Source organism: Nicotiana sylvestris, chromosome 5 (assembly GCF_000393655.2).
Source record: "Nicotiana sylvestris chromosome 5, ASM39365v2, whole genome shotgun sequence".
NCBI classification, from domain to species: Eukaryota; Viridiplantae; Streptophyta; class Magnoliopsida; order Solanales; family Solanaceae; genus Nicotiana; species Nicotiana sylvestris.
This window is the reverse complement of record NC_091061.1, coordinates 73,271,651-73,415,829: the sequence shown is the minus strand read 5'-3', so window position 1 is coordinate 73,415,829 and position 144,179 is coordinate 73,271,651. Positions and strand designations below refer to the sequence as shown.

The 144,179-nt window shown below is 39.8% G+C and overlaps 3 protein-coding genes and 1 non-coding gene across 5 annotated transcripts; 2 read left to right on the top strand and 2 right to left on the bottom strand.

Moving 5' to 3' along the window:
- Window positions 1-64,817: 64,817 nt before the first annotated feature.
- LOC104212705 (26S proteasome regulatory subunit 8 homolog A) lies at window positions 64,818-77,192 on the bottom strand. 2 transcript variants are annotated; one of them, XM_070174466.1, is made up of 10 exons: window positions 76,875-77,171; window positions 76,326-76,423; window positions 67,974-68,198; window positions 67,793-67,855; window positions 67,510-67,673; window positions 66,201-66,357; window positions 66,006-66,104; window positions 65,546-65,656; window positions 65,146-65,329; window positions 64,818-65,051 (listed from the first exon to the last, which is right to left on the bottom strand). In XM_070174466.1, the coding sequence occupies exons 1-9, from the start codon at window positions 77,080-77,082 to the stop codon at window positions 65,189-65,191; spliced, it is 1,266 nt and encodes a 421-aa protein (XP_070030567.1). In that variant the 5' UTR covers window positions 77,083-77,171; the 3' UTR covers window positions 64,818-65,051; window positions 65,146-65,188. The 2 variants fall into 2 exon arrangements, with proteins under 2 accessions (XP_070030567.1, XP_070030566.1); XM_070174465.1 differs by having other exon boundaries at window positions 64,818-65,329; window positions 76,875-77,192.
- Window positions 77,193-84,272: 7,080 nt separating this feature from the next.
- On the top strand, window positions 84,273-97,997 carry LOC104229054 (protein arginine N-methyltransferase PRMT10). Its single transcript, XM_009781629.2, has 8 exons — window positions 84,273-84,613; window positions 87,959-88,151; window positions 88,315-88,420; window positions 94,950-95,139; window positions 96,108-96,293; window positions 96,378-96,461; window positions 97,083-97,283; window positions 97,607-97,997. Exons 1-7 carry the CDS (start codon window positions 84,440-84,442, stop codon window positions 97,257-97,259), a joined length of 1,110 nt encoding a protein of 369 aa, XP_009779931.1. The 5' UTR covers window positions 84,273-84,439; the 3' UTR covers window positions 97,260-97,283; window positions 97,607-97,997.
- Window positions 85,395-85,489, top strand: LOC138869880 (small nucleolar RNA snoR109). The gene has a single exon (XR_011400130.1). It is a non-coding gene; the product is annotated as a small nucleolar RNA snoR109 (small nucleolar RNA).
- An 11,024-nt stretch (window positions 97,998-109,021) lies between the features above and the next one.
- Window positions 109,022-109,558, bottom strand: LOC138868817 (uncharacterized). Its single transcript, XM_070146388.1, has one exon. The coding sequence runs from the start codon at window positions 109,556-109,558 to the stop codon at window positions 109,022-109,024; it is 537 nt and encodes a 178-aa protein (XP_070002489.1).
- Window positions 109,559-144,179: the final 34,621 nt, after the last annotated feature.

The window sequence follows — 144,179 nt, the reverse complement described above, 5'->3', positions numbered from 1 at the left end:
TGAGCTCTTTGATAATCTAACTAAAGAACAGGTTCAATGGATGTTCAAGTAGTTTCCGACAGAGGAGTTTATCACCCGATCCAGAGATGCACCTTTCCTGATACTGATTGGTCTAAGAGGAACATGCCCTTACGTCCCTTTTCGAGTTATGAGGCAAGCAGGTAGGAAGCAAGTCATACCCAGGGTTGACAAGATGAGCCATCTTTGAGCTGACTTCCAAAATGATGATAGTCCCCACAAGTGCCAAGCCCAACACATGTGGCACTGCAAGATCGTAATGGGTAATGACACCATCGAGCCAGATAGATATCATACCGGTTGTACCCCTTTCTATTCGGGTTGGTTGGAAGAAAATTGGGATGGTCTGGGCCAGCCAAGGTTCGTTCGAGGTCACAGAATTATACATAAAAAGGCTGAGGCACAAGTCAAGTACAACCAGCTACGCAAAAGGATCCGTGAATGCGAGAGCGAACACTGCAAGATACGAGAGTCCAACAAGAAGCTGATTGAGGAATGGAAGGACATGGCTATCAGTGCCAACAAAAGTCTAGGATACTTGGAGCGAGGCATAGTAGAACTAGAGGGAAAATTTCTCAAAATGGTTGAAGACTGTCAAAAGGCTGAAGGGACTGAAGGTGGACATCTAGCCAGAGCATACCTGTTGTTGGGACTTCGTGAATTGGGGAAGTTGTTCGAAGGAGCCAAGGATGCCGAGTCTGGGAAGGTCCTTCTGGGACCAAGTAGATAGGAGTTTACTTTTTCACTTTATCAATGTAATAAGGCCAATGGCCATTAGTTTCTTGCTTATTTAGTGTCGTTTGCGATTCATCTATTTTTATAAATAAAATGAGGCATTTAGCATTCTAAGTTCTCTAAGTCTATTTGTCGCTAGACCTACCTCGGGCACAAAGAGGTTCCCAAATTAGGACACGTTTTACATTCCTGCACTATGTGTTTAAATATTGCAATACTTTTTATAATCCTCACTGACTTGATTACCCTTTGTTTTTATTTTTTCTTATTATTCCCCTCCCCAAAGGTTAGTTCGTGCACTCTGGCATCATCATCTTATTTCACAAGACCTAGGGGCCCTCCACCCACTCCTCCTCTTAGTCTCATTAAAGACAAGAACAAAGGCAAAATGGAAGATTTAAACAACATCAAGAAGGAGAACACAGCTGAACGGGTAGAGGCCACTGATGGCCTGGGTATTCGGGTTCCTAACGAAAATGTGTCACAACTTGAACAGAAACTGTTGTAATTCCAGGAAGAGCTCGATCAGGTTCGAAATCTGGAAAACCTATCATTTTTCCTCAGTACCCCAGATATCAACTTTCCCAACGCTCAAAACCCTATACCTCCTCAAAATATCCTAAAACAGCAGAATTATCTCGCGCCTCATCATCACGCAACTCCACCAAAGAACCAATGCAACGCCTACCATACCCCAAACAACACTCCACCACTCATCATAGAACCTCAGAACTCCACAAACGACCATTTCCACACCCATACACCAAGCCACCATAACAATCCTATCTACGTGGAGATCATGACACACTCCATCCAACCTATGTCATGCACACCTAAGTATGATGAAAAGGATCTGCTTATCAGGAACTTGGCCGAGGAACTTAAGAAACTGACTAGCCAGATTCAGGGCATTGAGGGAAGCAAAGGAATCGAGGGGCTGAACTATGAAGACCTTTGCATACAGCCTGATGTCGAACTGCCTGAGGGGTACAAACCTCCTAAGTTCAAAATGTTTGATGGCACGGGTGATCCAAGGTTCCATCTGAGGACATATTGCGACAATCTGGTTGAAGTAGGGAAGGATGAAAGGATCTGCATGAAGCTGTTCATGAGGAGTTTGAAGGGAGATGCATTATCTTGGTACATCAGCCAAGATCCCAGAGAATGCATTGGGTGGGCATGGCATCTGACTTTATGGACAGATTCAGGTTTAATACAGAGAACGCACCAGACATGTTCTATATCCAGAATTTAAAGAAGAAGCCCACGGAGACGTTTCGCGAGTATGCTACTCACTGGAGGTCCGAAACTTCTAAGGTCAGACCCACCTTAGAAGAGGAGCAAATAAACAAGTTCTTTGTCCGGGCACAGGACCCGCAGTACTATGAACGGCTGATGATGATTGAGAACCACAAGTTCTCCGACATTATCAAATTAGGTGAGAGAATTGAAGAAGGTATTAAAAGTGGTATGGTTACAAATTTTGAGGCCTTGCAAGCTACGAACAAGGCTTTAAAGTCCGATGGTGTGTCCAAGAAAAGGGACGTAGGGGCCGTAATGGTTGCACAAAAGACCAAGTCTCCCCTCAAATACCAAACTTATCCAACACCTCCACTCACATACCAGCCAACCCCAAATTACTAAGCACCCTCACCTTCATACCAAGCTCTGCCACCAACCTATCAGTCATCTCCACCTCCTACATATCAACCTACTTCGCCCAGATACTCCCAACCCGCTCATGTCTACCAAACCTATAATGCTCAACCATCCCACTATCAATCACCCCCTGCATGCCAAAATTTCCCTAGACCCCGACCTAATTTTGATCGCAGACCTTCGGAACAATATACAGCCATCGTTGAACCCATCGACTAGTTGTATGAGAGGCTCAAAGCTGCTGGTTATGTCACCCGCATCCCTGTTACAACCCCTGAGAATCCTTCTCAATGGGTCAACCCTAACAAGTCCAGTGCATACCACTCTGGCATGAAAGGGCACACCATCGATAAATGCCGCTCTTTGAAAGACAAGATATAGTCTGATAACAAGATCATTGTGTAAAGGAAACCGCTCCAAACATACGCAACAACCCTCTACCAGACGATAAGGGTAGAGGTATCCACATGATTGAAGTAGAAGATGACTGGAATCCCGAGGGATCAATCGGGTTGATCGCAGAAGGTAATGACCCGAAGAAACTGACAATTACTCTCAATCCAATCATAGTCCAGATCCAATCATCCGAGGATACTGATGTGAATAGTCTGTACCTCTTGAGTTTGAAGCAGCACCATTCGCAAATACATTGGTACCAATTGAGGTTGAATTCGTGTCTCCGAAAAATGCACCCGCACCATTTGAGGTTGTAGTCTTGCCAACCAAGGCACATGTTCTATTCGAAGTAAGGATAGCCGCACCGGTCCCAGTGGTGATGTCAATCATGCTACCATTCTATACAAATGTTGTAACCTGGGACTATAAAGCCGAGGCGAGAAGGAAAGGCAAAGTTAGTATTGAAGAAACTGTCACAGCACAGGGTATGACAAGAACTGGTAGAGTCTATACCCCTGAACATCTAGCTGAATCAAGCAAGCAAGCCTCGAATCGGCCACCCCTCATTGAGACAGGTCCGGACAACCTTTGGAGGAAAATACAGGCCAAGGAATATTCGGTCATCGACTAGTTAAACAAGACGCCAGCACAAATATTCATTCTCTCTTTGCTGCAAAATTCTGAGACGCACAAGAATGCTCTGTTAAAGGTGCTAAATGAAGCATACGTACCAAGTAACATCACTAGCGTGGAAGTGTCTAATATGGTAGGACAAGTGCTGGAAAGCCATAAGATCATCTTTCATGAGGACGAGCTGCCACCTGAAGGGTTGAGGCACAATAAAGCACTGCACATCACCGTGTAATTCGAATATTATTTCATCACCAGAATCCTGATCGATGGAGGTTCCAGTCTTAATATTTGTCCACTGGTAACAATCAAGAAGCTGGGTAAAGGGCTACATGATATAAAGGATAGAGCAATCAATGTGAAAACCTTCGATGGTTCTCAGAGGTCCACCATTAGCGAGATTAGTCTATGCCTACAGATACCTGGTTCGAGGTCGATTTTCAAGTAATAGATATACCAGCATCTTACAACTTGTTGCTGGGATGGCCATGGATTCATGCCGCTAGGGCCGTAGCATCAACACTGCATCAGGTAGTAAAGTTCGAATGGAATCATCAGGAAGTGATCATTCACGGCGACGATAGCAACCCTATATACAGTCGCCAGACTATTCCGGCGATCGAGGGAAGAAGGAAGCTGGGTGGTGAAACTTACCACCATATTGAGAGGGTCAATGAAATCGACAAAAACAAATGGTGGAATAGCAAAATCGAGAGTATACTGAGTTGGAGTTGGTACGAACCTGGCAAAGGGCTCGGCAAGAACCTCCAAGGAATCGTTGAACCCATAAAACTCAAGAAATATGGCACTACCTTCGGTTTAGGATATGAATACACCTGGGAAGAATTCAATAGATGGTCGCCACCATGGCGCGGTCCTTACTACCCACAAGAGCAGCCAATACCACATCTGGAGCAGACCTTCTAACAGGCCGACAATATTTATGGGTCATATGAAGAAGAAGCACTTGCAGCAGTAAAGAACTTGTTTCTAGAGGACAGTAATATGGAATGTTGCATTATTCTCAAGGACGAGGGGGAGGAAGGCCCTTCCATACAGGCTGTGAGCAGAGGGGAACATCTCAAGAATTGGACCATCAGGACAAACAAAGCCCGACGTGCTTTGGGGTAGCAAGGCTAAAACAAGCATTATTCACTATTTTATTTACTAAATGATTTACTTTTCGTATTTTTCAATTCCCGCAATAAGATCTTCGATGTTCAAAACAGTTATTCAACTTATCAAAAGCATTTTGACTTTTCTTATGAATTAATATTTAGTGTTATTGGTTTCTCTCCTTGCTTTACCAATACAGCATTACTATTACTTATCTTGATGAACCAATGACTGTGACATGCAATGAGACAACTCAACAAACGGACATGGATTTAGAAGAAGATGACATACCTGACGAGATTGTCAAAGAAGTTGAGAACTTTGAGAATAGACCTATGTCCTACCTGGACGAGACCGAGATTGTCAACCTAGGAGATGTAGAAAACATCAAGGAAACATGAATCAGCATTCACCTATTACCATCAGAGAAGAAAGAATACACCAAATTTCTGAAAGAGTATGAGGACATATTCGCCATGTTGTATGATGACATGACTGGTCTGAGTATGTCTATTGTGGCTCACAAATAGCCAACCGATCTAATGTGTCCATCGGTAAAGCAAAAGCTCAGAAATTTCAAGCCTGATATGAGTTTGAAAATCAAAGAAGAATTCACCAAGCAGATCAACGCTAAGGTTCTCAGGGTAGTAGAATACCCGACATGGTTAGCCAGTGCCAAAGAAGGATGGGAAGGTCAGAGTTTGTGTCGACTACCGATATCTCAACCGGGCCAGTCCGAAAGACGACTTCCCTTTGCCAAATATACACATCTTAATTGACAATTGCACCAAGCATGAACTACAGTCATTCGTAGATTGCTTCGCTGGTTATCATCAGATCTGGATGGATGAGGAAGATGTTGAGAAAATGGCTTTCATTACACCGTGGGGAGTGTACTGCTACAAGATGATGCCATTCGGCCTGAAGAATGCATGGGCCACTTACATGAGGGCCATGACTACCATTTTCCATGATATGGTACACAAGGAGAGAGAGGTATATATGGATGATGTTATTATCAAATCCAAGAAGGCCATTGACCACATAGAAGATTTGAGGAAGTTCTTCAATAGACTCCAAAGATACAACCTGAAACTAAACCCCGCAGAGTGCGCATTTGGGGTTCCTGCTGGGAAATTGCTTGGGTTTATTGTGAGCCACCGAGGAATAGAACTGGATCCATCGAAAGTCAAAGCATTAAAGAACTACCACTACCAACGAACAAGAAGGATGTGATGAGCTTCTTGGGAAGGCTTAACTACATCAGTCGATTCATAGCACAGTCTACAGTTATCTGTGAGCCAATCTTTAAGATGTTAAAGAAGGACGTTGCCACCAAATGGACTGATGACTGCCAAAAGCCCTTCGACAAAATCAAGGAGTACCTGTCAACACCACCAGTCTTAGTCCCGCCCGAGCCAAGTAGACCCTTATTACTCTACCTTGTAGTGTTAGATGGAGCTTTCGGCTACGTTCTAGGGCAGCACGATGAAACAGGGAGGAAGGAGCAAGCCATTTATTATCCTAGTAAGAAGTTCACCCCATACGAGGCCCGGTATTCTCTATTGGAATGCACCTGTTGTGCTTTGACTTGGGTAGCTCAGAAGTTGAGACAATACTTTTGCGCCTATACTACATATCTCATATCGAGGATGGATCCCTTGAAGTACATCTTTCAGAAGCCCATGCCCACCGACAAGCTAGAAAAGTGGCAAATCCTGTTGAGCGAGTTCGACATTGTTTACGTAACTCAGAAAGTGGTCAAGGGACAGGCACTGGCAGACCACCTTGCTGAAAACCCCATGGATGGTGGATACAAACCCCTGAAAATGTATTTTCCTGATGAAGAAGTATCATTCATAGGAGAAGACATTGCAGAATCCTATGACGGTTAGAGAATGTTCTTTGATGGAGCAGCAAACTTCAAAAGAGTTGGCATAGGAGCAGTCCTAATATCAGAAACCGGTCAGCATTATCCGGTGTCTGCCAAACTCAAGTTCCCTTGCACCAACAATATGGTCGAATATGAAGCCTACATCTTAGGACTCAAAATGGCCATTGACATGAACGTTCAATAGCTGCTATTGATTAGAGATTCAGACTTGCTTATACATCATGTACGAGGAGAATGGACGACCAAGAACTCCAAGATACTCATGTATCTGCATCATGTACAGGAATTGAGAAAGAGGTTCACGAAGACGGAATTCCATCATATTCCTAGAATCCAGAATGAGTTCGCTGATGCATTGGCTACCCTATCATCTATGATACAGCACCCCGACAAGAATTTCATTGACTCCATTCCGGTGAAAAGCCATAATCAACCAGCTTAAGTGCCCATGTTGAAGAAAAAGCAGACGGAAAGCCTTGGCTTCATGATATCAAGGAATATTTGGCAAAAGGAGAGTACCCAAAGCATGCAAATCCTACTCAGAAACGCACACTTCGAAGATTGTCCATCAACTTCTTTTACAACGGAGGAATCCTGTATAGGAGGACTACCAATTTAGGAGTATTAAGATGTGTCGACACAAAGAAAGCATCCAGGCTACTAGAAGAAATTCATGTTGGGACCTGCGGTCCACATATGAACGGTTTTGTCTTAGCAAAGAAGATACTCCAGGCTGATTACTTTTGGATGACTATGGAAACAGACTAATCCAGTATGTCCGGAAATGCCACCGTTGTCAAATACATGCAGACATGATAAAGGTACCTCCAAGCAAGCTCAACACAACAAGCTCACTATGGCCATTTGTCGCCTGGGGGATGGATGTTATTGGACCAATCGAGCCTGCTGCTTCCAACGGACATAGGTTTATGCTGGTAGCCATAGAATATTTCACCAAATGGTTCGAAGCAGCATCTTACAAAGCAATGACTAAGAAAGTCATGGCAGACTTTTTCCGCGACCGCATTGTTTGTCGATTCGGAATTCAGAGTCCATCATTACTGATAATGGCTCCAACCTCAATAGCAACTTGATAAAAGCTATGTGTGAAACTTTCAAGATCAAACACAAGAATTCCACAATGTCGCACCCCTTTTTTCCTTCGCGGAATCGAATTTATAACATTTTGGTTGGGACAACTCTTTCCTTTTTGGAAAGGGGGTTTGCAATTTTGAAGAGTCACCACCTAACGATTTAAGGTGTGTTAGGGCACCTATAGGGTTCATTCGTAACTACGTTTGGTAACCAGAGATAGGGTAAGGGCTTGAAATTATCCTATGGGAAGGTGTTAGGCACCCCTCAGGATCCACTAGTGTGGTTCCCGGCCAAACAGTTTTTGTAAATTTGTACAAATGGCAAACAAACAAGTATGGCTCAAATAGTAGGGGATTTAAGTTTAGACACACAAGTGTTTGAAAAAGGACAAATAAAAGGCAAGATTTTGAAAAGACTTGCAATCTAAACATAATTGGGAATGTAAAGGGGGGTGTCCTAGGTTTGCTTATAATATGGATCACATCAATGCAATACCCGGTATGACACTCCTCAGAGAGGATCTACACGTGGTATTAGTGCACCGGTCATCATATCCATATCTACCCTTTCCTGCCCCGTAAAGGTAATTAAAGCGAGGGTTGGTCTCGACCCCTATTGCATGCTGTTACCCATCTTTTCCTATCAGTCCTGGAGGAATTTAGGACTCCTATCCTATAAGGGGGGGTTCTAGGCAGACCCTCAGGTTTAAAGGCAAAATACTAAGCGACAAAAAAGAACATATAAGACTGTATTTAGGGGAAAACACAAAAACAAACAAAAGGCTCAGATATACCTCCACAAATAATGCACATACACAGCACGACTCATACACAGATAAGGTCTGAATTCAGATCCTAAGCAGGGTATCTAAGTAATAACATCAGAACCAGATTTATTACATAACTCAGAAAAGAAGTCTGAATCAAGCTTGCCTACTAATTTTAACATGCTAACAGTTAAACAAAGGCAGTTCTGGTTTTAAGTTATTACCTAAGGCTTGCCTAGGCATAAAGTAATGTGCAGCAGTTATTCAGAGTTATTAAAATAGTGTGGAGATTGTTTTTCTTCTAAAACATGTTGTTCTAAATATTGCAAAGACATGCAGGGATTATTACTAGTTTGTTTAAAGCAGGATGAGACTGTTGATACTCCTTTAGTAGTTAACTAAGCATAGCTGAATGAGGATGAACGAGAACCTAATCATGGTATCTAATGATTTATATGCAGGATTCCTAAAGTAGGATTTCTAAATGCACAGCATGATTGCAGAATTTCCTAAGAGCAGGATTTCTAAATGAAATTTCAAAACATATTTACGTGGGCAGAATCATATAATCGCAGCTTATTTTATTGTTATTATCTACCCTATAGACAGGATTTCTAAGTGTGGATGAGATTCTAAAAACAGTACATATAAATCCTAAATAGCATGATAGCTAATGTATGGCATGCTTGGCATGTTGTACCTAAACATGGTTGTTATTGCGCATAGAGAAAAGTAAACCTAGGAACATGATTTCTACCCTGATTATACTACAGCATGCATATTACCTACCCCTTTTCACTATCCAACCCCAATACTTGTTTACAAATTATTACAGACCAATACTGAAATGAATTACATAAGCAGGAAAGAAAGATAAAAGTTACACTATAGAGAGCCTGAAAACAGGCCCAAACTTTCAGCACCTGATTAGGACTTCCTCCTTGAGTTATGTAATAAATCACCTCAAGTGCCAAGATTGTTCCATAGTATTTCTCATACCTTGGTGTGTTAGAGTTCCTTAAGGACCTCAAGGGATCCCAAGCAGTGCTCACACCCAGATTTCATAGCCAAGACAGAGTAAGTGCAGTGGGAAAAAACTAGCTTTTATGTGTCCAAGTTCAGATGGAGCTCAAGGGTCCCAAGTCAAGGCTCACACAAAAGGGGCAGAACCTAGTGGTCTAATAGTATGTGTAAGAGTGTTTGACATAGATTTAAAAGAGTTGAGTTGAAAACAGTTTGAAACAACATGTTTGAAATAAGTTTGCAAGAACAACAGAAGAGTTGCTTAGGGAAAAACAGCTTTGAAAGGAGAAGGGGATAGGAGCAACAACAACTTGGAACAAGCCAACACACACAGAACAAGTTCAAAGAATAGTACAATTTCAAAAGTCACAAACAGGGAAGTAAGGGGTTGGGGCCAATTATGAAACACATAAACATGGATAAGAGGAGAAGCACATAGACCAGCAAGTACGAAGAACAAGTAGGAACTGATTGGCCTCCAGACCATAAACTACTAATTCGAAGTGTTAACAAAGGGATCATGCTTAAAATTAGAATAGTAATAGGAATTAAGACATAGAGACAGGGTATGGGAGTAGTCATGCTGAGGGCAGGAGTCTATTACACACAATTAGTCATGCCACTTAGTGTTAATCAAGTACATTATGAGTCTATGATACTAACATGGCATACTAGTTGAGGGAAATAAATAAGGACTCAAGTAAACATGCGGATTCCACTTGAACAAGAGACAGCAAAACTTAAGCATGTTGAATAAAGCAGTAAACAAGAAAGGCAATAAAACACATAAGCCATTAAATTAGTACAGAAGGAGACATGGATTAATAAACAGGGAGATCATAGAGTAGAGTTTCAGAATTGAACTATGAATATACCAGTTAAGGAAGCAAAAGTGCAGAAAGTAAATCAAGTAGAGTTCCACAGTCTAGCCTTGGCTTTCAGTCGGCTAGACAAGCAGCTAGCACAAGTAGTAGAGAAAGAAGAGAGAGTTTGAGTGTGTGTGTGTATCCTGAACTAATTGTTCGTGTGTTAAGACTGTAGAAGAGAGTCATTTATATAGTAGTTTGAAAACTGGTTCAAAATAAGGCAAGAATCAATTCTTCAGTAATTATAGAACTCAGTATCAATTAAGAACAAAAATCAGCCAAGTATCCCTTAATTAAGGGAGTAATTTACCAATGGTAGAAAGCAGGTAATAGATAAGGAAAGAATCCAAGTAACATAGGTACATAATATGTAAATTAGGACTAGATACATAAGGGTCTAATTAAGGAAATAACAGTAGAAATCAATTAAAATATAGTCAATCACATAACAAGGTAAGAAATAATTTTAAGGGATAGGAAAAATAGCCAGAAATCTGTATAAGAGCATCAATATTGTAAATTAGGGATTTCAAGAATCGAAAAAATAGTACTAATATTAAGAAAAATAGTATAGACTTCCATGAATAAACCAATAAACGGAGTACAAATAGGAAGAACCAAATCAGAACCCTTAATAAGACATCACTAGGATGAAAGTCATAGAAATACTCTAACTAATCATAGCATATACATGAGAATCGCACATACAGACAAATCGATTGAACGAACAGTAAAGACAAACTCAGAATCACAAACTAGAGCCAAACAAATTAGGGTTTTCAACATAATGAGTCAGGTAATATAAACCATTGAAATGTAGTAAAAATCATATGATAATACTGAAAATTAGAGGAGAAGTCATTTAAAAAAAGGTTAAGAAACCCTAGTCTTGAAGAATAAGGGTTACTTTCAGAGAAAATCGGAAAAAATCTTTGAGGAAAACAACAAAAGCTCATAATATACACAGATCTAAGATAGATCTAAAAGAAATCGGAGGATCTCAAGAGTTAGGATTTCAGAGAAGCCAGAGAAGATGAGAAAACCTTAGAACGTTATCGGTTTTAGCCGAAAAAGTCATGGATCTTACTCGAACAGCCATGGATGGCCGGAAAATGGCATGAAACACCATGGATAGGAGTTGAAACACTTCAGGTTCACCTGAGGACCTTAGGGTAGTGTCAAACCGGCATGGGGTGAAGTAGTGGCTAGGAGATGATGAGAGGCCATGGTTTCCGGCGGGGGAGATGTCTGGAGAAGGTGGACAAGGTCCATCAGAGAGGATGGGAGAAGAGAAGGTTCTAGAGAGAACCAGAGATAGAGAAAGGGAGATGAGTGTCGGTTGATTGAATGAGAGAATGAGGGTTTGGGGGGTAGTCATAGGTTAATTATGGTAAGAGTGAATCCGGGTCGTTGATCAAAATTGATCAACGGCCGGGATTAATTCAGGTCTGGGTCGGGTATGATTTGGGTTTGGTCTTGGGTCCAGTGGGTTTTTTAATTGGGTTGGGGGTCCGTTGGATTTAGGCTAGAATTGAAAGCCAATTTGGCTATAAGTTAAATATCCAGTTTTTTCCCTATTTAATTTATAAAAAATAGTAGATAATTTCTAAAAAATAATTTTAAAATGCTAAAATGATTTCTAAAAAATAATTTCCAATTTTATGCATATAAAACATAATATTGCAATTATGTGCAATTTAGCTTTTAAAAATACTAAATATAATTATAAAAATATATAAAAATTACCTTAGCCATATTTTGGCATAAATATAAAAATCCAATAGATGAATTACCAAAACAATAATTTTGGAAATAATTATTGGGAATTTTATGGATAAAAGGGGAGAAAATAAATCAATTTAAAACCTTAAAATTACGAAAAATAATAATAAAAACCTTGGACATGCTTGTATATGCATAAAGATATTAAGGAAAATGATAAAGAATCACAGACAGTGGCACGAGAAGTTATCATTTGCACTTCTGGGGTATCGCACCACAGTCCGCACATCAACCGGGGCAACCCCGTATATGTTGGTTTACGGTACAGAGGCTGTTATTTCCGCTGAGGTAGAAATTCCTTCCTTAAGGATCATACAAGAAGCTGAGCTCGACGACGTGGAGTGGGTGAAAAGTCGTTATGAGCAACTAGCCCTTATAGATGGAAAGAGAATGAATGCAGTCTGCCATGGTCAACTCTATCAGAACAGAATTTCCATAGCCTTCAACAAAAGAGTCAAACCAAGACAGTTCGCACTGGGACAGCTGGTGTTAAAGAAAAATTTTCCGCATCAAGATAAAGCCAAAAGGAAGTTCTCTCCCAACTGGAAGGGTCCATACATAGTTCACCGGGTTTTGACAGGAGGAGCCCTCATACTTGCAGAAATGGACGGAGAAGTCTGGCCAAAGCCGATCAATTCAGATGCAGCCAAGCGTCACTATGTGTAATCTTTATGCTTTCCTTATATGATGTAAATTGAACTACGCCTGGCCTGATTCCTGTTTAATAGGGGATACGTAGGTAGCCATATGGGTTCGGTCACAATTCAATAAAAATTTATTTCCCCCCGCAATTGGAAATTGGGGCAGAATTTTGAGGAGGACCCTCAAAATTTCGAAGTAATTTCAGCCAATCGTCTCACGAGTAGCAGTCAAAAATGTCAACCCATCAAACTGGGGCAGAATTTTGAGTAGGGCCCTCAAAATTTCGTAGCAGGAGAGGTTGTAATGTCCTAAACTACGTCACAGTCGTCAGTTCATTTAAAAGCTATTTTTAATTATACATTTATGTCATACTTTTACAAAATCATGCATGTTTATTATTGAAACTGCTTTTCTTAGCAACATACCCCAATGATACGGATGGTATCACCAGATCAAAGCCGAACAAGTCAAGCAAAGCCAGCGCGGATATGAACTAACCTTCCCCCTTACAAAACTCATGATTTTTCTTTGGATGCAGGCACTAGGATTAGACATACTGTACTCCCACGGGACAAACATTATTCAAAATACGATTCTTAGAACCGTTGCACTTACCAACATTTGCCATCAGTACACACCAGTGATATTTCGTATGTTACAATGCTCCCAGTAATCACAACGCCGCAATCTGCTATCAGCTAAGAAAACTCTACTGTCAGTTGTTATCTTATTTTTTGTATAAGGCTACCATTCTGCCTTCCGAGACTAAACACTGTCTCCATCTGCATTTGCATTGCATAAGGCTACTATTCTGCCTTCCAACTTGCATAAGGCTACCATTATGCCTTCTGAGACTAAACATTGTCTCTATCTGCATTTGCATAAGGCTACCATTCTGCCTTTCGAGACTAAACACTGTCTCCATCTGCATTCTTGCATATGGCTACCATTCTGCCTTCCGAGACTAAATGTTGTCTCCATATGAATTTTCATTACATAAGGCTACTATTCTGCCTTCCAATTTACATAAGGCTACCATTCTGTCTTCCGAGACTAAATGTTGTCTCTATCTGTATTTTCATTGCATAAGGCTACTATTCTGCCTTCCAATTTGCATAAGGCTGCCATTCTGCCTTCCGAGACTAAACGATGTCTCCATCTGCATTTGCATTGCATAAGGCTACTATTTTGCCTTCCAATTTGCATAAGGCTACCATTCTGCCTTCCGAGACTAAACATTGTCTCCATCTGCATTTGCTTGCATAAGGCTATCATTCTACCTTCCGAGACTAAACGTTGTCTCCATCTGCATTTGCATCGCATAAGGCTACTATTCTGCCTTCTGATTTGCATAAGGCTACCATTATGCCTTCCGAGGTTAAGCTCTACCTCCATCTGCATTCGCATCTGTGCATAAGGCTATCATTCTGCCTTCCGAGGCTAAGCTCGGCCTCCAATTTTCTTCGAAACTAAGCACTATCCCGAGCACTATTTATCTCGCTTCTCTTACGGGCTAAGCTCTTCCCTTCAATTTGCAAGACTAAGCTCTGTCTTGTCCGCATCATACTACTGCACCTTCATAGGCTGAAATATAGTCAACTCATCCAAAGGTGTTATCATTCGCAGGCACCATCTTCATAGCCCGAGAACACCATGTCATGGCCTGAGGATTTTTTTCAAGCTTTTACATATCATTATTCAAAGGCGTCATGGTTCGGAGGCACCATCCTCATAGCCCGTGAACATCATTATATGGCCTGCGAATCCCTTATCATACGCTTCATGGTTCAAGACATCATGATCTAAGGACATCATCCTCATCGTCCGAAGATAACATTCATAGTCCAATGGGAATTTGCATCATGTTTAAATTATGCAATTTATGGAAGTATCGTTTATTGGCAGGTAACCCAGTGAGCAACGACTATCCCAGCAGGAGCGATCCCGCTCTAGTTCCCTCAGCCATATCAAACCTAACCATTCCCGAAAACCGTTCACTCACTCAGCCCTAGATGTTGCGTCCGCTCTTGAAATGACTTCATCGGTATACTCCGCCGATGGATCCTGAACTACATACGGCCTGATTCCTGTAAAATCAGGATATGGAGGCAACTCAGAAGCCAGGGTGCGTCCTAAATCTTCCCAAACCGTTTCGCTCGGTCAAAATTAGCCATCATTTCTTTACCCGAAAACTCTTTCATCCTTCCCGGGTAAAGAGGGGCAGTTGTTGATACCCAATTTTTCCTCAAACTATTTTTTAAATTTGCATATATGCCTTCAAAATCACTTTTTATAATAATTGGTATTTTTCCATAATTTTCCATATTATTATTAATTTATTTTCTAATTTATTCAGTACTTTATATCCAATAATTATTCATAAATTACATTACAAGTAATTTCAAAGTATATCTTAGCTCAATATATCATTTTTAATCCTATTAGGATTTAATTATTCACAAATTAGCCAATTTGGCATTGTTTGGCTATAATTACAATAGTTTTGCAATTATAGCCTAATTGTACACTTTATGCTATTTTAATTCAATAATCGGTCCTTTTGTATTTTAAATATTAGTTAATTACCTTAATTTCACTTATTTAGCTTTAATTTTATTTTATCTAATTATTATCTATTTTTATTATTATTTATCTAATTTTAATTGGGTATTTAACAATTAGCCACTCCCTATTTAAATTATAGCCTAAATCCAACCGGACCCCTAACCCAATTAAATAACCCACCAGACCCAAGCCCAAATCCAAACCATACACGACCCAATCCTTGGTCCAGTCTGGACTGTTGATCAAATCTAATCAACGGTCCAAATTCCCCCATACCATATTAAACCCTAATGACTACCCCTCATCTCTCATTTCCCCCCTCTCATTCTCTCTCAACTGATCTCTCTATCTCTGGTTCTCTCTAGAACCTTCTCCTCTCCCCTCCTCTCCGATGGACCTTGTCCACCTTCTCCGGCCACCTCCCTCGCCGGAAACCATGGCCTCTCATCATCACCTGGCCCATGCTTCACCCCACACCGGTTTGACACTACCCTAAGGTCCTCAGGTGAACCTGGAGCGGTTCAACTCCTACTCATGGTCCTTCATGCCATTTTTCGTCCACCTCAGGCCGTTCGAGTAAGATCTATGACTTTTTCGGTTAAAACCGGTAACCCTTTAAGGTTTTCTCATTTTCTCTGGGTTCTCTGAAACCCTAACTCTTAAGATTTTTTGATTTTCTTTTAGATCTGTCTTAGATCTGTGTATACTAGGAGCTTTTGTTGTTTTCCTCAAAGGTTTTTTTTCGAATTTTTCTAAAGTAACTCTTCATCTTCGAACTAGGTTTCTTAAACACCTTTTCAAAACGCTTCTTTCTTCTGATTTTTGTATTAATCTGCGAGTCTCTATGGTTAAAGCATTTGTTCAAGTTTTCTCCTCTATTCGAGTTATTTTATTGAAACCCCTAATTTCATCTCTTAAACTTCTTAGATCTGTATAGATTCTGAGAAAGATCGAACTTATTTTTTACTTGTTTTCATGGAAAATCTCTTGATTTTTGAATGGATTGTCATCTTCCTAAACTTGGGTTTCTGAAAAATCTCGTTTTGAAAAGCTTTATGGTTTTAAGTGCTTAAATCCCCTACTATTTGAGCCATACTTGCTTATTTTCTAATTGTACAAATTCACAAAAAACTGTTTGGCCGGGAACTACACTAGTGGATCCTAAGGGGTGCCTAACACCTTTCCCTTGGGATAATTTCAAGCCCTTACCCTATCTCTGGTTACCAAACGTAGTTATAAATGAACCTTATTGGTTCCCTAACGCACCTTAAATCGTTAGGTGGCGACTCTTCAAACTGCAAACCCCCTTTCCCAAATGGAAAGATTTGTCCCAACCAAAATGTCATAAACCCGATTCTGCGAAGGAAAAAGGGGGTGCGACAGTAGGTCTAGGCCAATTCTTCACAACTGCAATCTTCTAAGGATCAACCTTAATTCCTTCACTCGAGACGACATGACCCAAGAACATCATAAAAATGACTCCGCAACTCAACAGAACAAAACTCCCAAAATCCGGTGATACCAAGTTACAAGCTCTATAAGAAAATATTGAACATCCTTGTACAACAGTATCAATAAAAAGGGAAAATGAAATAGAACTAGATAGAGAGTGACTTGAGGCCTGCAGACGTCGGCAGGTATTGTAAAGCCCCGAGAAATTTTGCTAAGTAATTTAAGATTTCGTGGTGTCAAGGTAGTCTAATTATTTTATTTTGTGTGAAAATGAGGATTCATGATATAATGGATATCAATTGGATATGTTAATAAGCGTATACGTCTAAGCCAAGTTGGAAAATTACATGATAGACTAAAATTCCAAATGAGTACGCACAAGACCACACTTTGGACAAGAATATATACAGATATATAGGGTTTTATATGATGAACAGTCTATCAAATGAAAGTCCTTTGAGTCTAGTTTCTAACGCTTCAAACCGTTTGTCATTTGGACTTTCCTACAAGAAATTATGACCAAATTACCAAAGGCTGGCAGAGGATTGCGCGGATGCAAAGCATCCGAGGCAGCATCCAAAAAGAGGAGCTGGCAGTGAAGTGCTGCCAAAGCATCCAGGTCAGCATCCAAGCTCCTGAGAGGAGTGAAGTGGGGATGTGAAGCATCCAAGTCAGCATCCGAAATCTGGGCTTATAAACACAATTTCGGGATTCATTTTCTCCCATTTCTTTTGGACGACTCTTAGGGTTTTCCTCCACTCTCAAGACTTCCAACCCCTCTCATCTTCAAGGTAAGTAATCTCCATTAACTTGGTGTAAAATTCCATCATTCCTACACTATTGATGAAATCTATTCATGAAAGACATAGATAGTCAAGAAATTCCTTCAAGAACTCAAAGGAGGGTTTGCAAGATTTCTTCCAAAAGGTAAACCCTACACCCTTAGACCTACATATATGGTTATATTATGGGAATATGAGTATGAATTAAGTATTTGAACTCTTGGTGTGGTGATTGGAAGCCATAAGTTCCCAATATAAATACATAATTATGGTAGAGATTGAAAGGTGATTATTTGATAAGATTTGTTGGTTGGGTGTGAATGGATGGTCATGCATATGTTGTTGGAAGTTATAAATTGGTTAGGAATGATGGTGGAATAAATTGTTGGGTAATGGTGATAGTTGGATGAACCAATACTATAGTTATGAGGTGTAAATATCTATACCTACAAGGCGTTTGATAATATGCCTAAATGGCATAAGTTATGGAATTTATTACTAATATTGGCCCTATTGAATGTTGTATTGTATATTGAAGTTGCTTAAGTGTATTGGATCATTGTAGTATCATTAAGGGGTAAATTTCAGGTATGTATGGCTAAAACTCCGTCTTTTAGAAATCGAACTTCATCGATGTTTGTGTGAATATGGTAAGATTAAAGCTGAATTGTTGCATCGATTGTTATTTTACATGAATTGGTGTTGTAACCTTATATGCGTGAAAGATGTGTCTCAACATGATCAATGTGCTATCTTGATAACTTGAAAGGGGCAAAAGATATGAATTATGTATTGAAATGCTTAGACCTTAAATTGAGATTGAAGCTGCATATAATGTGCCATCTAAGTGAAGTCTTATCTATACTCACAATATAAATTGCTCTTGTGTGAACCTACTGTCCTAAATGGCAAATCTAACATTGAAATTGGGAATGATGTGAAATGAGCCTTGACTCTGATTTCCATAAATGACTTCAATGATAAAGTGCCCTAAAGGCTTTGTACACAATTTATGCCCATAAGCGGCTATTCGAGATAATATTTTGCCTTATAAGTTCTATTACTAATAAACTTGAGGTGTATGATCTCCGAAATATTTTATATGCCCATGATTCATGATTCCTCTCATGTGTACTTGACATCTTGGGTTGAATGGCTTGATGTTGAAATTGATATTGATGTGAAATGTGAAGGAAAAGAGTTTGGACTATGAAATGTGGCCTAGTGCCAAGTATAATGTGATAATTGTGGCCCAAGTGCCTATGAACTGATATATGTGAAATGAGATGAATAACGAAAAATGGTAACGTCTCGGGGAGGTGGCTTAGCCGATCAGGCCGCGAACGGATGCCATGATATATACACATGGTAGTAATGTATTGATGATTGAAACCGACAAGTGTGAATGAAATAATGGTAACGTCTCTGGGAGACAGCTTAGCCGATCGGGCCGTGATAGGACTCCGCTCAAAGAAGCGGTGGAAAAGTGAATAATGATGCAATAGTGAGGGATGCTCCAATCTAAAATTTCAGAAACTATGTGAAAATCATGTGAACCTCCTTATATTGTTGACATGGTGCTTATTTGAAACTTTGTTGTCTTTATGATTTCCTCTTTATTCTTGTATGAAAGTTCTTTCTAACTAGATGGTGTTTACTTATACATACTAGTGCTATTCGATGGCACTAATGTCCCTTTTGTCGGGGGCGCTATGTCTTTAAATGGATGTAGGCGTTTCTATAGCAGGCAGTATTGGTCGCAGCTAGTGCCGCATCATCCTTTCAGCTGACTTGGTGAGCCCCACTTCGTTTCAGGGTCTTGTTTCATATGTTTATCATGTACATTATATTTGAGGTATAGCCGGATCCTTGTTGCCGGCATTTTCATATAAATCTTCAGTTTTACTTAGAGGCTCCGTAGACAGGTTGTGGGTGGTGTTTGGTATCGGGAATTAAATTGGAAATATTGGTATTTGGCAAATATGTCTTCCTTCATATCCATAAAAATTGTCATATTTTGGATATTATGGTTGAAACTGCTAATGGAACCAAAGTGAAAGTTGTTAATGAAATATTTTCAGAGTTTGAATAATGGAGTATATCTCCTCTTTATTCAAGGATGACTTTGGGTAGAATGAAATCTAACAGGCTTGCTCAGTCGGGTTTACTCGGTTGAGCGTCGGTCGCGCTCATCAGTTTTGGGGCGTGACAAACTTGGTATCACATCCTAAGGTTTTAAAGTGTCCTAGGATGTCTTGGAGCCGTATCTAGTAGAGTCCTTCTTATCGGTGTGTTGTCGACCACATCTATAAGTTGGAGGCTACATGGACATTTAGGAATGTTACTCTTCTTCAACACTCCTAATCGTGCGATAAAGCTTGACAAAAAGATTATCTTCTAACTCGTGCATTGAGATTCAAGATAAGTTTAAATGCTCTTTAGTCTATTTCAAGTAATGTTGTCATATGACATGACAAATGGACAAAGGCCTGAATATTAAGGGGATGGCACATGTATCATGTTGAACGAATGGTACGGATATATGAGATACGTACATAGTACTAGAAGCATACTTTATTCGAGAAAAGTGTTAAAATGATTACCACCTCCAAAGAAACATTGGATTGATAAGTGATATGTAAGCTTGAATAGCACATGTAGGTAGTGTGAGAAGTATGCAAATGATCCTAAGGTGTGAAAGAAAATTGGTTATATAAGCACGCAATATATGGGAGACATGACCAGGAGATTAATTATGAGAGTGCAAGTCTCTCCTAGGAGAAGTTTTGAAAGGAGAGTCAATTGATCCCACGATGAGAAGACCCATGTAGAACGAACTTTTTAAAAATCCAGAAGTGTACGAAGTGATATTACACTCCTAAAGGATGTTGACATGAGGAATTGGAATCCCAAGCCCGTGTGGCTGAATAAGCGTAGAGAACTTATGAGGTTAATACCATTGTGACTTCAATCTCCCTAATAGTCGAACATATATGTGAGGGATAGAGAAACGAAACTTATGTCCATAAAGTTGCTAAATTCAGGACTTGTGTTGAAATACGGGACATTCGCCCTAAGTGGGGGAGGAAGGGCCATAGTAAGGCCAATTAAATACAATGAAACAATAGTAAGACCATGTAGCTATGATGTTTGAATATTTTGTTGAAGACATGTGTAGTCTAGAAAAGTGGTAAGGGATAACGTTATTCTCTAAAAGGATATGCTAATAAAGGTGGAAGGTTAAGGAAGGTAAATTTTTCATACAGGGCAATGTGAATGATCGGGTCAAAGATCCTAGAAACTAAGAGTATATTTGTAAAGGGATTTTATACTTGTTAGAGGGTAAGGAACAATGGAACCCAAGGAAGTACTATAGGTCAAATGTGGAAGGTTGCGAGATTTTAGAATGGATTAATCATAGATTTGTGATTTAACCAAAGTACCAAGGCGTTAAGAAAGGTGGAACGAGTGGGAGAAATATATGTGATGCTATAATAACCCAAGAGGGTATTTGGGCTTGATGGAGAGCCTCTAGAGAATTTTACAAGTAAAGAAGTGTTAAGTGATATGACAATGAACACACATTCCCACCGATATCCTAACAAGAGTTAAGAGGTGAGATGGATGAAAAATAATTTAAGGAAAAAAACCACGTAACATGTGGAAGAGTGAGTGGCTATTCACTAGCTAGGAATAATGAGGCGAGAAGAAATGGGAAGGAAATCTATAAATTGAGATGTCCATGGTTATCGCAAAATAGTTCATATCAGAATGGTGGACTCGCCTGGAGCACAAGTGTTAGTAGAAAGTATAAAGGACTAATCGTAATGCTACCAACTTGGGTGACACTAAATGGTAACTAAAGGAGCTAGAGATAGTTCATATCTACATATAATGGAAAGTGAGACTACTGGTGGTGAAGTTGTGGTATGATAAACTCATTAAACTAGGCACAATGATATTACAAGTTCACGGGAGGTAGACAAGTGTGTGGCAAAATAAGGTCATCAATTATGCACTATGAGCAAAATAGAATGGGAATGAATATTCCAGTTAGAAAGAAAAGATGGTACCAGCATATTGTTCGGGCCAATGGTGCTTTCTGAATTAAATATGTATGAAGGGTGTTGATATGTGTTTTGGGAAGTTTTGAACAGTAAAGAGAGATCATGAGAATGTTCACAAGGGAAAGTGGAGTGGTTTCTTAAATCCTATAAGGCACACAAGGAGGAAAGAGGTTGACCAGGAAAGGTCTGAGCACAATGTTACATTAGATTTGATGCAATGTCGTGCATGTTGATGATATTAAGGTGTGTGCGCAGTATAGAAGATGTTATTCCTTTGAAATAGAAGGTTCTATAAGAAAACTCATTCAGTAATGTCTTTTGTTGAGGATTTGGAAGAGTTAGTTGCAAGTATTCATAGAATATTGTAACTGTATCAGGGAAATTATTGTAGAACTCAATTCGTGGGAGGTCTTATGTAAGAGAAATATGATAAAGATGTTCCAATAATGATGCAACGTGTTAAGGTGAAAGTTTATGCCTCTAGGAAACTCAAGAATCATGGAAAGAACTATGCATCACATGACTTAGAGCTTGCAGCAGTGGTGTTTGCACTAAAGATTTGGCGACATTATTTGTATGGGGTCCACGTGGATGTATTTACGGACCACAAGAGCTTTTAATACATTTTCAAACAAAAGGAGTTGAATATGAGGTAGAGAAGATGGCTTGAGTTACTCAAAGACCACGACCTCGATATTCAATATCACCTGGGAAAAGCCCAAAATCATGGCAGATGCTCTTAGCTGGAAATCTATGGATAGTTTAGCTCACTTGGAGGTATGTCGAAGGTCGTTGGCCAGGGAGGTTCACTAGTTGGCTACTTTGGGAGTTCGTCTTGCGAACTCTAGTGAAGGTGGGGAAATTATGCAAAACAGGGTTGAATCGTCACTTGTGGCAGAAGTGAAAGAGAAGCAATACAACAATCCATTGTTGGTACAGCTGAAGGAGGGAATTCATAAACCCAGGACCACAGCTTTTTCTTTTAGCATTAATAATGGTACCCTACGGTGCCAAGGGCGCCTATGTGTTCCAGATATTGATAGTCTTCAGGAAAGGATTTCGGCAAAAGCTTACGCTTCTAGGTATTCCGTACACCCAGGTTCTACAAAAATATATCATGATCTCAAAGAAGTTCATTGGCAGAATAACATGAAAAGGGATGTGGCAGACTTTGTGGCAAAATGTCCAAACTGTCAGCAAGTGAAGGCTAAACATCAAAGGCCTGGAGGATTTTTTTACAAAGCATAGAAATTCCAATGTTGAAATGGGAAATGATCAATATGGATTTTGTGGTAGGATTACCACGCACTACGCGCAAGTTTGACTCAATTTGGGTAACCGTGGATCGACTCATGAAATTAGCATGCTTCTTGCCAGTCAAATCTGCTGACACAACGGAACAATATGCTTAACTATATATCAAAAAAATAGCCAGGTTTCCTGGCACTCCAATCTCAATCATTTCAGATCGAGGGGCTCAATTCATGGCAAACTTTTGGAAGACATTTCAGCAAGGTTTGGGTACTCAAGTAAATCTTAGTACAGGCTTCCATCCACAAACTGATGGGCAAGCAGAGCGGACCATTCAAACGCTTGAGGATATGTTGTGTTCTTGTGTTCTTGATTTCAAAGGTAGTTGGGATGACCATTTACCCCTCATAGAGTTTGCTTATAATAACAACTTTCATGCTAGTATTCAGATGTCACCATTCGAAGCATTATATGGTAGGAGAGGTAGATCTTCCATTAGTGGTACGAGGTTGGAGATGCTAAATTGATAGGTCCAGACCTTGTGTATCAGGCTATAGAGAAGGTTAAGTTCATTAAGGAACGGTTGAAAAGCTGCTCAAAGTCTCCAAAAGCCTTATTCGGACGTTCGTCGCAGAGATTTAGAGTTCAAAGAAGATGATTGGGTATTCCTAAAAGTTTCCCCTATGAATAGGTGTTATGTAGTTTGGAAAGAAAGGGAAATTGAGTCCGAGGTATGTAGGGCCATATAGAATCATTCAAAGGATCGGTCAGGTGGCATACAAGCTTGAGTTACCATCCGAGATATCATTGGTACACCCAGTATTCCATGTGTCTATGTTAAAGAAGGTAGTGGGAAACCCGTCCGGTATTGTGATAGTTGAGACTATTTAGGGTAATGAAGAATTATCGTACGAAGAAATTCCAGTTGCCATCCTTGATAGGCAAGTCCGAAAGTTAAGAAATAAAGAAATTGCCTCCGTGAAAGTGTTATGGCAAAACCAGCAAATTGAGGAAGCCACTTGGGAAGCTGAGGAAGAAATGAAAAGGAAGTACCCCCGTTTGTTTAAATAGCAATGAAATAGTTCTATGAAGTTATTTCACATAAATTTTGTATCATTTGTTCAGCTAATGTAAAGGAATTCCTTTCTAATTATATGTTCATTATGGGGCTATGGTTCGTGTTATTTTATGTTCTGTTGCATCATTCGATCACATATATGTCGTTGAGGTGTGTTTCTAGGATTCTCTAACAGGTGGATAGGCCTAGTTGCAAGGGAAATTCTTCTGAAATTTCTGAAAACAATTTGGGATTTAGTTAAAATTTGGGAGTTAAAGATATGTAAGAAAGGAGATAAGTTACACTAAGTATTTGCGGATTGACTCCAATTATCATTCGAAGACGAATGATCCTAAGCGGGGGAGAATGTAAAGCCCCGGAAAATTTTGCTAAGTAATTTAAGATTTCGTGGTGCCAAGGTAGGCTAATTATTTTATTTTGTGTGCAAATGAGGATTCATGATATAACGCATATCAATTGGATATGTTAATAAGCGTATAAGTCTAAGCCAAGTTGGAAAATTACATGATAGACTAAAATTCTAAATGAGTACGCACAAGACCACACTTTGGACGAGAATATCTATAGATATATAAGGTTTTATATGATGAACAGACTATCAAATGAAAGTCCTTTGAGTCTAGTTTCTAACGCTTCAAACCGTTTGTCATTTGGACTTTCCTACAAGAAATTATGACCAAATTACCAAAGGCTGGCGGAGGATTGCGCGGATGCGAAGCATCCGAGGCAGCATCCAAAAAGAGGAGTTGGCAGTGAAGTGCTGCCAAAGCATCTGGGTCAGCATCCGATCTCCTGAGAGGAGTGAAGTGGGGATGCGAAGCATCCGAGGCAGCATCCGAAATCTGGGCTTATAAACACAATTTCGGGATTCATTTTCTCCCATTTCTTTTGGACGACTCTTAGGGTTTTCCTCCACTCTCAAGACTTCACACCCCTCTCATCTTCAAGGTAAGTAATCTCCATTAACTTGGTGTAAAATTCCATCATTCCTACACTAGTATTGATGAAATCTACTCATGAAACACATAGATAGTCAAGAAATTCCTTCAAGAACTCAAAGGAGGGTTTGCAAGATTTCTTCCAAAAGGTAAATCCTACACCCTTAGACTTACATATATGGTTATATTATGGGAATATGAGTATGAATTAAGTATTTGAACTCTTGGTGTGGTGATTGGAAGCCATAAGTTCCCAATATAAATACATAATTATGGTAGATTTGAAAGGTGATTATTTGATAAGATTTGTTGGTTGGGTGTGAATGGATAGTCATGCATATGTTGTTGGAAGTTATAAATTGGTTAGGAATTATGGTGGAATAAATTGTTGGTTAACGGTGATAGTTGGATGAACCAATACTATAGTTATGAGGTGTAAAGATCTATACCTACAAGGCGTTTGATAATATGCCTAAATGGCATAAGTTATGGAATTTATTACTAATATTGGCCCTATTGAATGTTGTATTATAGATTGAAGTTTCTTAAGTGTATTGGATCATTGTAGTATCATTAAGGGGCAAATTTCAGGTATGTATGGCTAAAACCCTGTCTTTTAGAAATCGAGCTTCATCGATGTTTGTGTGAATATGGTAAGATTAAAGCTGAATTGTTGCATCGATTGTTATTTTACATGAATTGGTGTTGCAACCTTATATGCGTGAAAGATGTGTCTCAACATGATCAACGTTCTATCTTGATAACTTGAAAGGGGCAAAAGATATGAATTATGTATTGAAATGCTTAGACCTTAAATTGAGATTGAAGTTGCATATAATGTGCCATCTAAGTGAAGTCTTATCTATGCTCACAATATAAATTGCTTTTGTGTGAACCTACTGTCTTAAATGGCAAATCTAACATTGAAATTGGGAATGATGTGAAATGAGCCTCGACTCCGATTTCCATAAATGACTTCAATGATAAAGTGCCCTAAAGGCTTTGTACACAATTTATGCCCATAAGCGGTTGTTTGAGATAATATTTTGCCTTATAAGTTCCATTGCTAATAAACTTGAGGTGTATGAATTCCGAAATATTGTATATGCACATGATTCATGATTCCTCTCATGTGTACTTGACATCTTGGGTTGAATGGCTTGATGTTGAAATTGATATTGATGTGAAATGTGAAGGAAAAGAGTTTGGACTATGAAATGTGGCCTAGTGCCAAGTATGATGTGATAATTGTGGCCCCAAGTGCCTATGAACTGATATATGTGAAATGAGATGAATAACGAAAAATGGTAACGTCTTGGGGAGGCGGCATAGCCGATCGGACTGTGATCGGACGTCATGATATATACACATGGTGGTAATGTATTGATGATTGAAACCGGCAAGTGTGAATGAAATAATGCTAACGTCTCTGGGAGACGGCTTAGCCGATCAGGCCGTGATAGGACTCCTCTCAAAGAAGCGGTGGCAAAGTGAATAATGATGTAACAGTGTGGGATTCCCCAATCTAAAATTTCAGAAACTATGTGAAAATCATGTGAACCTCCTTATATTGTTGACATGGTGCTTATTTGAAACTTTGTTGTCTTTATGATTTCCTCTTTATTCTTGTATGAAAGTTCTTTCTAACTAGATGGTGTTTCGTTATACATACTAGTGCTATTCGATATCACTAACGTCCCTTTTGTCGGGGGCGCTATGTCTTTAAATGGATGTAGGCGTTTCTATAGCAGGCAGTATTGGTCGCAGCTAGTGCCGCATCATCCTTTCAGCTGACTTGGTGAGCCCTACTTCGTTTCGGGGTCTTGTTTCATCTGTTTATCATGTACATTGTATTTGAGGTATAGCCAGAGCCTTGTTGCCGGCATTTCCATATAAATCTTCTGTTTTACTTAGAGGCTCCGTAGACAGGTTGTGGGTGGTGTTTGGTATCGGGAATTAAATTGGAAATATTGGTATTTGGCAAATATGTCTTCCTTCATATCCATAAAAATTGTCATATTTTGGATATTATGGTTGAAACTGCTAATGGAACCAAAGTGAAAGTTGTTAATGAAATATTTTCAGAGTTTGAATAATGGAGTATATCTCCTCTTTATTCAAGGATGACTTTGGGTAGAATGAAATCTAACAGGCTTGCTCAATCGGGTTTACTCGGTTGAGCGTCGGTCGCGCTCATCAGTTTTGGGGCGTGACAAACTTGGTATCACATCCTAAGGCTTTAAAGTGTCCTAGGATGTCTTGGAGCCGTATCTAGTAGAGTCCTTCTTATCGGTGTGTTGTCGACCACATCTATAAGTTGGAGGCTACATGGACATTTAGGAATGTTACTCTTCTTCAACACTCCTAATCGTGCGATAAAGCTTGACAAAAAGATTATCTTCTAACTCGTGCATTGAGATTCAAGATAAGTTTAAATGCTCTTTCGTCTATTTCAAGTAATGTTGTCATATGACATGACAAATGGACAAAGGCCTGAATATTAAGGGGATGGCACTTGTATCATGTTGAACGAATGGTACGGATATATGAGATACGTACATAGTACTAGAAGCATACTTTATTCGAGAAAAGTGTTAAAATGATTACCACCTCCAAAGAAACATTGGATTGATAAGTGATATGTAAGATTGAATAGCACATGTAGGTAGTGTGAGAAGTATGCAAATGATCCTAAGGTGTGAAAGAAAATTGGTTATATAAGCACGCAATATATGGGAGACATGACCAGGAGATTAATTATGAGAGTGCAAGTCTCTCCTAGGAGACAAGAAGTTTTGAAAGGAGAGTCAATTGATCCCACAATGAGAAGACCCATGTAGAACGAACTTTTTAAAAATCCAGAAGTGTACGAAGTGATATTACACTCCTAAAGGATGTTGACATGAGGAATTGGAATCCCAAGCCCGTGTGGCTGAATAAGCGTAGAGAACTTATGAGGTTAATACCATTGTGACTTCAATCTCCCTAATAGTCGAACATATATGTGAGGGATAGAGAAACGAAACTTATGTCCATAAAGTTGCTAAATTCAGGACTTGTGTCGAAATACGGGACATTCGCCCTAAGTGGGGGAGGAAGGGCCATAGTAAGGCCAATTAAATACAATGAAACAATAGTAAGACCATGTAGCTATGATGTTTGAATATTTTGTTGAAGACATGTGTAGTCTAGAAAAGTGGTCATCCCAACTACCTTTGAAATCAAGAACACAAGAACACAACATATCCTCAAGCGTTTGAATGGTCTGCTCTGCTTGCCCATCAGTTTGTGGATGGAAGCAGAGCGGACCATTCAGACGCTTAAGGATATGTTGCGTGCTTGTGTTCTTGATTTCAAAGGTAGTTGGGATGACCATTTACCCCTCATAGAGTTTGCTTATAATAACAACTTTCATGCTAACCCGTCCGGTATTGTGACAGTTGAGACTATTTAGGGTAATGAAGAATTATCGTACGAAGAAATTTCAGTTGCCATCCTTGATAGGCAAGTCCGAAAGTTAAGAAATAAAGAAATTGCCTCCGTGAAAGTGTTATGGAAAAACCAGCAAATTGAGGAAGCCACTTGGGAAGCTGAGGAAGAAATGAAAAGGAAGTACCCCGTTTGTTTGAATAGCAATGAAATTGTTCTATGAAGTTATTTCATATAAATTTTGTATCGCTTTTTCAGCTAATGTAAAGGAATTCCTTTCTAATTATATGTTCATTATGGGGCTACGGTTCGTGTTGTTTTATGTTCTGTTGTGTCATTCGATCACATATATGTCGTTGAGGTGTGTTTCTGGGATTCTCTGACAGGTGGATAGGCCTAGTTGCAAGGGAAATTCTGCCGAAATTTTTGTAAAAAATTTGGGAGTTAGTTAAAATTTGGGAGTTAAGGATATGTAAGAAAGGAGATAAATTATACTAAGTATTTGCGGATTGACTCCAATTATCATTCGAAGACGAATGATCCTAAGCGGGGGAGAATGTAAAGCCCCGGAAAATTTTGCTAAGTAATTTAAGATTTTGAGATGCCAAGGTAGGCTAATTATTTTATTTTGTGTGCAAATGAGGATTCATGATATAATGGATATCAATTGAATATGTTAATAAGCGTATAAGTCTAAGCCAAGTTGGAAAATTACATGATAGACTAAAATTTCAAATGAGTACGCACAAGACCACACTTTGGACGAGAATATCTACAGATATATAAGGTTTTTTATGATGAACTATCAAATGAAAGGCCTTTGAGTCTAGTTTCTAACGCTTCAAACCGTTTGTCATTTGGACTTTCCTACAAGAAATTATGACCAAATTACGAAAGGCTGGCGGAGGATTGCGTGGATGCGAAGCATCCGAGGCAGCATCAAAAAAGAGGAGCTGGCAGTGAAGTGCAGCCAAAGCATCTGGGTCAGCATCCGAGCTCTTGAGAGGAGTGAAGTGGGGATGCGAAGCATCCGAAGCAGCATCCGAAATCTGGGCTTATAAACACAATTTCGGGATTCATTTTCTCCCATTTCTTTTGGACGACTCTTAGGGTTTTCCTCCACTCTCAAGACTTCCAACCCCTCTCATCTTCAAGGTAAGTAATCTCCATTAGGTTGGTGTAAAATTCCATCATTCCTACACTAGTATTGATGAAATCTACTCATAAAACACATAGATAGTCAAGAAATTCCTTCAAGAACTCAAAGGAGGGTTTGCAAGATTTCTTCCAAAAGGTAAATCCTACACACTTAGACTTACATATATGGTTATATTATGGGAACTTTGAATTAAGTATTTGAACTCTTGGTGTGGTGATTGGAAGCCATAAGTTCCCAATATAAATACATAATTATGGTAGAGATTGAAAGGTGATTATTTGATAAGATTTGTTGGTTGGGTGTGAATGGATGGTCATGCATATGTTGTTGGAAGTTATAAATTGGTTAGGAATGATGGTGGAATAAATTGCGGGTTAATGGTGATAGTTGGATGAACCAATACTATAGTTATGAGGTGTAAATATCTATACCTACAAGGCGTTTGATAATATGCCTAAATGGCATAAGTTATGGAATTTATTACTAATATTGGCCCTATTGAATATTGTATTGTAGATTGAAGTTGCTTAAGTGTATTGGATCATTGTAGTATCATTAAGGGGCAAATTTCAGGTATGTATGGCTAAAACCCCGTCTTTTAGAAATTGAGCTTCATCGATGTTTGTGTGAATATGGTAAGATTAAAGCTGAATTGTTGCATCGATTGTTATTTTAAATGAATTGGTGTTGTAATCTTATATGCGTAAAAGATGTGTCTCAACATGATCAACGTGCTATCTTGATAACTTGAAAGGGGCAAAAGATATGAATTATGTATTGAAATGCTTAGACCTTAAATTGAGATTGAAGCTGCATATAATGTGCCATCTAAGTGAAGTCTTATCTATGCTCACAATATAAATTGCTCTTGTGTGAACCTACTGTCCTAAATGGAAAATCTAACATTGAAATTGGGAATGATGTGAAATTAGCCTCGACTCCGATTTTCATAAATGACTTCAATGATAAAGTGCCCTAAAGGCTTTGTACACAATTTATGCCCATAAGCGGCTGTTCGAGATAATATTCTGCCTTATAAGTTCCATTGCTAATAAACTTGAGGTGTATGATTTCCGAAATATTGTATATGCCTATGATTCATGATTCCTCTCATGTGTACTTGACATCTTGGGTTGAATGGCTTGATGTTGAAATTGATATTGATGTGAAATGTGAAGGAAAAGAGTTTGGACTATGAAATGTGGCCTAGTGCCAAGTATGATGTGATAATTGTGGCCCCAAGTGCCTATGAACTGATATATGTGAAATGAGATGAATAACGGAAAATGGTAACGTCTCGGGGAGGCGGCTTAGCTGAACGGGCCGTGATCGGACGTCATGATATATACACATGGTGGTAATGTATTGATGATTGAAATCGAAAAGTGTGAATGAAATAATGGTAACGTCTCCGGGAGACGGCTTAGCCGATTAGGCCATGATCGAACTCCGCTCAAATAAGCGGTGGCAAAGTTAATAATGATGCAACAGTGTGGGATGCTCCAATCTAAAATTTCAGAAACTATGTGAAAATCATGTGAACCTCCTTATATTGTTGACATGGTGCTTATTTGAAACTTTGTTGTCTTTATGATTTCCTCTTTATTCTTGTATGAAAGTTCTTTCTAACTAGATGGTGTTTAGTTATACATACTAGTGCTATTCGATGGCACTAACGTCCCTTTTGTCGGGGGCACTATGTCTTTAAATGGATGTAGGTGTTTCTATAGCAGGCAGTGTTGGTCGCAGCAAGTTCTGCATCATCCTTTCAGCTAACTTGGTGAGCCCCACTTCATTTCGGGGTCCTGTTTCATCTGTTTATCATGTACATTGTATTTGAGGTATAGCCGAAGCCTTGTTGCCTGCATTTCCATATAAATTTTTGGTTTTACTTAGAGGCTCCGTAGACAGGTTGTTGGCGGTATTTGGTATCGGGAATTAAATTGGAAATATTGGTATTTGGCAAATATGTCTTCCTTCATATCTATAAAAATTGTCATATTTTGGATATTATGGTTGAAACTGCTAATGGAACCAAAGTGAAAGTTGCTAATGAAATATTTTCAGAGTTTGAATAATGGAGTATTTCTCCTCTTTATTCAAGGATGAATTTGGGTAGAATGAAATCTAACAGGCTTGCTCAGTCGAGTTTACTCGGTTGAGCGTCGGTCGCGTTCCTCGGTTTTGGGGCGTGACAGGTATTCCTTGAAGTCTCTGATCCAAGCTTAACTCACCAGTGCCTAGGCTCATATGAAGTACCTGGATCCGCACAAAAAGATGTGTATAAAGCATAAGTACACCAAAACAGTACCTAGTAAGTATCAATCCTAACCTCGGTAGAATAGTGGCGAGGTCAGGTTAAGACCCTACTAGAATAAATAAGAAAACTGAACAACTATATGACAGTAAGATAATGAAAAATAATAGATATGATACAATGAAGAAATATAACAAGAATAGCAACACTGAATTAAGGCAATTAAGACATCACGGAAGAAAACAAAGAATAAATGTCAAGGAAACGACTTGCCTGGCCTTAGTGGGAACCACACCTATGATGGATTATTCTGCTAGTTCGGGGTCGGAGGTGCGATAAATTGACCGCAGAAGTGGATATCGCTGGGCAGGAAAGGCTAGAGACGTGGGTTTATTTCATTTTTCATCTTTTGACCTAGAGAGCTCGGTTTGTGGCGATTTTTCGAGGGATTTTTGAGGAAATCATCGTGGTAAGTGATTCTAAGGATTTGGCTATTATACATGAATCCATCATCATTTTTGTCATTTAATTAGTGATTTGAGTTGAAAAATTTTGGGGAAAAATTGTGAAACTTCTTAGACCAAATTTTGGAGATTTGAAAGGCAATTTGAAGTCGGATTTGAGTAATTATTGTATGGTTGGACTCATTATCGAATGCGTGTTTGGATTTTGTATGTTTGGTCGGGTTCCGAGACGCGATCCCGGGGTTGACTTTTTGAGTTGATTTTTGTTTCTCTTTAAAGATTGCAACTTCATTGTTCGGAATAGCTTCCTACAGTTTGTATTTCTGGTATGAAGTTATTTTGGCTAGATTCGAGTCGTTCGGAGTTTGATAATCGCGGGAAAAGCTTACTAGTGGATTGAGTTAGCGTGTTTTGAGGTAAGTGTCTTGCCTAACTTTGTATGGGGGAATTACCCCTTAGGATTGGTGTTGTTTTGTGTTAATTGTGATATGTAAAAGCCGTGTACGCAAGGTGACGAGTGTGTACACAGGCTAAATGTGGTAATTGACCGGTTTTAGCTATGAAGATTCTTTCCATGCCTTTAATTTAGTTGCCATAACTTGTTCTATTCACCATCATTGGTCTACCTTCACATGCTTTACTTGACATCGTTAACACTTGTCTTATCTTTTACTTGCTAATTGTCTTTACATGTTTAGTTAAAGTTATTGTTATCTCAATTCCTTATTCATTATTTAACCGTTGAGTCCCTTTACTTGAAGTTGTTATTTCTTGGAATATCTTATTGTTGAATTTGGTGTTGAAGTTATAATGGCCAAGATTCACATTGAGGCAAAGCTGTAAATTTTTTGAAATACCATTCTTGTTGAGTTATTCACTTTTGGTTGCTATTGTTGAGACTCTTGTACATATTGTGGTTGAGTCATGAGCTATTTATTGTGGAAACACTATTATTGTTGATTTCTTTGGCAAGTTGTGGTATTGGGCACTTGAGGTGCGATTTGTGATATGTTGTGATATTGATACGCATGTGGTGGTATAAGGATTGAGGTTGAAACGCATGCGGTGAGATAAGGTGGGTTTGATACGTGTGTTGCTAGTAGGGAAACTACTTGAAGCCACGTGGTGGGCTAAAACGCGGGTAGCTATTTCGGGAAAATGATTTTCAAAACTAAATGCAAGGCTCCCACGATGATATAAGGAAAGACTGTGATATGATTTGTGAAATGAGACTACGAGGCGGTACCTCGGTAGTGATTCTTGTTGATACTTTTCAATTACATCACTTGTGTTTTGTTTGCATCAGATTCTGCTGAGAATAATGCGCACGTGTGCATCCGCTCCTATGGAATATAGGCGCACATGTGCACCCGTGCCTGCGGAGGGTCTCCGCTTTTGTGACCCCACGCTTGGCTAGCCCTTTCCCCTTTTGCGATGCTTCTCTCACACCAGCGAGTCCGCACCTGCAACCATTCCTATCGCATGTGCAATGACACCAGAACAATAGTCCCTCAGCAAACAACTAAGTCCAAACTTAGCCCGATTTCAATCCCATTTACACTCGGGGGCCCTGGGACCCCGTCTGAATATACCAACAAGTTCCAAAACACATAGCACACCTACTCGAGGCCAAAAATCATGTCAAAAAACATCGATATCGCAACCCAATTCAAGCCTATTGAAACTATGAACATCCAATTTCCAAAACTAACGCTGAATCATGCCAAAATAACTCTGATTGACCTCACATTTTGCACATAAGTCATAAATGACATAATAGACCTATTCCAACTTCCAGAATCGGAATCCGATCCCGATATCAATAAAGTCAACTCCCGGTCAAACTTCTCAACCTTCCAAACCTTCAACTTCCTAACTTTCATCAATTCAAGCCGAACGACCTACGAACCTCCAAATCAATATCCAAACACGCTCCTAAGTCCAAAATCACCATACAGAGCTATTGGAATTGTGAAAACTCCATTTCGGAGTCGTCTACACTAAAGTCAAACTATGGTCAACTATTTTAACTTAAACTTTCAACTTTGGGACTAAGTGTCCCATTTCACTCCAAAACTAACTCGAACCAAAACCAAAAACCCCTAGCAAGTTACATAACCATGATACGATATAGAGGAGGCAATAAATAGGGGAACGGGGCTAAAATTCTCAAAATGACTAGTCAGGTCATTACATCCTCCCCCTCTTAAAACAAATGTTCATCCTCGAATGAGTATAGAGACATACCTGAAGTGGTGAAAAGATGAGGATAGCGGCTATGCATATCATGCTTGGTCTCCCAAGTTTCCTCCTTAACTAGTTGACCCCTCCACTGAACCTTCACTAAAGCAATGCTCTTTGACCTCAACTTTCAGACTTGCATGTCCAAAATGGCCATCGGCTCCTCAACATAAGATAAATTATTGTCCAATTGGACTGAGCTGAAATCTAACACATGAGACGGATCACCGTGATACTTCCAGAGCATAGAAACATGGAATATCGAATGAACTGCAGCTAGACTAGGTGGAAATGCAAACTTGTAGGCCACCTCACCAATCCTCTCAAGAATCTCAAAAGGTTCGATATACCTAGGGCTCAACTTTCCTTTCTTCCCGAACCTCATAACACCCTTCATAGGCAAAACCCGGAGCATGACGCTCACCAACCATGAATACAACATCATGAACCTTCCTATCCGCATAACTCTTCTGTCTAGATTGGGTTGTACGAAGCCAATCCTGAATCAACTTAACCTTTTGCAAAGCATCCTAAACCAAGTTAGTACCCAATAGTCATGCCTCGCCTGGCTCAAACCAACTCATCAGAGACTAACACTGCCTCCCATACAAGGCCTCATATGGAGCCATCTAAATGCTCGATTGGTAGTTGTTGTTGTAGGCAAACTCTGCAAGCGGCAAGAACTGATCCCAAGAACCTCTGAACTCCATGACACAGGCACGAAGTACATCCTCCAATATCTAAATAGTGTGCTCAGATTGTTCGTCCGTCTGTGGGTGGAATATTGTACTCAACTCAACCCGTGTGCCTAACTCACATTATACGACCCTCTAGAATCTCAATGTAAACTGCATACCTCGGTCAGAGATGATGGATACCGGCATGCCATGAAGTCGGACAATCTCGCAAATATAGACCTGAGCCAGCTAATTTGAAGAATAAATAGTCACCACTAGAATGAAATGAGCTGACTTGGTCAACCTATCCACAATCACACATACTGCGTCAAACTTCTTCTGAGACGTGGGAGCCCAACAAAGAAATTCATGGTAACTCGCTCTCATTTCCACTCGGGAATCTCAAACCTCTGAAGCAACCCATCTGGCCTCTACTGCCCATACTTCACTTGCTGACAATTTAAGCACCAAGCTAAATACACCACTATGTCTTTCTTATCTCTTCCACCAATAGTGTTGCCTCAAGTCTTGATACATCTTAGCGGCTAGGGTTATTCAAAACTGAACCATAACCGTTAACTGAACCGAACTGAATCGATGGTTTATAGGTATCGGGTTATCGGGGTAATAGATGGTGAATGGATTGAGATTTTATAATTAACGGCTTAACGGTTTAGGGGCAGATTATTCAATTTTCTTACCGGATAAATCGCTAACCCGTTACAATTTTTATATTTACATTTTTACCTTTATTGAGTATTCAAAAAATTGGTTCTAGACTAATAGATCCCACAGTATATTATCTACATGTTGGATATGAAAACAACATATACATTAGAATAGAGAAAGTGCAGCGAGATGCTATGATAAAAAAATGGCAAATGGGAAGTGATCACAGTCCTTTCTTCTCTGCTCCATTCCTACTATTTTGCTTGATAATTAAGGATGCTGCTTCATTTGGGTACAGTGATTAAGATAGTCTCATATCCAACATGTACATAATATAATGTGGGATTTATTGTCATGTGCAGAGAAAGTGCCTCGAATATACGTTAGAACAACATATGATCGAGTTGTGAAGCTAGAGCAGCAAGATGCTATGATCAAAAAATCTCTATTTAGTTTAGCCGATAAACCACCCAATAATTGTTAATATGATACCAATCCGCTCATTGTCTTATTGGATGGCTAGCAGATTACTACATTTATAATTCGATAACCAATAAGATGAACCATTAGGCATAATTATCTCCCCGATCCCCCGATAAGTTGTCACGCCCCGAACCTAGGGGCGAGACCGACACCTAGTGCCTCACCTGTCTTGCATACCAAATTGCCACTAAAGGACTCTGAGCATGTGATGTCATACTTTGGCCATGGGCCACATTTCAAGACAACTACGAATGTTGACTAAGTATCAATATAAAGCTGGGCCGACAAGGCCGTCATAATTATTACAGCTGACAAACCAACCAAATATGCAAACAAGGCCTACAAGACCAACATATTGCATTAACTGACATGATATATGCATAAGCCTCTACTGATAGGTATATTGTGATCGAAACAGGGCCATAGTCTACTCATAACATATATACCTATACATATATATACAAGATGTACATAAAGCTCTAGACCCGGCAACTCCGAAGGACGTGGAGCTTACCGATAAAGCTGAACTCGGGCAACACCTACTAGGGAGGTCTACCCGTCTGTCTATCTGAACCCGCATGCATGAAATGCAGCGCCACCAGAAAAGGGACGTCAGTACGAAATAATGTACCGAGTATGTAAGGCAATATACTGAAAGTTGAAACTGAACTGATAATATAGTAACTACAAGTAACTGGAAGTCAATGATAATCTAAAGATATGCTTACCTGTTGATACTGGCTCAACTCTCTCAATATAGTAAGTAAAATAATTGTCCAGCCTTATAAGGCTCAGTATATATATATATATATATATATATATATATATATATATATATATATATATAAAATTGCTCTGTCGTAGTAGGCTCGCTCATAGGCGCTCGGCCATACTAGGCTTTGTATCTCGGCCAACTGGGCCCGCTCATAGGCGCTCGTCCACAGTAGGCTTGGTGTATAACTTACCATCTAATCAGAGGTTGCCTAATAGGGTCCTGCCCATCGATTATAGCTCGATGGTAATGAAAATACTGTAATATTGTATATATAGATTCTTTGCTCTCTTGACTGAAAAAAAAATAAATACTCAATTGAATATGCAGTCCCGATACGGAGAATATTGTAACTTACAAAACTAGGAAAATTTACGTAAATTTCGGGATATGAATTTTTCTTTATGCCTCGTTGTCAAACTTATGTAATTACGAGATCATGCTAAAATGAAGGAAAATCTTAGCCTTAACATACCTGAGCTGATTCTCTTGACACCTTTCAACACACGTCAATTGCGACAACACGTAACGATGGATCAAAGTAGGGGAATATTCGTTTGTAACATTTGGCTTCTTGATACACTCTTTAACTCCAAGGAAGCAAAGAAGGAAGCTAGAAATTAGACGGGTGGAACCTTTGAATCACGTCGAAGCAGAGAGGCAAAGGAAAGAGAAATTAAACCAAAGTTCTACGCATTAAGAGATGTTCTACGCATAAAGTAGTAACTCATACTTTAATTAGTTAAAAGTAGTATCTCATAGAGAGGTTGTTCTGAATGTGACCAAAATGTGATGAACTTTAAAATATAAAAATATACAGATAAGGCTTGAAGAGTCTAATAGATTATGCAATTCAAATGTCGCGACCTTTCAATTAAGGTGATTAGTCATCTATTTTAAATGGAGGGTCTGCCACGTGTAGCCATTATCCTATATATCCATAATTAATTAGGTAATGTCCTGTTACCCGGTAATTAACCAATTATCCGCATAATTAAAAATTATTTCAAATTACTTAAAATACTACTCATTTTTGATACCCTTTTATGTGTCATACTATCATGGTCATATGGTACCTTGTATGCTACTAGCCCATAAATATCGGGTATTAACGCTCCGCCCGTATTTTATCCCAACATGCCAAACTTGGAAGAAAATTCATTTTCATTGACTTGCTTCCCGTCTTACCTTCACGAATTTACTCATCACTTGCTTGAAATAGCATAATCCTTATAATCTCCAAATAATCTTTTCCTTGGACTGAAGTCAATTACCTTACGACAATTTAACGTACAATACTACAGGGTGCAACATCATCGTAATTTAATACTATGAAGCGTAACATCATCGTAATGTACTACTGCAAGGCGTAACATCATCATAATATTGCAGGGTGTAACATCATTCCCCCCCCCCCTTTGGAACATTCGTCCTCGAATGTTGACTGATGCTCTTATCATTTTCATAACTTATAGCTCTTGTGAATACCTTAATACTCTCCTTGCCCTTTTAGGTAGTTGTTCTGTAAATAAATCCAAAGGCCAGGGCATTCCCCCCTTTAGGCCCCTTTCCCATGCCATGATTTGTGACCAAATTCCTTCCAATCTCGTAATTGTTGCTACCATCTATCATGCAGCCTCTACGGTACTGACCTTGTAAGTGTGCCTATGCGACTCTTCTCTCCTTTTTCCTTTAGCTTTTAGCCAATCTCTAGGCCTTACTTTGTAAACATATACAAGGCTTAATAGGATGCCTCTCTGGACATCTATAGGTGTACCGAAGTTCTTCACTCGGTATTTTGTAGAACTTACGAATATGGCTACTAAAGGATTTTAAAATAGTAAACCAGTGAAAGATAGGTAAAAATCCTTTAACTCAAATTTAACTTCATGAAAAGCCTTTTTCAACAATTAAGCATGGTAATTAACAGGCAATTAAGAAAAGATAACACATAAAGAACCGCCCCTCGGGCACAATACCAATAGAATCAGCCCCTCGGGCAATCACAAAGAATAATACCAGCCCTCGAGCAATCACATAGAAAAATACCAGTCCCTCGGGCTCAAACTCACATCATAATGGGTACCCGTGCTCACTGGGGTGTGCAGACTCCTGAAGGGGCCCCTTACGGCCCAAGCGCAATATCAAGCCACCTCGTGGCATCATCACTAGGCCCTCAGTCTCATATCAATCAAGCCACCCCGTGGGGTACATATCTTAGGCCCTCGGCCTTATAATCAGTATCAAATGTTTCCTCACAACATAGGCCCTCGGCCTTACTCAGTCAAAATCCTCACAAGTCACTCGGGAAATAGTAAAACATGATTCTCAGCCCAAACATATCATTTAAAAGATCATGTAAGTGTTAAAATAGAGTAAACATGGCTGAATACGAAAACAGTGAAATATAACATGACTGAATTCAAGTATAAAGTCAAAACAGTGAGGAAATACTAGTAAAAATCCCCGAAGGGTTCATACAGTTGGCACAAGGCCCAAGTATGGCATGCAGCCCAAATCATGATGATAGCAAATAGATTTCAGTCAAATACGCAGTAAAATAGTCATTCGGGATGGACTAAGTCACAATCCCCAACAGTGCACGACCCCACACTCGTCGTCAAGCGTGTGCGTCACCTCAATATAGCATAACAATGTGCAAGTCCGGGGTTTCATACCCTCAGAACATCATTTACAATCATTACTCACTTCGAACCGTTCAAATACCTAGATCATAACGCCTTTGCCCCTCAAATCAGCCTCCACTCGCGTCGAATGTATCCAAAATCAGAACGAGGATGTCAAAATATGCTAAGGCAGCGAAGCCCAAGCGAAAATAATCAATTTACAACATAAATCCTGAAATTACCAAAACCCGATCCCCGAGCCCACGTCTCGGAATTCGATAATTTTTACATCAATAGATTCCTTATCTCCCCATGAGTTCATACATATCAAAAGTTCTGAAATCCGACCTCAAATGGTCCTTCAAATCCTCAATCAAAGGTCTAAATCTCCAAGCCCTAGTTCTTCAATTTTTGGCTTAATTTCCATGATTATTTAGGTTAAATTTCAAATTAGAATCGAGTATTAAGTCCAAGAATCTTACCTCCAAGTGATTCCCTTTGAATCAGTCTTCAATCCTCTTTAAAAAGCTCCAAAAACGACCAACAATGGAAGAAATAAACCCCAAAATTGCGGACAAGACGAGTATTTAAACATTCTGCCCATGTTTTAATTTCTTCTTCGCGAACGTGGTCGACGCCTCGCGTTCGCGAAGCACAAAATGACTTTAACCAAAAATCCTCTTAAGCGAACGCGACATGCCCATCACGAACGCGATGGTTCCTCAGACTTACTCTTCGCGAACGCACTCCCTCTCTCGCGAACGCGATGAACAACTCGACCTCAAACCCAACTGACCAATTTCCTCTACGCGAACGCACTGCCCTTCTCGCGAATGTGATGCACGAACATCCAGCCATTCACGAATGTGTAGCCTTCCTCAACTGACCCTTCGTGGACGTGAGGGTCCACTCGCGAATGCGAAGGGTAAAATACCTGCAACAGCTGAAACCAAAATCTGTAATTTTCTTCAACTTAAAATGATTCGTTCAACCCTCTGAAACTCACCTGAGGCCCCAGGGACCTCAACCAAAGGCACAAACATATCCAAAAACCTTATTCAAACTTGTACAAATCTTCAAAACACCTCAAACAACATCAAATCAACCAAAACACATCGGATTCAAGCCTAAGTTTCCAAAATCTTCCGAATTCCACTTTTGATCAAAAACCCAACCAAACCACGTCCGAATGACCTGACATTTTGCACATACATCCCAAATGACACAACGGAACTACTGCAACTCTCGGAATTCTATTCTGACCCCTATATCAAAATCTCACCTACCAACCGGAAATTGCCAAAAATTCACTTTCGCCAATTCAAGCCTAAATCTACTCCGGACCTCCAAATCTCATTCCGATCATGCTGCTAAGTCCCAAATCACCTCCCGGAGCTAACCGAACCATCGGAACTCACATCCGAGCCCTCTAACACATAAGTCAACATCCGGTTGACTTTCCAACTTAACCTTCCTCAAAAGAGACTAAGTGTCTCAAACCTTACCAAAATCATTATGGATTCGATCTGACCAACCCGATACCACATAACACGGATAAACAAAGCATAAAGAAGAAGAAATGGGGAAAACGGAGCGGTAACTCAAGAGACGACTGGCCGGATCGTCACATCCTCCCTAACTTAAACAAACGTTCGTCCTCGAATGAGTCAAGAAACATACCTGAAGCCTCAAACATGTAAGGATATCTGCTCCGCATCTCCCGCTCGGTCTCACAGGTAGCCTCCTCCACGGACCGACCTCTCCATGGCACTTTCATTGAAGCTATATCCTTTGACCTCAACTTTCGAACCTGACGATCCAAAATAGCTACTGGCTCTATATCATAGGTCAAATCATCATCCAACTAAGCCGTGCTAAAATCCAGAACACTGCACTTTCACTGAAGTTATATCCTTTGACCTCAACTTTTGAACCTGACGATCCAAAATAGCTACTGGCTCCACATCATAGGTCAAATCATCATCCAACTGAGCCGTGCTAAAATCCAAAACATGAGACGGATCCCCAATATACTTCTGGAGCATAGAAACATGAAATACCGGATGCACACTCGACAAGTTGGGTGGCAAAGCAAGCTCATAAACCACCTCCCCAATCCTCCGAAGCACCTCAAAAGACCCAATGAACCGCGGACTCAATTTCCCTTTATTCCCAAATCTCATAACACCCTTCATGGGCAAAACCTTCAACAGAACCTTCTCGCCAACCATGTAGGACACATCTCGAACCTTCCTGTTAGCATAACTCTTTTGCCTCGACTGCGCTGTACAAAGCCTCTCCTGAATCACCTTCACCTTTTCCAAAGCATCCTGCACCAAGTCTGTCCCCAATAGCCTAGCCTCACCTGGCTCGAACCAACCAACTAGAGATCTACACCGCCTCCCGTACAAGGCCTCATATGGAACCATCTGAATACTCGACTGGTAGATGTTGTTATAAGCAAACTCTACAAGCGGTAGAAACTGATCCCATGACCCTCCGAAATCAATGACATAAGCACGCAACATGTCCTCCAATATCTGAATAGTGCACTCAGACTGCCCGTCCGTCTGAGGGTGAAAAGTTGTGCTCGACTCAAACCGAGTACCTAACTTTCGCTACACAAACCTCCAAAACTACAAGGTAAACTGAGTTCCCCTATCTGAAATGATAGAAACTGGGACACCATGCAAACGAACAATCTCCCAGATATAGATCCCTGCCAACCGCTCTGAAGAATAGGTAGTACACCCCGAAATGAAGTGCGCGAACTTGGTCAGTCGATCCATAATCAGCCAAATAGCATCGAACTTCTTTAAAGTATGTGGAATTCCAACTACAAAGTCCATAGTGATCCTTTCCCACTTCCACTCGGGAATATCCATCTGCTGAAGCAAGCCACCCGGTCTCTGATGCTCATATTTCACCTGCTGATAATTGAGACACCAAGCTACAAATCTCACAATGTCTTTCTTCATTATCCTCCACCAATAGTGCTGCCTCAAATCCTGATACATCTTCACGTCACCCGAATGAATGGAATACCATGAGCTATGGGCCTCCTCCAGAATCAACTCCCAAAGCCCATCGACATGCGGCACACAAATCCGGACATGCATCCTCAACACCCCATCATCATCAATGGTCACATCTCTGGCATCAGCATACTGAACTCTGTCCTTAAGGACAAGCAAATGCGGATCATCATATTGGCGCTCTCTGATGCGGTCATATAAGGAAGACCGAGAAACCACACAAGCCAATACCCGACTGGGCTCCGAAATATCTAATCCCACGAACCGATTGGCCAAGGACTGAACATCAACCGCAAGAGGTCTCTCCCTAACTGGAATAAATGCCAAACTCCCCAAACTCACTGCCATTTCTGCTCAAAGCATCGGCCACCACATTGGCCTTCCCTAGATGGTACAATACAGTGATATCATAATCCTTTAGCAACACTAACCATCTCTGCTGCCTCAAATTAAGATCCTTCTGATTGAACAAGTATTGGAGGCTACGATGATCAGTGAACACCTCACAAGACACACCGTACAAGTAATGCCTCCAAATCTTCAACGCGTGAACTATGGCAACCAAATCCAAATCATGAATGGGGTAGTTCTTCTCATGGGGCTTCAACTGAAGAGAAGCATAAGCAATAACTCTATCCTCCTGCATCAAAACACAACTAATACCAACTCTCGAAGCATCACAATACATGGTATATGAACCTAAAGCTGATGGCAGAACCAACACTGGAGTGAAAGCTCTCCTCACACTCGTGCGACCATACAAATGAAGCACTCTTCTGAGTCAACTTGGTTAAGGGCGATGCGATAGATAAGAATCCCTGAACAAACCAGCGATAATAGCCTGTCAAACCAAGTAAGCTCTGAATCTCTGTGGCTGAGGACGGTCTGGGCTAACTCACCGCCTCTATCTTCTTCGAATCAACTTGAATACCCTTGTTGGACACCACGTGCCCTAAGAAAGCCATTGAACTAAGCCAAAACTCACACTTGGAGAATTATGCATAAAGCTTCTCCTCCCTCAATCTCTGCAACACAACTTTCAAATGCTCTACGTGCTCCTCCTGACTACGCGAATACACCAGAATGTCATCAATGAAGACTATGACAAACGAGTCGAGATAAGGCCAAAACACACTGTTCATCAAATGCATGAACGATGCTGGGGCATTGGTCAGCCTAAAAGACATCACCAAGAACTCATAATGACCATATTGGGTCCTGAAAGTTGTCTTAAGAATATCTGAGTCCCTGATCTTCAACTGGTGATAACCTGAACGGAGATCAATCTTGGAGAACACTCTTGCTCCCTGAAGTTGATCGAATAAATCATTAATGCGAGGCAAAGGATACTTGTTCTTGATTGTTACCTTGTTCAATTGCCCATAATCAATGCACATCCTCATTGTGCCATCCTTCTTCTTCATAAATAGAACTGGCGCACCCCAAGGTGACACACTAGGCCGAATGAACCCCTTTTCAAGGAGTTCCTAAAGTTGCTCCTTTAACGCCTTCAACTCCGCTAGTGCCATACGATATGGTGGAATAGAAATGGGCTGAGTTCTCGGCGCTAGGTCAATACCAAATCAATATCCTTATCTGATGGCATGCCCGGCCTGCAAGAAACACATTGGGAAAATCCCTCACAACTGGAACAGAATCAATATTGGGAGTCTCAGCACCGACCTCCCTCACAAAGGCTAGATACGAAAGACAACCCTTCCCAACCATACGTTGGGCTTTCAAGAATGAGATCACTCTACTAGGAAAATAATAAGTCACACCTCGCCACTCAATCTGTGGCACACCTGGCATAGCCAATGTGACTGTCTTAGCATGACAGTCCAAAATAGCACAACACGGAGATAGCCAATCCATGCCCAAAATGACATCGAAATCCACCATACACAATAATAAAAGATCCACACGGGTCTTTAGACCCCCAATAATCACCACACATGACTGGTACACACGATCTACAACAACAGTATCGCCCACTGAGGTACATACATAAACAGGTGAAGCAAGAAACTCACGGGGCGTACACAAAAAACGAGAAACGTATGATGACACATAAGAAAAGGTGAAACTGGGATCAAACAATACAAAGGCATCTTTGTGGCAGACTGAAACAATACATATAATAACAGCATCTGAAGCAATAGCATCGGGTCTGCCCAAAAGTGCATAGAAATGGGCCTGACCACCACCTGATCGACCTCCCCTCTCTAGGGCGACCCCTGGCTGACTAGGCGGGTGGTGGTGAAGTAAATAGCGTTGAATCCAATGACTGATCCACCTGCACGCCTCAAACTGGAACCAACATAGCACATAACTGTGCAATCGACCAATTAATAGTGGACTCCCCCACTTGGCTCGAAGCCATAGACCAAAACATACACAATAACTCATAACACATATACTTTATTGTTGCCATAATACCATAGTGAGATTAAACTCAATCCTTCATAAGCTCGTGGAACACAGACCATCTGGTAGTTTATATCTTCTGCAAATCTCGCATTCACTCTCGTAGTAGTCAAGCCTACTCTCTTGAGCAACCCAAAATCAAATTGTAAAACATATATTTCCCTTGTAACAGAGATCTTCCAATAAATGACACAAGGTATTACACAAACTTCAGAACAATCCGCAGGAGATAACCCCACCTGTTTTGCCTCAAACTAATATTTTTGTATACCTTCCACCATCATAAACATTACGCAGTCACTTAAACTTCCTGAGTCTGAACTCAGACTGCAACATGAAATTTACTCCACTCCTAACTAGGAAACATGGAAAGATTCTTCACACACCCATAACTCGGGGCTATACCTCAAATCAAGATGAAAATCGAGCACCTAATAGTCCTTCCATACTCTAGAAGACCCTTCTTATTGCTTCCAAATCACATGAATACATCATGCAGTCACATCACACTCATCATGTAACTATCGAGTCATCACCTCCCTTAATAGGGACACAACAGAACATATGGATCCAGAAACATGCGCTCACAAAATCAACAGCTCAGGGCTCAAGCTATAGGCAAAAATCCGGCCTCAAGTCTTCCCGACTAGCCCAACATCAACACACAGAGATCACGTCTCGCCCCTTGATTGGGGAATCACAAGCCATCGATGCACATCGGATATTGAGCGCTCATACGCACATACGAATGCATGGAAGGAATTCAAAGAGTTACATTTCAAGCTGAATCAAGGACGCACCATAAGAATTTCAAGAATATGAAGCTTTTCCTAAAGGTTATGCAGCCTCTCGAGGATAAATACAGACGTCTCCGTACCGATTCATGAGACTCTACTAAACCTGCTCATGACTCGTGAGACCTATGTAACCTAGGCTTTGATACTAACTTGTCACGACCCTAAACCCAAACCCAGTTGTGATGGCGCCTATCGTGAAGACAAGGCCAACCGACATTTCCCATTTCTAATTATTAACAGTTAAGCATTAAGAAACAGTCTATGCATGATCAAATAAACCAAGGTTTAAGCAGTTAATAGCATAATTCGCAAAAAATAACCCAACACAGCCCGATACCGGGGTGTCACTAGTCATGAGCATCAAAACGAAATACTCCAAATCAAACTACAGAGTTTAATACAGAAACTAAGAACATGAAGAAATAAGATAAGGAAGAGCTCTGGGCTGCGAACGCCAACAGCTACCTAAAAACTCTTCGGATCCGCCTAAGCCGAAAATGATCAGCACACGAGAGCGGAACCAGATACGCCTGAATCTGCACACAGGGTGTAGGGAGTAAAGTGAGTACTCCAACTCAGTGAGTAATAATCATAGATAAAGACTGAAAGCAGGAAATCACGTAAGGCACAAGCATGCTATAATGAAGCAGTAAAACCATTAAAATAGTAAACCAGTGAAAGATAGGTAAAAATCCTTTAACTCAAATTTAACTTCATGAAAAGCCTTTTTCAACAATTAAGCATGGTAATTGACAGGCAATTAAGAAAAGATAACACATAAAGAACCGCCCCTCGGGCATAATACCAATAGAATCAGCCCATCGGGCAATCACAGAAAATAATACCATCCCCCCGGGCAATACCAGCCCCTCGGGCAATCACATAGAACAATACTAGCCCCTCGAGTAATCATATAGAACAATACCAGCCCATCGGGCTCAATCTCACATCACAATGGGTACCCGCGCTCACTAGGGGTGTGCAGACTCCTGGAGGGGCCCCTTACGGCCCAAGCGCAATATCAAGTCATCTCGTGGCATCATCACTAGGCCCTCGGACTCATATCAATCAAGCCACCTCGTGGCATACATATCTTAGGCCCTTAGCCTCATAATCAGTATCAAATGTTTCCTCACAACATAGGTCCTCGGTCTTACTCAGTCAAAATCCTCACAAGCAACTCGGGCAATAGTAAAACATGATTGATTCTCAACCTAAAAATATCATTTAAAAGATCATGTAAGTGTTAAAACAGAGTAAACATGGCTGAGTACGAAAATAGTGAAATATAACATGACTAAGTTCAAGTATAAAGTCAAATCAGTGAGGAAATACCAGTAAAAATCCCCGAAGGGTTCAAATAGTTGGCACAAGGCCCAAGTATGGCATTCAGCCCAAATCATGATGATAGCAAATAGATTTCAGTCAAATACGCGGTAAATAATCATTCGGGACGGACTAAGTCACAATCCCCAACAGTGCACGACGCCACGCTTGTCGTCAAGCGTGTGCGTCACCTCAATATAGCATAACGATGTGCAAGTTTAGGGTTTCATACCCTCAGATCATCATTTACAATCATTACTCACCTCGAACCAGTCAAATATCTAGCTCGTGATGCCTTTGCCCCTCAAATTGGCCCGTCGAATCTATCCAAAATCAGAATGAGGATGTAAAAATATGCTAAGGGAACGAAGCCCAAGCAAAAATAATCAATTTACAATATAAATCCCAAAATTACCAAAATCCGACCCCCGGGTCCACATCTCGAAATTCGATAACTTTATATCAATAGATTCCTTATCTCCCCACGAGTTCATACATATCAAAAGTTCTGAAATCCGACCTCAAATGATCCTTCAAATCCTCAATCAAAGGTCTAAGTTTTCAAGCCCTAGTTCTTCAATTTTTGGCTTAATTTCCATGATTATTTAGGTGCAATTTCACATTAGAATTGAGTTTTAAGTCCAAGAATCTTACCTCCAAGTGATTCCCCTTGAATCCCTCTTCAATCCTCTACAAAAAGCTCCAAAAATGACCAACAATGGATGAAATAAACCCCAAATCGAGATGAGTATTTAAACATTCTGCCCAGGCCTTAATTTCTTCTTCACGAACGCGGTCAACGCCTCGCGTTCGCGAAGCACAAAATGACTTTGACCAAAAATCCTCATACGCGAACGTGACATGCCCATCGCGAATGCGATGGTTCCTCAGACTTACTCTTCACGAACGTACTCCCTCTCTCGCGAACGCGATGAATAACTCGACCTCAAACCCAGCTGACCAATTTCCTCTACGCGAACACGCTGTCCTTCTCGCGAACGCGATGCACAAACATCCAGCCCTTCGCAAACGCGTAACCTTCCTCGCGAATGCGAAGACTTAAATTCCACCTTCCTCAACTGAACCTTTGCGAATGCGAGGGTCCACTTGCGAACGCAAAGGGTAAAATACCTGCAACAGCTGAAACCAAAATCTGCAATTTTCTTCAACTTAAAATGATCTGTTCAACCCTCTGAAAGTCACCCGAGGCCTCCGGGACCTCAACCAAAGGCACCAACATATCCCAAAACCTTATTCAAACTTGTACAAATCTTCAAAACACCTCAAACAACATCAAATCAACCAAAACACATCGGATTCAAGCCTAAGTTTCCAAAATCTTTTGAATTCCGCTTTTGATCAAAAAACCCAACCAAACCACGTCTGAATGACCTGAAATTTTGCACACACATCCCAAATGACACATCGGAACTACTGCAACTCTCAAAATTCCATTCCGCCCCCTATATCAAAATCTCACCTACCAATCAGAAATCGCCAAAAATCCACTTTCGCCAATTCAAGCCTAAATCTACTGCTAAGTCCCAAATCACCTCCCGAAGCTAACCGAACCATCGGAACTCACATCCGAGCCCTCTAACACATAAGTCAACATCTGGTTGACTTTTCCAGCTTAACCTTCCTCAAAAGAGGCTAAGTGTCTCAAACCTTACCAAAATCATTCCGGATTCGATCCGACCAACCTGATACCACATAACACAGATAAACAAAGCATAAAGAAGCAGAAATGGGGAAAATGGAGTGGTAACTCATGAGACGACTGGTCGGGTCGTCACACTATGTAGGTCATACTATACCATCATTCTAACTTCAATTTATCGTTATTGAGGTTTGCAACCAACTCCAGGTTACTCTCGTTGCTTATCCTTAAGACTGATGGTCTAATCTCATCTCATACTATTGAACTTTTATTCATTTATTGTTGATTCACCTTAATATTGATTCATCATCTACCACTGATAACTTGATCTTTTAGGTAGCACCGCCGCTAGGGCTCGCGTCTCATCAGGGACATCTCGAGTAATTAGATTGGTCCACCTAGGGGTGATACTATACTTCCATAAACGTACTTTATAGCATCCCAATGTGACTCACCTTATATGGGTATTTTAGTCCCTTACAATTCATGAAATCCTCTCCCTCCCCCTCCCCCCTTTTTCTTCAAATAATTATTCAAGCGAAGGCCTAAACGTCATCCTTTATTTATCATAATTACACCCTCATTCTGCTACCAAGGCAGTATCTCATCTTTTTTAAATGCTACTAGTCTTAGACTCCTTTGAGTTTATTCAGTCTATATTGAGCTTTCTATAATTTAGAGGAACCATCAGCTCCCTTGTTTTCACGGGCTTAATCCCAAGGACTTGTCCATTTTTGTCAACCTTTTCACTTGCTTTCTTCTTATCCTTACTCTTGTCTTTCTAAAACCTTGTCGTTATATCATACTTTAGCTTGAGATCGATTCCCTTGTGCTTTTCTAGAAGATCAAGTGGGACATCGTATCGTCTCTAACTCTTCTTTACTCTCTAATAGACCTTTCGGTACTTAGAAGTCATGGACTGGAAGGTATGCCACTGACAATGCTATTATCATTCCTGAATACTGAATCCCTGTGGTTCTAGCCTTTTATACGTAGTATGGACTATTCACAACCTTCTGCATTTGAGTATCTCATACGTTGTTCACCTTTACCTTTCTTACCTTAAAATCTTGCATCATATTTTCTATCTCCTTCATGACCTCCCTTCCACATAGGTATAATTCATGTTCACAACTTGAAGCTCTATTATAATACTTGCACCTCTAGGGCATACACAATTCGACGGGAGCTTCATATCAACTTCTTATGAGGTTGGTACTTCTTCTAACTGGCTTTATCATAGAGTCATTATAGAATATAATTGTTGTACTACATCTCTTGTACCCTTGATATTGAGAGTAATTCTACAATATTCTCAATCACAATTTTCTATAATTTTCCGGGTCCAATAATCAGATTCCTGATTTACTTCGTTGATGTAACTCTTTAATTTCCTCTTTCTTCTAAATCAGTCTTTATGCATGTTTAAGCTATCTTCCGATCTGCGACCCATGGTATTACTTTATCCCTTTCATGGACACTATGGAATGTTCAAGATATAATCTTCTAACAATTCAATCCTTTGTCTATGATCTGGACTCAATTCCTTCTTTTAACTTATACTATAGTCTTCTACGACCGTATGATTGTCAACATATATGTTGCATGGCTTATCCGAACTCTTAAGTACATTCACAACGTAAATAATTTGGGATCATTGATCGAATAATTCCTTTCGTTCCTTCTTAGCTTTCTTTAACGTAAGTTATTACTTTTCCTAGTCTTTCTGTCCCCTTGTTGCATGCATACTTATCTTATCTTAGCTCCCATGCATGCCAGAGGTTTCATGCAACTCATATGATCTCGAATATTACTTTTAATTTTTACTTCCCGTTCATTCGCCACGGTAGGTGCCACTTTCCTTTGGAGTGCTTACACTGTTGTTGTGAGACTATTGTTACACGACCATTTCCTCTTTAGGTTATTGTGCTTAGGTTGTGGTCTTCTTCCTTATTTCCTCAACTGGTCTTTCGTTGTAGTACTTAGGAAGAACCCTTGACTCTTGTAAAGAAGTGAGCTTATTATGGACCTTTTGATGTCCTTCCTTTCCTATAATCATCTGCAGTTGCTTACCTCCATGCCCTTGTGCTTGTAGGGTTGCTCCTATACTGATATTTTGACCATCTTCCTAGTTGCACTTTCTTATACCCCGTAACACTCATACGGTACCTTTAACTAACCCGACTCCTATTTGAATATATATCAAGTATTATAATGACATTACTGCAGGGCTGAATTCCCTATGTTGGGGTTTATTACATTTATCTTGCATCGTCTGCTGATTTGTTTGTAACCTATTGTCTAGTCATGACTAGGCCCTTCCTGAATCAACTACTAACTACTCATCGGCCCATTCTCATATCCATATTCTGTGTAATCTTTCTTGGGTTATTTCCTTGTCTTAACTTACCTCACGTACCGGCTCCTTATCTATCAATAACATCCCGGGCAGGAACCGTTACTTCCTTATCTTGACGTCGTACTTATATAGCATTTTGGAATCATAGCATATCTGTAACATTTGGATAAGTGCAATGTCATCCCTTTCTCATTTTTATCACATTCTTCCTCTATCATTCCATATTTCCCCCCTTTAGGGGAGTACTAAGACTTGGAGATACAACGACCTGCCTGTAGATGTTTTTCTCTCTATACTTGTCGTCCTTTCGATCATCAATGACCCTTACTTGCCTTGCGGTAATCCTTCTGTAATGAGGATAACAAAATTTCTCGCTCGCAATGGTGACACTTAGTGTAACTGGCACATATAGTCTCTTAAGCTTAACTTTGCTCACATTGCTTGCTTTAGGGAAGCGTTTTCCTGAATGACCATTCTCTGAATTCATCATGAATTTTCTTCTGTTGTCCATTCTATTACTGCTGGAACGCAATCTGAAATTCTCATGATGCTGACTATTATCAAATCACTCAGTTCCTAATTCATGTTTATCGGTCCATACCGATTTCTATTACTCTGGGGTTTAACTTTCCCTTCTGTTAATCACATTAGAGTCGCAAACTTATTTCTCGAAATGAGGATGTGACTGTATGGCCTATACTCTTTTGTTGTCTCCAGGACTGGCGCCTCTCATTTTTTCCTTTCCTTGATTATAGACTATGTAATACTGTCATTTAATTTTATTTTTCCACCGTTGTCATCCATGTATCACATCTTACTCACAATACTTCATTAACTCTCTTCTTATTTCCCGCGAACATTTATGTCTATCACTTTATTCTGAAAATGCGAACAAGATATTCTTTTGCTCTTAGCTCCGCTTGCTCCATCCATTAGCTTTTCGAATTGCCTAACATTCTCCCTCTACTTGGACGGGAGCCATACTAAGATAATATCTATCCCTTCCAGGCTTCTAGTACCCATCTTTGTAGTACTCATATCTAGTTGTACTATTTTAGAGTGCACCTTCTACGTGTCTCACAAGGAGATCTATTAGCATATTTGCACCATCCTTCAAAAATGTCAACTAACGCAAACAATCCATTCACCATTTTGGGTTACTCTAACCCCAGTCAGATCGTGATATTATGTCCTTCTCTTTAACCATATTTATTACCTCCCATAGAGCATAGCTTAGATCGGTGTGGCCAAGTGTACATACCTCTGTTACTGTTGAAGGTAACTCAAAATGCTTATATCCCTCTTTTTGAATGGTAAATAAGGATAATCTTCATTAGTTGGAAACCTCGTACCCTTTTTCACCTTGCTTCCTTCACTTTTTGAAACTTGTATTTACCTTCTGAATCTCTCATTGTCTTTCATCATAAAGGTGGATAGATATTCTTTCCTTAAGGCTCATTTTTCAGAAGCTCACCGGGTTCTTCCGACTCAACTCTTTCACAACCGCATTCAATCCCTTACCAACCATCTTTCTAGATGTAGGCATCGTCGTATTATGAATAAGGACGAGTTCAAGAAATTGTGTTCTTACAACTGAGCTCTACCACATGATCTAGAGTAAGAAGAAAGAGTGACAATCATAAATGCACTATAGCCTCCTACTTATAAGTGTGGTGCACGACACACCCATAAACAAGACTCTACTAGACACGGCTTGTAGACTCCCTAGGATAGAACTGCTCTGATATGATTTTTATCACGCCCCGAACCTTGGGGCGAGACCGGCACCTGGTGCCTCACCTGTCCTTGCGTACCAAATTGCGATTATGGGACTCTGAACATGTGATGTCATACTTTGGCCATGGGCCACATTGCAAGACAACTGCGAATGTTGACTAAGTATCAATATAAAGCTGGGCCGACAAGGCCGTCATAATTATTGCAGCTAACAAACCAACCAAATATGCATACAAGGCCTACAAGCCCAACATATTGCATTAACTGATAGGATATGTCTACAAGCCTCTATTGATGGGTATATTGTAATCGGAACAGGGCCATAGTCTACTCATAACATATATACCTATATATATACAAGATGTACATAAATCTCTAGACCCGGCAACTTCGAAGGACGTGGAGCTTACCGATAAAGCTGAACTCGGGCAACACCTACTGGGGAGGTCTACCCGTCTGTATGTCTGAACCTGCATGCATGAAATGCAGCGCCCCCAGAAAAGGGACATCAGTACGAAATAATGTACCGAGTATGTAAGGCAATATACTGAAAGTTGAAACTGAACTGATAATATAGTAAATGGAAGTCAACGATAATCTAAAGATATGCTTACCTGCTGATACTGACTCAACTCTCTCAATATAGTAAGTAAAATAGTTGTCCAATCTTATAAGGCTCAGTATATATATATATATTATAACTACTCTGCCATAGTAGGCTCGCTCATAGGCGCTCGACCATACTAGGCTCTGTATCTCGGCCAACTGGGCTCGCTCATAGGTGTTCGGCCACAGTAGGCTCGGTGTATAACTTACCATCTGATCAGAGGTTGCCCAATAGAGGCCTGCCCATTGATTATAGCTCGATGATAATGAAAATACTGTAATACTATATATATATAGACTTTTTGCTCTCTTGACTGAAAAAAAATACTCAATTGAATATGCAGTCCCGATACGGAGAATATTGTAACTTACAAAACTAAAAAATTTATGTAAATTTCGGGATATGAATTTTTCTTTATGCCTCATTGTCAAACTTATGTAATTACGAGATCATGCTAAAATGAAGGAAAAGCTTAGCCTTAACATACCTGAGCCGATTCTCTTGACAATCCTTTCAACACACGTCAATTACGATAACACGTAATGACGGATCGAAGTAGGGGAATATTCGTTTGTAACATTTGGCTTCTTGATACACTCTTTAACTCCAAAGAAGCAAAGAAGGAAGTTAGAAATTGGATGGGAGGAACCTTTGAATCACGTCGAAGCAGAGAGGCAAAGGAAAGAGAAATTAAACCAAAGTTCTCCGCATTAAAAGATGTTCTACACATAAAGTAGTAACTCATACTTTAATGAGTTAAAAGTAGTATCTCATAGAGATGTTGTTCTGAATGTGACCAAAATGTGATGAAGCTTTAAAATACAAAAATATACATATAAGACTTGAAGAGTCTAATAGATTATTCAATCCAAATGGTGCCACCTTTCAATTAAGGTGATTAGTCATCTATTTTAAATGGAGGGGCTACCACATGTAGCCATTATCCTATATATCCGTAATTAATTAGGTAATGTCCCATTACTCAGTAATTAACCAATTACCCGCATAATTAAAATTATCTCAAATTACTTAAAATACTACTCATTTTTAATACCCTTTTATGTGTCATACTATCATGGTCATATGGTACCTTGTATGGTACTAGTCCATAAATATCGGGTATTAACTCTCGCCCGTATTTTATCTCAACATGCCAAACTTGGACGAAAATTCATTTTCATTGACTTGCTTCCCCTCTTACCTTCATGAATAAAATTCATTTTCATTGACTTGCTTCCCCTCTTACCTTCATGAATATTCTCATCACTTGCTTGAAATAGCATAATCCTTATAATCTCCAAATAATCTTTTCCTTGGACTGAGTCAATTACCTTACGACAAATTCAACGTACAATACTACAAGGTGCAACATCATCGTAATTTAATACTGTGAAGCGTAACATCATCGTAATGTACTACTGCAAGGCGTAACATTATCATAATATTGCGGGGTGTAACATAAGCACCCTTATTAGCGTCACCCATATGAATGGAGTACCGCGAACTATGGGCCTCCTGAAGAATCAACTCACGCAAACCATCCACATTGGGCACACATAACCGGCCCTGCATTCATAACACATTGTCATCCCCAATAGTAACCTTATTGGCATTGCCGTGTTGAACTGTGTGCTTGAGGACAATCAAATATGGGTCATTATACTGACGCTCTCGATACATCTAATCTATCAAACTGGTTGGCCAAGGCCTGAACATCCAATGGTAATGGCCTCTCCGCTGCCGGTAGATGTGTTAAACTGCCCAAGCTCTCTGCCTTTCGACTCAAGGCATTAGCCACCACATTGCCTTCCCAGATGATATAGAATAGTGATATCACAGTCCTTAAGCAACTCTAACCACCTCCGCTGATGCAAGTTAAGATCTTTCTGTTTGAACAGATGTTGTAGGCAACGGTGGTCGGTATAGACCTCACAAGGGACACCGTACAAATAGTGCCACCAAATCTTTAAGGCATGAACAATAGCTGCTAATTCCAGGTCCTGGATAGAATAATTCTTCTCATGGACCTTCAGTTGCCTAGACGCATAGGCAATCACCCTACCATCTTGCATCAACACCGCGGTGAGGCCAATACGTGATGCATCATAGAACACAGTGTAAGACTCTGAACTTGTAGGCAACACCAACATTGGGGTTGTGGTCAAAGCAATCTTGAGCATTTGAAAGCTCTCCTCACACTTCTTAGTCCTTCTGAGCACCCTTTTGGGTCAATCTAGTCATAGGTGCAGCAATAGATGAGAAACCCTCTATGATACGACGGTAATACCCTGCCAAACCAAGAAAACTCTAGATCTCCGTAGCTGACAACGGTTTGGGCCAACTTTGCACTATCTCAATCTTCTTAGAATCTACCTTGATCCCCTCACTTGACACCACATGACCCAAAAACGCCACTGAATCAAGCTAGAATTCGCACTTTGGAAATTTTCCATACAACTTATTTTCTCTTAAGGTCTGTAGCACAATCCTCAAATGTTTCTCATGATCCTCCCAGCTCCGGGAGTACACTAAGATGTCGGCAATAAATACAATGATGAATGACTCAAGATAGGGTTGGAATACACTATTCATCAAGTTCATGAATATTGTTGGGGCATTGGTCAGCCCGAATGACATCACAAGGAACTCGTAGTGACCATACCGAGTCCTAAAAGCAGTATTCAGAATATCCGTATCCCGAATCTTCAGCTGATGATAGCCTGACTGTAAATCAATCTTTGGGAACACTCTAGCACCCTATAGCTGATCAAATAGATCATCAATGCATGTTAATAGATACATGTTCTTCACTGTAACCTTGTTCAACTGCCTATAATCAATACACATGCTCATAGAACCATCCTTCTTCTTTAAAAACAAGACCAGAGCACCCCAAGGTGACACATTGGGCCGAATGAAACCCTTATCAAGCAACTCTTGCAACTGCTCCTTTAACTTTTTCAACTCCGCTAGGGCCATACGATATAGTGGGATAGAAATGGGTTGAGTACCTGACAACAAGTCAATACCAAAATCGATATCCCTATCGGGCGGCATGCCCCGAAGATCCACCGAAAATACATCTCAATAGTCTCTCACTACCGAAACTGACTCAACGGTAGGAGTATTAAACAATGACATCTCTCACAAAGGCTAGATATGCATCAACCCCCTTCCCAACCATCCGTTGTGCCTTAAGGAAACACACCACCCTGCTAGGAACATAATCTAAAGTACACATCCACTCCAACCGCGGTAAACCTGGCATAGCCAACGTCACCGTCTTGGTATGACAATCAAGAATAACATGATAGGGTGACAACCAGTCCATGCCCAAATAACATCAAAGTCTACCATACTGAGCAACAATAGATCAACTTTTGTCTCAAAACCATAAATAATAACCAAACACGATCGATTCACACGGTCAACAACAATAGAATCTCCCACAAATGTGGACACATAAATAGGAGAACTCAAAGAATCATGAGATATACCCAACTACGGAGCAAAGTAAGATGATACATATGAATAAGTGGAGCCTAGATCAAATAAAACTGATGCATCTCTATGAAAACCCAAAACAATACCTGTGATAACTGCGTCTGATACAACCGCCTTCGTCTTACTCGGAAGAGCATAACATCTGGCCTGGCCTCCGCCTATAGGGTGACCACTAGCCGCCTAACCTCCACCCTTAACTGGTTGTGTAGGTGGAGTGGAAATTGGTGCGGTAACTACGGCTTGAGAAGTTTGGGGACCCTATGGAATACGTGGAGCCAGAGTAATCGGTGGAGGTGCACCCCTCATGAGTCTGGGTTAGTCCCTCACCATATGATGGTGTCACCACACTCAAAAAAAAGCTCTTGAAGGATGTGGCTGCTGAAATTGGCTCAGTCCTGGTCGGCTGAACTGACCGCTTGAAGCACCTTGTATAGGAGGCCTAGGAGTATTCAGAGTACCACTAGAAGCTGGAAGTGCTGAATGAATTGGACAACTCACATAACCTTTACCATGACGGGTTGAAACTAGGGCACGAGCACCATTATACCCACCAGAATCACAAAGCCTCTTGGCCTCCCAGTCATCCCTCTCCTAGCCCCGCATACCCTCCAATATCCGTGAGATCTCTACAATATTTTGATATGGAGTATCTGTCTCCAACTCCTGAGTCAAGCAGAATCTAATACCATAGTTGAGCCCCTTTATAAATCAACGAACTTACTCTCTAACTGTGGAAACCAAGGCGGGTGCATGTCTAGACAAATTACTAAACCTGAAAGCATACTCTAACACGGTCATAGCACCCTACCGCAACTACTCAAACTCCGTGCACCATACATCCTGAAGGCTTTGTGTAACAAACCTCTCGGGAACATCTCTGAAAACTGAGCCCATGTGAGTGAAGCTGCCTTGGCGGGGCTACCGTCCTCATAAGCCCTCCATCACTGGTACGCTGGTCCCGAAAGCTGGAAAGTGGTGAAAGCAACTCCGCCCGTCTTCACTATACCCATGGTACGGAGAATACGATGGCACTTCTCCAGAAAGCCATATGCGTCCTCTATAGCTAGGCCGCTGAAAGTGGGAGGATAGTACTTCTTGTACCTCTCGAGTCTGAGCTGCTCCTCCTCAGATACTGCTGCCCTAACCTCGGGCTGAACTGGGACAACTAGTTACACTAGTATAACCTTTGGGACCTAGTCAACATGGACCCACTACTCTAGGTTACGGGCTACAGGAGTCTGTGCTTCTTACCCAGCCTGATGTGGCTGGTGCAAGTGGAACCAACCCCGCCTGAGCTAGAGTACCAAACATGCTTAAGAACTGGGCGAGAGTCTCCTGAAGTGCAGCGGTAGCAACAGGCGCCTCAGGTGCTTGCCCCCCAACTGGAGCTACTGGTGGCTCCTCTGTCGCAGCTCGGACAGGTGCTCTGGATGTATCACGTGCCCCGCCTCGGCCTCATCCCCGTCCTCGGCCGCTCATGGCTCTAGCAGGGGGCGTGGGTGTCTGATCGTCGTGTTTAGCGGTGCGTGTCTTCACCATCTATGAGAGATTATAAAGACAAAATTTTAAATTTTGAAGTCAACAACTTCGCGCAATAAGGAATCAAAGAAGTGAAGTTTTTCCTAATAGTTCCATAGCCTCTCGAAGATAAGTACAGACGTCTCCGTACCGATCCGCGAGACTCAACTAAACTTGCTTATGACTTGTAACACCAATGAACCTAGAGCTCTAATACCAACTTGTCACGACTTCAATTTCCCTCCGTAGGATATCGCGATGGCACCTAGTCTCTAAGACTAGGTAAGTCTAACATACATGCAAAATTTAACTGAGATAATGATAAAACTTTCAAATTAACCAACCATTATCGTAAAACGACTCCGCAACTCTACAGAACAAAACTCCCAAAGTCCGATGATATTAAGTCACAAGCTCTACAAGGGTATACTGAACATCCCTATACAACAGTATCTATAAAAAGGGAAAATAAAATAGAACTAGATAGAGGGTGACTCCGAGGCCGGCGGACGCCGGCAGGTATACCTTGAAGTCTCTGATCCAAGCTCGACTCACTGGTGCCTAGTTTGATATAAAGTACCTGGATCTGCACAAAAAGATATACAGAAGCGTAGTATGAGTGCACCACAACGGTACCCAGTAACTATCAAGCCTAACCTCGGTAGAGTAGTCACGAGATAAGGTCAAGACCCTACTGGAATAAATAAGAAAACTGAATAGGTATATAATAGTAAGATAATAAAAAATAATGGAAATGATACAATGAAGAAATATAGCAAGAATAACTACATTGAATTAAGTCAATTAAGACCTCACGGAAGAAAACAAAGAATAAAATGCCAAGGAAACAATGCAAACAAAACACAAGTGATGTAATTGAAAGGTATCAACAAGAATCACTACCGAGGTACGGCCTCGTAGTTTCATATCACAGTCTTTCCTAATATCACTGCGGGAGCCTTACATTTAGTTTTGAAAATCATTTTTTTGAAATAGCTACCCGCGTTTTAGCCCACCTTATCACACCGCGTGGCTTCAAGTAGTTCCCCTACTAGCAACACGCGTATCACACCACGTGGCTTCAAGTAGTTCCACTACTAGCAACACACGTATCATGCCCACCTTATCTCACTGCATGCATTTCAAACCCAATCCTTATACCACTGCTTGTGTATTAATATCATACATATCACAAATCGCACCTCAAGTGCCCAATCCCACAACTTGCCAAAGAAATCTACAATTATAGTGTTTACACAATAAATAACCCATGGCTCAACCACAATATGTACAAGAGACTAAACAATAGCAATCGAAAGTGAATAGCTCAACAAGAATGGTATTTAAACAAATTTACAACTTTGCCTCAATGTGAATCATGGCCATTATAAATTCAACACCAAATTCAATAATAAGATATTTCAAGAAATAACAACTTCAAGTAAAGAGACTCAACATTAAATAATGAATAAGGAATTGAGAAAACAATAACTTCAACTAAACATGTAAAGACAATTAGCAAGTAAGAGATAAGACAAGTGTTAACGATGTCAAGTAAAGTATGTGAAGGTAGACTAATGATGGTGAATATAACATTTTATGGCAACTCAATTAAAGGCGTGGAAAGAATATTCATAGCTAAAACCGGTCAACTACAACATTTAGCCTGTGTACACACTCATCACATTGTGTACACAACTTTCACCTATCATAATTAACACAAAACAACACCAATCTTAAGGGGTAATTCCCTCACACAAAGTTATACAATACACTTACCTCAAAATACGCTAACTCAATCCACTAGTAAGCCTTTCCTGCGATTATCCAACTTCGAACGGCTCGAATCTAGCCAAAACAACTTCATACCATAAATACAAACTATAGAAAGCTATTCTGAACAATAAAGTTTCAATCTTTAAAGAGAAACAAAAAGTCAACTGAAAAAGTCAAGATGAAAAATGAAATAAACCCTCGTCTCTAGCCTTTTCTTCCCAGCGATATCTGCTTCTGCGGTCAAACTATCACACCTACGACCCCGCACCTGCGGAATAATCTATCACAGGTGCAGTTCCCACTAAGACCAGGCAAGTTCGCTTCTACGGGGAATAACGTGCACCTGTGCGTCCGCTTCTGCGACCTTAGGTATGCATAGCCCTTTCCACTTTTGCGATGCTTCTCTCGCACAAGCGAGTCCGCACCTGTGGCCATTCCACTGCAGGTGCGGTGACACGAGAACAACAATCCCTCAACAAACAACTAAGTCCAAACTTAGCCCAATTTCCAATCCTATTCACACCCGAGGGCCCCTAGACCCCGTCTGAATATACCAACAAGTTCCAGAATACCTGACGGACCTACTCGAGGCCAAAAATCATGTCAAACAACATCGATTCTACGAATCGCAACCCCATTCAAGGCTATTGAAACTATTAACATCCTACTTCCAAAACTAACGTCGAATCATACCAAAATAACTCTGATTGACCTCAAATTTTGCATACAAGTCATAAATGACATGACGGGCCTATTCCAACTTTCGGAATCAGAATTAGAATCCGACCCCCATATCAATAAAGTCAACTTCTTCTCAAACTTCTCAACCTTCCAAACCTCAACTTTCTAACTTTCGCCAATTCAAGGCGAAAACGATCTACGGACCTCCAAATTAATATCTGGACATGCTCCTAAGTCTAAAATTACCATTTCGGAGTCGTCTATACGAAAGTCAAACTACGATCAATTCTTTCAACTTAAATTTCCAATTTTGGGACTAAGTATCTCATTTCACTCTGAAACTCACCCGAACCAAAACCAAACACCCCCGGCAAGTCACATAACCACGATACGAAATAGAGGAGGAAATAAATGGGGGAATGGGGCTAAAATACTCAAAATAACTAGTCGGGTCATTACATCAGCGTATATTTGTGCTTAGGGATGGCTATCTTTATTATGGTCAATAGATTTGTATTCCACAAGGGAGTTTGCGTGAATTTATAATCTGTGAGTCCCATAAGGGAGGGTTAGCTGGACACTTTGGGAAACCAAAGACTCTACACCTAGTTCAAGAAAACTTCTATTGGCCTAAGAGATTCGGGATGTCAATAAACTGGTTGAAAGATGTGAAACTTGTATAAAGACAAAAAATGCACAAATGCAATTCGCGTCTCCTCTGATAATTCCTACTCAACCTTCATGGAATTTGGGTTAGTCCTTCCAAGGACTCAAAGGGGTAAGGATTTCATCTTCATTGTTGTAGATAGATTTTCGAAGATGGCTCGCTCTATTCCTTTGCGATAAGACCTCGGATGCAACAAATATTGATGATCTCTTCTTTGATAATATTGTGAAATTGCATGGAATACCCAAAACCACTATTTCAGATAAGGATTTGAGGTTCCTAGGTCATTTCTGGAGGACTTTATGGGCTAAACTTGGTACTAAGCTAACACATAGCACTTTTCATTATCCCCAAACTGATGGGCAAACTGAAGTTGACCATCGAAGTTTAGGTGCTTTGCTTCATTGATTAATAAAGAAGAATCTCAAAGAGTTGGAATCGTCACTTCCTACTATTGAGTTTGTTTTCAACAAGTCAACTAACTGCACTAAGGAAAATAGCCCATTCAAAGGCATCTATGGTAAGAAACCTCTAGGACCACTTGATCTTTCTCCTCTTTTAGTTACGCATTCTTTTAGTGGAGATACTTCTGATCAAGTGAAGCAACTCAAGAGACTACATGAGAAAGTTTGGGCACATATCGAGAAGCAAAATGCTAAATACAAAGAAAAGACTAATACGCATACGAAACATATGGTGTTCAAGGAAAGCGACCTGGTTTAGGTTCATATGAGTATGGAGAGACTTCTAAACCGCATGTTTTCGAAATTACAAAAGCGAGTTGATGGACCTTTTAAGGAGCTGTAAAATATTGGTGATAATGCTTATTTCTTGGAGCTTCCCAATGACTTTAAATATCACCTATCTTCAATGTAGCATATCTTTCTCCCTACTATTTCGATGACTCGAGGCCGGGTCCTTTTCAACCAGGAGAAAATGATGAATATACAAATCAAAACATGATGCTAGAGAAGCACAAGTGGAGGCTACATTTTCTACAACAGTGGAGGCTTATTGGGCTCATAAAGGTGCCAATGAATTTGAAAAGTTAGGCCATAAATTTAAAATGCTTATACTAATTAGTCTTAGATCAATTGAGGCCAAGAATCTCAAGAAAAGTCCAAGAATCCATTCAAGATTAGGTCTTCTTTTCCTTCAAGATTTGAATTTCCTTTTCTTAAATATTAGGATTTCCTAATTCTTATTTTAGTAAGATTATATTTATAGTTCTAGTCAAACTAGGATTGCTAGCTGATAGTCCATTCCTACTAGAATTCTTTTTTTCTATGTTAGTTAGGATAGACTTTTTTAGCCTTATTCTTATTCTAGTTTAATTAGGATTAATTTTCCTTAACCTTATCAATTTTACTCATTGTAAGGGCTATTTAAAGGGCTCAATATACTGAAAATAAATATTGGCGATTAGTTGTTCTAAGCTTTTGCTTCAAAAATGTGATTGATCTTTTATTTCGTACTTTTTTCTTTATTCGACGCTTCTTACAATCTTGCGGGATTGAGGAACGAGTAGTTAAGGTTCTTTTCATCTTACATTCTTCTCACGTGAATTTGAAGAACGCTTTCGCTAGTTTTGTGAAAAAATTTAGCGGAGTGCTTTTGTTTTATCTCTCTTCTTTGTACTTGAGAGGTACAAAACCTTGAAGTTACCTTTCCACTATCTTCATTCATGTTTATTTGATTCAGACAGTACTGTATTTATTTCAGATTTGTATTTATCACTCATTAGAGCTCAAGTACTCAGTGACACTAGTTCTGGGGGTTGTATGTTGTGTCGATATTTCTACTTTAGTTTCGACTTTATTGTCTATGTTATGATTATATTTAAGAATTATTAAAGTTATCTCCACTGTAGTTGAGTATTTAGTAATAGTACTAGTCATGGTTCACCTAGCTCGCGTGTTAGGTGCCATCACGATCTTTGGTGAGATTTTTGAATCGTGACATACTTCATTCATTTTGTTCTCCAACCCTATCCTTCCCTCTATTCTGGTTGAAACCACGAAGGCTCTGATACAAAAAAATGTTGAGAAATCAAAATTTTTCCTAACTTTAATTAGTGAATTTTCAATTAAGAACAACACTTTAATAATAGAATGAGTTCTACAAGTTAGAATATTAATACGCCTAATAACGAAGGTATTTCGAAGAATCTTATCCTCAAAATCTGTCAGAGAAAATTCTACCAAATCAATTGTCAGCCTTCCCTTCTTCTTAATGCAAATATAACACAAAATAACTACCTAAGTAGCAAGGTAACTACTAAAAATACATAGTAATAAATAAAGCAGTTATATTTAGGCCTTATTTTCACCCTTCTTCTACTATTATAAACCTTAATAACTAACATATCTAACAGTATACTTATAGTATTAATTGTTAAAGAGAAGATTTTATTTTACTTTAATAGAGTAATCAGAACTCCATGTAGCAATTCGATATACATTCTAAGAAGTTGCATTTTCCTTTATTTTTTTAATAACTAAAACAAATCTTTAATAAAATTTATACAGTTTTTATAGTCTGTATTCATTAATACAAGGTACATACAACATGCGTATCCAAAATCTAGTAGTAGTTATTAAATGGACAAGCACTTATATATAAGAATAGCAACATTCATAACATATACCAATATGTCTGATCATTAGGTTACCTTTTTGTTAATTGGATTAGGACTGTTATTCTCATTACATTTCAAGCATTTACTGCTTTCCCTTGCATATTTTTTTTTAATATACATGCCTACTTTAGCTTTAGTCTATTTAGTCAAAAATCTCATCTTTTTCATACGCCAATAGCCGTCACACTTCCATAGTAGGACCTTCTATGAAGTGATCCTAGGAATCCATAATCGAGGGGCAGAGTCCCATTCATTTACTTTACTAAACATCATGATGGGGACTACCCAATTAAATCTACACAATTATTAGCAAAAGATGGACCTGATTAATGAAAAGCCTCAACAGCCAAGGATAAATACAGAATTCAAGTCGTTAATTGGACTTGTTTATTGTATTGGTATAACGAAACAAAACATCAAAATAACCGTTAAAACATAAAGGTTGAAAAGCTTGTTTGATAGGAAAAACACATCTAATCAATATTTAATATTTGGATGATTAAACGAACTCTCAGAAATTGTGAGTTGTATAAAGTAACTTTATAATCGAAATAGCAACAAACATTAAGAACTTATATTGAAGAAGTACTATAGATGAGTCAAAACACTTGAGTGGGTCTGAATTTGATACTCTCGACATACAGAAATGCGAGAGTAAACAGCACAGGACAGGTAATAGATAGAGTATTCCGAGTCTCATGATAAAATCAAACAGAAGATTGAAGATCCTTAAACGAGCCAGAGAACAAGAAGCAATGCTGCTATATCTCCTGGCTCAGGAAGCTCCTGGTGCCATATGTATAAACATTCAGTCAGCACGAATTTTGTACATTCGATATCAACTGAGTAGAAAAGTTTAGAGCAGAGTTTATGCACTAACGTCCATAAGTAGAATATTTTTGCCATTGGTATCCTCCCCTCATTTACTTCCACAGCTTTCGCAAAGACATATTCTTCTCTGTCTCCTTCTTCATTACCTTGGCAACTGCCATCTCAAAATCTTCTTGTGTCACGTGTACCCTCCTCTCCCTTAGAGCAAACATTCCTGCTTCTGTACACACAGCCTGTAAACAGATCATAAGATGCATCAAAGGCATGGCAAAATATAAGCAAGCGAAGCGTCAGATGGCACAATCAAAGTAGAAGTCACACAAGTCTCTCACATGCTAGATCACAAGTTCAACCGCTAAACTAAGCATGCTCTCAAGCAATCAAAGTGCACATTAAAAGGATATGTCAGATATCAATTAAAGCCAAAAAGACATTTAATCGCTGCACACCTTAAGTTCTGCCCCAGAAGCGCCATTCATCTTCTCAGCAATTTTCTTCAAGTCAATCCCTCGCATCAAGTTCATCTTCCTGGAATGAATCTTCAATATGTCGAAACGGGACTGCAGAATAATGAGAACATAAATGACTAAGATGAATCATCAGAGGGTTATAGAAATAACGATAGAAGGCATGCAGCTCTGTGAGGAAGCAGAGAGGTAGATATTGCCGCATCCTTTCAATCATGTTTAAACACCTCTTGTACTATACTCCCTTCCGTCCTTTTTGTCTGTCGTTTAAGGTTTTGGGTAAAGCCACAGATTAAAAAGACCAGCAGGAGTAATGAAAAAACAAGAAAAGTAAGCAATCACAAAGGGAAGACCTGAGAACCATGAACCGAGTAACAGTATATGAAACCAATGCATACTCATGTTAACATCTTACTGTCTTACAAGCTATGAGGAACCATACCTCTTCATTGGGATTTGGAAATTCGATCTTCCTATCAATCCTTCCTGGTCTCAGGAGTGCTTGATCCAGAATATCTATACGGTTTGTAGCCATCAAAACCTGTAGCCAGGACCCTTCTTTTTCAGCTTAGCAATCTCAGAATAATACACTTGTAAACTAGGCAACATGCAAGTGATCCAGATTGACAAAACTTGCCTTAATTTTGTTTGATGCCTCAAATCCATCGAGCTGATTAAGAAGCTCCAACATTGTCCTCTGCACTTCACTATCACCGTTGCCACTTCCTGATTCCATTCTAGCAGATCCGATACTGTCTATTTCATCCATAAAAATGATAGAAGGAGCATGTTCCCTGAAATACATTCAAGACCAGGCTTTTCTAAAGCTAACTGTATAACAAGAGAGCGAAAATGAAGCACTGAGGTCCATAGACCCAAAACAGAAAAAGCAAAAATTGTTCAAATAATTTTACCTACTTCTCCAGAATAGGAATGTCCAGCAGTTTTTTGGGAAGTTTTATAAAGTTAGCAGTTTTTATGGTATTACAAGCTTCATGCCCCAACTTTCAAGCAACAAGATAGTTTCAGATATTAGACATCCATGAATTCTTATTCATGGAGCACAAATGGCCTAGGGTGTCTGTGAACTTTTGTGGTTACAAAAACTGCTAGAGGAATTGAGATTGTCTGAAAACGGGAAACTTTCCTTATTTAGTGATAACAAGGCTGCAATTAGTATAGCTCATAATCCAATCCAGTATGATCGAGCAAAGCAAGTTGAGATTGATTGACATTTGATCAAAGAAAAAGTTACAAGTGGCATCTTAAGTTCGTTCCATGTGTTATCAGAAAAGCAGCTAGCTGATATGTTTACCAAAGGTCTCAACAAACGGACTTTTCAAACACTGGTTTGCAAGTTGGGCATGTGCGATATCTTTGCACCAACTCGAGGAAGGGTGTTGATTAATTAGAGATTTCCTAGCTCAATTGTAGGAGTAGATTGATTCTAGAATATTTCCTTCACTATAATTAATTGTAATTGATTGTCTTTCCTTATTTAGTCTTAGGACTTATTGTATAAATACCTATTCTCATGGGATGTAAAAATACACACAGAAATACAAGAAGCCTTCTTCTTAAAATCTTCAAGCTGGCATACTTGTGCATTTCATCCATATCAATCACGAATAATGAAAGAATGAAAAAGCACATCTGCAAATAGGCACACCTAATACATGAATATTCATGCTGCCTACTGCAAAAAACCCTCCCTTTTTCTCTGTCGCCCACAAAAATTAACAAATTGCAGTAATATATCATAGGCTAACCCAATGTAAGGATCAAATTTGACCTTAGCAGCTCAACATAGTGAGCTAGAAATGGCTGTCCAATGATTTGGATGTAATAAGATCAGAAAGATGCATGACAGAACTGATTATGTAATAAAAGTTGTGGACATTAGAGATACATATGTGTTGAGTACTCAAGCTACAATGAAACTTAACCTGGCCATAACAAAGAGTTCTCGCACCATACGAGAACCTTCTCCAATATATTTCTGCACCAACTCAGAACCAGAGACCCGAATGAAGGTACAATCAGTATGATGTGCAACTGCCCTCGCCAACAATGTTTTTCCAGTACCTGGAGGCCCGTAAAGAAGCACTCCCTTCATTAGAAAAGGAGGAGATAGAATAAGCACACATAAATTTGTCCAACCACTGTTATGCTTAAATACTGATGGAAGAAATGGAGAAAACATGGTATATGGTGAATAACTGAATATACCTTAGGTTGAGCTATTCCAAGAGACTCAAACAGCTCAGGATGTTTAATGGGAAGCTCAATAACCTAATGCATAAAAGGCCAAAGTTCAAAAAGGTTACACAAATGTACAATGCATCAAAGACCAAGGTCTCAGGATAGATCATAAAACTAACTAAACGCAATAACACAATGAAGGCAAAACCTCCTTAATCTCTTTAATTTGCTGGTCAAGGCCACCAATCATGTCATAAGTGGAATCAGGCACTTTCTCAACTTTCATTAGGTTGACCAAAGGATCCACTTTGCTGGGCAAAATTAGATGGAGAACATAGATGTCATTGCGGAGGGCTACTCTGGTTAATGGAGTAATCTTTGTAATGTCAATATTCTTATCAATATCAACAACATATTTTCCTTCAGGATGAACCTGGCACATAACACAAAGATAAGAAAATAAGCATATGGAAATTAATTATAGATGTATAGAAAAGAGGGATAAAGAGGTATGAAAACTATCAACATTTCAAGTTGAATAAGTATTGGTAAGTGGATCCACAGAAAACTATAGAAACACTGCATCCTAATCATTGTGCGACGCGCAAGGCTTTTTCATGGAGTTCTGACTGATATAGAGTAGAAATTAACAAGCTTCAGTAATTCTTTTTGATAAGGAATTAACAAACTTCAGTAATCATTCACATTTTTATGTAAGGGAGGATATTCTGCACTGTAGCCTAGTATCTTTGCTCCTCAACCCAGCTTCTAAAATTTTCTTTCGTCATCCTTCATTTTTGCATTACGATCCAAACAAAAATAGCAGTAACAAAATTACTTTGGGTTACCAAAAATTAGAGCAGATTAATAAACTCAATGAAGCAAAATCATTTCTGCCCATACCCTATGAATAAGTAATAAATAATAAAAGGTTCTCATCATCACCCTCTTCTAGGAGGTCATGTAAAAGCTACTTGATAACATTTATTTAGATCAAAATTTGAAACAGACAGCGGATGAGAATCTTAAAATATAAGTTGTTTATATTCATCATAATTCATATAGAGCACACACATGGAATGGCACGCTTATCATTGTCTCATAATTGTTTAAATTCTCTCCAAGCAGAGGTGGAAGGTAAACAAATATTGAATGACATGCTTTAAAGTTTAATAAAAAGGTAGAAACATCTTTTAAGGCTTTGTTATTCGTTCAAATACTATCATGAGGCGTTGAAAGAGGGCAAATACAAGCAGCGATAAGATAACTGTTATTCAACGCAACTATTAAAGAATTGAATTTGTCACCATTAATGCTGGAGGGAAGAAATAGAAATAAAAATTATGATGGACAGTCAGACACAATAAACCAAAGGAGGATCAACATTAAGATAGAAACCCAAACAACTCATGAAGTGGGAAATAAGATCATTAAGTCAAGGAATAAGCTCCTGAGCATAATAACATATCAACGTTAAAACTTAAGCTGAGATGACCATTTATTGCCCCAGTCAACTCAAAAAACCATTACAACCTTTCATCTGTGACGATGGTCTTCAAAAGCATAATATGCTTTTAACTTGTTGTATAATTTTTTTTTGAATTGGTAACTATTGTATATATTAAAAACATCAGTACATAGGTTGCACTGAAAACCAGATTTACATGGAGAGGATTAGTAGATGTTCTAATTCGAGACCTAGCAAGATCCTAGTATGTCTATGATTGTCAATATATCTTCTATGTAAATCTGTTTGCACCAAAAACAAAAAAGAAGAATACAATTGAGTTTGATCTTCTGCACTGGATTGCTTCTATCTTCAAAACATCTATTGTTCCTTTCCCTCCAAACTGTCAACCAGATACAAGTCGGGACAGTCCTCCATCTATCTTTACTAGTTGCTTCAGCTCCAGCTTCTTCCCAGCTATAAAGGACATCTTTAAGCATGTATGGCATTGACGATGAAATACCCCTAAGACTAATAAAGATTTTCCATAGTTGGTCTGTAATCTTGCAATGTAGAAACAAATGTGTGACAGTTTCAGCATTTTCCCCGCACAGAAAACATCTTGAGCACAGAGAAATTCCCCTTTTTATGAGATTATCCTGGGTTAATACCGCCTCCTTTGCTAGTAGCCAAGTGAAGCAAGCTACCTTGTATGGAATCTTTGTTTTCCATATATGTTTCCAAAGCCATGGGTCCACCTGTTGATTATTATGATTCAAAATCTTATATGCATCCTTCACCCGGTAAACCCCTCTGTTGTGCCTCTTCCACCAAAGTGAATCAAAACCTTCCTGTAATCCTTTAAATGCTTCCAGCTCTTTGTAAAGGTCAGCTAATCTTGTTATCTCCCAGTCATTCAACTGTCTTCTTAGAGCGATTTCCCATCCTTGATGACTCCTCATATCAGCTACTGTCTTATGCTGGTTTTGTGCTAAACCAAACATATCGGGGTATCTTTCCTTTAAGCTTCCGTTTCCTAACCAATTATCATTCCAGAATGATGTGTTCCTTCCGTTGTTCCCTCTTATGGAGGAGTGATTATTCATTATAGGCCAAAGTTCTCTGATGGATTTCCACACACTTACTCCATATGATGTTCTGACTTTTTTTGACACCCAGTTATTTTCCTCACCATACTTTGCTTTGATCACTTTGTCCCATAAAGATTGGGGTTCTTGAGAGTACTTCCATAACCATTTCATTCTAAGAGCCTTGCTATGATTCTTCAAATTCCTTATTCCTAAACCACCTTGTTTTTTATCCATTGTGAGTGTCTTCCATTTAACTAAATGGAAGACTTTTTTCTCCTTATTACCTTGCCAAAGGAATGATCTTCGGAGTTTGTCCAATCTCTGTAAAATGCCAGCTGGAATTGTGAACAAAGACATCATATAAGTAGGAAGTGAGTCTAATACTGAATTGATTAGAACTAGCCTGCCCCCCAAAGATAGGTATTGTGATTTCCATCTTGACAGCTTCTCACACTTTTCTATGACTAAATTCCAGATTTCTTTTGATTTGGATCTTGCACCAAGAGGCATCCCAAGGTAAACAGTTGGTAGGGACCCAACTTCTCCTCCCAATATCTGTGTCAGTTGCTCCATGTTGTTAACTTCATTAATGGGAAAAATATTGCTCTTTCTCCAGTTGATGTGTAATCCTGACTCCCTCAAATAAGACCAAAATGATTCTTAGGAATCTAAGTTGGTCCTTTTCGGCATCACAGAAGACTAGAGTATCATCAGCATATTGGAGATGTGTGATTTCTAGATTGTTTGCCCCACTCCTGTTTACCTCAAAACCTTTAACCCATCCACTGACTTTAGCCGTTTTGATCATGTTGTTCAATCCTTCCATGGCTATAATGAATAGAAACGGAGATAAAGGATCACCTTATCTTAGACCTTTGTGTGAATGGAAAAAACCTTTACGAGATCCATTTATGAGAATGGAGAATTTTACAGTAGATATGCAAAATTTCATCCATCTATTCCATTTTTGCCCAAAACCCATTAGTTCTAACATTCTGAGTAGGAAGCTCCAATTTACATGATCATAGGCCTTCTCAATATCTAATTTGCATAAGATTCCAGGTTCCTTCTTTTTTATTCTTGAATCCACAGCTTCGTTGGCAATCAACACAGCATCTATTATTTGTCTTCCTTTGATGAAAGTCATTTGTTGAGCATCGACAATTTTCCCTACCACCCTCTTAAGTCTTTCGGTTAAGACTTTTGAGAGTAATTTGTAGAAGTTCCCTATCAGACTGATCGGTCTAAAATCTCTCAATTCTTTCGCACCTGTCTTCTTTGGAATCAAATCTATATATGTTGCATTGAAGCTTTTCTCAAACATCTCCTGAGAATAGAAGTTGTTGAAGGCCGCCATGATGTCTTCCTTCAAAATGTCCGAACACTTTCTGAAAAAAACCATTGTGTATCCATCCGGACCTGGGGCCTTGTCACTTGCACACATCTTCAGACAGGTCAAAACTTCTTGTTCCTCAAAGTTACTCTGTAAAAACTCTCTTTCTGATTCAGAAATTCTTGAACTATTTTCGAAACTGACTGTTGGTCTCCACTCTTCAGGTTCTTTGTATAACTCCTTGTAGAATTCAGTTATCTCAATCTCTATTCTGTCTGGATCCTCGACTAATTCCTGTCGAATCATTAGTTGATCAATGTTGTTGTTTCTCTTGTGTGCATTTGCAGTACGATGGAAAAATTTTGTATTCTTGTCCCCTTCTTTGAGCCACAGAGCTCTTGATTTTTGTCTCCATACAATTTCTTCATTCTTGAGTTGTTCCTCAATCTCCATTAGAGTAGCTGTTTTCCTCACTGATTCCTCCTCTGTCAGCGCTCTTAGTTGTTGTGTTGTCTCAAAACATGCTAGTTGACTTAGCAATTTTGATTTTTGCAGTCCCAAATTACCTTCATAAACTCTGCTCCATTCTTTTAGCTTGCCCTTGAGAGCTTTTAACTTGCAAGCTAAAATGTAATCTGGTCTTCCTGAGAATTCAAAAGATGTCCACCAGTCTCTAATTTTGTCATCAAAACCTTCCACATTCAGCCACCAGTTTTCAAACTTAAAGTATGATTTAGCTTGTTCCCACACACCACAGTATAGAGCCACAGGTGAATGGTCCGAAATCAACCTTTGTTGGATAGTTTGCTTGATGTTTCTGAAGCTTTCATCTCATTCTTCTGAAATGAGAAATCTATCGATTTTTGAAGCGGCTGTATGATTGTCCCCTTTGAACCAAGTATAGTAGCCTCCTTCAAGTCGTAGATCTATCAACTCCATATCTTCTATAAAATCCGAGAATTCCACCATCGCTTTGGACCTCCTTGAACATTCCCATTTTTCAGAAGGGTACCTTGTAACGTTAAAATTGCCACAAACCGCCCAAGGACCTTCCATCAATCCCCTCACTGCACCAATTTCTCTCCATACTATTTTCCTTTCTATTCTACAATTTGGAGCATACACTCCTGTTATGTGACATTGAAAATTCTGTAAAAGAGCCTCAAACTTGCAAGTCAAAGTGTATGCACCAGTCTGTAACACCTCCGCTTTCCATACTCTGCAATCCCATAATAACAAAATCCCCCTCTCGTGCCGCTAGCTTCTAAACTTGCATACCTCACCCATCTACCACCCCATATTTGACTGACTATTTCCTTAATATCCCCCTCCACTTTTGTCTCTTGCATGCATATAATGTTTGCCCTCCAGTTCTGCACTTGACTTTTTATGATCTCCCTTTTCTTCTTGTCGTTTAATCCCCTTACATTCCAGGAAATTACTTTGATCTTCATATTGAAATGATTGATAGATCTCTTCCCCTACTCCTTTTCCCGTCACTCTTGAATTTGACATCAAACGAAGTTAAACCTTTTAATTCCAGTGATCCTTTGAATCTTTGTTTCTTCACCGCCAACTCTGTCTCCACCCTTCTAACCTGTCTACAACTGTCAATTTGCATTAACAACTCCAATACTTCTTCTTCATGGCCTTGAAAATCTACTCCAAACATTTTCCCCAATTTGATCATATTTTGATGGACTCATAGTGTTGCATCCATGTCTTTATCCATTAATGGATTGTGTTGTTGAACTGCTATAGGATTCACCTCCTCGATTTCCCAATCTTGGATAGAGCTAAAGTGTTTTAGTTGTTCCAAAGCACTTCCAACTTGATCTTCCCCCATTTTTGTGTTTGTGCTCTGCTCCCCTGCCTTCTGTTCCAGTCTTGCTATCTCTGCTCCACCTTCTGGCTGACTGCAATTGTTAAGTGTTGCCTTTGGCATACTTTCAAGGTTTTCATTGGGGATTGGGTCCCCTGGAGCGGACTCTTTTGCCCCAGGTAAGAAGGTCCTCCCATTTCCTCAATACAAGGCTTCAGCCTAATATCATTAGAAAACTCACACGAGAGATCATTAAAAATGACTTGTGCAGCCAAGTCGGAGTCATAGGATTTCAGCTCGTTGTTTGTCGCTTTACTGCTCTGATTCATCGAACTCGAACCTTGTGTAAGTTGCACATTTGTCTTTCCTTTATCAGTGTTTTACAATATGGTGCACCCCACTAGATTGTTCAAATATCTCTCTATTTCAAAACATTGTTCGTTTTCTTGCATCTTCAGCTCATATCTTGTCTGTCTTTCAGCCCAGATTGGGATGAAAAATTTGATACCGTTTCTTTCAATCCCAACCTCATTGGGAGTCTTTCTGCCATCACCAACAATTTTAATTCTTGCCCACTTAAGATGATTTTTGAGATCAGTTTCTTCTTCAGTAGCTATCCATCCCCCACAGATATCTCCTATTTCTTTGAAGATCTTTTGTGACCATAGATGTAAAGGAATACCCATGGCTCTAATCCAGCATGTTTCCTCAATTTGTGAGTTTGGAATGCATCCAGCAGTATGACTCCACCATTCCAGATGAAGCTTGAACTTTTTCCAACTCCATTCTCCTTGCATAATCTGCTCCGCCATGAATCTGTTTGGAAATTCAAAAAGAAACATATTGCCTGTCATTTCATACATGTTTACTCCATATGCTTTGTTCCATGACGCACTAGCCCATCGCCTTATGTCTGCTAAAGTGGGTCTCTCGTTGATTTCTTTCCCAAAAAACCCGACAATGCATCTTTTTAGTAAACCAGAATCTTCGCTACCTGTCGGTTCCACAACAAAGATATCTCCATTGTTTATGCTGACCTTTGCCTCTCGAAGGGTATTGGATTGCCATTTACTCTCCTTGATTGCTTTGACATAAGGGTAGTTGTCCACAGTGATTCTAGGTGGGGCTGTGGGATTCATTTTGGGGGTCTGATGTATGAATATTTCTATCTTAGCTGCTATGTCTTTCCAACCTGCATTCAAAGCTAACTCTGGAATTATAATAACAGACCTCTTTTCTCCCTTCAGTGACAGAATGCTCATGTATCTTCCATGAACGTTGAATTTCCTGGTACAGAAATGTTCTGTCATATGTTCCTTGTACTTCCATCACTTCACTAAATTCATTTGATCTGTTGATGCTTCTTTAAGTACAAAACAAATCCATTACATTGCCTTTTTGCCCATGGATGAACGTCTCATCATGCTGCGACTTCTCTCCACCCATTCGAACCATACATCTTTGTTGGAATTCCATCTGGTGATGTCAAAAGATTTGAATCCTGCGTTGAAATAAATCCGGTTGTCTCCCATATTGTACCACCCAGCTGCTCAGGTTATGTAAACTATAAGGAGTGTTTGATGGTAATCACAGTTGAGCTGTTGATGTAAAAGATACTGAAATCTGGACTAAACAGAGGTTCCCCGCTCCCCGAAAAAAATAAAAGTCGCCGGAAATCTGAAAAAATTGTACAGATCTGGTCGGAATTATCAGTAGAGGAAGCTGTCCAAAAGAAGTTTTTTGAAACCCTGCCGGAAAAGGGCTCACACGCCCGGCGCGTGGCGATTAGGTCGTCGGTAGGTGCCGCGCGTGGTAGCGCGTGGCAGCTTCTTCGTCGGAAAAATTTCAGTGGAGTGGTCGGAATTTTGGGGGCTTTCTAATGGTGTTCATGGAAACCTAAGATTCCTTGTTCCCAGGCTCCTCGGGGAGTGTGCCTGAGAGCTTGACAGTAACTTATTGTATAATTTAGAGCCTCATCTTTCATTGCAATCACATAAGCACTTAAAAAGTTTTGATATAATCATGTTTGTGAAGTCATCCCACACAATGCTCCAAAAATGCAAGTTGTGTAGATAACTTCTTTTTTTTTTTTTGGTCGCTGAAATATGCATACATATGTGTATCTGTGTGTGTGCACTAACTAAGAGAATATGCATTTCAAGTCAACTATTTTAGTGTGATCACAGAAAATCCCCTCATTCCCGCCACCTAGGAAGACCTTCAGGGGCAAAAACTATTCCTTTTAGCAGAAAAAGAATGCAAATCAATTCGACAAAAAAAGAGCTATTTCATTCATCTACAAAAACAAGCACTAAGCGAGCAAATTGCTAGCAAGCAAGTCAATCAAGCACAACAACAACAACAACAACTACCCAGTAAAATCCCACATAGTGGGTTCTGGGGAGGGTAATGTGTACGCAGACCTTACCCCTGGCCCGATCGGGACAGAGAGGCTGTTTCCGATAGACCCTCGGCTCGATAAGACGAAAACAGAGTAAAAAAAAATTTAAAAAAAATAAAAAAAAGGAGAGAACATGAAACATAAATGGTTGTTGCTACATGCATTAGTAACGTAAACATCACCGCGAACAGTGCGCCGCTAAATGAACCAACAGCAACATTTCCCAAGGAAAAACTCACAGAAGGGAACCAAAAGCACATGAACCTTAAATGATTGTGGATATGCATTAGGAAAATAAACATTGACAGGATGCCAAGGGAAAGCTCACAGGAACTTCTGTAATATGAAAGCATGTGTTTGACAGATTTTATATGGTAGGAAAAACACTTTGAATTTCACAGATAACAAGAAGTTTTTCCTTTCTTGGATAAGTAAGAAAATGACAAGGTTTAGATGCATTACTTACTTTAACTAAAACTTTTGACTTCCCCATCACTTTAACAACTTCACCAACATATGATCCAGGCTCCTGAAGCAATTGCAATTCTTCCTTAAGCATTCTCACTGGGCATACACATAGAAGAAAACACATCTTATGAGCCAAACAGAACACTGTCCCGTTCATAGACTGTAAAATTCCAAATTACAACTCAAAACGACAGGCATCAAAAAAAAAATACACCAATTTAAACTAAAATATCAGAAGGGTAAAATAGAAAATAGGATCTCTATAAAAGAGGAAAGAATGACAACTCATTCTTCTTGTTTAATCATCGGAATTAACTGGAAGTTTTTGGGGTCCATTAACACAGTGGAAGCAGTTACCGTGCTAAAAATAGAAATTGTTGGCTTTAACTTGAAAATTCATAATATAATAACGATTTCAGTTCAGATCAAATTCACATAGCAATGCAGTACGCGTAGCAAATAGCCCCCAAACGTAAACAGGGAAGGAATTTCTAAAATACAGACATCTAGGTTTAATAAAGTTCCGGTTTCGAGAATTGGAATGAACCTTTGGAATTGAGCTCATTGCGTTGGGCTTCAAGTCGATTGAGATTGTGAGTCTTGAGCCGGACCTGAAGCTGGAGATCATGGATATGCTGCATATAATACTGTCTCAGCCCTTCTCCTTGCTTCGTTCCTTTTGCCGCCGAACAACAACTCTCCTCTCTCTCCGTCTCCGTCTCCGTCCTCCTCTTCGCTACTTCCGCTGACGCCATTGTATTCAATCAAAGCAGTGCTTCTGAATAGTTTGGAGCAAAAGTTTCTTAAATATCACTGCTTCTTTTCTTGTTCGAGGGAAAAACATTAAGGGGTCGTTTGCAAAAATAATTTGGGATAAAAATTTAGTAATGTATTATAAAAATAATACCGGAATAATTTCTGATGATAAGTTATTCCAGAATAGTGAACTTGATAATACAAGGATTAATATAATATATCAATCAGCCAATAAAAATAATATTAGCATAATTTCAATATAATTAATCTCGGTATAGCTAATCCAATCATAAATTATTTTCAAACCAAACGACCCCTATGTGAATTACAATCCCTACTTTGTAGTTGCTTATTATCTAGTTTTTTTAATATCTATCTATATAAATTATGAAAAGGGGTTAGATTTACCATTTTAGTTATACTATTCGTCTAATGCACCTTTATAGTAACCAAAACACTAACCCCAACCAATCAGGCATGGCCACATCCCCACCCTCTCTCCCCATCGGAAAATCACCGCAACCTCCAGATACATCACAAATAGCGTCAACCAACGCTATGGAGGAAGACAAATCAGAACCAATCTCCTTAAAAGAAGTCCTACTGGACAAAAATCTTGCGTACTCTTCAAGCTATGACCCGCTTCAATCCAGTGGCCTTACACAAGCTTTTGAACTAAATTCGGGAAACATACCGATCCCTTTGTCTATTGAGGACAAAATTAGACTGTATAAACCCTGGAAACACTCCTTGATCATTAAACTATTTAGGGGGGAAATCCCACATCACCTACTCAAGGACAAACTCTCCAATCTATGGAAACTAGAAGAACCCCTTACCCTAATTGAGCCTAGGATGGGAGTTCTTCATCGCAAAATTCAATACATAAAAGAGCATGAGTAAAGTTCTAAGTGAGGGTCCTTGGTTTGTGGTAGGGCACTTTCTGTCAATCCGCAGAAGGGAACTAAATTTTGTTCCGGCACCATCCAAGCTTGCCATAACGGCGGTTTGGATCAGACTTTCACAATTGCCAACGAAATTCTATGACACAGTCATTCTAGAACAAGTAGGCAACAAAGTGGGCAAGCTCCTGAAGATCGATACATGTACTTCCTCCACCCTAAGAGGAAGATATGCAAGAATTTGTGTCCAATTTCCTCTAGATATTCCGGTGACAACAAAAGTCATTATTGGCACCCACAATCAGGCACTAGTTTATGAAGGGGAAGGGATTCTCTCTACGAGGTACGGGAGAATTGACCATACCATGAGAAGTTGTAAATTCCGAACAATGGTCACTCAAGGAAAGCTCACCAACGGCACCAACAGCGAGGACAACCCAAAGGATCAGATCTCTGAGTGGCGCACAGTCACCTTCTCAAAACACAGACGCCAACCTCACAAGGCCACCCAAAGCAACTCCCACGTAAAGAGGTTTGATGCCTCATCAAGTAAGTTCCTTGACCCCAAAAAATTTTCAGACACAAATTCCGGCAACCGGAACCCTAAATACAAATGGTCAATAGATGACTTGGGGCCCAATGGACTACCATTCCACACGGCCAAAATACAGATGCTATGGGGCTTGTTGGACAGCCTAACCATGATGGCAAATTCGGGTTACATAGTCTACAAAAATTGGGCCTGAATCACATCGGCCCATCGCTTCTACAACCCGCAAGCCAAAAACACGCCAGCCCAATACCACGAATCTTTGGGCTAAAAAGGCATTTTGATGCCAATGCAACGTTGACCAAAGATCCCTCCCCTGGGATTAAGGGCGCGTGTATTGGAAAAAGGGAAAAGGTGTATCAGGATCAAGGAGAAGGGATGGAACCCACCAACAATTTGGCTATTGCCCCCCCTCCCCCCAAATCGAGTAGTATCTCTGCTCTTGATATTTACCCATATTTGGGTAATTATACCCTAACATCAAACCCCCTAATAATCATTCTACAGTGGGCCAGCCATCCAACCCAACCACATTTTCCCCCAAACCCATACTCAAGCACTCATCTACAGTGGGCCAGCCATCCAGCCTAATAACCCAACCACACTCTCCCTCAAACCTACACTCAAGCACTGATCAAACCACCCCGTCTACGCACCTCTCAATAGAGGAAATCCAATGCCTAGGGGAAATCGGTCTCATTTGCTCATCAGTAAAGTGACACTCCATCAAGATTGAGCAAAGATCTTAATTGGCACTTCACATATTCCAACAGCCCCCAAATGGTTTATACCAAGGCAACTAAAGAGATGCCTTCTTTCCCTAGCTCAACCAGAGAACTTCCCCAAAATTCTCCTCTCAATGTCGACTCCAAGCAACCTAAACCCTCCACTGAACAACCACCCTCTAACCATGTCCACTATCCCATTACCACCCAACTCGACGCCGGAGTTGTGGATGGAGATGGCCCTGCAAGGCCACTCTCCAAAATTTACACATGATGGTTGGTCCAGTACCCATCTCCATCACCATCCAGGACCCCCCCCCCGTTACTTGGCACGACTAGCAACCCAATTACTGCATCAAGGCATATCCAACGTTGGACACCAGCTATGGCAATCCACACTTCTCCAAGCCCAGTACATGAGTACTCAACAGCCTCTCTCAGTGAAAGAGCTCAACTCCCTCATGGGCCAACTATGCCAAACAATGCTTTTCTTTCCTCTGATGGATCTGAATAATCCCCTCCCATCTCCAGCCTTTACAATATGGCCCCAAGTGAACCAATCTACTCCCACACCAGTGAATTCCCAGTCTCACCCACCAACAAATCAAAATGCAGCAATGGACCTGCCAATAAAGGAGAAAACTCAAACCCTGGGTTATCTCAAAGAATATAACGCAGACCTAGAAAGCATCTTGGAAAAGCTTGGAGTCCCAAAAACATCAGTCCTCCTCATGTAGGAGGCAATGGTGATCGAGTTCAAAGAGCAGTGCGGAGAAATGCTTATTTCTCTCTGCCCCAAAAAACTAGTAAGCTGCAAGCTAATTCTCCAAGTTACATCATCTACAAGCTTAGGAAACTCAGTAGTTGCAATAAGCCCTGTAATGGGAGAAGTGAAACCAACCCCAGTGGTAAAGGGGAAGGGACTCAAGAGGTAAACCCCAACTCAAAACCACTTGCTGATGAACTTCTTAATATAGAATGCGAGAGGAGCCAACAATGCTGAATTCCACAGACACTGCACCTCCATGGTGAAACTGCACAACCCGGCCGTCCTTGTCCTCCTGAAGATAAGAATGGCTAACCACACGTACCTAACTGCTGAGCTTCAATTCTCAGCTCAATTCCAATCCCCTCATGTTGGCCAATCAGGAGGAATTGTAGTGATGTGGAAAGAAGACCTAGTTACGCTTGAAGAGGTTGGTATCACTCCCCTGGGTGTGCATGCAATGATCAAGGTAAGCCCCAATCACCCTAAGTGGTTTTTCTCTACTATCTATGCTAGCCCTCATTTACAAGATAGAATTAGATTATGGTAAGCCCTTAGAATATGGCCTCTACCTATAAAGGTAGTTGGCTTGTAGGAGGGGACTTCAATGAAGTCCTAAATTCCAGAGATAAGCATGAGAGTAATAGCATTAGTGCTAGTAGAAATAGCCGTTTACGGAGATGCCTGAACCACTGTAAATTAGTTGACTTAGGATTCAAAGGCTCAAAGTATATGTGGTCCAACAAGAGGTACACCAATAGGCAGGACCTTATCCTTGAGAGGTTGGATAGGTAGGACTAGATTAAGTCTTTCCCAGAAGCCTTAGTTACCTACCTTCCTAGGACCCACTCTGACCACTGCCCTCTTATTTTAAGCATCACTAGTACCCAACATAGTGATCAATGTAGACCATTTAGGCTAAAGACAATGTGGTGTGGTCATCCAGACTTTCACAACATTGTGCACATCAACTTCACCTCCACAAATGACCTGTTGGAAGCTACCAACACTTTTAAGGCAAATGCGACCACATGGAACAAATTAGTGTTTGGTAATATCTTCCATAAAAAGAAGCACATTTTAGATAGACTGAATGGCATTCAAAAAGCAAGTGCTTACCCTTTCAGCTCCTTCTTACAAAACCTAGAATCCAATCTCCAAGCTGAATACTCAGCAATCCTCCAAAATGAGGAAGACTTTTGGAAACTGAAATCCGAAGTCGATTGGCTTTGTCAAGGTGATGCCAACACCAAATTCTTCCGCACTACCACTCTTAACATAAGGAGGAGGAATAGGATCCTTAGATTGACTAATGAGGTGGGTAACTAAATCACTTACCCTAAACTCATCAAAGAGGCTACCATATCCTTTTTTTCAGAATCTCTTCACCACATCCTACACTTCATCCACCCATAAGAGAGTTCACGGTGAAAATACTCATCAAATTCTAACTGACAGCATGAGAAAGGCCCTAGACCAACCACTTAGAACCTCAGAAATTAAAGTAGCCATGAACTCTTTCAAACCACTCAAGGCACCTGGTCCTGATGGGCCGCACCTATTTTTTTACTAAAAATACTAGTCTATCCTATCAACCCAAGTCAACCAATTCTGCCACAAAGTCTTTACCACCTCAACCATGCTATTTGAAGTTAACAAAACACTCATGTGTTTGATCCCTAAATGCTAGAATGCTACCCTTCTAAAGAGCTTTAGACCCATAGGGCTGTGCAACACTATGTATAAATTGGCCACTAAAATAATAATTAAAAGGATTAAACCTATCCTTCAAACTATAATAGCGCCATCTCAAGCAAGTTTTCCCTCTAACAGAAGGGCTTCAGATAATGCCATTATTGTTCAGGAATACATCACCCATTTCCAAAAGATGAAAGGGAAAAATGTAAATATGATCTTCAAAATTGATCTTGAAAAAGCATTTGACAGACTTGAGTGGTCTTTCATCGGGGATTCCCTCGTTTTCTTCAACTTCCCTCTTAAGCTAACAAATCTGATCCTCTCCTGCATCTCCACCTTTTTCATATCAATCATGGTAAATGGAGGCCAAACTGAACCTTTCAACCCTACAAAGGGCATTAGGCAGGGAGACCCAATCTCCCAAACCTCTTCATCATCTACATGGAAAGGCTTTCAAGAGACATTGAGCAGTCAGTACCAAGAAAGGAATGGCTCCCAATTACCATTAGTAGGAATGACCCTAAAATCTCCCATCTTTTTTTGATGATGACCTCACTCTATTTGGAAGAGCTACAAAAAAGAACAGTGAAGCTATCCTGACTATCTTAGAGGAATTTAATAATGCTTCAGGTCGAAAGGTCAACTTCCAGAAATCTAAGGTTATCTTCTCAACAAACTGCTATGAGGATTGGGCTAACACCTGCAACTCATTGTTAGGAATTAGGAAAAGCAAGGATTTTGGTAAGTACCTGGGCTTCCCCATCTTCAGTAAGAGACCTACCAACAGAGGCTTCTAATTTATTTTTGACAGTATGAACTCCAAACTAGCATGATGGAAAACCAAAATGTTGAACATCGCTGGGCGTACAACTTTGGCTAAAGCAAGCCTTGGCAGCATTCCCAGCCATGTTATGAGCTACATCAAGCTACCATCCCACATCGCTAACCAAATAGATAAAATCCAAAGGAATTTTATCTGGGGAACTACTGCTGAAAAAAGGAAGCTTCATATGATCAAATGGGATACCATCACCAAGCCTAAAAGCTATGGGGGCCTGGGAATACAACAAACTGTAGGGGCCTGGGAATACAACAAACTCACATAAAAAACAAAGCTAGCATGACCAATCTAGCCTGGAGGCTCTATAATAATACTGGCACCATATGAGCTGGAGTCATGATTGGAAAACACTATAGTGGAAACCAAACTGGAGCAAAACCAAAAACTAGGACTTGACAGTGTATTCAAGAAGGATGGAAGATTTGCCTTAAGGCCTCTAGATGGATTTTCCATAAAGGGATATAGTCAACATCCTCTTTGACAATTGGATCCCCAATCTGCAACCCCTCAATAAAATCATCCATGGGCCTTGGCAGAATGATGACCTTACCATCAAGATAAATTCTATCCCCGGCAATGGAAAATGGAATTTTGATGCCATTCACTACCCCATTCTCATGGACATCAAGCGTGTGATGCAATCAATTGGCCTGCAAAACAAGAAAGGCAAACTCAGGATATTTATTCATTAAAAGATAGGAGAAATGACGAAAGAAATGAAGAATGTACCGCTGCGGTGTTGTGCATGGCATTGTTCAACAAACACTATCCTGAGAGAGTCTCCATCTTTTCTCAATCTTTTTCTGAAGCCAAAGGCTTCAAATAGCTAGCAAGTTTCACCGGCTATGCTAACAAATTGCATCGGGTGGAGACCGAAAGAGTAACACTCCTCATTCTTTGCGGATCTTCTGAGGGCAACATAATTTTGCCCTAAATTCCCATGAAATGGGGGCTGGGGAAGAATAACATCCGTTTCTAGGACAGATGCGGCCGATGGAGATGATGTAGCAGTTGCTGGTGGAAGAGTTGGCAAAGATAGAAATGAAGCTTATGGTGTTGAAGAGTGAGAAGCAACTACGACAAACGCAGTGCCGGTTGTTGGTTGCTCATAAACCGAAGACGACAGGGACCCGGTATGCAGTGCTCACTTATCTAGAAACCACATATAAATTTAACTGTACTGTTTTACGGGTAAACATTGGTCCATTGATAATTAATAGTCTTAAGCATAAATTATATATGAAGAACTAATCAATTCTAAATAACTATTTATTTAAAAATTATACAATTATTACAACAACGACGACAACGAACCTAGTGTATTCCCATAAATGGGGTCTGAACAGGATAGTGTGTACGCAGACCTTACCCTTACCTCATAAAGATAGGGAGATTGTTTCCGATAGACCCTCGACTCAAGGCACAATGGAGATAAGGCAACAAGTAGCAAACAATAATAACAACAATACATTAAGGTAACGTGCACGAATAACACAACATGTAATAGTAAAGAATTATAAAATCATATGACTAAAAAACTTTAATAAGTACGAAGATTTGCAAACAAGACATTTCTGACGTGCCACTAGATTATATTAATTATACAGTAAAAAAAATATATAATACAAATTATATTTCTTTAAATTTGGGCCCGGGTAGCCCGACGGAGCTAGTTTTGTATGTGGAACGAAAAGATCCCAAAGAAAAAGCATAATAACTCGTAGAATCAACGGCCAGAAAGTGCACCATTTGTCCATTTAAGTTGAGGGTCTAGATACAGGCAGACTCTTTACTGCCCTAAAATTCGAACCAAAATTTCTCTGTCGCGCTTTGAATAGCAAAGTTCCAATCCAAGTGGTAGCCGCTGTGCTGACATGGGTAGCTCTTCTAATGGCGTCGCCCCAAAGGTTGACAAGGGCGTCGATTATGCCAACTATTTCTGCACCTATGCCTTTCTTTACCACCAAAAAGAGATGCTTTCTGATCGTGTTCGTATGGATGCTTACTATAACGCTATTTTCGAAAACAAACATCATTTTATCGGAAAGGTAAATAATTACTACAGTAGTTCCCTATGTTTTATATCTATATATGTGGACGTACTTCTGTACATAGTTCAATATGGACCGCTATCTTTATTTCAAGTTGCGAAGGTAGCCAATATGACACCTTGCTATGTAGTTTCTTTGCAAACTCAACCTTTTGAGTTTTGAGCAACTACTTTGGTGAAAGACTTACGCTTGGTACGGAGAAAAATGGTTTCCACTCTCTTATTTTTGAGTGTTTGGTTTGTAACTTGATTCTCAAAATGCTAAAATTGATAATAATGTTACCAAATTTGATAGTGTTTTGATGAAATTTTTGAGTATTAAAGATTGATAATAATATCTAAGGATTAGTTGGTGCAAGTGATATGGAGGAAGATTTGAGATGTTGTAAAGAAAAATGACTCCCATCCAGGGGAAGTCACTTTTTCCATTTTGGTTTGAAGATGTTTTCCAGCAACTAAAAACCAGGAAATGAGACTTCTCGCTGGAAAATATATTCCAGGGAAGTACTTTCCGTCACACCAAACACACGATAAACAACCCTAAGAAGTTAAACAAGATAAAAATAACCCGTGTTGCACGGACCATCCAAAATGCTGCCACACCCGTGTGGATCCTCCAAAAATGCACTACATTTGCAAATCCGACACGCACCCGGTGACATTTCGGAGAGTCCGAGCAACATAGAAAATAATTTCTTTAGTGATATGATATTTGAAGCTACACCTTCATCTACCAAGAAGAGGGTTAAATTGGGTACCCTTCATCTTGACTGCCGTGGTGGCAGTAGCTATATGAGTATATTTGACTGGAGAAGTTAAGTGGCTGGTTGTTGTAAATCTATTGGCCTATCTGCTTACCCAACTTCTTACATTTTGCATATCCACTGTGAAGGGGAATAGAATGAAATGGTGTAGGATCATCTCTGCACCTCCCAGCCTCACTGTCTTGGTCCCTTGCGGTTTACTTCTGTAGTTTGCTTCAACAAAAAATCTGCATTGGGTGGTTTTTGAGAAGATAGTCAGTTAATCTTACGTGATGATATCACAAACTTTACTACTATATGATATTATCAGACAAGTTATGTTTAGGATAGGTCTTGGCTTTAGTTGAAAGGTGGTTTTGGGTTCATTGTTTTACAACATTAGGTCTCTTCCTGAGGTTCCAGATGATTATCTAAGGTTACTCTGGTGGATAAGGCAAATACTGAAAGCCTCGGCTAGAGTTTGTCCATTCACTGGCTCTTAGTTGTGAATACCGAGACATTAGTAAAAGTGCGAAAATTTATAGTTTGTGCATCATATAGCTGACACTAGTTGTGTGAGGCCTCTTTTTTGTCTCACAGTTTTGTGGGCATACCAGGTTAGATAAGATAAGGGATGTTGATATTTGGGAAAAGGTGGGAGTGACACCCATGGAGGACAAGATGAGGGAAGCTAGGTTGAGATGGTACGGGCATATGAAGAGGAAGTGCATAGATACTCCAGTGAAGAGGATGCCCCAGTGAAGAGGTGTGAGAGATTGGCAATTGGGAGGGGGGGGGGCTGAAGAGAGATAGAGGTAAGCCTAAGAAATATTGGGGAGAGGTGATTAGGCATGACATGACGCTTCAGGCATGACCCTTGATAGGAGGACATGAAGGTTGAGAATTAGGATAGAAGGGTAGTGGCTAAGCGGGCGTGTCTCGTTTTCATGCCGGTTTCATTAGTATTAGTCTCGTATCTTCATTTCTTTGTATCCGCAGAGCGGGCGTGTCTCATTCTCATGCCGATTTCATTAGTATTAGTTTCGTATTTTCATTTCTTTGTATCCGCATATTTCTTCTACTTTATGTTGTTTCTTTCGCTTCGATTATTATAGCACCTTTGCTTGCTATGGTTACTACTTGTTGTTTCTGCTTCTTTTTAGTTTTTTTCTCTTGAGTTGGGGGTCTATCGGAAACGGCCTCTCTATCTTCGGAAGGTAGGGATAAGGCCTGCGTACATTCTATCCTCCCCAGACCCCACTTTGTGAGATTGCACTGGGTTTATTGTTGTTGTTGTTATAGTGATATGGGATGCAGAGAATGTAGAGTTATGATGTGATAATATCCTAATAAAAATAGGTTGTGATTTATGAAATTCAACTATTTCTTGTTCACAGGATACTTGACTGAACCATTTTGTGTCAATTAACCGAAGAAGTTGTTCCTTCCACGTACTTACTAATACTTGTTGGAAAAACATTTTGAGACGATCTTTGAAAACCTTTCACGAAAGTAGGTGGAGGAAGCTTAGAAATAATCTCGATCTTTGCCATGTTGACCTCTATGCCATGCTTTGAAATTTTATGCCCCAACACAATGCCTTCGTCCACCATGAAGTGACATTTCTCCCAATTGAGCACAAGGTTGGTCTCTTCACATCTCTTAAGCACATGTCTAAGATTGTGAAGACAATGCTCAAAAGAATCACCAACTACCGAGAAGTCGTCCATGAAGACTTCTAGAAAGTCCTCTACCATGTCGGAGAAAATGGACATCAGGCATCTTTGAAAAGTGGCCGGAGCATTGCACAACCCAAATGGCATCCGGCTAAAGGCAAAAGTTCCATACGGGCAAGTGAAAGTCATTTTCTCTTGATCCTTCAAGGCTATGTTGATTTGGTTGTAGCCGGAATATCCATCAAGGAAGTAATAGAATGACCTTCCTGCTAGCCGATCAAGCATTTGATCAATAAAAGGCATAGGGAAATGGTCTTTGCATGTGGCACTGTTAAGCTTCTGATAATCCATGCATACCCTCCATCTGGTCACCGTTCTTGTTGGGATGAGCTCATTTTTCTCATTTTTGATCACGGTCATGCCTCCCTTTTTCGGCACACATTGCACCGGGATCACCCAAGAACTATCGGCAATGGAGTAGACTACCCCGGCATCCAACCACATGATGATCTCCTTCTTTACCACCTCTTGCATTGATGGGTTCAACCGTCGTTGATGTTCCACACTTGGTTTTGTCTGGCTCTCTAGTTGGATATTGTGTTTACAAATTCCTGTGGGAATCCCACGGATGTCCGCAATTGTCTATCCAATGGCTTGCCTATGCAACTTAAGAAAGTCACTGATTGCTTTTTCTTTTATATGCACGGCCATCTTGAGCCATGGATGAGGTACTAAGTTGATCGAGTACTCAGACAGAAAAGCTGTACTTCTGATCAGACAAACACTTAAAATTATAAGCTTCACATAAATTGCTCTTCTTGAACTCTTAATTGAATGGTTGCTCTGGCTGGATTGCTGCTACTAATATCTTCACTAAGATGTTCAGTTGTATATTGGGATTAATTTAGATGCAAATTTGTGTAGGCTGTTCTGGATGTAGGGACAGGGAGCGGCATATTGGCAATATGGTCAGCACAAGCAGGTGCAAGGAAGGTCTATGCAGTCGAAGCCACCAAGATGGCAGAACATGCACGTCAACTTGTTAAAACAAATGGACTTGAGCATGTTGTTGAAGTGATTGAGGGGTCAATGGAAGATATTACTCTGCCCGAGAAGGGTTAGTCTTTTATTTTCTTTTATCCTTGCAATATATATAGGTCTCGACTCTATTGCTTAGCTTTCACTTCACCTCTGACCATCTAATGAAATATGAATAAACCTTCATCATCTCTTAATAACCACCGTCTCTGATTCTGATCGAGTAAATTGGTGGTGTGCAGTTGATGTAATCATTTCAGAGTGGATGGGATACTTCCTTCTACGTGAATCAATGTTTGACTCAGTTATCTGTGCTCGTGACCGCTGGCTGAACCCAAATGGAGTCATGTAAGATTGATTTATTGCCTGTATTACCAATATATGTTTTACTTTCATCTCTCAAACTTTAGCTTTTCATAGTTTTTGCTTGTCTAATAACTTCTGTATCTCACCAGTTTTAAATGTACTGATACTTTGGTATACTTTGAGTGTGTATGCACTTCTTATCTGGTTGGCTCATCTGACCAGCTTTTCAGAGATAGTGTAGTGATTTATTGCCTGTATTACCAATATATGTTTTACTTTCATCTCTCAAACGTTAGCTTTTCATAGTTTTTGCTTGTCTAATAACTTCTGTATCTCACCAGTTTTAAATGTACTGATACTTTGGTATACTTTGAGTGTGTATGCACTTCTTATCTGGTTGGCTCATCTGTCCAGCTTTTCAGAGATACTGTAGTGGGTTCAGGGTACATTTACCAGTCCCATCCTATTATGTAGATAAACTACGGTCAGACCTCTTTAAAACAACCATCCTCTATAATAACACTTCACTATAACGGTCAAGTTTTCCTTGGAACTAATTTTTCATGTTATGTTATAATATATTTTCTTTATAATAGTACTTCGCCAGTGTAGTCAAAAACTATCGGAACAAATGAGGCTGTTATAGAGAGGTTTGATTGTATATATGTATATTTTGTTCAAACTTTCATATTTACATGCTTACCCAAGTGTTGTGATATTAATAGCTTTTCCAAGATTAAATTAGTGATTCATTTCATCAAAACTACGATTCTGGACTTCGACATCCTTCCTTCACATTTACTTCCCTATCTTCTAGAATAATTATTTTTCTTGACGTGTTTATGTGGATACTTTACATCCCACTTTGTTTTTTCCTTTTCTGTTGACAATGATATCCGGGTCATCTTGAGCATATCTCAACTAATTGCACCAGATGCCTATATCTCCCACTAGCACAGGTATCGGTTAACTTTTTCCACCAATAATTAGGCAGATTGGAAGAAATTACTTCGTATTTTTTGCTTCCGCTGGGATTCGAACCTGAGACCTCATGTTTCTCCCCCCACTTGATTGACCACTAAGCCACACCCTTGGGTACTTATTGTACATCCCATTTTTATATGATATTGTATTAGAATATATCACTTTTTTATGATATATACTTAGCATTTGATTTGATTTGATTTAAAGACCATATTAACATGGACATGATCAACTATACACCAATGTGGTTAGGGCAAGCTAGAATTTGGGGGTGGGGGTCCATATGCCAATCCCACCTTAAATTTACCTGCTGCTATCCATAATTTTGAGTAATGAAAAGTTCACATGAAATAAAAGTTTTGTTTGATTGTACGACAAATCTAGTGAGTTTCCACAAGTGGGGTTTGGGGAGAGTAATGTGTATGCAGACCTTACCCCTATCCTGGGAGGCGTAGATGTTGGTTCCGCTAGACCCTCAGCTAAAGACTAGATGAAAAGAATTAGTGGCAACAGGTGGTAATAGCAACAAGGTATTAAGAAAACTAAAGCGAAAGAATGCAATCGGACAATGAATAGTACCATCAGTCCAAAAATAAAGAGATACCATGCTAAACCACTGGTACCGATCTGGGAAAGAAAACAGACAAGCGCGGGTGCCTACTAACTGCACACCCTAATTATCAAAGGTCATGTCCTCGGTAAGCTTCAGCTGTGCCATGTTCTGCCTAATCACCTTTCCCCAATACTTCTTTGGCCTGCCCCTCCTCATACCCACCAAGGTCAACCTCTCACACCTCCTAACTGGGTCATCTGTGCTTCTACTGTTAACGTGCCCAAACTATCTCAACCTCGCCTCCCACATCTTATCCTCCACTAGGGCTACTCCTACCTTTTCCCGAATAACTTCATTAATCATCTTATCTTACTTGGTATGCCCGCATATCTATCTCAACATCTTCCTTTCAGCTACTTTCATCTTCTGAACATGAGAGTTCTTGACTGGTCAACATTCCGCCCCATACAATAATGTTCGTCTATCCACCACTTTGTAGAACATACCATTAAGTTTTTGTGGCACATTCTTATCACACAAGACTCCGGAAGCAAGCCTCCATTTCATCCACCCTACTCCAATACGATATGTGACATCCTCATCAATCTCCCAATTTCCCTGTATTATAGACTCAAGGTACTTGAAACTATCTCTCTTGGGGATGACCTGACCTTCCAGCCTCACATCCATGTCCGCTACTTGGGTTACATTGCTGAACTTACTCTCCAAGTATTCTGTCTTGGTCATGCTCAATCTGAAACCTTTAAACTCAAGGGCCTGACGCCAAACCTCCAGCCTTTCATTAACACTACCTCGCGTCTCGTCAATCAGAACTATGGTATATGCAAATAACATACACCATGACACCTCCCCTTGAATGTGACACGTCAGTGCGGTGAGGTGATATCTTTGAGTATCCCCTGAGTGCTAGTGAATACCTTTTTTCATTTTCTTATGTGGTATTCCTTTTTTACCTATATTAATTTTGACATTCTTAGATTTTTTCATGAAATTAGAGTAGATAATATCTCTTCATGATTCTTCATATTTTAAATTATCTAATACTTAATTAAAATGTATACTAAACTCCGATGTTTTTTCCATCAAATTAACTTCATACAAAAACCTTCAACCATCAAATTTTATTTAACCCTAACGGAGCCATCGAAAACCCCCTGGGGGTTGGGTCTAATGGTAGGAACGCAACGCGTAATCTGTTTGTGAGACACATGTCACGATTTCAAACTCAGCCGCATAAAAAGCCTAGTATTAAAGGGGAGAAAGGTAGAGTAGTTGGCCCATTACAAACTGAGTTTCGGACTATGAGCTACTAGTCTCGGGATTTCCTGGTCATCAAAAAAAGAAAAAGAAAAACAACCGCTTAAAAAAAATGAAAAGGTTTGGAGTCCAAGCATCAATTCATCTAAAGGGTCGTTTGGTAGGAGTTATTAGAAAAAATAATGCAAGCATTAGCTGTATGCATTACTAATACCTTGTTTGGTATATTTTTTTCAACCTGTGTATAACTTGTATTAGTTATACATCATACTTGGTATTATCCTATGTATAAGTAATGCATAGAAAACCATGGCATTAATAATACCAAGGCTATTAATGCATGCATTAGTATGGTTAAAGACAAAATTGTCCTTAAAGTCCCTTAAAGCTAGAGAATACGGAGGGCATTTTTGTAAACAACTATTTTTCTTAAAAATTATGCAATGCATTATAATTTTAATACACCACACCAAACAGTAAATAAGAAATAATTTCTGCATAACTAATGCTTGCATTACTAACACATGCATTACTAATACACCTTATTTCGCACTATTTTTATACACCCTACCAAACAACCCCTAAGCTTCAATCTCAACTTGTGCAACAATTTTTTAAAATTTTTCAAAATAAAATTACATATTTAGAAACGTTATAAAGAGTAGTACGTCACAATTTTATATTATTAAAATATTAATTATAAAATTGCAATCAATGAACATAGTTTGGCTTCCCAAATAGTGATGATGTCATAAAATGAAATAGAGGGGTGTATACATAAGTTAGACTGACTCCTCTTTCAAGTACCATCAAATTGTACTTCATAAACTGCAACAGAGTATATTATAATGAAGAAAGTTAGTAGTCTTTAATGGAAGATGAACCATCAATTACTATAACCGTTTGAATGATTGCATGAGATATGATCATGTTTTGGCATTATGAATAAGCTTAGAACCTTATTGGGACATTGCATATGAGAGCACTAGAATGAAGGAAATTAGAGTAGAATGATTGAAGGAGGGTGCGCTCCCTATTTAGCAACCTTTAGGGGTCGTTTGGTTTAGAGACAAGCTATGCAGGGATTGTAATGCATGGATTATATTATGCAAGATTGCAATGCAAGAATTAGTTATATAGGAATTATAATGCAAGGATTAATTCTCGTTGAAGATTTGATTTTTCTGTTAGAAATTAGAATACAATGTTAAATTTAAATATATGGTTTAGTTATTCAACAAAATAAAATTGTTCTTAGTCGAATTAAAATATTCCTAATAAGGTTTTGCACTATTCAGACTTAGTTATATTTTCAGCTTTAGCTAACTTGACTAAATATTAGACTGATAAAATATTATATAAGCTTCTTCTTACATGGATACAGAAGATCCATGCTAAAAGCACTCAAATTTTGCATGCAACAATAAAATTGATCTACCCACATAGCGGGACATTGACATTTATGTAGCATGAACCAACAAAAGAGTAAAGGATTTCTCCAAGTAAGATCTTAAGAAAGGGAAGATTTTTAATTCTATAATGATAGAGGCTATTTTTGCCACTTTATATTTTTAATCCAAGTATTATTTAATATATGTATTCTTATTCCACTTTCTATCCCGCATAAATTATACATAGATTCCCTCATTATCATATATGGGTATTATGTATGAAGAATAGCAAAAGACTAACCAAACACGGTGTTTTATATGCTGAATTCTATACGAAAACTAATACACATTGAAACACTAACCAAACGATGTATTAAATTATGTTGGTTTTTATAAATGGATTAACAGTCCTAAAACCACAACCAAAAGGCACCTTAGTGGTAGAGAAAAATGAGATTTATAGATAGTCTGGTACACTTCTCCTGTTAGAGAAAAATGAGATTTCCAATTTAAAAACTTTTCAAACTTACTTTAGTTTCATTGTCATACCCCACCTCTTCCTTTTCAGACGTATGAATACCGTAATCATTTATTAAAAAAAGGAAAAAGGGTCAAATTTGGCCTCCTATTTTGTGAAAAGGAACATTTTGCCCTCTATTACGTTCGGGCCAAATTTACCCTCGATGTTACCCAATTAACTCAAATATACCCCTCCTCCGTTAGGGCTGTCCAAGTTAGACACCTAATCCCACATGGCACTGACATTTTTAGTAAAATCACGTGACATGCCGCCTCACTATCCCAACCCATATTACCCCCTCCTCTCCACTTTTTCCACCAACACCCCCCCTCCTCCACAACTATCATTGCCATCATCAACACCACCATGACCATGGCTATTTTCACCGGCTTGTGTTTGCTTATTGTATTTAATCTTGTCTGCTATCTCTCTATTTTATTTGTTGCCTCATCACTGAAAATCGGTGTGAAGTATCATATTTTAATGATGTTTACTTAATTACTAATGAGTATTTATCAAGCTGAGAATCCTGTTCTAATTGCTGCGGTATCTGCTAATTTATTTTAATATTTTAAAATGATGATATGAAATTAAGTGCAAATGTTATAGCCATTAGCGTATGAATACCACAACTTATCAAGATTGCCACTGAATTGGGCGTTATTTTTCTCGAAGTACAATTCAAGCCCGTTTTGGTTTAAGATAGTACGTTATTGTATTTGCATGTCACTAAATTTTGGAGATAAAATTGGAAATTCTGGAACAGATCAAGGAAAAATATCAATACCTTAAATCAATTTTAATGGGTGAATTTTGCTCACAAGCTCATTTTACACTTGGATGGGTTAAATGGGATTACTATATGCCTTTTCTAGTACTCTCAAGATTTATTGATATCGTTTTAGATTATCATCATAAAAAAGGATTAACTTGAGAAGAGATTATAGCACAATACTCACAATACTACCGAGGATGCATTTAAATAACTCAAAAAGGATCAAAGTGGAATTATGCATTTATCATCATCCTACGATTTTTGATTGAGTATTTTCCAAGCAATACTGAACATTAGAATTATCTTGAGAAACAAGCAGTTATCAACTCGCTGAGGAACTAATGATGACTGCATAAATATGAAGTAAGAAGATATGAGAAACTGCAGATGCTAATCCAGATTACCATTAGCAATAGAAAAGTAACTAAAGAAGGCTCAATACAACATAGCAACACAAGCTTGTGAAAATGATGGTGGTCATGGTGGCAGTGGTAGTGAAGGGGGAGGAGGTGCTGGTGGAATAAGAAGTGGAGGAGAGTTGGCAAAATGAGTTGGGGCCGTGGGGCAGCATGCCACGTGGTGTCCACCTCACAAAAAAATGTCAGTGTCATGTGGGATTGAGTGTCCATCTTGGACAGCCCTAATGGAGGAGGTATATTTAAACCACTTGGGTAATGTCAGGGTATTTTTGGACCAAAAGTATAATGGAGGACAATTTTTTTTTTGTTGAGAATGGTAACAAATAATGGAGGGCAAAATTGTTCCTTTTCACATAGTAGAGGGGTAAATTTAACCCTTTTCCCTTAAAAAAATGCTTGTAGAGTAATTCACAAAATGACATTTTTTTCTTTTTAGAATTTTTAAATTGTTATATCTGCTGCTGCTGTTTTAGTAGGTTATATTAAGCATGAGTTCTTTCTGCATGTGGGTTCTTTGCTTCAAGAAGCTTTGCTTTTCAGGTAATACAAGCCATGCCAGAATGTGCGTTGCTGCTGTTTTAATAGTTTATATCTAAGCATGAATTCTTTCTGCATGTCGGTCCTTTGTTTTAAGAAGCTTTGCTTTTCCAGGTACCCAAGCCATGCTCGAATATGGGTTGCACCTATCCACTCTGGATTAGTGGATCAAAAGAAGATTGATTATGATAGAGCCATGGATGATTGGTACCATTTTGTCGATGAGACTCAAACTTTTTATGGTGTGGATATGAGCAGTCTGTCTAAGCCTTTTACAGAGGAACAGAGAAAATACTATCTAGAGGTTGGTGTTATTTCCTTTCGAAAAATAGAAACTGTTAGGTCGATTATACCATATACCAATTATGGTTTATATAGCATCTTTCTTGTGGTGTTTGCTTTACTTCTGAAATAAAACTAAACTCAGCTTGTTTTACCTTTCATTGGAAAAACATCCAGTTCATCAATATATAAGCTACTGTTGTGCCAGCCTACTTGTTTTATTGTGTTTATCAGTTTAGGCATGCATATGTTTTCTACATTCTTGAGGTTTGTTTGACTGCTTTTACAGGTGAAGCTGTGCAGTAATAACTAGAAACCTTAAAAGAGAAGAATAATTGGTACATTAGTTTCTGTTGATTATCTTTTCCATACTCAACTTTCCTTTTTTTTTAAATAACCGTGTTGTTCGGGTGAGCTTGGGCGCACCTCGACTAATTCTACGGGATACCTGCCACCTCCCTATAGCAAACAGGTACTAGGTAACTCGATCCACCAAGTCTTGGATAGATGAGAAGAAATACCCTAGTATTTTTTGTCTCCGCTAGGGTTTGAACCTGAGACTTCGTGGTTCTCCACCCACTTTAGTGACCACTAGGCTACACCTTTTTTAATGTAGCTTCTTATTGAAATTCAAATACACACCTTCTTTGTTATGTTGTGGGGAAGTGTATTGGATGAGTATAATCAAACATGGGAATTCATTAGGGACCTTGAACAGATTGAGGCGAATGGAGATGACTCGAGATACATCTTCTTCAATGTGAATGCCAAGCTAAAAATGGTGGTTTATCTCTACGGATTGGTCACTGACATGGAAGAAGTCAACAATTTTTGTCAAAAATTTGATTGGCTTAATATCCTTCTTGCTAGTTTTTAATGTATCATGAGAAGTTATTACATTATTTCACCTCTCCGTCTTTTTCCATTGATGGATTTCTCGTTTTCTTAGCTCCTTGAACTTCTCAAAGACCATACCAATGTTTTGTGTAGACATCATTGTGGAACAACCTTCATCCTAATCAAGTAATTGGAAAACCTGCTGTCATAATGGAAATTGATTGTTTAACATCAAGTGTGAATGACATACTCAGTCTTCAGGCAAACATCTCATCATCCATTACTGCAGAAAACTCACGATTCTGTGGGTTTGGAGGATGGTTTGATGTCCATTTTCGAGTAAGTTGTCCTTACTGTGTCTTTCTGTGTTATAGTGAGTACAAATTAGTATTATTTTAATCTCACTTGGGTTTGTTACCTCAGGGACGTAAGGAAAGCCCAGCTAAACATGAGATTGAGTTGACGACAGCTCCTAGTGAAGACCTCGGAACACACTGGGGGCAGCAGGTATGTGTACCCTACTGTATGATATCTCTCTGCAATTTGAATGGTTTAGTTGAATGGATATTCAGTAGCATATGATCTTAAACCAATAAGTAGAAGTCTTTTTCTCCACTGAAACATTACTAGGCTACTTCATTTGTATAATGTTGCTGTATGTAATGAATAAGGAAATGCTGTTTTCTCATGTTTGATGATTATGATCGCTCTTCAATGCATATAAATAATGGCTGGTACAGTGATTCCCATCCATATTCTTGCTTTTCTATGTGATGAAGTTGGCAGCCATTGCTTCATCTTTTGTTTGAAGTTAAATTGTCTATCCCGTTTGTAACTTAAGAATGATGAAGTCAGCAATTTATTGATATGCATCTCAAAAATTTTCATCGGATGTATCGGACACTAGTTGCGTACATACATGAGTATGCCTCACACCCAGCAATTAGGTTGGGTTGGATATATGAATACTGTGTATCCATTCCCCTCTGTAAGTTAATCTACCTAAATATTTGTATTAACTTGGCCGAGTTCTCGGAGCTTGTCTAAAGCCATATTTTACTTTATTGCTTCCAAAATTCTCTCTAATTGTTTTCCTGGTTTTCGTGTGCCTGACCTTTGTATTGACAGGTGTTCTTGTTACATCCATCCATACGTGTTAGCCAAGGGGATGAAATGATAATTAATTTCTCAATGTATCGCTCTAAAGAAAACCATCGGTTGTTGGAAGTTGAGTTTGGCTGTGAGCTTAGACAATCTTCTGGGAAGTCACTTCCATCATTCAGCAAAAAGTTTCACATAGAATGAGGAACACAGCATGCTTTTTCAGAGGTATAGTATATATGTTACACTCTTGAACATTCAGTGTTAAAACCGCCTAGGTGTTATGATTGAACTGGCACCATTCATCCGATATTGTAGATTGTCCTCTCTTTACTGCAATTTTTGCCAACTTCTTCAATGCTTGGCAATTTCTCCTTCTGGGCTTATACGTAGCGTTTGTCTCTATATGCTGCTTTTTTAAAACATGTGCCTTTACAGCTTGGTACTCTCCTCCTCCTGATTTATATTTCACGTTATCTTGTTTCCTACTTTCCCACTAGTATCCTACTTTTATCACCATTTGGAGTAACTCATTAGATTTCAATGTGCAGTGTCATGTCTAAAGGCCAATGGGAGGAACGCAAGTGGCATCCAAGAGTCCCTGAGAAAGAAATTCAGCCATTTCTGCAGCTAACTTATGCTGTTGTACTTGGCAAGTTTACCTTTGTTAATTTCTCAACTTGTCTTGCCCTAGACTCTTGTACCCCCCTCCAACAAACATGTCTCTTAAATTTTTTTGCATCGTTCTTCATTTTTGGTTCGGGCCTGGAGACAAGGAGGTTTTCCTGGGGGTTTAGGGGTTTTCGAGCGCTTTGTTCAGTATGCAAAAATCACTCGTCCCCACATTTTGTGCGGGAAATGTTGTATCTAAAGCCGGAATTACTGCTATGTATTCTCATCAATGTGTTAGTACAATGTACTCTTGTGAAGGTGTTAGTGCTATCTTTTCTAGCCACTTCAATTTAAAATATCACTCTTATGAAGTCAAAGACTGGAGATGAGATAAATTTCCATTTCCATTTGCTATCTTAACCGTTTCAGCTCTAGTAGTTTTGGTTTGGGCGAAGGAATCCTATGGATCTCTTTAGTTACATTGAAGTCGATTCTCTTGGCCATTCACCATTTCCCTCTCTTGACCATGCAGGGTAAGGCTGCGTACGATAGACCCTTGTGGTCCAGCTCTTTCCCGAACCCCGCGCATAGCGGTAGTTTAGTGTACCGGGCTGCCCTTTATCCGTCTTTAGAGAACTACCAAAAGGGGCAGCACATAAGCAATTAAGTAACAGATTTAGGTCTATCAAAATAATGACCTGCTTTGGCCTAAATGTCCTTTTAAATTTCAGTTGTATCATTCTTATTACCAAGTAGCTAAGCCCCTCCTCCTTTGCTTCTCCACCCAGTGATTTAATTTGAGTTTAAGCTCCAACTAGCGACAATAATTTTATTTCCTACTAATGAATGTTAATAGAGAAAATGACATTTAGAGCCCCTTTTAAAAACTTAATGATCAAAATGCTTCCTTTTATGAAAAAAGACAAAATATGTCCCTTTTGAGGATTATAAGACCAGGCTGCCCCCTCCTTTCTATGCCTAGGCTTCACCAAAGGTCCTTTTTTTTTTTGTTTTTTGTTTTTGTTTTGCACGTTTCTTTTGTTTGTCTTTGTTATTTTTTCCCCGTATTTTGTTGTTATTCTTTTCATTTTATTTTTTTCCTTATCATTTTTTCTTAATTTTTTGTAGTTATTCTCTTTTTACTTTTTTTTGTTTAAAAAAAATTCTTTCTAGCAGTAACTCCTTACTCTTTTATACTTCATTTTTTAACTTGAATTTTTATTTTGTTGGTGTTTTTATTTTACTTTATTTTTAATTTTATTCTTTCCACTAAAATCTCTCCGTCCAAAATATTTTGTCACTTTTTTTTTTCTTTTTCATTATTAGTTTTCATCTTAATGTTTTCTGTCTTTTTCAGTAAACTTCTTCCGCAAAAATTATTATCAATTTCTTTCACTTTTGTTTTTATTTATTTTTTTAAATAAATAACCGAGTCTTAAAATTTGTATTGGGATACTTTCTACAAAATCAATAATTGATTATGATTATCGAAAGTTACCATGTTACTCTTTTTGATTTTTTTAATTTCTTATTTAATATTTGTACTTAAATTTTTTATTTGCAGCTTTCTAAGAAATTTTAGATCCTATTTTTTAAAGTAAAATATGTTCGCTCAAAACATGTCACTTTTTTCCCTTATAATTATTATATTTTTTATCTTAGTTTTTTTAGTAAAATTTATCCGTTAAATTTTTTATCACTTTATTTCACTTTTATTTTTGTTTTTTTCTTTCTAGATAAATAACCTAGTCCTAAAATTAATATTGTAAAAAATTACTTTCGATACAATCATTAATCGATTATAGTTAAATAGTTAGTGTCAATCTTTTTGATTTTTTTAATTTGATATGTGTAGATGCCTTTTTTTTCTTCAAATTTTTATAGAAATTAAGGCTTTTATAAATAATAAATTTGTCATTCCTTTTTACCTTTTTTTATTCTTTCTAGTTAAATAGGTGAATCCTAAAATTTGATATACTATGCTAATTTGGTATACCAATGTATAGTTGTAACGACCCGACTGGTCGTTTTGAACAATTGCATCCGGTTCGACAGTTTGAAGTCAAGAGCAGCTTCACATTATGTATATCGACTTGTGTGTAGGGTTGAATTCAGTTTCCGGATGAATCGAAGTCGAATTAGAAAGAAGGAATATAGTTCTGGAAGCTTAAGTGGAGAGAATTTGACCGGAATTTGACTTTTAAGTAAACGGATCCGGAATGAGTTTTGGATGATGTCAATAGCTTCGTATGGTCATTTTGGACTTGGGCGTGTGTTCGGATTTGATTTTGGAGGCCCGTAGGATAATTTGAGGCATTTCGGTGAAAGTTGGAAAAGTTGAAGTTTGGAAAATGGAGAGGTTTGACCCATAGTTGATTTTTGTGTTATCAAGGTCGGAATGCGATTTCGAAAGTTGGAACAACTCCGTTATGTCATTTGGGACTTGCCTGCAAAATTTGGTGTCGTTTGGAGTTGATTTGATATGGTTCAGACGCTTGGTTGCAATTCTAGAGGTTCTTGAAGTTCATAGTGATTTTCATGTTTGGGCATGTGATTCGTGGTTTTAGCGTTGTTTGAAGTGATTTGAGAGTGGGGCGAAGTTCGTATAATGTTATGGGATGTGTTGGTACATTTGGTTGAGGTTCCAGATGCCTCGGATGAGTTTCAGGGTGAGTTTCGAGCGAGTTCGGACATTTCGGCATTGGGAAGTTGTTCCGGATCGGGGGGGGGGGGAGGACAACGGTAAATCATCACCCCAGCAGCCAAAAGGATGGCTGTCAGCGGTGATATTTCGCTGCAGCAGTGGAATTTTCGCTGTAGCGAAAAACGGTCCGCGACCACTGTCATGAAGAATCCGCAGGTTCGTTGGTCTGACTTCGGAAGCTTATATCTTTTGATCTACAAGGAATTGTGAAATGATTCAAAAACAAAAGTTGTACCCCTTTGTGTCTAGTTTCCATAAAGGTAAATAAATCATAATTTGGACATCTGTAAAGAAAGTTATGACCAAAATACTAAGGCTTGTCTGTGGAGCCACCAGAAGCGCGGTCAGCGGTGGTTTTACCGCGGCAACGGTAGTTTTACCGCCGTCATCAGTGAATGGAATCCGAGAGGGGCACTATAAATACGAGATTTTGGGTTTTATTTCATATTGTTACCTAGAGAGCTTGGATCTTGGCGATTTTTCGAAGGTTTTTGGAGAAGTTCATCAGGGTAAGTGATTCTAACTCGGATTTGGCTAAATACATGAATCTATCATTGAATTCATCATTTAATTCGTGATTTGGGATGAAATTTGGGAAAAATTGTGAAATCTTTCAAAAATGTAAAATGATGATTTGAAGGACCAAATGATATCGGAATTGGATTATTTTTGTATGGGTGAACTCGTATCGGAATGGGTATTCGATTTTTGTAAATTTTATCGGGTTCCGAGGTGCGGGCCCAGGGAATTGACTTTTATTGTAAATTGTATAAGAATCATAGTTTTGTTAATTTGGAATTATTTTCTCTTGCATTGTTAGATGTATTCAAGTTGTTTTTGGCTAGATTGAGCCGAAAGTTGATGAATTGGTAAAAGAAAAGCTAAATTGAGTATTGAATTGGCCGGATTGAAATAAGTATCTTGCCTAACCTTGTGTGGGGGACTTCCCTTTAGGATTTGAGTCTTCTGTGCTAATTGTAGTCCGTGCACGCGAGGTGACGAGTGTGTGCTCGGACTTATTTGTGGGAAATTTGCCTTTAGGGTTCTTAGGTCCTTATGTTCATTATGTGGAAAGTACTCCGTTATGATTGAGTCTCCTAATTGCTTAAATTACCTCTATATGCTCCAAATGATGTTGTTAGCTTTCCCTTAATTCTTACTTGTTACTTGACCCTTATTTAATTGAAGAGATTGTCTTCCTTATTGTTTTGATACTTCTTGATTGTGAATTCCTCTATGTCTTCGTGCAAATATACTACATGTCCAATTGTTGTGGTTACCAGTATAGTTATTACGTGCTTATTATGTCTTGTTGTTTTTGTTAACGTTATTGTGTTCTCTTGGTTTTTCCGTGATCCTTGTTATGTACTATTCATGCTTAAATTGACGATAAATCATGTTGAATAAGACTGATGATATTCTCATGGTAATTGACCATTGTTGAGTATTGATTCAAGTTGAAATCTATACTGTGAAACTAACTGTTGAAACAAGATTGGTTGTTGTTGATTCCCTTGCCGGGATGTTATTGTTCTATTCTTGATTCCCTTGCCGGGATGTTATTATTTCTGTTGTTGATTCCCTTGCTGGGATGTTATTATTTTTGTTGTTGATTCCCTTGCCGGAATATCGTTGTTTCTATTGTTTGGGTGAGGAAGAGTGTAAAGCACGAAAGGTGATGCAGTGCATGATATTGTGAGGAAGAGTGTAAAGCACGAAGGGTGATGCCGTGCCGATATTGTGAGTGTAAAAGCATGAAGAGTGATGCCGTGCCACATTATTGAGAGTAAAAGCACAAAGGGTGATACCATGCCAATATTGAGAGTAAAAGCACGAAGGGTGATGTTGTGCCATAATTATGAGAGAGTTAAAGCACGAAGGGTGATGCCGTGTACATTTCTATTTATGCATATGGTGAGGAAGAGTGATAAATCACGAAGAGTAATGCCGTGCACTTTCTGTTTGTTGTGTTGATTTATGGTTATCAATTCAAGTGTTTTAACTGTTTAGATTCCTTTACTGCTGTGATCCTTTGTGATGGAACCCTATAGTGTTTCAATACTTTGCCGTATTTATATACATAATTCAATACTTCAAGTTTCAATAATTATTCATTATTAATTCAATTAGTTACCCGATTAAATTTTCTTAAACCGTCTGAGGTTGTATTTTACTTAATAAAAAGAATTTCTACTAAGTTAAATTATTAAATCCCATGTTTGAGGTAATAATTCATTCGATGTTGTATTTTAATTGAAAATAGTACTTTCTTTACTCAAATGATTTCTAAAAATAACTTCATCTTTTCTTGCGAGTTCCTAATTGGTTTAGAAGCCGTGCGCTACTTTATGTTATATAAATGAGACTCTTTGAACATCTTAATTGCATTGGTTATGGACCTTATGTACTGAGTAACATGAGAACGTTGTTGTGCAAAGAGAGATAGAAATATGAAGGCACAATGTGCCGGGTGTGCTAAAGGTTTGGTAGTTGAGGTTATGATATGAGACATCGAGTTTGAGATGGCTGGAATTGTGCATCAGAAATGATATGATTTATTGAGCTGATATCGCCTTCCTTGTTGAGTATATTTTTACTTGTCTGTGTCCAACTATGTTGGTGTTAATTTACTTGGTTATCTTTCGTTTCCATCCGAGTTTCTTTTTACTATTTCGACTACTTGTAGTTTGATTTATCCCTGCTGTTGATATTACTTCGTTACCTTTATCTTGATATTTGTTATCATATCCTGTTTAATCTGTCTGACCAGTAGGCGTCTTGACTGTTCCTCGTCACTACCCCACCGAGGTTAGTCTTGATACTTACTGGGCACCGCTGTAGTGTGCTCATACTGCACTTTTGTACATTTTTTTTTGTGTATAGATACAAGTATTGATCGATAGTAGCTATACAGATCGTCGCGGTGGAGACTCAAGACAACCTGTTGCTGCGTTTGCAGGCCTCGGAGTCACCTTTGGTTGTAATCATGTTCCATGGATTCCTTTTCTTTCTGGAATAGTGTTGTATTTGTTTTGTATAACTACTCTTAGAAAGGCTTGTGACTTGTACCACTGATTTTGGAAATTATAATGTGTTAAGAGATATTTAATTTAAAGTTAGCAGCTATCAATGTTATTTAAGTTAATGTTAGACTTACCATATTTAGAGACTAGGTGCCATCATGACTCCTTCGGAGGGATTTTTGGGTTGTGAAAAGTTGGTATCAGAGCTCTAGGTTCATGGGTACTACGAGTCACAAGCAGGCTTAGTGGAGTCTTGCGGATCGTTACGGAGACGTCTGTGCTTATCTTCGAGAGGCTACAGAACTATTAGGAAATTCCACATTTTTCATTCCTTATCGTGCGGTATTGATTCAACTCGAAGTATATAACTTATGTTCCTTTACATCCACTCCTGAGTGATATTACGCTCTCAGTGTCCGCTATGCGCCAGTGGCTCGTGATGCTACATACGGGCTGCGAAGGAGTCAGGGATGCTCATGCATTGTCTCAATGTGTCACCCAGACTAAAGATACAGAGGTATTGATAGACTATTCAATTGTTCATATGGAGGCGCAACGGTTTCCGACATCTGGTTGATAAGTGCAAGCTTGGGAAGGTTTAATTGGTTGACTAGTCGTCGCAATTGTGGCAAGGTCGTGAGGTGGATGTTTATTGAGGACGGCTGGTGGTATTGGGGTACCTTGTGATTGGTGTTGTGCGAGCTACGAAAGTTAGTTTTGCGGATCATCAAATATTGTTTTCTATGGTTTCGCGCTAAGTGGAGGAATCCACTAGCGGCATTCAGATTGCAGAGTCAGATTTACATCAGTTTTGGCCTGAGGTATGTATATAAGTGGTATTGGAAGGTTTCCGAAATTTGTATATAACTAAAGACTGAGATCTTGCAAGGGATGATATTGGGGTTTTGATGCGGGATATTGCTTATCGACTATCCTAAGAAATGGGTCAGTTCAGTAGTGATGGGGTCAATATGGCAATGAAGTAATTGGTCCTTTTGAATGAGAATTCTCTACTGGTATTTGTGGCAGCACTCTTGGATTGGACGGTCTGTGTGACTCAGTTGAGTTAGGGAGGTGCAGTCCTGATGGATTAGTTGTGTGAGGGCGGACCTCAGAGGGTTCTTGGTGGTTTGGCAACGGCTTGAGTTGACTGTCTACTATGGGCGTAAGGAATATGTGGTACATTGCAGTTTTCTCCGGGTTCAGTATTTGGAATTAATAGAGAGTTGACCTTGTTGGCTATCATATGTGAAAAATGTGCATTTTTGGAAAGGACCTTGAGTTTTGGTTTGCGGATGCGTGGCTAGTAGCATGGTGATTACTGGGTTTTGAGGCTTTTGAGGTTCATGTTTTGTTACGCGGCCAGAAATCCTATATGGGTGCTTTAGCAGAATGATAGGGTATGAGTGATATATCAACCATTTGATTTGCGTATTTGAGTTGGGTATGGAAATTTTGGTATTCCTGAGGTTTGGGGATAGATGCCCTCATATATGGACTATTTCATGTTTGCGGATTTTGAAGAAATGTTGAGAATGGGATGATTAATAGCATGTATTATCGACGAGTTGTTGTGGATCTTTTTGAAGTATATTTATCTAATTGGGAAGGATCAAGATTTGGTTGAGACAATGTGAAAGCTCAATGAGAATATGTATCTTGTACCAGGTTAAGTTTGTGTGCTCCTGTGAGATGGTCATTTTGGTTATGTTATCAGGTAGAATGAACATTATTTGTGCCTTTGACCTATGTTATTGTCATGCCCCAACCTCGGGAGGCGTGACCGACGCTTAATCGAGTGAACCCAACTGAGCAAGCCTTATCAAACACTTTCTACCCAACTTAATACGATTAAGGAAACCATGCTTTCATTTATTTAGACAATAGGAAAGGTTGTACATTCAACATTGATAGTTCATTTTATATCACAACCTTAAACCGTAGTTAAGTTTCCAAGGTTCCATCCAGTTACAATCTAGAGAAACAAGAGTTTAGATTTATAACATAGTTCATAGACCCCTCAAACACCCGTACATAACCCACACAAACGTCTACAGAGCCTCTAAGGATACAAAAGACAATTATGACAACGCCGGCAACAAGGCCCGGGCTATACCTCAAAAGTGGATATCTACAGCAAAAGATGTACAACATAACCCCTTGAATGAGAAAGGGCCTCACCAAGGCTTTGAGAGGAGGATACTCTGCTACGCGCGCTCGACACTATCTGCTATGGAGCCACCTTCATTCATTTAAAAATATAGTGCCCCCGGCAAAAGGGGGGTTAGTACCATGGAATAGTACTAGTATGTATAACTAAACACCATTTTATTAGAAAGAACTATCATACAAGAACAAGGAAATCACAAGAGACAATCGAAAGCTTTTAACCGAACACCACATCATCAAATACAAGAATCATATAATCTTTCGCATAATTTCCATAGCTTTAGTTTGGGGCACTTCATACTGTCCATCATCACTCACAATATCACCGCTTTCTAGAGCGGAGTCCGATCACAACCCGATCAGCTAGGTTACCTCATTTGAAACATGTACTTCAATCGCAATCTTATTATCCCTTTCCGGAATTCAATATCAGCACAGTACCACCATGTGTGCGGCATGGCGTCCGATCACGGCCCGATTGGCTAGGCCGCCATACCGAGGCGTTGTTCCTTTCTCATTAATCATCTCGTTTCAATCTTTTATTTCACATATATTAATTCATAGGCACTTAGGGCCACAATTATCACATCATTTCTATTTTCAATGTTAACCTTGCAATTTGGGACCACAAGCACATAAAAAAGCAACTCAAGTTGTAAGCATAGGTAAGATTTCACATAGTTGGCATAACAATCTTAGTTTTAATCTTGACGTGAAGTCTAGGCATTTCAATACATGGTTCATATTCTTCGCACATCTTTAAATATATAGAATAGTACATTACACACATTGAGGCACACCTTTCATGTATATATATATATTTTCAAAACTGTGATATATATATATATATATATATAATTTCAAAACCAATTCATGTGATGTAACAATCAATACATCAATCAAGTTTTCAGTCTTACCATATTTGCACATACACCAACGGAGCTCAATTTCTAATAGGAGGGGTTTTTAGCCATACATATCTCAATAGAGCTTTCTTTAAATTCTTACAAAATTCCGGGGCTCTTAACAACTTCAATCTATTTTATGAAAATTACAAATTGAACCAAGAATTAGAGACATGATTAAGATTCTAGCTCATTTGAGTACATTATCAAGCAATAGGTGTGCATTGTGATTATATGACCCTTTTGTGAGAGATTTTCATTATCTTACACCCCAATTGCTATCTTTTTTTAGTTCACAACCTCCCCATACCCTATTTTCTTTTATGCATGTAAGAAAATCAATTTTTATACCCATGAACCCCCAAACTAATTACTCACTCTAGTGTGAATTTCGAAACCAAAGGCTAGGGCTCAAGTTCTTACCTCTTGGGGTGAAGGTCTAGCAACTTTACTTGATAATCTTCAAGGGTTTAGGCAAGGATTGAGTGGGGACTTGATGAAGATCACCCTCTCTCTAGAACTCCCTCTCTCACTCTATTTGCAGCATAATAACATAAAAGGGGTCTAATGGGGGTGTTTTTAATGATATGGGGTCGGGTTTTAAAAGTTAGAAAATAGGAGCCCCGACGAAATCTATAATCACATAATGGACATGCGGCCCACAAAAGGGACCGCAAAAATGGCCCCAAAAACCTAAACAAACTGTCCGGGTATGCGACAGAAATGCAGTACACAAACCTGTTCTGCGGTCGCATAATGCACCGCAGAACTGCCCCTAACAAAAATTCCAAGGGGATTATGCAATGACTATGCGACCCGCACATTGATTATGTGATCGTATAATTGGCCACATAGTTGACCTCAAATTAACCATCAAACTGTCTGACTCTGTGGTGACTATACGATCCGCATAGCTATTATGCGATCGCATAATGGACCGCAGAAATGCACTTTTCTGGAAAATATTATTCCTTAACTTTTTAATGCACAGATCAATCAAAAGGGTCCGAACACATATTCCTAATTTGGTACTATGAGCTTTCGAGTTTTTGAATAGAAATTTCACGGGGCCTTACATCCTCCCTCACTTAAGATCATTCATCCTCGAATGAGGATCAAGGTTCACTCATCAGTAATCTTTATGCAACCTCAGTTTTTCATAACATGAAACATATCAACAACCCCAAATTTGGCTAACTCCCTAAATTTCCAAAAATTTTACCAGAGTTTCCTTTGTATCTAGGCCTATCCACCTGTCAAAGAGCCCTAGAAACATATCCTAACAGCATATACATATTCCATAGACATAACATAACTTGTACAACACTAACCATGGCCGCATAGGCAACATATAACCAAAACAGGACAGTTTTACATATATCCAATCAAAAGATAAGAGTTCGTAGGAACCAAATGCATATAAGCTATTACATGACTATGCAAACAAATGTGGGTACTTCCTTCTCATTTCTTCCTCGGCTTCCCAAGTGGCTTTCTCAACCTACTGGTTCCGCCATAACACTTTTACGGAGGCAATTTCCTTATTTCTCGATTTTCGGACTTGCCTGTCAAGAATGACAACTGGAACTTCTTCATATGACAGTTCCTCATTAACCTCAATAGTTTCAACTGGCACAATAGTGGATGGATCTCCCACTACCTTCCTCAACATAGACACATGGAAGATCGGGTGTACCAATGACATCTCGGGTGGCAGCTCGAGCTTGTATGCTACCTGACCAATCCTCTAAATGATTCTGTACGGTCCGACATACCTTGGACTCAATTTTCCTTTCTTTCCAAACCGCATGATACCCTTCATGGGGGAAACCTTAAAAAATACCCAATCATCATCTTTGAACTCCAAATCTCTGCGACGAACATCCGAATAAGACTTTTGGTGACTCTAAGTAGTTTTCAACCTTTCTTTAATAATCTTTACTTTCTCCATGGCCTGATGTACGAGGTTCGGCCCTATCAATTTTGCTTCTCCAACCTCGAACCACCCAATGGGAGACCTACATCTCCTACCATACAACACCTCAAATGGTGCCATCTGGATACTAGCATGGAAGATGTTGTTGTAAGCAAACTCTATGAGTGGCAAATAATCATCCCAACTATCTTTGAAATCAAGAACATAAGCACACAACATGTCTTCAAGCATCTGAATAGTCCACTCCGCTTGCCCGTCGATCTGAGGGTGAAAAGTCGTGCTAAGATTTACCTACGTGCCCAAACCCTGCTGAAATTTCTTCCAAACGTTGGCTGTGAATGAGCCCCTCAATCTGAAATGATTGAGACTGGAGTGCCATGCAACCCAACTATTTCTTTGATATACAACTGAGCATACTATTCCGCTATGTTGGTAGATTTGACTTGCAAGAAGTGCGCTGATTTCGTGAGTCGATCCACGATCACTCAAATTGAGTCGAACTTGAACGGAGTGCACAGTAACCCTACCACAAAATCCATGTTGATCATCTCCCATTTCCACATTGGAATTTCTATGCTTTGAGCCAATCCACCGGGCCTTTGATGTTCGGCCTTCACTTAATGACAGTTCGGACATTTTGCCACAAAGTTCGCCACATCCTTTTTCATGTTGTTCCACCAATAAACTTCCTTGAGATCATGATACATTTTCGTAGAACCTGGGTGCACAGAATACTTGAAAGTGTGAGCTTCTGCCATGATCCTTTCCCGAAGACTGTCAATATCCGGAACACATAGGCGGCCTTGGTACCGTAAGGTACCATCATTCATGCCAAAGGAAAAAGATGTGGTCTTGTGTTTATGAATCCACTCTTTCAGTTGTGCTAACAATGGATCATTGAATTGCTTCTCTTTAACTTCCGTCACAAGCGATGATTCAACCCTATTCTGCACAATCACTTCTCCTTCATTAGAGTCCGCAAGGAGAACTCTCAAACTAACTAACTGGTGAACCTCCCAGGCCAAGGGCCTTTGATATGCCTCCAAATGAGCCAAACTACCCATCGAATTTCGACTAAGAGCATCCGACAAAACATTAGCCTTTTCCAGGTGATAGAGAATATCAATGCATAGTCCTTGAATAAATCCAGCCATCTTCTCTGTCTCAGATTCAACTCCTTCTGCTTGAAAATATATTGAAGGCTCCTGTGGTCCGTAAATACATCCACATGGACCCCATACATATAATGTCGCCAAATCTTTAGCGTAAACACTACTGCCGCAAGCTCTAAGTCATGGGTTGGATAGTTCTTTTCATGGTTCTTGAATTGCCTAGAAGCATAGGCTATTACCTTGCCGTGCTGCATTGACACACACCCGAGCCCGATCCTCGAAGCATCGCAATACACCACAAATCCCTTTGTACCCTCTGGTAGGGTTAATACCGGTGTCGTAGTCAATCTTGATTTCAATTCTTGGAAGCTCCGTTCACAAGCATCGAACCACTGGAACTTAACCGCCTTCTGCGTCAATTTAGTCAATAGAGAGTCAAGAGTAGAAAACCCCTCCATAAATCTCTTGTAGTACCTAGCCAAACCCAAGAAATTGCGAATCTCTGTTGGAGTGGTAGGTCAAGGCCAATTCTTCATTGCTGCAATCTTTTGAGGATCAACCATAATTCCCTCCCTGGAGATGACATGACCCAAGAACACGACAAATTCAAGCCAAAATTCACATTTCGAAAATTTTGCATACAGTTGATATTGCTGAAGAGTTTGCAAAACTGCCCTGAGATGGTCAACATGGTCCTCCTGACTTCGGGAATACACAAGAATATCGTCAATGAACACTATCACAAAGGAGTCTAGAAAAGGCTTGAAAGCTCAATTCATAAGATGCATGAAAGTTGTTGGGGGCATTTGTGAGCCCAAAAGACATTACCAGAAATTCAAAGTGCCCATACCGAGTCCTAAAAGCTGTTTTTGAAATATCCTATTGCCTTATCTTCATTTGATGATATCCGGATCCCAAGTCAATTTTTGAGAAACACGTAGCACCTTTCAATTGATCAAACAAGTCATCTATCCTTGGTAGAGGGTATTTATTTTTGATTATGACTTTGTTGAGTTGCCAGTAGTCAATACACATCCGTAGCAACCCATCTTTCTTCCTTACAAACAAGATCGGTGCACCCCACGGTGACACGCTCGGCCGGATGAAACCCTTTTCTAGCAAATCCTTCAATTGTTCCTTTAGCTCTTTCAATTCTGCCGGTGCTATTCTGTAAGGTGGAATTGATATAGGCTGCGTACCTGGCATCAGGTCGATCCCAAAATCAATCTCCCTGTCTGGTGGGATCCTAGGGAGATCATCTGGAAAGACATCCGGAAATTCATTCACAACTGGTACAGACTCAAGGCTAGGTGCCTCGACATCGGTGTCCGTAACATGAACTAAATGATAAATACACCCCTTCTTGATCATCTTCGCGGCCTTAAGGTAAGAAATAAACCGACCTTTTGGCACTACATTATCTCCCTTCCATTCAACAACGGGCTCATTAGGAAATTCAAGCCTCACAGTTCTAGTCCAACAATCAAGTTTGGCAAAACATGAATAAAGCCAATCCATTCCCATTATTACATCAAAATCTACCATCCCCAATTCAATAAGATCAACCATGGTATCCCTACCACGCACCGTGACAACACAACCTCTATAGACCCGAGCAGCCATAATTGACTCACCAACTGGAGTAGACACCGAAAATGGCTCATGAAGCTGATTCGGTTTTATCCTAAATTCCATAGCAACAAAAGGGGTAACATAGGACAAGGTGGAACCAGGGTTAATGAGTGCATACACATCATGAGATTGGACAGTCAGAATACCTTTAACAACATCTGGAGAAGCCTCTGCAGTCTGGCAACCACTCATCGCATAGAACCGACTGGGTCCTCTTGAACTCTGCGCACCACCCCTAGTTATACCACGCGCTGTGGGTGCTGGGGTACCTCGAGCTAGAGAGGGGGCTGAAGATGTAGCAGCTGCTGAGCTGGCTGGCTGAGCTGTGCCCCTACCCGCTCCTTAGCGGGATACATGACAATGCCTCTGAATATGACCCCTCATCCCACATCCATAGCATATAGGTAACTCCAAGTAGCAAATCCCTGAGTGCATCTTCCCGCACCTAGGACATGGGGACCTCTACTACTACTGGGACCTCTCTCTTGACCGACCCCACTAGTGGGATCCCCTGTTGCCCTGACCGGGCCTGAAACGACTCCACTGCTGCTGCTGGCTGGGCCCTGATGGCAGTGCACTGGCTGAAGATTGTGCAACAGACTGGGATGACCCTGATGATCCTCCCTAAAAGCTGATCTTCCCCCACCTAGTGACTCTCCCATGTTGCCCGTAGACCGGGCCTTGCTGTTACCCTCTCTCTCCATTCTATTTTTTAGTTTATGGTTCTCTGTGGCCTGAGCAAATGCTACCATTTTCCCATAATTCATGTCAGAATTCAAGGCAGCTATAGAAGCCTAATTAATAGTCAAAGAATTAAGGCCCTGGACAAACAGGCGCAACATGGCCTCCATTGTGGGCAACATATGAATGACATACTTGGACAGGCGAGCAAACTCCATGTGGTACTCCCACACACTTCTGCTACCTTGCTTCAGATTTTCAAACTCTGCTGCACGGGCTGCCCTTGTCTCAACAGGCAGGAAATGATCTATAAAGGCATTGGCAAACTCGCTCCACCTCACCGGAGTGCTCCCCTCCTTACGGGAATCTTCCCACAATTCAAACCACGAATAGGACACCCCTTTTAGACGGTAGACAGCCAACTATACTCCCTCTGTCTCAGTTGCACGCATAACCCTGAGGGTTTTGTGCATCTTATCAATAAAATTATGAGGATCTTCTTCTGGATTGGCACCCGTAAACACCGAAGGGTCTAAATGAAGAAACCTATTCACCCTGGAACTGGTGGAATCCCCTTGCTAGATGGATGAACTTGGCACAACATTGGACCTCTGGGCCTGAGAGGCCACTAGCTGGGTCAATATCTGAATAGCTCCCCTAAGATCCCCATCAGAAATACCAGAACCGGAAGCTAGGGATGGAGGCAAAATAAGAGTATCAATAGGAGGGATAGTGGTACCCTCCGCAGGTGTAGGAACTGGGGTAGTCTGCTCTGGAATAGAAGAACCAGGCAGGGTGATAGCGGGGCGACTACTCTTACCCGCAGTATCAAGTAGTGATTCATCAGATACTCCTGAGGTGGCATTGGCTTCCTGTCCAATTCTCGCTTTCTTCTTGGGTTCCATTTACTAGAAGATAGAACAGTGCACTAATTAGAGGGGGAATAGTTTCGTAACAAGTCTTGCCGCACGATCCAGAATATCAAAGAAGGGTGTTATTCCTAAATTCCCAAGTATCCTCCAACTTATAGATGTGGTTGACTACACACCGATAAGAAGGACTCTACTAGACACGGCTCCGAGACATCCTAGGACACTTCAAAACCTTAGGCTCTGATACCAAGTTTGTCACGCCCCAACCTCGAGAGGCGCGACTGACACTCAATCGACTGAACCCAACTGAGCAAGCCTTATCAAACACTTTCTACCCAACTCAATACGATTAAGGAAAGCATGTTTTCGTTTATTTATACAATAGGAAAGGTTGTACATTCAACAGTGATAGTTCATTTTATATAACAACCTTAAATCGTAGTTAAGTTTCCAAGGTTCCATCCAGTTACAATCTAGAGAAACAAGAGTTTAGATTTATAACATAGTTCATAAATCCCTCCAACACCCGTACATAACCCACACAAACGTCTACGGAGCCTCTAAGGATATAAAAGACAATTATGACAATGCCGACAACAAGGCCCCAGCTATACCTCAAAAGTGGATATCTACAACAAAAGATGTACAACATAACCCCTTGAAGGAGAAAGAGGCTCACCAAGGCTTTGAGAGGAGGATACTCTACTATGCGCGATCGGCACTATCCGCTATGGAGCCACCAACATTCAATTAAAAATGTAGCGCCCCTGGCAAAAGGGGCGTTAGTACCATGGAATAGTACTAATATGTATAACTAAACACCATTTTATTAGAAAGAACTATCATACAAGAATAAGGAAATCACAAGAGACAATCGAAAGCTTTTAACTGAACACCATATCATCAAATACAAAAATCATATAATCTTTCACATAATTTCCATAGCTTTAGTTTGGGGCACTTCATACTGTCCATCATCACTCACAATACCACCGCTTTCTAGAGCGGAGTCCGATCACGACCCGATCGGCTAGGTTGCCTTATTTGAGACATGTACTTCAACCACAATCTTATTCTCCCTTTCTGGAATTCAATATCAGCACAATACCACCATGTGTGCGGCATGGCATCCGATCACGGCCCGATCGGCTAAGCCGCTATATCTAAGCGTTGTTCCTTTCTCATTAATCATCTCGTTTCAATCTTTTATTTCACATATATCAATTCATAGGCACTTAGGGCCACAATTATCACATCATTTCTATTTTCAATGTTAACCTTGCAATTTGGGACCACAAGCACATACAAAAGCAACTCAAGTTGTAAGCATAGGTAATATTTCACATAATTGGCATAACAATCTTAGTTTTAATCTTGACGTGGAGTCTAGGAATTTCAATACATGGTTCATATTCTTCGCACATATTTAAATATCTAGAACAATACATTTCACACATTGAGGCACACCTTTCATGTATATATATATATATATATATATATATATATATATATATATATATATATATATATAATTTCAAAACCAATTCATGTGAAGTAACAATCAATACATCAATCAAGTTTTCAGTCTTACCACATTTGCACATACACCAATGGAGCTCAATTTCTAATAAGAGGGGGTTTTAGCCATACATACCTCAATAGAGCTTTTTCTAAATTCTTACAAAATTCCGCGGCTCTTAACAACTTCAATCTATTTTATGAAAATTATAAATTGAACCAAGAATTAGAGACATGATTAAGATTCTAGCTCATTTGAGCACATTATCAAGCACTAAGTGTGCATTATGATTATAGGGCCCTTTTGTGAGAGATTTTCATTTTCTTACACCCCAATTTCTATCTTTGTTTAGTTCACAACCTCCCATACCTATTATATTTTACGCATGTAAGAAAATCCATTTTTATACCCATGAACCCCCAAGCTAATTACTCACTCTAGTGTGAATTTCGAAACCAAAGGCTAGGGCTCAAGTTCTTACCTCTTGGGGTGAAGGTCTAGCAGCTTTACTTGATAATCTTCAAGGGTTTAGGCAAGGATTGAGTGGGGACTTGATGAAGATCACCCTCTCTCTCTAGAACTCCTTCTCTCACTCTATTTGTAGCAAAATAACATAAAAGGGGTCTAATGGGGTATTTTTAATGGGATAGGGTCAGGTTTTTAAAGTTAGAAAATAGGAGCCCCAGCGAAATCTGCAATCGCATAATGGACATGCGGCCAGCAAAAGGGACCGCAAAAAAAAATGGCCCCAAAAACCTAAACAAACTGTTCGGGTATGCGATAGAAATGCGGTCCGCATACCTGTTCTGCGGTCGCATAATGCACCACAGAACTGCCCCTTACAAAAATTCCAAGGGCATTGTACGATGACTATGCGGCCCGCATATTGATTATGCGATCGTATAATTGGCCGCATAGTTGACCTCAGATTAACTATCAAACTGTCTGACTCTGCGGAGACTATGCGGTCCGCATAGCTATTATGCGATCGCATAATGGACCGTAGAAATGCACTTTTCTAGAAAACATTATTCCTTAACTTTTTAATGCACAGATTAATCAAAAGGGTCCGAACATACATATTCCTAATTTGGTACTACGAGCTTTCAAGTTTTTGAGTAGAAATTTCATGGGGCCTTACAGTTATATGCTGCTCTCTTATGTTGTGATAAGCTGTGAGGTTGTATGATTTTTCCCCACGCATGTTGTAATTCCATTCAGGACTTATGGCGATGCTTGCGAGATAGCCCTCGTGATGTTAATTTGCTCATTGCACCTTAGCTGTGCTTGTTTCTTTTATGTATTATTACTTCTATTCACTTTTTCCCACAGTTTTATTGGTGCACTCTGTTATACTTGATATCAGTATTCATATGATCAGTGAGCCCGAGCATTTTGGCTCGATGAGTATTTGGGAGCGGGCTGCACGCCACATCAAATGTTATGTTGGATGTCCTTTCCTTGTGTTTATCTGGTGTCGTGTTTTCCCTCTGTGGGACAAATTGATGAAAAATATATATTATTATATACTTTTGTTGTTACAGATATTGTACTTGTTAGATAATTCTTATACTTTGCTTTCCTTTATTTGTGCCGCATAATTGAGTCATTGCTGGGTTGGTGTACAAACTGTATAGTGTTAGAATCCGTGTAGTTCCGTGATGAGCTGTTAGTTGGGTTGATTGTATTGACTGAGATGAGGTTTTTAGACCTGAGGTTTGTATTATGGAATTGGGGGTGAGGAGTGTTTGGAAGTATGTGGTTGTTTCTGCTAAGAGTTGGTTAATGGCCATTGACGGACGAGAGAGTTTCTTGACTTGTTGACTTCATGAGCGGTTATGAGTTTCGCATGTTTCTTTATCATGGGCAGTGTTGTGGAAGTTCGGAACAAGGTTGTATTCAATGTGAAGTGTATTGCCGGTATCCAGAGTGTTATTTGAGCAGCTATGGTGGTCAGAGGTTATTGCTTCGAGTATTTGAGCTGCGTGGATCATCATGTGATTGTATTCCGGGTTAGAAATTTTGGCTCGATTCAGCTTGTTCGGGTGTATTCAGTATGATAATGTGGAATTCGGGTCCTATGATGAATTTCAGATGTTGAGGTTTGGGTTCTGTTCTAATGTTATGGACTAAGGAGGATATGAGACCTTCAGTTAAGTGGTATTTTCAGTTCTGCATGGGTTGGGTGATGGGGAATCATCCCCAGTGTATGTATGAGGAGCTAATGCAGTGGTTCGATGGCTTTGGAACGACTCCAGGCACGTTTGAGGACAAGCATATGTTTAAGTGGAGGAGGATGTAACGACCCGACCGATCGTTTTGAACAATTGCATCCGGTTCAACAGTTTGAGGTCAAGAGTAGTTTTACATTATGTATATCGACTTGTATACAGGGCTGGATTCAGTTTCCGGATGAATCAGAGTCGGATTGGAAAGAAGGAATATAGTTCTGGAAGCTTAAGCGGAAATAATTTGACCAGAATTTGACTTTTGAGTAAACGGCTCCAGAATGGGTTTGGGATGATGTCAGTAGCTTCATGTGGTGATTTTGGACTTGGGTGTGTGTTCAGATTTGGATTTGGAGGCCCGTAGGGTAATTTGAGACATTTTGGTGAAAGTTGTAAAAGTTAAAGTTTGGAAAATGGAGAGGTTTGACCCATCGTTGGATTTTGTGTTATCGAGTTCGGAATGCAATTCCGAAAGTTGGAACAACTCCGTTATGTCATTTTGGACTTGCCTGCAAAATTTGGTATCGTTTGGAGTTGATTTGATATGGTTCGGACGCTTGGTTACAATTCTAGAGGTTCTTGAAGTTCATAGTGATTTTCATGCGTTTGGGCATCTGATTCGTGGTTTTAGCATTGTTTGAAGTGATTTGAGAGTGGGGAGAAGGTCGTATGATGTTATGGGATGTGTTGGTACATTTGGTTGAGGTTCTGGGGGCCTCAGATGAGTTTCGGGGTGAGTTTCGAGCGAGTTCGGACATTTCGGCACTAGGAAGTTGTTTCGGATCATGGGGGGGGGGGGACAGTGGTAAATCATCACCCCATCAGCCAAAAGTATCGCTGTCAGCGGTGATATTTCGCTGCAGCCGTGGAATTTTCGCTATAGCGGAAAACGGTCCGCAGCCGCGGTCATGAAGAATTCGCAGGTTCGTTAGTCTGACTTTAGAAGCTTATATCTTTTGATCTACAAGAAATTTTGAGATGATTCAAAACGAAAGTTGTAGCCCTTCCTGTCTAGTTTCCAGAAAGGTAAAGAAATCATAATTTGGACATCTGTAGAGAACGTTATGGCCAAAATACTAAGACCTGTCTGTGGAGCCACCAGAAGCGCGGTCAGCGGTGGTTTTACCGCGGTCAGCGCTGATGGAAATCCCAGAAGGGCACTATAAATACGAGATTTAGGGTTTTATTTTATATTTTTACCTAGAGAGCTCGGATCTTAGCAATATTTCGAAGGGTTTTCAAGAAGTTCATCGGGGTAAGTGATTCTAACTCTGATTTGGCTAAAATACATGAATCTATCATTGAATTCATCATTTGATTCGTGATTTGAGATGGAATTTGGGAAAAATTGTGAAATCTTTCAAAAATGTAAAATGATGATTTGCAGGACCAAATGGTATCAGAATTGGATAATTTTTATATGGGTGAACTCAAATCGGAATGTGTATTCGATTTTTGTAAATTCTGTCGGGTTTTGAGGTGCGGGCCCGGGGAGTTGACTTTTGTTGACTTTTTGCAAATTGTATAAGAATCATAGTTTTGTTTATTGGAATTATTTTCTCTTGCATTGTTAGATGTATTCAAGTCGTTTTTGGCTAGATTGAGCCGAGCGTTGATAAGTTGGTAAAGGAAAAGCTAAATTGAGTATTGAATTGGTCGGATTGAGGTAAGTATCTTACCTAACCTTGTGTGAGGGACTTCCCTTTAGGATTTGAGTCTTCTGTGCTAATTGTAGTCCGTACACGCGAGGTGACGAGTGTTTTCTCGGACTTATTTGTGGTGAATTTGCCCTTAGGGTTCTTAGGTCCTTACGTTCATTATGTGGAAAGTATTCCGTTGTGATTGAGTCTCCTAATTGCTTAAATTACCTCTATATGCTCCAAATGATGTTGTTAGCTTTCCCCTAACTCTTACTTGTTACTTGACCCTTATTTGCCTTAATTGAAGAGATTGTCTTCCCTATTGTTTTGATACTTCTTGATTGTGAATTCCGCTATAACTTTGTGCAAATATATTACATGTCTAATTGTTGTGGTTACCGGTGTAGTTATTACGTGCTTATTATGTCTTGTTGTTTTTGTTAAGGTTATTGTGTTCTCTTGATTTTTCCGTGATCCTTGTTATGTACCATTCATGCTTATATTGACGATTAATCATGTTGAATAAGACTGATGATATTCTCGTGGTAATTGACCATTGTTGAGTATTGATTCAAGTTGAGATCTATATTGCGAAGCTAACTGTTGAAATAAGAATGGTTATCGTTGATTCTTTTGCCGGGATGTTATTGTTCTATTGTTGATTCCCTTGCCGGGATGTTATTGTTTCTGTTGTTGATTCCCTTGCCGGGATATTATTGTTTCTATTGTTGATTCCCTTGTCGGGATGTTGTTGTTTCTATTGTTTGGGTGAGGAAGAGTGTAAATCCATAAAGGGTGATGCCGTGCATGATATTGTGAGGAACAGTATAAAGCACGAAGGGTGATGCCGTGCCGATATTGTGAGTGTAAAAGCACGAAGGGTGATGCCGTGCCTCATTATTGAAAGTAAAAGCACGAAGGGTAATGCCATGCCAATATTGAGAGTAAAAGCACGAAGGGTGATGCCATGCCATGATTATGAGAGAGTTAAAGCACGAAGGGTGATGCCGTGCACATTTATATTTATGCATATTGTGAGGAAGAGTGATAGAGCACGAAGAGCGATACCGTGCACTTTCTGTTTGTTGTGTTGATTTGTGGTTATCAATTCAAATGTTTTAACTGCTCAGATTCCTTTACTACTGTGATCCTTTGTGATAGAACCCCATAGTGTTTCAATACTTTGCCGTATTTATATACATAATTTAATACTTCAAGTTTCAATAATTGTTCATTTTTAATTTAATTATTTACCCGATTAAATTTTCTTAAACCATCTGAGGTTGTATTTTACTTAAAAAAAAGAATTTCTACTAAGTTAAATTATTAAATCCCATGTTAGCGGTAATAATTTATTCGATATTGTATTTTAATTAAAAATGGTAATTTCTTTACTCAAATGATTTCTAAAAATAACTTCAATCTTTTCTTGCTGAGTTCCTAATTGGCTTAGAAGTTGTACTCTACTTTATGTTATGTAAATAAGACTCTTTGAACATCTTAATTGCATTGGTTATGGACCCTATGTACTGAGTAGCATGAGAACGTTGTTGTGCAAAGAGAGATAAAAATATGAGGGCACAAGGTGTCGGGTGTTCTAAAGGTTTGGTAATTGAGGTTATGATATGAGACATCGAGTTTGAGATGGTTGGAATTGTGCATTAGAAATGATATGATTTATTGAGCTGATATCGCCTTCCTTGTTGAGTACATTTTTACTTGTCTGTGTTCCAGCTATGTTGGTGTTAATTTACTTGGTTATCTTTCGTTTCCATCCGAGTTTCCTTTTACTATTTCGACTACTTGTAGTTTGATTTATCCCTGCTGTTGATATTACTTCGTTACCTTTATTTTGATATTTGTTATCATATCCTGTTTAATCTGTCTGACCAGTAGGCGTCTTGACTGTTCCTCGTCATTACCCCACCGAGATTAGTTTTGGTACTTACTGGGCACCGCCGTGGTGTGCTTATACTACACTTCTGTATATTTTTTTTTGTGTACATATCCAAGTATTGATCGATAGTAGCTGTACAGATCGTTGCGGTGGAGACTCAAGACAACCTGCTGCTGCGTTCGCAGGCCTCAGAGTCAACTTCGGTTGTAATCATGTTACATGGATTCCGTCTCGTTCTGGAACAATGTTGTATTTATTTTGTATAACTGCTCTTAGAAAGGCTTGTGACTTGTACCACCAGTTTTGGGAATTGTAATGTGTTAAGAGATATTTAATTTAAAGTTAGCAGCTATCAACGTTATTTCAGTTAATGTTTGGCTTACCTAGTTTAGAGACTAGGTGCCATTACGACTCCTTCGGAGGAATTTTTGGGTCGTGAAAGTAGTATACTAAGAATATTAAGAGTACCATGATTTAATAGTAATTATGGTATATCAATATGTAGTATACCAAAAATATTGGATATATCATTTAACGTACTCTAACAAAGTATACTATACTTTTAACACTAATAATGGTATACCGATATACAATATACCAAAGAATATTGAAAATACCATAACTTAATACTAATTATGGTATACCAATTTATAGTATACCAAGAATATTTGGTATACTGTTTAACATGCTCAAATAAGGTATACCATGATTCAATAGTAATCATGGTATACCAAGAATATTAAAAAAAATACTATTTAACTTACTCAAATAAATTATACCATGATTCAACGGTAATTATATTTTACAAAAAGTAATTTACCAATAATATTGGGAATGCCATGATTGTTGAATCATGATATACTAATGTATAGTATACCAAGAATATCGGAAATACTATTTAATGTACTCAGATAAAGTATATCATGATTCAACAATAATCATGGTATACTACACATTACACTAAGAATATTTAAATATCAATTAACATACACAAATAAAGTATATTACAATTCAACAGTAATTGTGGTATACTATGTAGTATACAATAATTCAACAATAATCATGGAATACTATGTAGTATACCAAGAATAATGAGAAGACCATTTAATATATCAATAATTATAGTATACCGCGATTCAGCAGTGATCATGGTATACTATTTGGTACGTGTAATAGTACACTAGCATAACACTATTACTGTACAAAAGTACTATACAGTATATTTATATTTGAACATAAAAAATTAATGTTTTAAAATTCCAATAATATTCTGATATACTACTACAAAATTTATAATAGTATATTCTATATATCATCAGATATAACAATAATCATTGTACCTAGCACGCGTGTCAAAAGGTTTAAGAAATTTTAATTTTAGGCATAAAATCACATGACACGTGTTGACTTTATTCTATTATATAATCACAGCATCCTCGTGAGTCCGAAATCAAAATGTGGCTCTTTTGGACTCAAAGGACCAAAATGTGTGGGAAAAGAAATTGGTGACCATTTTATATATAACACTCTTTTAAAAGGCGCTATACCTTAACGACTGTTTGCCCAGTTAAGTATAGCGCCCTTTTAAAAAGCTCTATAGTTAAAGTTGAAAAGACGAGAAGGTATAGCACCTTTTATTAAAGCGCTATAGTATAGCGTCTTAATAAAAGGCACTATACTCACATAAAAATCCGTCTCCTTCCCTACCCCACCAGACCAGACCCCCTCCCCCCCCAAATTAAACAAAAAAAAAAACAAGCGCCCCCGGTCAACGAAAAAAAATCTCTAGTGGAGCCCACCCGTCCCATAAAAAGTAAAGATTCTCAGTCCCACATTCTAACTAAGGCGTTATCTCGTAGTGGGTTGCTCGTTTCGGCTCCAAATCACCAAATCTTCAACTTTGCAAAAACCTTAAATCAAGGTATTCCGACTTAGTTTTTGTTAACAATCGTATAAAAAAGCATATTAGTTGTTTTTAATGTGCTCTATGTTATTTTGTGATTGTTTTGCGATTTAAATAATTCATTATTTTTTATCCGGACTATAGTATTAGTGTACTAAAAAATTAGTAAAATAGAGAAATTGTTAGTAGTTGTTAAAAAAATATTAATTAGTTACTTTTTACTGTGGTATATGTATTTTCGTTATTATTTTTTGATTAAATTAATTTATTGTTGTTACTCGCTTTAGATTATTTAATTGCTAAAAGACTAGTAAAATAGATAAATTGTTAGTTTAATTCCCTGTAGTGGTATCTTGTGGCCTAATGTAGTGCTCGTATTTGTAATGTAGTACCTTTTGAAAAAGTAAAATGTAGTGTCTTTTAGCGTAGTATCCTTGTAGTTATTGAAATTAATCATTTAAGTATCTCTTAAACCCAAAAATACGTCAAAAAGCTAATTGTTCAAACACAAACTCTCTCCAATTCTAGTCAACAAACGTAATAAAACAACATGAGAAAACAAAAATATTTGTCAAACTAAGTATTGTTATATGAATATCTAATAATTAAAATTTTCATAGTGATGAAAATTAATTATTTAATTTTATTATAGTAAAAAATAAGTGAGTAACAAACAAATATATAAAATAATAATATTAACATATAAAATAATAAACTAACATATACAATAATAAACTAACATATAAAACAATAAACTTACATATAAAATAAAAGCCATGTTGAGTGATAAATCGGGAAATTTTTTTCATCATGAACACAAGAATTGGGATACCTTGGTGCTACTGGGCATTAAGTATCGAGTCCGAAATCAAAATGTATCAACCTAATTAACAATATAGTAAAAATATCGAATAAATTTTAATACTAAAGGTATTGCAATATATTTAAGCAATAAAAAAAATACATTAATTAATATTGTTCAATTTACAGTAGTCGTCATGGAGGTTCCGCCTTTGCATCCCGGACCTGCCTCGCTAGAGCTACTATTACTACAGGCCGAGCATAGGTCTTCCTACATATGAGATGGGTAATTATTGGCCCAAACGTCCTGTGCTAGAAGAGTAGACGATATGTGAGACTTTCTTAGGACCCACCATCTCCATCCCTGTACAGTCAGACGACTTCAGGATACGAGTTTCTATAGGATTGTTGAGATCAGCCGACTGCAGCTGGATTGGTCATTGATCACGGCTTTGATAAAGCGGTGGCGACCGGAGATTCACACATTCCATTTACCCATTTAGCGAGACCATTATCACGCTTAGGGACGTGGAGGTTCTGTATGGGTTGCCGGTTGATGGACATCCTATTGCTTTACTGCATGCCATCAGAGAGTATACGGGAGATCAGTACCTGGAGATGTTGCAGCAACTCACCGGTTTCCAGCCAACGGATAAGGGTGCATTGGTAGGGGCTAGTCGTCTGCAGTTAACGCTCGTCCGATTGCATCTGGAGGTGATACATGCTCACAATACGGATGATACACCGGATCTTCATGTTAATCGATACACGAGGTTGCTGCTGCTGCTTATGTTTGGAATTATTCCCGAACACTTAGGGAAACCTAGTCAGCTTGAGATTTTTTCATCATCTTGAGCAGCTAGATGATTTACATGATTACAGCTGGGGTGTTGCTGTTCTTGGTTACTTGTACAGGTCCTACAAACAGATGTGCCGGGTGAGCATGGGCACCCAGCGAGAAGTTGCAGGATTTTTGCCGCTGCTGCTGGTAAAAACATAGTCAAATACTCTCTTCATTATAACATACATCCTAAAAATATACCTTAAATTTTACGTCCAAATTGTATATTAGGTTTGGGTCTGGGAGCGGTTCCTATAGTTGCAACCACCTCGACCACCCATAGCTCCGGGTGCACCACCTCTACCGTTTCTCCCTTTAGCTAGGAGGTGGGTTGATAGGCGAGGATACAGACGCGAGTACGAGGCTCGACATAGTCTCCCCTATTGCAGGGATTTGTTGGATTTGCTGGGGTCCGTGCAGGTAATAAGTTTACTTGACCTGGATTTATATGTGCTGTGAATACTTAAGGTTCCTGTTTTTACTTAATAGTTTATTTGGAGGCCATACACCGATGAGCTAATAGCTGGTTTGCCCGATTATTGCTCGACCGACTGACCTATGTTGAGCTCTTCCGTCCCGTTGATGTGTCTCAATATTGTCGAGCATCATGCCACCGAGCGAGTCCCTCGCCAGTTTGGTTGACCGCAACTTGTACCTCCACCGCCCGCTCGAATTAGGATAGATAGCTAGCGGGATAATCGTTCGAGGGTTGACCAGACATATATGGCATGGCTAGAGTTGCAGATCGAGATTTGGGACCATCGGCATGACCTGATTCCGCCACCCCCTCCACCCGAGTGTATGGATAGTGAGCATGAGTATATGGGCTGGTATTGCAGCATTACCCGACTTTTCATCGGGAATCCCATACATCGCACTGGCGATCGGTTCGTTCCATACGCCGTGAGGCATGAGGCACTAGTATGTTATTTGGTATACTTTGTTATAACGTTAACCTAGCGTTCCATAATTAATATTTGTGCAGGCTATTGGCCTACATCTGTTCTACCAGTTGGGACTATAGATGCAACAACATACCGGCGAGGGAGCGGCCGCTTTGTACAAGTATAGCTGGTAGGTTACAAATCTGGCTGCCTAGACATTAGCGAGCCCGAGATGATGAGCGCTTAGGATACGAGGCTGATTATGTAGCGCCAGAGCAGTACCAGCATGGGCCAACAGTGGCACCTAAACGTGGTCGACATGGCAGGCGTGCCTAGAGAGGTAGGGGTGTCCCACGAGGCCGTGGGAGTCGACGAGGAGGTGGTCCCCAGCAAGGGGGCATTGAGACACCTGTTGAGGTTGTTGGAGTTGATCAGCCGGTGACCACCCTGAGCCAGACCATGCTCCTAGTGATATGCCCTCATTCAGCCTACAGCTTACTCCAGGGACTTTGCAGGTGACCCCGTCAGATCCATTGTTGATCGCGGGCACGGACATTACTTCACACGAGTAGGATGAGTATTTTACTGCCCCTCCAGAGCCATCGACGATTGTTGATGATCATCCGGCATGAGATGTGGATAGTGGGCACCGACTGAGTTATGGCTCATCATTAAGGAATGTTGAGGATCTTTCACAGGATTTGGTTAGTGTTTACCATGAAAATGGTAATAACAATTAAATTTGTTGATGGGACTCTAAAAATACGTGATCTATTTTTATGCTGGTTGTTAAAGCAGTTGATGCTAGATATGTGAAGATAAAGGTGAAATGCGAGCTAAAGCCGAGTTATAATCAAACCGATGGGCTAGCCGTCCAGGCCTCGGGCTAACCGATGAAGGGCCTTGAGGTCGATGCCTGGGCTCGGGCTCGAGCTATCGGGGGTGACCGGGAAGGGACTAACAGTTAGAATACAATTAAAGGAGGCTCTTTATGGCCGATATCAAGTAATAAATGAAGAACAAGTATGAAAACAATAAATGAAAGAGGTAGTCTCGAGCGAGTAAGTTAGAGAGAAAAGAGAGAAAGAGAGAGTTGTTTTGATTTTATGTAGAATAGTTGGAGCAACAACAACCCCTTACAAAGTGATGAGGATCCCCTTTATATAGGAGAGGAATCTCGTTATAGTACAAAATACATTAACTGTAAAGGCATGGAGATGGGACGGCTAGACGTGACACCTTGATACAGGCTCCAGGTAGGTCAGCTCAGATTTAGCTGTGTGCCTTGGGAATCCCCTATTTTACTCTAGCCTCGATCATTATCCCCTTTAGGTCGATCCTCGATGAGTTCTGAAGGAGGGAACTCGGTCACAGCCTCGCATCCTCGAGGCCTCGAGGTGTTCCTCTGAAATGACTTATTAGCAAGAAATGGGACCCGGTGATTTCACCGCATACAGATAGTCTCCGCATTTCCCAGAATGAAGCGATGGGAAACGATTCTGATACCTGACTCCTCGGGCTTCCCGTGATGACGTTATGTCGATGATGAAATCTATGGCATGAATTTTCACGATAAGCGGGACATCCCATGGACTTGTCTTTTCGACACCATTTAATACACTGTCGATTCCCATTCTTCGAAGTGATAGTACCGTTGTCGATTCAGTTCTTCAAAGACGTAGTAATTGCGCCCGCCGGTCAGCCTTCCAAAGGCATTGATGGCCGTGTCATTATCCCCTATAAATGGGGGCGTTCTGTCGTCATTTTCTATCTAAGTTCCTTTCTCCATTCACTTATGCCCTCCTTATCGCCATCTTTCTATATTGTTAATCACCATATCTGAAGTTCACGGCCTTAATGTCATTTGGATGCATTCCTACCGACCGGGCAATGGCCCTTTGCCTGAGTTTCCCTTTGTCATTGCTTTCGAGGTTGTTACGATTGCTATTGCTGTCCTTACCGGCTCGAGATGACGATAGACGGGGAATCGACTTTCCTCGATTTAGAAAAATATTCGGACTATATACCACTGCTCACAAGGGGGCTTGGATTATACGCCGCTGCTCACCTTCATACCCCAGATCGACGTGGTGCTTTGCCCCGGGCTAGCAGCTTGCACGGCTCAATGTCCCAAGAAGTGGATTCAAAGTAGCCGTGCAAGCGAGGCCGATGTTCGCCAGGTCTGTTGTCTCTCCGAGGTTCTCTTGGCCAGTGAGGGTCCTCGATCTTTGGTGGGCTCTGGCATTTTTCATCCCTCCCTGCTTCTCGACTTATCCTTTGGGGATATCAGTCCTTCAAAAGTAGACTAGGCTTTAGGATTTTACCATGTGTGTGCATCCCTTTGCTTCTTTGTTTCTGCGCAAGGACCCCTTGCAGGCTTTTGTAATTGTATGTAAGGGCCCCTCGAGGGCCATTGTAAGCCAATATTTATGAAATAAAAAGACATCTTCTTTACTACTTTTTATATTTGCCATATTCTTGTATATTCTTGTGCATTTGTGGGGATTTTCAATGTATGTCTCTGTTGACGATCATCAATATCCAACTCGGGTGAGAGCATTCTTTTCGGTCTCTGATTGATAGAAATGGTTCCTTTCTAAGCTCATCGTTGTTCCCTGGATCAATCCTGAAGTGGTCCGATAAACTCGGGTCATCGGGACCCTCGAGCCTTGTGGAGGTAGTGCACCGAACCTCGAAATTTTGAGAGCAGCCTCTGAGTGAAAATCAGCTTCGGGTACTTGGAGATTTACTTTGAACTTGATGTAGATAACCTTTTAAGGCATTGTAGGCAGGTCTTTGAGGAGGGGTTACTCATATTTAGGCGACTTCCTGGGGTCGAGCCCTCATAGATAGAGCTCGAAGTGCTTATTTTTCTCCTTGAGAGGAAACTTCGAGATCGGGTACCACCTCGGAGCCCGTACCAAAGCTGTTGGCCTCATGAGGCTTAACCTAAGTAGGCGAATCGTTGTTGTTTCCCCATATATATATGGGGTTGCTCTCGCTTCTTGGAAGATCCCTTTATTTTAGATAGCTATCCTTCCATTTTGGCATCGAGTCCTTCGTTACCTTAGCGCCAAAGTGCTCGTGTAGGTTCCCGCTTCAGTTTGCTAGTTCCACCATAGCCATGACTGCTACTTCAGTGTCTGCCCAGCAGAGAAGGGAGAGTTCCACTCCCAGTGTTCAGGATCCACGAGAGTTTACTCTGAATACCATGTCTTCAATAAGAGAAGAGCATCTGGAGATAGTGAGGAGAGACTGCGGATGGGGCGAGGGGGTAGCGTTGCATGCACTTCCCCCGAATAAGGGTATCACAGACCTTTCCGATGGATTCCTAAATGTGTACTTATACCCCTTTGCACCGGTCCCCCTTGATGAGGTCGTGCTCGATTTTTGTTTAAAGTATCGGGTTACTTTGGTGCAGATACATCTGTCGTTTTGGCAAATAGTGTTGATAATGAGGAAGATGGAGATCGAGAGTGAGCCAGTCGATTTGTCTGGGTTCGGATGACTGACGTTATCCCCGTGGAACTTATGCCATTCCCTGAGGAATGGAATTACACGCGTGAGTGGAGCGTCTCATGCTTTCTCAGATTCGCTCATGGTGAAAGCTAGTTCAGTAATCGTGTTTCCTTTTTTTTGCAGCAATTTCATGGGTGCCAGGCGAAGTTCTTGATCTGCCTGGCTGGGTGCAGAAGCTGGCGACCCATTCAACTAGTGACGAGCATAGGTGGCGAGCCGTGTCTCGGGGTAGATAGGAAGCAAAATATCATGGTACGTGTGTACGCTGCTTTCACTTGTCCTTCGTATATTTAGGAAGACATTTTCCCCTTTTCATGTACTAGTATTGCCGTCGTAGGTATCAGAGGGTCTCCAAGGGCGAGGCTGTGCTCCTCCGGAGAGGGGGAGGAGTTGCTAGCTTCTAAGCTAAAGGACGATAATAATAAATGGGATATGCATTTGCAGTGCGATGGAGCTCTCAGCAAGTCGAAACGGGCCCAAGTCTTTGAGGAGGAAACATCGCCCGAGCCTACTATACACAAATTCTCTAGCCCTGGAGAGGAAGTTCCCCCGAGCTATCATGCTTTGACCGGGATTGATTCTTCCAGGGCAGAGAGGAATAGATTATCAGAGGTGTGCTCGGTTTTCGAGGAAATCCGCTGACTTCACTTCGCGGTGAGCTTTGGCATAGGCCTTTTGAATCTCGTGTCTTTCCTTTCTTATCGAGTTTTTCTTTTGCAGGCTTTTGGCAGTCTTAGGTTTGAGCTGCTCCGCCATGGGGCTAGGCTCCAGAAGGCTCTGGGTGAGGGTAAGTCCTTTGGGATCCTTTGCGAGGAGAAGGAAGTTGAGTTGACATACCGGCGGTATGAGGCGTATCAGAGCTCGAATTACGAGAGCTATTTAATGGAGCAGGTAACTTCTCATCCCGGGTGAGTATGTATTTCGCCTTTTAACCCTTTGGGTTAACTTTTTGCCTATCCCAGTTGCAGAAAAAGACGGAGGCTCTGGAGCGCCTTAAGGATGAAGCCGACCGAGTCAGGAATGACTGTGGCAAGCTAAGAGCTCAAGTGTAGGCTCAAGCTTCAGAGGAGAAGGGTGACTTGGCTAAAGTTCCTGCCTTCGAGGCCTAACTCCGCTTAGCTCGTGACATTGCTTCAGTTCAAGCGGATATGATCACGAAGATTGAGTTCAAACTTTTTAAGGTTAGGGCTGAGATCGTTGATGCTCGGGCTGAAGCAGTACTGAGCCAGACTAATGCTGATTAGGAGATGGCGATTCATTTGAAGGATGATACCAATGCCCAAGCCGAGTTGAAGAGGGTCCTCGATCGTGAAGAGAGGATCGAAGAATATGCTTGTTGTAGATCCCGAAGAAGGGTACTTGAGGAGATCGGTGCCAGGGGCTTTATTCTCCCGAAAAAGCTAGCGTGAGCAAGGGTGGATGAGTGTGCTGCTCGGTCACTCCTGTCCGGCGTTGGGGAGAGAAAAGATGAGGCTGATAGGTCGTATCCCTTAGGGGCAGGGCGTGGACTTTGCTATCTTTTATGTGATATTTCCATAGTGCATTTGTAGATGGAGGATGCATTTTTTCAAAATAGAAGAGAACTTGAAGCTTTGTTGCTTATGTACCTCTTTCTGCTTTGCCTCTAACCAGGTGGACTGGTTTTGGAGTTAGTGGGAATCTTTAGATTTGTAGTACGACTTCGGGACTCATCAGGCAGGCCCGGGAGCTCTTACACATTCGATCGATGCGGCCTTTAGTGTAAGCTGTCGTTAGAGCTCTTATGCTTTTGCTCAACTATTTTGGGTTTAGTCTCTGAGTCGGGCATCATCTCTAGCCCATTCGACCCTCAAGCTTTTGTGTCTGCATGGGCGGGTGACAATGGCCCTTACGCCTTGCCCTGGGGCACTTGTATTTTAACTTTTTTGGGTTCAGTCTCCGAGTCGGGCTTCGACTCGAGCTCAATCGACCCTCAAGTTTTGTATCTGTATGGGCTAGCAATATGGCTCTTATGCCTTGGGTCGAAACGACCTTTTATGTGCATGGCCCTGAGGCTCATGAAGCTGGCGACGATGGCTCTTATGCTTTGCCCTTAGGCATGTATTAGTTAACTATTTTGGATCCGGTCTCCGAATCAGGTTACAACTTGAGCTCATTTTGATCCTCAAGCTTTCAAATATTAAGTTGGCGACAATGGCTCTTACGCTTTTGGTGGTTACGACCTTTTAGTGTGTGGCCTTGAGGCTCGTTAAGCTGGCGATAATGGCTCTTATGCTTTTGCCCTTGGGCATATGTAGGCTTTATTTTCCTCTCGTTAAAGACTTTTGAAATGTTTTTGCCTGACCCATCGTTGGTTCGGGAAGAACCTTGATTTCAAGTTGTTTGTGGCGATGTTCGAGCACCTCGGAAGGTTTAGCTCATAGGTTGAGTAGCTCGAAGCCTTGTGATTTGGATCTGACAGGGTCGAAGCTCTTTTGCTTATCGAGGGTATCCTGTTTAACCGGTTCTTTTCAAAGTAGATTCGAAGTAATGGCCTATGATTTTATAGCGACGGTCGGGCATCCCCGAGTTGCATTAATTTGGCTGGTGCAGCCGTATTGACCATAGTCATTTGTGTTTGGCCGAAGCCATTTTGATCCCGAGTATAGTAGTTTAGGTGTCTACATTGAGGGTATACCATTTTGGGAGTTTTACAAATGCGACATAAAGCCTAAACTTCGGGATTGAGTTTATTCCTGTAGTAAGGTCTTACAAAAATTTCATGCCTTTTGAGGCCTTACCGTATTTTCATGCCTGTTGAGGTCTTATAGTTTTTCATGCCTGTTGAGGTCTTATAGATTTTTCATGCCTGTTGAGGTCTTACAGTATTTTTGTGCCTGTTGAGGTCTTACAGTTTTTCATGCCGTTGAGGTCTTATAGATTTAGTTGCTGCCTTAGGTAGGTCTTACGGGACCGAGTCTGCCCACTTGGGGTCTTATGGCCTCGTGTTTTGGTGAGTCGACGGAGATGTAATTTTGACGGCAAGCCCCGAATCATTGAAAGTTTCTTGACTCGGGAGACATTCTTTGTAAACTTTGCATTGCCTCATCGAGGGCTTGCGATTTCGGAGATCTCGACCCTGAGGCCGTGCATTTTTCTTTTGAGATTTCGACGTTAGTCCCCGAGTACTCGAGTTACCTTTGATGCTGGAGATGCTTAGCGATTTCCATGTTGCCTTACTTGAAGGCTTATGATTTCGGAGTCCTGACCCGGAGGTCGTCTAAGTGTTGAATTGTCGACGCCAGTCCCCGAGTGTTCGGGACGTTTTCGGTGGAGGAATTGTTGCCTTATCTTGCAAAGGTGTCTTGACAAAAGGTATTGTTTGATTATTCGGTACAAGAGTACATGTATTCGCCGATGGGATCCCGGCTATATGGACATGGTTCGTTTGACTGTTTGGCTCGGTACATTACTTTCCTACTGGGACCCCATTTGGCATTTCATGACTTTTCCGAGCGGGTGGCTTCCTGGGGGAATTCCCCCCAGCATTCAAGGTTGACTGCAAAAGAAGTCTTCGAGCATTTGTTAAGTTTCCCTTAGGTAGCATGCAGATATTGCCTCGTTAAAAACCTTGCCAGTAAAACACTTTTTTCGGGATAAAAATTCGGTCGAAGGAAAAGAGTGCAACGAATGCTTTAAAACCTTAAGGTCTTCGAGTAGGGTTAGCATTCTGACCACTCCGATCGAGTGCCTGCATAAGGGTTAGTCCGAAATACGAAAATAAAAAGGGAGATGGTCATACCTTAGAGTGAGATATGCCGACGATTCCTTGAGGATTGATATGTTACAATCGTGAGGGCTGATATGTTACAATCACTTAAGGTGAGGACGCGGTGCGGTCCTTTATTTCGTTTAATAAAGTTTTATCAAGGGTGAGGCTCAATCACCCTTTGGCTTATTCGAGGGCGGAGGTGCGAGCGCTGGTGCCATGTCGTGTACTATGAAAATTTCTCTTGCCGCATGCTGTTCCCCGTAGATGGTTTTAATTCCATCCTTTGTTGGGAATTTCATCATCTGGTGAAGAGTGGACGATACCGCTCTCATGCAGTGTATCCACGGCCGTCCGAATAAGGCGTTATACCTCATGTCTCCTTCAATGACATGGAATTTGGCGTCTTGGGTCATGCCAGCCACATTGACCAGAAGGATGATTTCTCCTTTCATTGTTTCACTTACCATGTTGAATCCGTTGAGGACTCGAGTGGCGGGCACGATTTGGTTGATCAATCCGAGCTGCTTTATCACCCTCGACCTGACAATATTGGCCGAGCTACCTGGATCCACAAGGACACATTTTATTTGAAAAGAATTTACAAGGAAAGAGATTACCAGGTCTCGGTGTCCTCTTCGTTGAATGTGAGAGCGTCCTTGGGAATATATCCCTGGGTCCGCTTTTCTCTGGTGATGGATATTTTTGTTCTTCTCATTACGGGTTCCTGCAGGGGCATCGACGCCCCCCATGATCATGTGGATGACATGTTGTGGCTCATTTGCCTCGTTCTTCTTGGTCGCCTCTCTTTCCCGGAACTGATTTTTGGCTCGATCGCTAAGGAATTCCCGGAGATGCCCTTTGTTAAGTAGTCGAGCTACCTCTTCCCGTAGCTGATGACAAACCTCAGTCCTGTGGCCGTGCGTGTTATGAAATTCGCACACTAAGTTGTGATTTCTTTGTGAAGGATCCAATTGTATAGGCCTGGGCCACTTGGCGTCTCTGATTTTGCTGATGGAAAACACTATGTACGATTCATCGACGTTGAAGTTGTATTCCAACAAGTGAGGTGCACCCGTTGGCCCTACGTTCCTATCGAATCTAGCTCTGTTGATGAGTCCTCGAGGATCCTGTCCTCGATCTATCCTCCGAACGTTGCAAGGTGGGTTGCGCTGCGGGACGTTCCTTCTATCCTCGATATATGGCTGATATCTATCTTTGTTTGGTTTTGGTTCCTTTGCTAGGAGCCTGCTTGGGTATACTGATCCCGAGGGGGCTCCCAACTGGTCATCCTCGGCCCTGATTTTTGACTGGTACCGGTTGTGGACGTCCGACCAGGTCATAGTTGGATACTCGATCAAGCCCTGTTTCAACTATTCTAAAGCCACCGAGCTTCGTCCATCCAGGCCTTGAACGAAGGCCTGTACCACCCAGTCATCGAAGACCGAAGGTAATTCCATTCATTCCATTTGGAAACGAGGTACGAATTCTCGTAGCATTTTATTCTCCCTTCCCTTAATCTTGAATATGTCAGACCTATTTGTTGCTACTTTGATAGCACCGGTGCCTGCCTTTATGAAGGAATCTGCTAGCATGGCAAATGAATCTACGAAGTTGGGAGCTAGGTTGCGATGCCACATCGTGGCCCCCTTCGAGAGTGTTTCTCCGAACTTCTTCAGTAAGACGGACTCGATGTCGTCGCCTTTTATGTTGTTGCCCTTCACTGCGCACGTATAGGCAGTGACATGTTCATTGGGATCTGAGGTCCCGTTGTATTTTGGGAGTTCTGGCATTCTGAACTTCTTTGGAATGGGCTTCGGAGCCGCTTCCTCTGGTAACGGCTGTTGCACAAACTTTTTCGAATCTACACCCTTCAGGACCGGGGGTGCACCTGGGATTTGGTCGACACTGAAGTTATAGGTTTCGACCTTCTTGTTGTTGTTTGCAATCATTTTCTCACCCGACTCAATCCTTTTGGTGAGGTCCTCCAGCATTTTTACGATGGTAGGATCGACTACTGATCCGTTATTGCTCGATCTCTCCAGTACCTATTCGACCGGGGAAGTAGTTTCCAGTGCTACTATGCTAGGAGTCTTCGGGTGGCTTTGCAACTGAGCGATAGCCAACTCTTGTGCTTGCAACATTTCAAAAATAACATGAAGACTAACTTCTTGTTCTTCCCGAGATAGGGTCTTTTGGGCTTCCTGTTAGTTGCCATGTCGTACGCTCCTGTCGGTGTGCGAGGTTTCGTCGACTTGCTATGTGTCTTGCGAACCCGCGTCTGCTGGAATTGGTCCAGGTGCGTTATCGGGGTTCTATGGTGGTGCGCCAATAACTAGAATGGCCACACTATTTTCTCCATGGTTTTCAAGGTTGTCGTTCTCAACACTGTTCACTGAGCCAAACATTTCGACCTAAAATTGAAGATCTTGGACAAGAAAAGTGTAAAAGATAACTTGCGTTGTGTAATGAAACCAACAAGAAAATAATCATTATTATTTTTAGCCCCACGGTGGGCGCCAAACTATTTATCGTGAAAATAGTAATAACAACTAAATTTGTTGATGGGACTCTAAAAATACGTGATCTATTTTTATGCTGGTTGTTAGAGCAGTTGATGCTAGATATGTAAAGATAAAGGTGAAATACGAGCTAAAACCGAGTTATAATCAAATCGATGGGCTGGCCGTCCGGGCCTCGGGCTAACCGATGAAGGGCCTCGAGGTCTATGCCTGGGCTCGGGCTCGAGCTATCGGGGGTGACCAGGAAGGGACTAATAGTTAGAATATAATTAAAGGAGGCTCTTTATGGCCGATATCAAGCAATAAATGAAGAACAAGTATGAAAACAATAAATGAAAGAGGTAGTCTCGGACGAGTAAGTTAGAGAGAAAAGAGAGAGAGAGAGAGTTGTTATTGATCTTGTGTAGAATAGTTGGACCAACAGCAGCCCCTTATAAAATGATGAGGATCTCCTTTATATAGGAGGGGAGTCCCATTATAGTACAAAATACATTAACTGTAAAGGCATGGAGATGAGACGGCTAGACGTGACACCTTGATACAGGCTCAGGATAGGTCGGCTTTGTCAGATTTAGCCGTGTGCCTTGGTAATCCCCTATTTTACTCTAGCCTCGATCATTATCCTCTTTAGGTCGATCCTCGACGAGCTCCGAGGGAGGCAACTCGGTCACAGCCTCGCATCCTCGAGGCCTCGAGGTGTTCCTCTGAAATGACTTATTAGCAAGAAATTGGACCTGCTGATTTCGCCACATACAATTAGTTTGTATTACTATTATTTATGTTTGTGTTTATCTCATTGATTAGTTATAAATATCTAAAGTCTTTTTTTAAGGGATCATCCTCGCCCGTCACGGAGGCCACTTTGTTTGACACTGACATGACTAAGGCAGATGATTATATTCAGGAGCCCGCCGAGACCATGGTAAGACACTTTAAATTTTAGTCAACACATACATTACTAATATATATTTCATATACTAAAATATCTTATTATTCTGTAGGTTATTGCTGGACCGATGGCCGAGCCTGCCAGCCTTACTGGCGATCATGCTGCAACGCATCCTCCGATAAAGAGGCGATGTGATGAGGATGATCCTGGTAGCGTAGCCGGGCGGTATGGGATACGCCTTAGGCCAGGCTGCTTTAAAGCATAAAGGCTGTGGGACACATTGATATTTTTAATTTTTTGTACATATGACATTCAGTAAATAATAGCAACATTATTTATGGTTTAAATTATATGCGCATTATGTTTTATTTATCGGGTTCTTTGTTATTTTAATACTACAACACAAAAACAAACATAGCAACTTAACATAATTTAAATTCGGTACAAATAATGAAAATACATGATACGGAAAACATAAAGATAAAATACTACACTCAATACATCCATGTGTTTGTTTAGTCACTATCGCCCATTATTCTTCAACCACTTAAATTTCTCTTTCAACCTATTTTTTGCTTCTTCCGCCTCTTTTAGTTTCTCCTTCACTGCCGTTGGAGTTCGTATTCACCGGTCATATTCTAAACATACTGAAAATAATGTTTGTAGTATTCCTGATAAATGGGTTCATCATACCATTCTTCAAATCTACATTGATTTCCGTCCTACAAATGGGAATTATAACACAACTCTATTAATTAATATGTTATATAAAAAATATTAACAAATATTTTTTGCAAAACAATAACTTACAAGTTCTTGACATATCCTGCATCTGCACCCCACATTATCATTTGACCAACATGGCTTCAAAATCGCAAGTTTGCCACAATAACAAATACGTACGTCATTGCGTCCAGACATTTCTTAATGCAAGACAAATGCAAAATTAATGGAAAGTTTTTTCTACTTGATGCAAATTATAACTAAATGCGCTAGGCTTTTATAGGCAAGAAACAAATACATAACATGGTATTTCACCGCGCTATGCTTCATGTGACAATGATTCTTTAGGGTACAATACCACTTTTCCAAAACGACAACTTTTTCAGGCCGACAAGACAATACACATAACATGGTATTTCACCGCGCTATGCTTCGCGTGATAATAATTCTTTAGGGTACAATACGGCTTTTCCAGAAAATAGCTTTTCTAGAATGGAAACTTTTTTACGTCGACAAGACAATGCACATAACGTGGTATTTCACCGTGCTATGCTTCGCGTGATAATGATTCTTTCAGGTATAAGAACACTTCTTAAACTGAACTAAGTCATATGTATTTCAAAGACCTTTTGAATAAACATTACAACATTCATTTAAAAAATGCCACTAACATATAACAAGTGGTTCAAAAAGAGGCAAAAGGGTGAAGGCAGTTCAATAGATCCCCATGGATTATGTCTTAACACTATCGATCGCTACCTTGAAAAAAATATGCTAGGTTGCTACACTGACTTGAGTGATGACAAGTGGTATGGTGTTCTGCGTACCTTGGAAAATCAGCCTATCAATATACACACTGATCTCAAAGAGTCAGGGCACATTATTGAGGGCGAAGCGCATTCTACAAAGCCTGAAGGTATGCAAATTTGGGGCAAAAAACTACAATGGGTTCCCCTTTACTCAAAACGGTGTGATTACAAAGTACTATGTCACTAGCATGGGTTTGTTGTGCCACAAGCACTATTTGCCGCCTTCCAAACAAACACACACAAAGATGATCCAGAAGTGATTAGGCATCTGATGAAGGAGATTCTAGAGATGGAAAAGGCACTAGCTGTTCATCATGCCATGGATGATCTTAGGTTCTTGAGAGGAACGAAGGATCAGTACTAAGATTTATTAGAAAATGATAAATTGCATATAGACAATGATTATCCTGTTTTCTCAATAGTTGTCGAGTGGGAAGGACTACCTAAGTTTCTAGCACAGACATTAGACGTAGTGTCCCATATTATTGTAGAAATCAAGCAAGTGGTCTTCTTGATAATAGTGATGAAATGCGATAAATGTTGTCAACTGGGGCCTAGATTACGATGCCCTCGGTCCCGAAGGGTACGTACATGATATTGACGAAGAAGTTGAAGATAATGACAATGAAATAGTGCCAGACAACGATGATAATGGCAAATGATAATTGTTTTTTTTCTTGGGGTGTATGTTAAATTGATTTACTGAAGTATTAATGTTAAATATCAATAAGACTTAACACCAATGGAAACATAATTTTATTTCATACATTTTGCAAGATGAACATGTACATACACTTATTACAACAAATTAATATGGTAAAAAAATACTACGTCTATCCTTGATAATTGGGCATATTGGATGAACTTCTACCGGGAGCTGAATTACCACCACTACCCAAATCAACTGAAGGACATTTACGATGGTCGTGTCCTGTTCACGAGCATATGCCACATTTATGCGCATAAATGGTATCACCAACATCCATTTGATTCCCTACACGCGTTCTTTTTTGCACTTGTCGCTGACGCAAATACTCCTTGTTACACACCATTTTAAATGGTTCCGGCGACCAATAATGCTCAGCACCCACTGGCTGCAACTGGCCACTATAGGTGTTTAAGTATACAACAACACTATATTCCTTATCAACGTAGCTGGTTGCCGCGAATCCTGTATGTTGAAATCGCTTCATGGCATATGAGCTTGACATGTGGTAAATGGACCATTTTCCACAAGAGCATAACCTTCTAGTTTCATTTACAGTGTGTGTATTATTCCCCCAGTTTTGATGGATAGCAGTGCAAACTTCAAAAATATTTCGCTCGTTGCAATATTGTAAATATGAATGCCAATGTGCTCGCCTCATGTATTTCTCAAATCTTTTCATTGGAATTGGCATAAATTCAACCCCCCTCTCCATCAATGATGATGCACCTCTAGCCCTTTCAACAAACCTCTCCGCCATGTGCTTGAATGACATTCGCACCATGACAATAACAAGCAATCCATGTGCAGACTTCAATAATCCATTGAAAGACTCTGACATATTTGTAGTCAAAATTGCCCATCGTCTGTGTCACGACCCTAAAACGGACCCGGTCATGATAGCGCCTATCGTGAAACTAGGCCAGCCGACACAAACCCCAAACCAACCGAACAATTATAATAAGTCAATTAAAGACATTAACAAGCTAAAATCCCATAGTATAAAGTAGGATAAAACAGTGCGGAAACCAAAATACAGCCCGACATTGGGGTGTCACTAGTCATGAGCTTCTACAACTCGTCTAGGAATATGAAAAGACAACATAGTCTGATACAAAGCTATTACAAAGCAAAATAAAGATAGGAAGGAGAAGCACTGGGCTGCAAACGCGAAACAACTACCTAGTCAACTCCGAAAAGCCTGCTGGATGAAAAATCAACACTCGCTAGCATGACCCGAGACTCCTAGATCTGCACACAGGGTGCAAAAAGTAATGTGAGTATGCCAACTCAGTAAGTAATAAAAGTAAACGCAGTTGAGCAGTCAGAAAACACGTAAACCACAACATAATGCTACAACAAAACAGTATAAATCCAGAACAATGCAGTAAAGCAGTAAAAATATCTCAGTTCAGTAAAACCCTTTTTAAAACATCTTTCAGTAGTTCAAACGAGTGATGTAAATAGTGAGAAAAAGGATAGAAAAATAAATCAGCCCCTCGGGAAAATATATACCACAACCGCCCCTCGAGCACAATATCAGCAGAACCAGCCCCTCAGGCTACCTCACAATCACTCGTATCCGCCCCTTAGGCAATAACATGAAACAACAACAACCCCTCGGGCATTATCACATCTCACACTGGGTACTCGCGCTCACTGGGGGTGTACAGACTCCTGGAGGGGCTTGTACAACCTAAGCGCAATAACAAGCCATCTCGTGGCATAATCAAACAGGCCTTAGACCTCATAACAAGCCACCTCGTGGCATAACAAATCAGGCCCTCGGCCTCATAATCATGAATCAGTGCAACACTACTACGGCGCACAGCCCGATCCCATAATATCCTTACAACACAGTCCCTTGGCCTCACTCAGTCAGAAACCTCTCAAGCCACTCAGGCAACAGTAAAACATGATGCTCAGCCCAAAATATCATTTAAAATATCAAAACAGAGTAAATATGGCTGAGTTATGAAAACAGTAGAATACATCATGACTGAGTACAAATATGAAGTCAAAACATTGAGGAATAGTAGTAAAAATCCCCTAAGGGTCCAAAACAGTTGGCACGAGGCCCAAATATGGCATTCAGCCCAAAACATGATAATACTTTCCGAAAACACAATGATATCAAACAGTTTTCAATCAAGTACACGACTTAACAGTTATACGGGACGGACTAAGTCACAATCCCCAACGGTACACGACCCCACGCTCGTCATCTAGCGTGTGCGTCACCTCAAAGTAGCATAATGATGTGAAATCCGGGGTTTCATACCATCAGGACAATATTTACAATCATTACTTACCTCTATCCATGTTGATACCCAATTTTTCCCATAATATTTTCAAAATTATGCTTTGGCATCAATTAGTATTTTTTATTATAATATTTTAACTAATTTCTCCCAGCATTTATTTTATAAAAATAATCACTAATTGCATCACAAATAGTCGTATAATAATTTTGTGACTTAATTTTATTATTTGCATTTTGTACCAAGTTTCAATTATTGCGCAAATAGCCACATTTGTATTTTTAGAATGCAATTTAATCACTTTACAATTACAGCCTATGCATGCATTATTACATTATTTTATCGGAAAATAGCCTTTTATATTTTTAAAATATTTAATAATTATTTTAAAATATTTCCAGGCATAGAAATCTTTTTACAGCCTATTAGTTATTTTTAAAAATTGTTTTATCAATTAAATAAGGTATTTAACAAATGACCCCCTTATTTTCAAATTTAGCCTAAATATCTAGCCCAATTTTAACCCCAATTTCAAATTAGACTAGGCCCAAAATATACCTAGCCCAAACCTAGCATCTACCCGACCCATTTCTTGCTAAATCCTAGCCGTTGATCATTTTGATCAACGGTCCAGATCCCCCCTTACCTAAATTAAACCTAATGACCTCCCCTAAACCCCTCATTTCCTCTCCTCTCTCACACCGACGTCTGATCCTTTCTTCTCTCGAATGTTCTCAAGTCCTAACCCTAACTCACCCTCATCGCCGTTCATCTATTGCAGTTCATGGTGGTTCCTCACCACCATCAGACCTCTAATGGCCTCTCCTATGTTGGTATTGCCATCTCTAAGGTCCTCGAGGGACCAGGGTCAGTCCACTTACATCTATGGCCCTTTCTCGCCTGTTTTAGGCTATTCTGGATCGATTTCGAGTAAGATCTTCCTTTGTCGCCTTAAATCTATGGATTTCTGAGCCTACTTCTTCATCTCTATGTTGTTCTTCTCGAAACCCTAATTTTGTTCTTTGAACTTCTCAGATCTGTGCAAGATCTAAGATGGATCGAACCTATTTCGCATGAGTTTTAGAAGAACCTTATGATTTTCGAATGATTTTCCATTTTTCTAAACTAGGGTTTCCCGAAAATTTCTTTCTCCAAAATGTTTGATAATTTTGAGTGTTTAATCTTCTATCTCTTATATGTTTTAACCGATTTCGTAAAGGTTTGCTTTAACCCTAACTAGTTTATGCTAAAAACCCCAAATTTTTCAGCATTTTGTTTGGTTTCTGATTTACTTGTATACTGACTTTGTCCTATGCTTTGGCTCCTACGATTTTTCTTTAGCTTAATTCGATGTCTTGTGATTTTTTTATCATAATGTGCCTCTACTAAGGTTTTTGGTTCGATTTTTCTACTGATTCTATATGTCTATATTCATTCTGGCTATTCATGGCAAACCTATATTTCTCTCCTTAATCAGTATTGATTTGAATTCTTGATTTATCAATTTGTTTCGTTAAGACTTATGTGTTGAGTCCTGACTATTCCTTTCTTGCCTTATTGCCTGCGATACTTGCTGACTCTTTACATGACTTTCTCCTTAATTAAACCCTTTACTATTTTTATTCTGAAGTTCTTTACTTTGGTTTGATTTGAACGCCTTTCCTTAATAAGGCCTTTGATTCTTACTTCTTTACTCAGTCTGATTGAACTTCTTGCCTTAATTAGCTCCTATCATTACCGTTGGCTAATTTTCCTTAATTAAAGGAGAAGACTATGCTAAATCTCTGTGTGATTGATTCTGAAATTCCCTAATTACTGATTATTGATTACTTTACCTTATTTACTCTAGTCTTGAACTACTATATAAACTCTGTTTATTTTAACTTCTTAGACATGAACAATAGTTCAAAAACTTTCACTTTTACACTCTAAAAGTCTCTTTCTACTCTCTCTGCTACTTGTGATCCTTATTATTTTAGCCGGCTGCAAGCCAAGGCTAGAAATTGCACAATACCTGTCTCACGTCTTGTGTTTTCTTTCTTTAACAAGGTATGCTTCTAATTAATGTTAGGAATCTAAACCTATGTGTTTATTTACTGCCTTAGTTCATCTGACATGAGTCCATTATTGCTTCTGTTTACTACTTACCTAGCATGCCAAATACTGCCTTATTCAAATATGTGATTAGCATGTTTTCACTATACTTGCTTATTTGCTATCTTGTTTAACATGTCTACATATGTAACTAGCATGTTTGACTAACTACTGTTAATCTAGCATACCTAAACTTTGCTTTGTGTAATTAACATGCCTACACTTGTTAATACTTGCCTAACATGTCCATTTAAGTCCTTGCCTGTTCTGCCCTACTCCTGCTAAATTATCTAGTCTCCATAGGGTAACTATAGTTGTGTTGTTTATATGTTTTCAACATGTTTTTGCTGTGACCTTTGCTTCATTTTCAATGACCTACATTATATTTAACTTATTTAGTTTCGTAGAACCTCTTAAGAACTCTATGCACCTTGTTGTTTATGTGCTCAATTAAGGTGTATTCTCTGTGTTCTCAACACCTCTTTCCTTGTGTAGAAGTTGTTTGCCAAAGTATTTTCTAAAGCTGTCTATTCTATGACTTGTGTTCTGATTGCAAATTGTTTCTCATACTTTCCTCAAACTGTTTTATCACTAAATCAGTACTGGTTTTCAGAAATTCTTTTCACTCCTAAGACCTTTCTTTACACTGTTTATCAAACTCTTTCAAACCATTATGCACTCTCACTTACTCTTAGATTACTAAGTCCTACCCCTCTGGTATATGTACTGCTAAGAGACCCTTGAGATCTCTTTGAACTCTGACATATCAGGGCTGACACTCCCACACTGCACATAAATCAGTCCTTATATGAGAAAGGTCTGGGTGTGAGCACTGCCCGGGATCCTTGAGGTCCTTAGGGAACTCTGACACACCTACACATGAAATTGGCTATGAAACTTTGGGCATTTGAGACTACTGAAGGCTTGGAAATCACTTCAGGCCTGCTTCAGGCTCCCTATAGCTTAATTTCTGTTCTATTTATGTAATTTTTATTCAATCATTGGTCTGTAATAATTAATTGTAAATAGATATTGGAGTGACTAGTGAAAAGGGAGGGTAGTTGTATACTGTGGGTAAAGTTGGATAGATAACATGCCTATAGGGTTTATCTGGTTCAAATGTGTTTTTTTAGATAATATGCCTATAAGGTTCAAATGTGTTTGTTAGATAACATGCCTATACGATTTTGCTTTGGTTCAAATAAATTCTGCTTGCTCTACTTTACATAATTAGATAACATGTCTATAGGATCTGAAATTAGCTTTAATTGTAGAAATCATGCCTATAGGATCTAAAAATCAGTTAGACCTAAAATCACTTTAACTTTAACTCACGCTTGTAAGTTCTGAATCAGATAACCAACCTACTCGATTCTTTAACACTGTGTTAGTTAACATCACTAGAAAGCATGCCTATAGGATCCAAATTGCCCGCTTAAAATTGTTTACTATTTTACTGCATTCCTGATCAATGATTAGATACCATGCTCATAGGACATCACTGTCACACGCCTAGGCAAGCCTATAGGGCGATTAAAATTCTGCAAACTGTAAAACTACGCTATGTTATCTGTGACTGCTCATATTCAACAGGTCTAAAATCAGTAGGCAAACCGAATAGGTCTTTGATACTATGGTCCAAATTCAATACTGCATATTCTCCGCTCACCTATATATCCTGTTCTAGGGTTTCTCTTAAATACTTGAAACTGTGTTTAAGACGTGCACTTGCTTGCTCTGTTTGTGGAGGTAGAACTTGAGCCTTTAATTGTTCTCTTTTAGTCCAGTCCTAATTGTTTTGATTGTTGCCTAGATTTTTATCCTTTAAGTACCTTAGTATGGTCTAGAATTACCCAAACTAGTGGTCCTAAATACCTTCGGGCCACAAGGAAGGGACGGGTGGTGCACGCATAGGATATCTTTTAAGGTTGCTAGAACGCTTTAGGCTATGACCAATGGGAGGGAATTGGGTAGTAAGGATATGATGACTACACGCTAATGTCACGTGTAACCCTCATTGAGGAGTAATTACCGGGCATTGCATGGGTGTGATTCTATAGGCTAACCAACCTAGGACCCCTCTTTCCCAATTCCTATATGTTTTATATGAACTTCCTTTTCTTTACGTATATCTATGCAAGATTGTTCAAACCTTTCCCTTGCTTCCATTACTTGAATCATACATTTACTTAGAATGTCAAAACATGCCTTTATTTGCGAATATATGTTGAATTTGTTTACTTGTAAAATGACTAATTCACATAGTTTAAGTTCGGCCAGGATCCACCATTCTGGACCGCGAGGGGTTCCTAACACCTTCCCCTCAAGGTTATTTCGAGACCTTACCCTAATCTCTGGTGATGCAAACTAGTTCATGAGTTAATCGCTCTAGGTTCCCTAACACACTGTAATCCATTAGGTGACGACTCTTCAAATACCCAATTCCCAAAAGGAAACGAGTTGTTCCCCCATGAATGTCGAAACCCGGACTTCCCCGTCAAAAGGGAAAAAAGGG

Coding starts and splice junctions, on each gene's coding strand:
- LOC104229054 (XM_009781629.2), top strand. CDS start 84,440: ATGGGTAGCTCTTCTAATGGCGTCGCCCCAAAGGTTGACAAGGGCGTC. Junction 96,294..96,377: donor GGTTTGATGTCCATTTTCGA/GTAAGTTGTCCT, acceptor TTGTTACCTCAG/GGACGTAAGGAAAGCCCAGC. Junction 96,462..97,082: donor GAACACACTGGGGGCAGCAG/GTATGTGTACCC, acceptor TTGTATTGACAG/GTGTTCTTGTTACATCCATC.
- LOC138868817 (XM_070146388.1), bottom strand. CDS start 109,558: ATGGCTGGATTTATTCAAGGACTATGCATTGATATTCTCTATCACCTG.
- LOC104212705 (XM_070174465.1), bottom strand. CDS start 77,082: ATGGCGTCAGCGGAAGTAGCGAAGAGGAGGACGGAGACGGAGACGGAG. Junction 67,856..67,973: donor AAATTAAAGAGATTAAGGAG/GTTTTGCCTTCA, acceptor TTTATGCATTAG/GTTATTGAGCTTCCCATTAA. Junction 66,105..66,200: donor AGGCATCAAACAAAATTAAG/GCAAGTTTTGTC, acceptor TCCTGGCTACAG/GTTTTGATGGCTACAAACCG.